The sequence below is a fragment of the Barbatula barbatula genome, assembly GCF_947034865.1.
Source record: "Barbatula barbatula genome assembly, chromosome: 8".
Taxonomy (NCBI): domain Eukaryota; kingdom Metazoa; phylum Chordata; class Actinopteri; order Cypriniformes; family Nemacheilidae; genus Barbatula; species Barbatula barbatula.
This window is the reverse complement of record NC_136771.1, coordinates 9,645,820-9,789,998: the sequence shown is the minus strand read 5'-3', so window position 1 is coordinate 9,789,998 and position 144,179 is coordinate 9,645,820. Positions and strand designations below refer to the sequence as shown.

Genomic DNA, 144,179 nt, shown 5'->3' with positions numbered 1-144,179 from the left:
ACACTCATGTACCGGAAACAGGTATAAATTTGGAAAACACAGTTATATTAATTTATGGTCATTGTGCCTAGCACTAACACTATGCTACCAATGCGACAATAGCACACTTAGCATTAGCCCCAAACCAGCCACTATGTCCTCAACACTGTTTCTTTAAGCTCATTCACGGCTGTGTCAATATAGTTCAGCACAGAGATGTTGACTAGAGGCCCCCTGTGAATACGCAATGGATAAACATACATCATTACGTGACGTCAAGTGGAGAAAATATTGTTACAACTGGGAATTGTGTGTGTGTTGACAAACTCTCTACACAACTACTTGCTAAAACAACACGACGATCACCATATCAAGCCTCTTTCCTTGTTGACATGCACAAACCCCTTTGTTTAGGCGGCACAGTCGGTCTGTGGTGGTTTTGTCTGGTGTCTGTGTTGTCAAGGATACAACGAGTGCAGTGTGCTTCAGCCCCCACCTCTCCCCTCCTGTCTTCACTCCTGCAGGATCTGAGAGAGCGTCTCGATCCCTGATGTAAGCGCGAGTATCTGATGGGGGGTGTTTGAAGGAAAGCAATACCTCTCTTTCCTGTGAATAAAGAGTGGTGGGGGAAGGGGGCAGTGGGAGAGCAGTGGGGTGGTCTTTTTATGATTTCTCTGAATTCTCATTGTGTTTGAGGTTTATTTCAGAAGATCCTGCACTTCCGTGACACATGAAGAAATACAGGGACTATAGAGAGGAAACTGGATATACATATCAGAGTACGGCTGTCATTATAAACCTATAAGACTGGAAATGATAAAGAAATATAATATATACCGTACTGAATATGCTACATCAATATGAGCATAAGTCTACATCACCATGACAAAAGCAAAGACGACACACGTCTAATGAGAGTACTTCCAATTAGTATTGATCATAGTTGGGGTACATACCCAGATTGCAAAGATACTGTAATTGATTTAATGTTGAATAAATGTTATATTGGTTAATCTCAACATGGATCCATAATTAAAGCAATTATCTTTGCATCTGGATAACCCAAAGGGTTATGCTTGGGCACATAACTAGAATTTAAGAAAGAAAACTTGGGGTGGATGCTTCCCTGTTAGCACACGTACATCTGAGAAACGTGTATGTGATGTAGGCCTATGCATTTACATCTGAAAGATGTATTTTTTATTGTTTGCTCATTTGCAATGTCTCTGAGATGTAGCTTGTCTGATGTCATATTGACATCTATAAGATGTATGCAAGATGTTTGTGAATCAGAATGTATGTAAAACTGCCCTTTAAAAGACATTTATCAGATGTTTTTATTCATCATTCATAGATGTTTTTTTTAAGATCTCACATTCTTTAGCACACAACTTACAGATGTACATATGCTATCAGAGTTCGTATTTTGGCCAATATTCCCAAAAGATTTGCAAAAACGAATAGGCAACGTTGAATCAATCATATTATAATGTTGTGATACGTGGTAACCCAAGAAACTTTGTCCATCAAGTGACACAGCCGATCCTCATAACATCTGTGACTTTACAAACTTGCTCTACAATGACATTAGCACTACACAAAAACACAGACCACCGCCCTCCCTTCACAGCGATATGCAAAATGGCATCGAGTGACAATCAAAGCCTGACTAAAAAGCTTTTAAGGACCGTGCTGAAGTTTCATAATCATACGCTAAAAAGATTATGCAAAAACTTGTCCATTCTCCCACCTGTGTATGAAAGAAAAATAAACCACAAGATACGCTCTAAACTACATGTGTGTTGAAGAAGCCAGAAGCCTTTTACTCAACATCCACCACACTTTAATCAATAACCTGTTATAGTAACCTGCTATTGTCTACCTGAAACAACCAATAAGATGCTAACTAAATACATTTGCAAGGGTAGATTTTCATTTCCGATACAGGGAATTTTGTATAACATGTAACATGGACAAAAAACTGAATGTGTCAAAAATGATCAATCGGCTGTTCTGTACTCAGCCCCTATAAGCTAAGCAGCTTAGCCTATAGGGGCTGAGTACAGAACAGCCGATTGAGCTTTTCAAAAAATTCACACATCTTGCTGAATCTATCCCTTACTGTTCTAATATGTGTATAACAGCATTTGTCTCTAATAGAGCTGGGAAGGTGGTGTGTTGCAAGGAAGAAACGCAACAATTCTCATATACAGACCCCATGCTAAACAAAAACTAGGATAAGACACCAGTTGGCGTGGTCGTATGTGGATAAAGAAACACGAATTAGCACATATCTGACATAATCATATCTACTACATTTACAGCTTGAAAAAGCACTTTTTGTATGGGAAATCATGTGGAATAAGGTATGTCACTGCATGGCATATATAAGACAGGGTTTTTCAGTAAGCATGTCATTTTAAAAGAGGTATAAGGCAGGACTGCAGTATTTAACATCGATAACGTGTTTTAAGGAGGTGGCAAATTTGCGAACGAGTATAAATTTCATCCGCCTTCTTTCATAAACCTTTCCTTTCATTGAATCTCCAGTTACACATTTTCCATTATTCATATCATCTTTTACTTAAAGCTCTACCTTCATTCTGGTTTCCCTGCATTCTCTCTTTTTCTTTCTCTCTACCTCTATTCACTTCCCTACTGCATTTTCCTCAGGCTGCAAAAGAACCAGCCATCATAAATCTGCCCCTTTATTGCTTCTGAGGAAAGAGAACGAGGAAAAAAGGGCAAGGAGGGGGGAACACAAGTGATGCAGGGAGGGGAAAAATATGAGAAAAGGGGTGGAGAAATATCTCATCTCAGAGCAAGAGCCCAATGAACAGATGGATAAAATGAAAGGAGGAAAGAGGGTGTCTGGGAGGGGCTGAGTATGTCACCATTAATGAGAATAATTTACAGTTCAGAAGCTAACAGACTCTAGACCTCTCTGTAACGGAGACCACCACCATCACCCATCCAATAACAAATGGCAGACTAACACTCTGCTGCCATGCGAAAGTCTAATTTCGAGTGAATATTAAATAATGAAATGTGTGATCTGAGGTTCATGCAACAGACAGCATGGAACCTCTCGTTTAATGTAGATAAACCAATATTAGCAACTAGCAGTGGCAAGTTAGTGAACAGTAATGACAATTGAAAAACCCTCTTAATCTTGAAAAAGAAAAATCCCTATTTCCATGAAATGGAGTGAAAGAAAAATGGATTTTGCCAGCCACAGGGACATCAACGACCGGTGCATAGGCATAAATATATTGCAGCTTGTCGATTTCCTATTACAAGAGCTAGCTGTTGCTCAGGGCAACGGCCACCATTATTAGCGCACTGCACAACACAGACATCAAATCTAGAGCTATGGCTGAAGAGTTATCGGTTCAACTCTTAGCATGTCATGCCCAATGTGTTACCATACCTCAATCTTTCTGGAGGCTTGATTGCACATTTCTGAAAATGGCTATGTTTGACTCCACCTTCAAAGGGCAGAACTGTTTAAACTACACCGCTTACTCTAGCAATAACCCACAATAAACCTGAAAACTTGGCAAAAGCCTAAATCTTAGGATATGTGATACCATTGTGCATGTACTGACAATATCACAAAAAAGCAATATTACACACACTAGACAAAGCACTCCAAACATTGTTAGCATAGCATTAATACGGACAGATCAATGTAATAACCCTTTTCTTAACACTGCCCAAAAATTCACAACATAGCTCTGCGGCATGAATACATTTTGAAGATCGCCCTTAGCATTTTGCTAGCCACCATATAGCACAAATAAAACAAGCCTCTTACCTGTATGTGTGGCTGCATAGAGCCATACGGTAAGCCTTGACTCATCACTTTTTTTATCATCAACATCCTCTTCTGTTCCTCACTTAGATGGACTGTCTGGTTGGGCATTGGCCCTGGAGCTTGAGGCGGTCCACCCCCCTGCCCTGCGGTGCCCTGCATGTAGGGCATCATTGGATTTTTGGCTTGATTAGCCATGGGCGGCGTCATCCGCTGACTCATATGGTCAACAGCACTGAAATGAGTCAGCGGCTTGGTGTTGCTATAGGAAAGCTGCTTATTGAGGTTATTTTGGGCAGCCAAGTTATTAGGTTGCTGCTGCTGCTGCTGCTGGTTAAGCATGTTCATGTGGTTCTGTGGGAGGTAGTTGTTCATGCTTGGTGTTTTTGGCCCCATTGTGTTGCCAGCGTTAAAAGTCTGCTGGTACATCATGGGGCTATTTGGTTTATCTGGGTTAAAGGGTCCGCTATAGGGGCTTGTTGGGGCTCCTGCAGGTGACCAGTTTGCTGCCTGGGATTGTTGTTGGTGCTTTTGTTGGATGAGCTTGGCCCGTTGCTGCTGCTGAGCGGCCATTTGCTTCAGCTGCTCAGCAGGTGAAAGTTCAGAGGTGGGAACTGGTACGGCTCCACCTGTACCTCCTCCGCTGGGGCCCCCTGCTGTTACCGGGGTTGATCCCACAGGGCCGACACCTGGACCTGCGTTCATCATAAATCCATTCCCAGGCCTCGAGGTCTGTGTCTGAGCTTGGGTAGGCGTTTGCGGAGAACGAGCCACACAGTTAGCGGGCGATCCCGATGGCATTCCAACTGCTGGTGACTGCTGCAAAGGTTGCTGGGGTGGCGTGCCACTGGCAGCAGTCGCAAATGGGGGACCAGAAGACGACGGTCGCACCTGAGGTGACCCCATGGGCATCTGGCCACTCTGTGGTTGCTGTGCACTGCTGGGTGCCGTAGCTACAGGGTTAGGTGCTAAATCTTGTGCAATTTGTGTTTGTTCCGTTGTGGCCCGCGTGAAGTCGCTCACCTCCTTTTTCTCCTCAAAATCCTCATTGAAGAGATCGTGCATGTCATCCTCAGGCACCGTATTAGCCAGCTCGTCAATCAACTCTTGCCATTCCTGGTCATTTAGATTGATGTCAGAGAATAGTTTGTTTTGATTTGAAAGCGAAGTATCCGAGGACTCGATTCCACCACCATCGTCCAAAGGCTCCTGTTTCATGTCCTTTAGCAGGCTTAAGCCATCATCCAAATCCAACGAACCATTTAGTTTAATATCAGGCATTCCACCGTTCTTGCCTAAATCCTCTTGTCGTCCGGTAATGTGGTTTACCGAATTGCCATTGCCAGTTCCATTGTTTGAGGAGGCACCGTTGTTGCCCGAGGGCAAGGCGGGCTTGATGTCCATTTGATGAAGTGGAGAAATGGGCGGGAGGCTGCCGAGCGACTCCATTCCAGTGCATCCTTCCTTACGGAGTCTTTTTGTAGTGGGAGAGTAGCTCCCATCACTGAGGCCATTTTGGTCACCATTTAATGGGGACCGGGCACTGTCCAATTTCCTCTTCACTGTCTCCTGGAGCTGTAAGAGAAAGTAAGAGAGAGAGAACAACAGAAGGTTATTTAAGGTCTAGTTTAGAATAAGCAACAATATCTTATTTATATAAAATCTTATCGTATAAGGCCGCCTACTGAAAAGGTTTAACCAAAGATTCTAATTATTAATTCACCAAGGGAGAATTTGTTTACAAAGGAAAAAATAAATTCACACAGATTTGAAGCTACATGCAGGCAAGTTAACAGTAGCTACGTTTACATGGACGCATCGGATTGAATTTATTCAGATTGTACAATCTGAATGTAGTGTTTACATGAAAAGGTAAATCAAGTGATCTAATTACCGTGCGCATTTATATGACAAGCTTCAAAACCGATTTAATTTGCTGACATGCACACATGTATGCATGTATGGTAAACGGAGACAGGCACAGTGGACGTGGGCATCACTTTAATATTCACAAAACGGCTACTCAAACATTGTTATAAGCACAGATGTGTTTATTTTATTTCACAGACAACATCATAATAATGTACTTTTTATAAATGCAAAATAATGTCTACATATCAATGAAGCAAGATCGTTACAACGATTTACCATGGTAAAACAAGTAAACCCTCCTAAGCACATGTAAGTAAACAATAAATAAAATAAATGTTCAGTACTACACATTAAAATTAAATGTTAGATATTTTAGCCTTTGTTTGTACATCTGCAAATGCATCATGTTTTAAAAGGAAGCTGAGAAATTGCGGTCAAAAACTCACTCCAAGGAAAAAGTTAAAATATGTAAAAACATGAATATGTTCATTTAGCGATGACATGCATATGGAAATTTGTACAGCTTCGTCAGATTGATGTTTTTTGGTTTCTTAAGCAACAGCTCCTCGTTCCATGACACATACGTCTGTACAATTCAGCATCGTCTTTGCACATGCACAAACATTCCCACTTCGGATTTCAATCTGATCAAGTGTTTACATGTCTTATAAAGTGGATTACAAACGGTATATACAACCCCTTTCAATCCGACTGAAATTTCGATAGGTTTGGGCATTTTGAATCTGATTGATTTGTTTATATGGAGCATTTACGGATTACATTTGTCAACGTTTCTACTCCAGGGCCCAAACATTTACATGGGTAACACTTTTGGTTTAGCACACGTTGTGTCAACTATCTTAACATAACTGTGATTACAAGTAACAACAATAAAAATAGGCCATTCACCACTGAGAGCACTTTGTATTTTTCAAAATTCTTTACAGCGGATCTTTCACAGAGGAATTCATTTGACGTCAATGAGGGCAGGTATTTTGATCGACACAAACGGCCTATGCCTCCCACAATTCCGATGTTGGTTTTTCGTGATCTGTGCAGGTGCTTGGGTTTAAACAGAGGTCTCATGAGAGCCACTAACAGGCTAATTTGAAACAGAAGCACGGTGCCGTGCAAGGGGGTCCTTTCAGCGTGCCACTACTTTAAAGCCCACCTCAATAGCTATATGCAAACCAACCCTTGTAATTTAGGTATGTTGTAGAAATGTAGAAGGATGGTCCACTAGTTCAACAAAAAACTCATCGTTTAGTGAGGCTGACCACAATGTATCAATGTACTCTGCTCTGATGATTTAAGACATGTAACCCCTTAAGAAACACATCGGTCAAATCAAATGAGTCTAGTAGGTTTCCTTAAACCAGACAAGCAAACGTGTGCATTTAACTAGCTAAGAATTTAACTGTCTAATAAAGCAAAGGGGAATGCTAATGAAAAAAATACAGTAAGTAATAGATTTCATTTATAATAACAATAACTTAATAAAAAAAACTTAGTTAATTAATAACATCTGGCATCAAACATACAAACTTTAACAGCACTGAGAATATCCTAATACATAAAAAGTGACAAGCTTCAGTTAACACTTCGTCAACGCAGCGAGTGAGCGAGCAAGAGAGAGGGTAAGCGAGCATGGAGATGAGGGAATTACAGTTGCAAAATGAACTGACAGTTGACGAAGTTTCCATGTTCACACATGGGTACGCTCTCATCCCACAATGCTCTCCTGCTTAATTTGTCCCAGCCTTTAAACTGTGTATAAACGGCTCATCACAAGCTTGCGAGACACTAACACACGTGTATCGTGGTGACCACAATTCTAAATACAACAACATAGACTTGTGAAAATAATCACAAATAAGGGAAGGGGAGCTATTAACTTCAATTAATCAAGAATTTTAATATATTCCTAAATTAATTTGTATAACATTTGTGTTGCGCCACATCTCCGAGCATCACGGTAGTAATGGACAATGGCGAACACTGACGCAGTTTTTAGATGCCTTCTCCGAGGTGAAGATGGAAAAGGTGAGAAGCTTTTCTCATCATCTCCCCTCATCTTTTCATTTGTGCTAATGACTCTCACAGTGAACACATTTAACGGTGCGTTAATTACAGAGGTGAAGTGCATGCGAGATGCTTTTTGTGTGTGAGCGTGCGCGTGTTAAACACAGAACGCAGACGAACCGTAAGAACATTAGTGACAAATTTTCCCCATGATACACAACAGCAGGATCCCACCCACCGTCTTTGCTTATCCCAGTGGACCTCGGTGTGTGTATGTGTAAGAAATGTCACTCCGGCAAAAACATGCCAAATGAGATTCTGAAAACAGATTCATGGATCTTCATCCGAGCTCTCTTCTGAAGAAATGCATCTATTGCCCCTCCCTCTTTGCATTCCAGCTCTCGCTCACTCACTCTCTATATGACCACAAGAACAGCGAGATCATGATGGCAAACAAGAAAGGCAAACGTTCGCTGGCTAGCTTTATGCAAAAGAAGGAGATAAGCATGATAAAATGGGTTGCATATAAAACACTCGTTCTGTTGACATCTACCTCTTTGGGAATGTAACACTGTCTGGCTGGCGGTGCTGAACAGAAGCTATGCAATTTCAAATATGCACCTTGAATTCATGCTGACTGTATGTGGGTCTCGTTTTTTTTTTGTTACACCTCTGCCATGTGCAACAGCCAAGAGGGTTGTCAAGGCAACCGTCATGTCAAAATTCATGACGTTTAGCATGCTATAAAGATGATTTGGCTGACTGTCACTCATACAAAGACAGAAAGAGAGAGAGAGGAAAAGAGATGGAGACAACAAAACACTCATGTTCTGAACATTTGTTGTTCATGAGATTGTGATCCCAGAATGCATAAAAAAGGAAAGAATTTAATTAAACCAAAATTACTAATAATAATTATTAAAAATAAACAATGTTTTATTGAAAATTATGACCCTATTTGATTTGTCAAAAATTGTGATATGATATATGTATCCATATATGCAATTTTGGGATTTACCACATCTTCTCTTTAAAGGCACAATGTGTAATAGGGTATATGTATACGGGGACGATAACGTACTTCCACTAAAGCATATTTTTATATCAGTGTTATATCTGTTTTAGCCTGTATTAACTGTTCTTAACAATGATTGTTATTATTAACAATGATTGTTCTTTTACAGTTTTCTTGAGTGTCAGTCAGTAAGGCACCTATAAATAAAATCGTCGTAGTGCTTCTGGATGCACATAGGATTACGGTCAACAACGTGCGTCTAATTATTCAAACACTTCGCCGTATGTCAACAACCAAGAAGGAGAAGCACTTCAGGCTATCCGTTTCAATGTACATCACATACATATAAAAATGCTAAGTAAACTTTTGCAACTACTCGAGGCACTTAACAGCCTCACCCGTAGTGCTGTCGTTTTGCAGAAATGTGAACGTTTTCTTACTAAACACATGGTTAATCTCTTAGTGCTATGAGAGTAGAAGTTTATTAGCTGGCTGACATTTTAGCGGAAGTATGTTGTTGCCCTGTGTGCTTATGCCTCAAGAGGTCACAAACCACTAACAAAGGTTTCGCTTGATGATGTAGGCAAGGAGCATGCACAACGGGAGTCGTAGTATTAACCTCAGAAAAATGTAAAGTCAATAGCAAGACAACAAAATAATTTCCACAAAACGTTTCACAGGCTCTTCATCAGAGGATGTTGCGCATTTATTAAAAACACATTTAAAAAACTTGGAGCTTTGGTTTACCGACTTACATACATAACAAATGTGTGCCAACATTTAGTTTTGGTCGAGCACCCATTTTAGGATAATGTGCGTGCTTTCGTTGTATTTTGCTAGTGTTCACCTCAATGCTTTTTAAATCTGCCGGGACTCCCAAAGCATGTTCATGGATGACGTGCGCGCTAGACGCTACCACTACTACAGCCGCGTTTTGTCTTGAGACTCACTGTTTTGCCATACGGAGAAACTGCATGGGGCATTGCGCTGGTGGTTTGGGAATTTAAATGCAAAAATCCTACACTGTGCCGTTTAGGGTGTTCACACTTCAGTCTAGAGAACCAAATTCCTACATCTTTCGGTTGACTCAAATTGTAAACTGGGTTATCTTGCATTCGCATTGTAGCAGGATTCAAAGGCAGCTAACTATGTAGGCAGTAGGAAGTCAGGCAGCCTCCTACTTTTTGTCCTCTAAATGCGTCTTAAATTCATCAATGATTTAGCCAAGTATTCCCTCACTCCATTCCTTCGCCTATCTGCGATATATTCTCTCAGAGTGGCACATGATTGATATCAATAATGATCATCTTCCTGAAAAGACTCTGCATGCTAAGCGAGGCGTAATTAGGTATGTTTAGCACAAACCCCCACTCGCAGACATCTTCGCCGACGTCTGGGTCGATTGTGTTAGGGGTACAAACTCCATCATTACTGACACGCAAACCCTACGTAAAACTGCGGACTCGGCTAGCTAGCAGCGTTCACCTCGAAAACACCGTAACGGGATAAGAACAACCTCCCCCAGCCGTAACTAGCATGGCAGGGTTAAGAAAACACACAGCCGAGATAGAGACAGAAAAAGCGAGAGAGAGAGAAACGAAAAAGTGTGCGTGTCTGTAGAGGGGGAGGCTGATGTTTGTTTTTCTCCATTTCACCGCCTATTAAAGTGCTCAGTAGCTCACACAAACACACTCCCTCTCTCCTGCTCTCTTCACAGTCACCATGTGGGAGAACACACGGATAAAGAGAGGGAGAGAGAAATACAAGAGGGAGGGAGGGAAAGACAGAAGAGCTCTTCAGACAGACGGTAATGCTTTCATGTGACTGGAGAGAGAGGGCGCACATTGGGGGGAGAAAACCACCAAGGTGCAGTTGTTATAGCAACCTCCTGATCCTAAAGCCCCTCCCCCCAGCTCCTGGGCTGAGTGCAGTGGACACTTCTGCCAATAATCTCCTTCTCTCCCTTTCTCTCTCTAGCGGTCTTTCCCTCCCTAATGTTTTCTTTCCTCTTCAATACGGCCGCTATACTTTTCCATCTTGCTGCATTCTCCTTTATCTTCGTTTTTTGAGCGCTTTCCACGCATTTTTGTAGTAAAGACTCATGTATCAACCTTTAATCACATCCGATTCTACATTTATGTGAGACAATTCAGGTTAGCCAGCAAAAAACGTGGTTTGTTTCATTTTACCAAGTACCGGCAGCCTTGTGGTGAAAAGAAAATGCACCTTAGTAATCATTCACATAATGACCTAATTTGCTGTCGCCATTTCTCTGAATATCATCGGCCATTAAAAAAACTTTGATCAGGTCTGGTCAAGGGAGACGGCCGTTCAATATTTTGTAACAAGAGATTGACTGACTTGAGGATTTACGTGCTACTAACTAAAAGTTAATACAGTAGGAACACACCAGACAACAACAACAGGTCTGGGCTGACCCCAAAACACAAGCATGTGAGTGGAGCGTGTGTTGGAGGCGTGCGAGTGTGTGTCTGTGTGTGTATGTTTAATTCACATCATTCAACGAAACTTTTGCATGTACATCGTAAAATAAACGTAGACCGACCTTTGACACACAACAGATAACACGGATAAGCACACAGGCACTTATATACATTGTAAATATCATACAGACGCATGTCTGTGGGTTGTGTTTGTGTCTGTTCTTGGTCTGCACTCAACAGACTGTGTAATGAGCTGATCAAATCTATATCCTTTTAATTTAAGTGGTAAAAATAAAACCAATGACATAATCTGGCGCGTCACGTGTCTTTAAATTGTTTTGCGAGCTATACATGTCATGCACCAACATTTTGGAATGTTGTGGTTAGCGGATAAAAATCCATTACCTCACGCTGCCTCTCTCCCTCTATCTGTTCTACCTCTCTCTCTCTCTCTCTCTCTCTCTTTCCTTCACAAGTTCCTGTCTGTGGGATACAGAGGTTTATAAATAACTCTCAGCCCAGTACAGTGTTTTGCGAGTGTGTGTGGTGCCAGTAAGTGTTAAGATGGAAGAAGTGCGTACCGGCTAACTCTAACATAATAAGATATTAATGAGGGAGAAAGGAGAGAGAGGGGAGAATACAGGGGGGGAGGACAGGAGAAAGCGGCAGAAGAAGAAAGGAGGGTGGAGAACGAGGGGGCACGGGAGTCAGCATATGAGGCTTCCGCTCGTTGAGCAAGACCGCCTCCTCCTAAACGCTGCTAAATACTCTCTCTCTCTCTCTCTCTCTCTCTCTCTCTCTCTCTCTCCTCTCCCTCCCTCCCTCACTGTTACTGGCAGCCTGTTTAAACACAGGCTGAGAGAATGTGTGTGTGTGCACTGTAGCGCCTGGGTGCATGTTAAACACAGCCCCTGAAATCCTACTCCAATCCAATAAAGCCTTCAGCAGCCCTGCCAGAAGAGACAATTACTGCACCTCACCCAGAGAGAAACTCAGAGAGAGAGAGACCTAAGAAACTCAGAGAGAGAGAAAGAGAGAGACGGAAGCATGAAGAGGGAAATAGGAAACACAAAGAGCAGTGAACTCCTCATAATAACAAACTTCAAATGATCATCTGTTCATTAGTCACACTTTCTTCTAGATAAGAAGGACGAGAGGTTTCTAGAGGTTTCCTGCCCATATTTGCACCTGCACGACACCATAAATGCGCTCAATTTATGGCTGTCACAATACCAATATTTCCATAGTCAACACCAGTACAATTTAACCTGAAGTTTGGGTAACTATTTTGATCCCACCACTAAAAATCATGTGGTACTCAAAATGCTTAATTTAAAACATCAAACAGTAATACTATATAAACGTTATTAAAAGATATTTAATGAGAGGTTCAAAATCTGTGATTATTAAAGCTTCAATCCATAAAATATGCCTCAATAGCGCCATCTCTGTTTGAAACACAAAATTGCAGGCAACTTTATGTTTTTATCTTCTGAAGGGTTGAAGTCAAATCAAACCAATTCGGCAAAATCGTTAGTTGAATGTAAAACAAACTCAAATAAATAGGTTCAAAGGCTTCATTTACAATGCAAGAGCAAAAGCCCAGAAGATTTACATTGATTTTGTGTGTCATATTCTTAATCATTTTGAGTCATGCATTCTTCACTGTGTAATAAAAGTCTAATGCTATAACTAGTTTGACTTGTGCAGCATGCAATTACACAGACATGCAAGTTCGTACACTTACGTTTTAAAGATAATGAACGACTAAAGGCCTTGACCTTAGTCAGAATGGATGCCATATTTAATTTGACAGGAAAGAAAATTAAGCTGTGAATGACAGACAAAGCATGGTAATGTCCCTGACTATGGTCCATTTACAAGAGTGAAGCGAGAAAACCAAGAAATTAATTCAAAACTAAAACAAAAATCCCTTTACTCCAGTACTGCAGGTGGCGCGAATACAAGGTGAACATATTTGGTGTGAATATGTATTGAGACAGATAGCCGCTACCCATTAAAGCCAAAAATGTAAATCAAATTTACTGTACATAATGACCTGAAAGAAAGCGGACTGCAGATTTTTTGAATAACCATGCTGAATCTTATAAAACTGAACACTGTTCAAGACCAGAAAAGCCATTGCACGCAGTCGATATTGCTTGTGTGGTCTATTGCCGCATGTAGTGGCTTCTTAAAGTCAAAGGATTATTACCAACATCCATCAAAGGGATAAACTAAATGAAAAGGTAGCATGGGTGGATTTTCCTTAGATTAGCCAAAATACCCTCACTTGTACTGTGTGAATGGAGGAAAAGAATAAGACGACCTATTCATGATTAACTCGCAAAAACACAGACAATCAAGATTCTTGTGTATTCCAGAGGGTACATGTCGATATGAATAATCTCTCAAAGTTTTTTATTCTTTAAAGGACAGAAAACAAAATACTGTGTGCAATGTGAAAATTTAAATTTAAAGTGACTTAAATAATAATGATGACAATGACAAATGTGATTCAAAATAAAGGTTTTAGTACTTAACAATCTGACAACATTCTTCAGAAACATCGGCAATGTGTGTTGTACATAATGCATGTAAGCAGGTCTGTGTGGCTTATACATTTTATCACCGCTATATGCTAATCATGCGCTAGCGTCTAATGCATAGATATCAATAGCTAGATGCCTCGTTCAAGCGCTCCAGGCAGGTAGACGCGTCCGCCATCTTGGAACGGTCCACTGACGTCACTCGCAGTTTGCTAGAATGCCACAACACTGCGCAGCCATGGCTGTGCATTTGTTTGTTTTTCAGAAAAACTGGATACCCGTTCGTTGTTATAATGTGTTGGTGTAGGATATATAATGTTTAAGTTTACACAACGACAAACATGTTCTTATAATCACACACGAGTCAGCTTGCTCTTGAGTGTTAATGGACCGGCATGGAAGGGTTGCCAGATCTGTGAAACAAAATCCTTCATCACGAGCCTAACGTCACTATTCCAAATAACAGAAATTGACATCTATAAATATAATCATCTCAAGATTGAAAGCCATATAACCAACTCTTTCCACTATTAACCTGTAGATAAACAAACCAGAGCCACAGTTACAAAGGAAACCAATTCCACTGAAAGGCATCAGACTTTGCAGCACAGACTGGCTCGCACCGTTCCGATATGGCGGACGACCTACGTATAGCGGCCCATAGAAACTGATGCTAATGTAGCATCTAGATATTGATATCTACAGTCTAATGCCTATTTAGCACCGATGCTACAAGTTAAACTCCTCATAAATGACGGGGGGTGATAACAGACATCCCACAAACTCCCTCTCACGTCACCTTCATCCCACGAGGGCAGGAAATGAGACCTACCTCACTTTACAGAGTAGGTCTTATCATTTCGACTACTTTATAACTCTCAAGTCTCCTCTCTACATTTTCCATCCAATTACCCATCTGTTTATGCAAAGTATTTCTGTTTATATCTTTCTATCCACTTCCACCATACCTCCCTCTCTCCAAATGCTGTTTTTTTTGTCTGTCTTTCTCTATATTTAGTGTTCCATAGCTTCCTGTTCCTTGAGCTGCACCACGGCGAGGGACGGGGAGAGAGAGAAAATGTGGATGGGCGGAGGAAGAAAGGAAGTGAGGAGAGGAGGGGCATGTGCCTGCTGTCCTCAGTCCTCCATAAATCACGCCGGCCATTTGCCTGTCCTTTTCCTCTGCACCACCTCTGTATCTCCCTCCACCTCTTCCCTCATGAGTTCCTCCAGCCTTAAAGCTGAGAGAGAGAGAAAGAGAGAAAGAGAGAAAGAGAGAGAGAGAGAGAGGGTGAGGAAGGGAGGGTGAGTATGAATTGAGTATAAGCCACTATTGTTAAAGTATAGATGCCTTATGTGAAAAGAAGGACAAAATGCATCTGAATTTCAAGACACAATGACCTTCGCATTAAGTTTAGGGACTTATGTATGCCATACATGAAACAGAAATTCAAGGATTAATTGCCAATGCAGATTTACTCCTGTACAACAGGTGGCGCTGACTGACAGACAAATTCACTCTTGCACAACAAAAGTGCAAACTTTTAAGCTTAGGGCTATTTGCCTCAGCGCAAACTGTTAATGGTGTTAATGGATTTGCTTAGTTTTGCATAACTGTTTCATTCGGTTCTAGTGGATTGCATAGCAGTAGCAACCTAGAAAATGAAACCGAGTCAGGGGTCAGCCAGTTTATCATGTGAAAAGGTCTTAAAGGCACAGTTCACCCCAAAATAAAATTGTAATCATGTTATTCAAACCCTGTATATGACTCTTTCTTCCGTTTAACACAAAAGAAAATATTTTAAGAAATGTCTCAGCGATTTTGTTTCCACTACCTTGTGTTTAAAACTCTTAATTATGCCAGCTGCAGATGGGCTTTATTTGTGGGTGGTATATGGGTTTTGCCCCTCAGGGTAGCATAGGGAGACATTGACTCTGTGCCATTTAGGCCAGGGGAAAAGGGGGAAAGAGAAAAAAAGAGAGCGACAGAAAGAAAGGAGCTTGTCCTCCTCAGCTCACCGGCCAGATGGTCTGGTCACCAAGGCTGCATTGTTCCCGCAAGGAGGTACTTTGATATGATGCGTGTGTGCCTATGTGCACGTGTACAATGCCCTCCTGTGTTCTACATATAGTGGCATTATGTTTCCATAAACATCACAACGTCTTGACAGAGCTGAATAGTTTGTTATAGTGTATGTGCATGGTTTGGAGGGTGGTTCCATTTAAAGGTATAGTTTGGCCAAAATAATAACCGAACCGAACAATAGCGGTACCCATTGAATGACATTGGTTTTGTGTCCGTGCAATAGAAGTAAATGGGTAGCACCTTGTTCGGTTACCAACATTTCTTTCTAAGAAAAAAAGCCGGCCGTGGGTAGTGCTCCCTTAACACTTGTGACCCGAGTTTAATTCCCCAACTCATGATCCTTTTCAATTTCCCTCTCTCCAAAATTGCCAAATGCATGCCATAAAAAAAATGGTAACGTATAACAATGTATGTGGAGCGGTTCATTTAAATGTATTCTTGGGGCCAATTATTTGTCTAATCCAAAAAGAACTCTTTCAGGGAATCATTAAGGAACTGGAACCACTAAGTGGAATAGGAACCAGAACCGGAACCAGAATCATTAAATCACTAACGCTAACCATCCCTAGAGCCCCTATTATACGGTCATACTCACACATATACAGCTGAAAACTAGAGAGCACAGCAGCAACGATAATTTACAAGGAAAAGCAGGAAGAAGCTTGTTTTTCCAGATGCTTTCAAAGACCAAAAGGAAGTTGTGACAGTGACCTCACCTAGCTCTCATAAAATACACTTCTATAAAAGACACGCACATACAATGGACACCTAGCATCTTTGCAGATTTAATGATGAGCAAGACACCTGCTGACTTCAAATAGGTGTGTGTGTTCATGATGGAGTCTCAAGTGTGTGTATTTGTCTCTGAATAAGTGGATGAGAGTGCGCACCTGTGCGTGATTCACTCGGAGCGTGTGTGCAGCAGTCTGTCTCGCCTAACAGGCTCACAGGCAGCGGTTGGCTGAGTACAGCTGAGCCAATCGACCATCAGAGACGGAGAAAGAAGCAAAAAGAGGACAAAACACTGATAGTCGTACAGAGAGATGCAGATACTTAGATGCCATCGAGCATCACTGACATATTTTTCACTCTTGCTACTTTCTCCCTTTTAAACGTTCCACTTTCTCGCGTTTTTTCCCCACAAAGCTGCTTTTTTTTCTTTCTTCAGGGGTGGCGGGGGCTTGGTTGGAGGAGAGACAGAGCGGCTACCATGGAAACAAAGCACATCACCGATATGAGCATCCCTGATGGCGCACAGGCGAGGCAATAACTGTGTCCCACTGGCCTCACTTTGAGCGAGTTTGCGATTACGTGTCCGTGTGTGTGTTATGGTATGAGCAACAGAGGATACGCTGTTTTATTCAGTATTCTACGAACAAAGGTTTGAGAGAGAGTAAATTGCAATAGTGTGTGTTTATGTGTGTGTGTGTGAGAGGACACAGAGCCGCTCGTGTAATTGGCCCCAGTGTAGGCTCTCGGGCGGAGGGCAATTTAAATATTATTGAGCGACTAAGTATACTCTAATGAGGAACGGGAGGAAGAGAAAAGAGGAACGCCGTAGGAGAAATACAGCTCCTGAACTCACAGGCTCCTGCAGGGACCTGGGAAGCTGCCGCAGACTGGAGCTGGGCACTAGTATCACAAAATATTCACAATGACTGTTCCTTTGTTTGAACACAACCCCTTTCTGAAGCAATTTAAGAGCAAATACTTTCAGTGATTATATGCCTATTCTTTATTTTTACAATATCATCCACTTCTGTGTTTGTGTGCAAACATTAATCAATTTTTCATTTCCTGTCAAGCTGCTCTCAGACTTCGTTGAGGGGTCTCACTGAGAATGTCTGGGCATGTGTTAATGCACATGCGGATGGTACGGTAACCATTTTTCTGCTCAGTGGTGCGGATAAACATGCAGGGTGCTGCCGCTTATGTGAACGCTCGCACTCAAACTAAAAACGATGTGCACAGATCGGAGATTCAAAGTGGGACACTATTCTCGAAACTACTGCAGGGTTGTCACGATTAATCGTGCGATTCTTATGCTCGGTTTCAGTTTCTCAATGAGTTATGGTTAATGCCACCACATCAGAAAGCCAGAGGGCACTCTTGCACAGAAACTCCAATTATGAACCGCAGTCCCACAGAAGAAGTAGCTCCAGCTCATAACAAGGAATACTCACCAACAGCTGCTTCAAATGACACATCACTGGTATCATGATCTTACCATTCTTTTTTTAATCGACTTACTCTACGGTCACTGCGGCTATCACACTGTTAAATGCAGCTTTGCCTGAGGCTGACAGCCTGTAAACAAAACGCTATTGGATTATTATAAAAGGGGGAGGGACCACTCGATAGGTCTCGCTCTGGGCATTTTTCAGTTGGAATTACATCAACATCAAATAATGCTGCGCGTTCTAAGGCATTGCAGTGGGCCTTTAAAGATTTCTTAAGCTTGCTTAAACATGCTCATCACAAAGCAGATACAACTGTACACCTGTCAGAGTTGGCAGATGTACAGTTTATTAATATTAGAAGAAACATTAAAAACTAAATTAGAAAGCAAAAACTGAATGAACCACCATTGGGGTACATTGCATAATGATAAAAAACTTGATTTGCATACTCCTTGTTAAACTTCATAGCATTACTTTTTATTTTTCTGACCGCTGACCATTAGAAATAAAATCATTGTGTAGACATGCAAATATGCATGTTTCTTTCTGGCATATGTTGAACTCACTCTGTGTTTCCCCACACAAATCTTAAGAAAGGGCACGTACACCCACCCACACACACAGAAACACCTCAGATAATTACTCAAGTAGTCTCTTTAAGGCCACACTAGAGGTCAAAACTCACAACAGGTGTAATTCAAAATATAACCAGTGTGACGAGAAAATATACAGCTCTAACTTTAATCATACACCTGTCAAGACTGCATGCAGATAAATCATAGATGAGACAGTTGTATCTTATACTCTGGCCCTGGGCTTTAATCGGTAAAAATTCTGTTTGCCTAATTGATAATGCAGTACAAAGAACTTTATTACATTAAACGTACAAATAGAAAGAGAAAAGCACACTGATCAGACTAATATGAGTTTGGTTTAAATGTTAGGAAACTTGTGACTACAATTTAAGATCAAGGCACAAGCAAAGCCAAGATCATGGGTTTAACTACTTAGAAAATGTTTATTCTGACTGTAATTGCACACGATGAAAGTGTTTGCCAAATGCAAAAAAAACACACACACAACACATTAAAATTCGAAGAATGTCAATTCACATTAAATGTGTATAACTGATACAGCAAGATGTGAAACTGAAACTATGGATCACTGTGTCCCGCATTGTTGCTGTGGTTTTGTTTTTTTGGTTCACTGACCAAATATCTTTTGGGTAGATATATTTAATATACACTGTACAACCCGCCTACTCATTACAAAAGCTCTATTATAATTTCAATTAACAGATCGTCTCCTAATAGAACAACTATTGCAATAAGACAAATAAACAAACACATTGTTTCTTTTGCTATGAAATGTTTCACTCAGGCTGAAAAACATTCAGTTGGTCTGTGAAACCAATTCTATCTTTAAGAAAGTTCTAAGGGATATGGGCGTAAAAATAAACTTAAATTAAATTGAGCTTTCGAGTAGATGCAGAAAGTCGTCAAATTAAACAAGTAAGAGAAAGCAAAAGTGTAAAGGGCACAAACTGATGACTCATCTGAATGTATGTGTGTTTGTGTGTGCATTTGTGTAGGCGAGATAAAAGGACGGCGCTGTATCCCAGACAGCCTTCTCTGTTTGTTGGACCAATTAACGATCGCTAAAAGAAGCTAATCTAATCACAGAGGCGGTCCCAGCTGCTGTTTACACACACATGCACGCTGAAGGGGAGACACAGAGCACCCAACTTTTATGAATGAATGCTGGGTGTTCAAAACACCTTCATTTGTTCATTCAGATTTGATGCATTCATGCGCTCACTGTTTCTTCGACACACGACCGTCTCGATCCAGATGCTTTGCAATTTGCATAGCTCTTGACATGTTTACTGCTTGGCATGTTAGCGAATGAACTTTCACCTCAAAGGATTACAAAGGGTAGCTTCTTTCTAACAAAAGCTTTGATAAGTGCAAGTGATGCAAATACAGCCGGTTTGAAACGCACAGAACTAGTTCCATTCTTAAAATTGAAATACAATACATGAAAAGATACGTGATGTATCTTTATGAGCACACAAACAGCTTTAGTAAATCAGACTAAGGATGCGAATTGGATTCTAAACGTTGAACATGTAATATAATATTATTCATTTGGTATTTAACCAATGCTTAAAGGAGGGGTTAAATTAGCCGGTTCTGCCAATCTTATGTTAATCTTGAGTACCTGTAGAGCAGTATTGCGTTCTTCATATCTCTGAAACGTGTTTAGTTTAGAAGACAGATACAGCTGTACGATTATTTCCGAAGAAATCTGACCTCCCGGGGGCGTTCCAATGGGCGGAGCTAAAGATGAGTATGCGCATCCTCTGCGTGACGTCCGCCAGCTGTTGCATGGATGTAAATACTGTACCAAAAAGATGTGTTGTTGTCATACATTATCTATGGCTTACAGTTTGGTCGAGCCTTACATGTATGATGCAGAATCGGACCCAGAGTCTGTAGTAGAACAAGAACTACAGCAGCAATGACTACAGATGGACGTCTCTATATGGTAAACATAGTTATTCCTCATTAGCTTTGCTAAGTCACCATTCATAATGTTTTAATAGTCCTCTGTATTTGCCTGATTTTAAAAGGTGTAATGCATGTAAATGCATCATTACATAATCCCAAAGAGACTGTACATCTGCAGTATGTGTTATTCATTCTAACAAACATTTATGGAATTTACTGTAACGCTCAGATCGGGCATGTATTGCTTGTGAAAGCTCACGTAAAAGATTACAACACAATTGAAATTCTGTGCCGTACCAGTATACATTGGTAAGACTTTAAAAAGCCATAATTTCATATACATTATAATATCATAGAAAGTAATGCTGAAATGGCTAACTCCTATCGTGAAACGGCCCAAATGATCCTGTTGTTTACATTGCCGATTGTTAACAAAACATAGACATTTCATCAAAACTTATAAAAAACTTTCTGAAAGAGGTTGTAGTGCTGGCGGCCAGTATGGAGCACAGAAATACTATGTCATGCGTCCAACTCGTATTTTGACAAGTTGACTATGTTACGCTTGAGGACCCGGCACGTTTAAATGTATAAAGAAGGCACAATGGACATAATAGCATGTTACTCCTCCTTTTACTAACTAGTTGCCTAACTTCACATTTTCTCTGTGAAAGTCGCCTTAACTAAGTGGACACTATACAACTTCAAGTGTGAAGTAGGAAATACAGTAAAACTGCAGCAGTCATTTATCAATGATAAAAACGAATACATCCGAGACCATTTACAGTAGAAACACATCAGCAATGTGGAAAATTTAGTTCATCCTGCTTTTCAACATTAGGTTTAAATAGAGACTAGGTCCCGCTGATGCAAACCATCTAAGAGGGTAGCATGGCTTGCCATGGCATGCAACTCGAGCGCAAGACAAAGCTCCTCCATTTCACACCTTTTCTCAAAGGGAAAAACACAGATGTTCTTTTAGTAAATGACAATGGGACACACATTCACGCACAAACATGCGCGCTCGAGAAAGCCTAGAGAAAAAGCGCAATAGCTAACAGCAATACTATTCATCAAGTGTGCCACAAATAGAACAAAGTAATTAGACTGCAGCAGAACAAGCTGAATTAGAGAGACTTTGAGATTGTAAGAACTGTGTGTGTGGGTGTGGAGATACAAGTGAGCAATGAGGCCTGAACGTAGCGCAAAGCCAAACAGCACAATATACAACAAAAAATTATTGGGAGAAGATGATACGAGAGGTTTTTATAATGCGTCGGGAGAATTATTTCTATGTCAGCGTGATACTATTGATTCTTACTCCCGAGCGTGTGTGTTTGTGTTAGCTCAAATAGACCCCGGTCTGTAATCTTCAGAAATCACAGTTATCACTGCATCGGTGACTGTGTTTAAAGGTCAAAGGCGTGCAGTCACACCTACACAAACACAACCTGCAACCTTTCTGAACACAATCAAAATGTTAGATTGACAAATATTGGTTGATTAATCGGTTAGGTCATTGGTCTTTATTTTTATTGACCTGAACCGATTATTGACTGACAGAAAGGGTTGACACACTTAGTATCCGTTCGGAAATGTACCAAAAGCTATGTTGACTGAATAAAGATAATTTATAATTTTTAATGTTATATAAAAATTATTAAAGATGCACCGATATATCGGCCAATAATCGGTATGGGTCGATAAAAGCAATTTCACACTATTGGCTATGATCAGGGCCGACATATCCCGTCAATCAAGAGAGGACATGAAAATACAATGAATTTATGCTTTGTATATAATTTTTTAAAGAAAGATGACCAATTTGATAATAATAAGTCAATTTTGTCATTTTATTATTATTACATACATTACAACCTTATTATTTTAACCCAGCATTGGGTCAAAAAGGAGACGAACCCACCCACTGGGTTAAATTAACCCACAAAAATGTTCACATTTTAAGCAACAATAGGTTGAAACAACCCAGCATAAGCTAATTTATAACTCAACAGGTTTTTATTGTTTGAATATTATTTGATATAAATGAATTAAACATAACATGTGCTTTCTATTATAGGTCTACAAAAAATGTAAAATATGTATAAGATTTTTTGGCAGAAATTCTTTTTTTTACATTTGAGAAAATCTTTAAACTTGGCTGCAACTATACTCAGACTAACCAAACAGACCTTAATGACTTCCTAACAGACCTAAATGTTCATGGGACCTAAAAAAAAAAAAGAGTTCAAAAAATCCTCTCAACATCTTTCTGAAGGGCATAAAAAGTCTTGAAGAGTGTCAGAAAAACACTGGAGGGCTGCAGAGATTTCCTCGCACACAGATACAGAAGAACATCCTCATCTGAGCCAGTGAATCATGATGCTCTCTACAAAACCTAGTACACCTGAGCCCTGAGAAAGTGGGAGGAGGGGGAATCGAAAGAGAGAGAAAAATACAGATTTTTCAAGCAATGCAAATTGTTGCTGTAGAGTTAGGAGCGCCTGCTGGCACACACACACACGGCTCGGCTCTCCCATGTCTGATAATGACAAATAGATCCCCACGGGCTCCGTTCAACCCATCATAACGTCCGAAAAATAAATCCATCTCATTTACGCAGTACAAAAAACTCAATTCCACGGGCACGAACACACACAGTCAGTCTGGACGAATGACTGGGACTGTACTCAGGTGGTTGCCTGTCCCCGTTCACCCACAATGCCAAGCGGTGCGATGGCTCCGAAGTCACATTTGGTTGGGTTGAGGAGTAATGGCAGGCTTCAGCGAATGTATTACGATGGCAAATGACAACATTAACATATAAATGACTTCCTACCAAACACATCTGCTAATGTGTGGTTAGTGCCAGCAACTCACACACACATACAAACACAAAAATATGACAATTTTCTTGCCTTTCGCCCAAATGTGACCAAGTCACAGCATGGACAAGGGCGTGTGCTTGGACACATTTGCTAGTCTTGTTTACCGATGGTGCCTGTGGGTGTTGTGTGCGTGTGAGCACTGGCTGCGATGGTTGTCTGATGTCACAATCATCATGTCGCTTAAACACACCCAGCCCCACACACACCCTCACACTCTGAGTGTGTCAGGAGAGAGACTGGTTTGGACAGGAAACAGCATGTCCAGATTGCCCCCTGAGACAGGAAAAGGATTGGTGTCTTGTCTGTTTCTGTGCCTGACGTTCAGTGACGCCACTGAGAGGAGCGTTGCTGTAGCTTTAAAGGGACAGTTCCCTCTAAAATGAGATTTCTGTGATCATTTACTCATGCTCATGTCATTCCAAAATGGTAGATTTTCTTACCTTTCGGGGAATAAAACAAGGTTGTTTTTGATGCAATGAAAGGGGATCTTGTGGCAGAACCTGACCTCTCAAATTTAAAGGGATAGTTCACACAAATTTTTTGTATGTACTCACGCTCATGTCATTCCAAACCTGTTTAACTTATTTCTTCTGAAGAACAAAAAAGAAGATAATTTGAAAAATGACGGTAACCAAACAAAACTGGTCCCTATTGACTTGAATAAAAACAGACATTTATCGACCCATCTTCTTTTGTGTTCCACAGAAGAAAGTCATACAGTCGTTGAACAATATGAGAAAAATATTTTTGGGTGACTATCCCTTTAAATAAGTTAATTTTCTGTCAGTTACATTCGTTGTTTAACAGCAGTAGGAATATTCTGCGTAAGCATCTCTTTCCAAACAATGTGGATTTAAAAGAACATGGGGTTGATCAAGTGACAGATTTAAAATTTTGGGTTCACTGTTCCTTTAAGAAGTACACAAAGTTCTGTCGTCTCGTACTGTTCTGAGAACAGCGTTCACCCTGTAACATTGAAATGAACTCTAAAATAAGGAAAACAATCTCGGTAGCAACAGCTTCTTGTACGCCGCATTATTTCAGACAGGGCAAAACGCTCTGAGAGGTAACCAGTCTGAAAAGAGCGTGAAGGCAACAAAAGGCGAGAAGCTGTTGCCTGAAGCCTGTCCTCTTCCCCTTTTTCCTTCAGCTTTCAGTGTCTGTTCCCTCTCTTCTCCTCGTTTTTTTTCCTGCTTTCCCTCAGAGCGCCTCCGGGCATCAAGCCCGCCACACGTCACAGAGCCTGGCCGCACAGAGAGGAGCGTGTGTCTCTCCGTGTGTGTGTGTGGGGGGGGCTTTGTTCCAGAGCTGTAAGGACTGTTTACTCACATGCGCACTCAACCCTGAGTCCGCGCTCTCTCTCCACACACACACACACACGCTATGGCTACCACCCATTTCCTGTCGGCCAATCGGCTTCCTCTCCAAACCCTCGGCTCCTAAACTATCACCGTTTCACTCTCACCCCACCAACCCATCTGTCTTTCCATGCGCCAGTGCATGCGATCTCTCCATCTTCCTATGTGCCCTTTTTCATTGCTTATTCATGAGCTCTCCCTCTCCGTGTAAAACACACTCTCGCCTTCTCGCGACCGGTGTTGTAGCTGTAACCATGGTGACACCGTTGACTGACACGCCGTAATTGGCACGCTACTTCTTCGGAGGGCCGGTTCTCTTTAAGGGGTGGGCATTACAGTAGGGACTCTTAAAGGAGCTGTTATGATTATCGCTCCTCGAAACCGTCCCCCGGCAGAAACAAAGAGGTCGTCTGGAGAGCAGTGGAGAATTAAAGGGATTTTTTAGGGGAGAAGCGCTCTGGAAACGTTAGCATCAATTATGTATGACGAAAGGGCATCCTCTCCCCTTTCCATCGATTAGCATGAATGATCATTCTCTCATTTGCAGACTGTTTGATGTAATTAGCACGCAGGCAACAGTGATTAATGCTACGGGTTTGAACAATAAATGATCAAGCACAAGTGTGTGTGTGTTTATGGTGGTGGTGGTGGGGGGTGTTACGACATAGGAAAGGAGGGGGAAGCGTGTCAGACGGATCTGATTGCAGCGTGAGGTCTTACAATATTAACCACGACTGTGACACTCAAACACACACTTGAGAGACACCGCCTGTGTGTTCACACAGACAAAGAAAGTCAATTTCTGCCAAACGGATGGGAAACATACGTGGGGAGTCTCGCAGTAACACATCCAGGTCAAATTTCTTCCCAAAATCAAAAAAGGAACAATTATAGTTGGCAAGAAGTTAATAAAGCATTTTAGGACATTTTTAGAACACAATTCTTCTGTAATGTGTCAACATTTTACTTTTTTCATTCCCAGTATGCCCAATTGTCATTTTAATAACATTTTCATGACAGTAATACATTCCTATTTTTCGTATGTTTAAATAACTTGCATTATTTATTTATTTATTGAAAGTTTAACTAAAAATAAACATTATGTTATCATCCATTCACCCTCATGTAGTTCAAAACCTCTATGACTTTTTTTTGTTGTTATTCGTTGGGATTATATTGACATTATGGTGCATTTGTGGTGATTTAAGGGTAAAGTTCACGCAAAAACTAAAATTATTAACAATTTATTTACACGCCCTCATGTCATTCCAAAACTGTATGTCTTCCTTCTGCCAAACAGAAATGATGGTATTTTGAAAAATGTTGGCAACCACATATCTTTGGCCCCCGGCTGACCTCTATTGTATGGAGACAAAACCAGTGAAAGGTTTCTCAAAATATTTTATACAATACAATAAGAAGGTCATACAGGCTTTGAACGACATAAGAGTGAATCATTTGTGGGGTGAACCATCCTTTTAAATAAAAAAATGCAATACAGAAAGCAGTGTATTACTGCAATAACAATTTAATTAGAATTACGAACATAATGGGAATTACAAAAAATAAGTGAAATGTGAAATATCTAAATATAAAAAATTTTGATCATGAAAATAAATGTATTCACTGTCCTATAATAGGCTTCACTTTCTTTAAAAAAACAAAAGGTCTTCTTTTTCCTTCACACACCCCCTCACCCTTTAATTGAAATCCTGTCAAACAGCTTCATTCAGAATAATCAAATAATTGACGAGAGATCTGGATGTTCATGTTCCTCAAACCATCGCCGGTCTTCATCCCTCCTCTTTATCTCTTTCTATCTCACCCTCGCTCTTCCAGCTCATATCCCCGTGACAATCTCTCTCCTCAAAAACACTCCCATCCATCCTTTTCATGCGCTCTCTCCTTCTCAGTCTGAAGTGTTTAATCGTGTGATGGGGGCTGGTAGGTCTTGACTGGGGGGGTAGGGACACACACATCTGTTTCTGCTTTTCGTTACTGCTGTGATAAATGACCATTTTGATGTATTGATGAATATTAGAACCTATGAGACCGTTTGCACACGTTTTACCTGCACATAGCTGATCGTGCACACGTGTGTGTATGCGTTTGTGGCGTTGTGTGTGTGAAGTCGATTGTTCTGCTGTGCCGCGATGACAGACTACAGCCCATCTGGCTTTAGACTCTTAAAGCGCCAAATCGCTAGAGAACTTCCAGCCTTTCACAAACACTGAGAGGACAAGCACACGCGCGCACACAGTACGCTGCATTTTCCCTGGCTGCCTCCTGCAGCCAATCAGTTGCTGAGGTGACTCTTCTACTTCCTGGTCTCCACAGACTCTCTTAAAGCGACAGTAATATCGTCTTGCCATCATATTAGACACACACAAACTACTGCATGTTTACACAATCAGAAACGGTGTGATGTTCACATTCACAGGCATATACAAACATGTGCAAACAAAACTGTGCCAGGCAAAAACAGAGAAACTCTCCCTTCCTCTATTTCACTTTCTGCTCCGTTTGGCATTTGAGAAGCTGCCCGAGGGCGTTCGGTAACCACGTCACCATACAAAGGGCATGGTCCACACAAAACACTACCAGCTGCCAATGAGGGCAGTTGTCTTCTGGACAGACAACAGGCGCGGCCAATCAGATCGTCCGTTTAAAAAGTGAAGGCGGGGGTTGGATGACAAGAAGCTGTGTCAATGAGCAGTGGAGCTAATGGGGGGCTACTTATCACGACAGGGAGAGACACGCACGCAAACGCACACACACACTCCCTATGACCCTTTCCGTCATCGAGCAGAAACACCTCCCGGCCACACTTCTCAAACAGACCGGCGAGCGTGTGGATGGCTGAGGTAACCACACGCACATTTGCCTGATCTTGTAGCCCATCCCCAACAACATCGTTGATCCCTGGGGGGGGATGTTGGCTTCCTCTTACTCCCTGTCATTCAAATGTCCTTTGTCTTCGATAAGGAGAGAGAGAAAAAAGCAAGATGGAAGATAAAGAAGACAGAGAAATTAGCACAGAATATGAGAGGAGAGAGAGAGAGAGAGAGAGAGAGAGAGAGAGAGAGAGAGAGCACATGATAGAGATGGAGAGTGAGAGATTCAGGGAGTACTGGATGAAACAAGTTCAGGGCAGCTCTTCTGCCAGTTCTTCCTCCACACACATTCCTGTGGCTGCATGGGGTGAGCGTGTGTGTTTGTGTGTGTGTGTGTGTGTGTGTGTGTGTGTGTGTGTGTGTGCGCGAGGCAAGACGGACAGAACAGAACAAAGTCAGGCCAGAGACATTCGCTATGCAAGTGCACAAAGACGCGACTGCATGGCCGGCACATTGCATGCGGCCCTGTTGTATACTCTTCTTGCATGCTAATGTTGTGGTAACACCTTAGTTCTCTAGGGGGCGATAGAGTAACCGGATGTGTAATTCGTGTGGATTCAGGTCGCTAGCACTAAACGCTGACTTGAAAGGCAGCACTTTATGCTAATGTCTGCCATAGTAGCCCTTGCATTAAAACTATAAATAGTGCTGGGTTGAGATGCTTCAGGATACAAGGATGCATGAAATGCAATATGACCATTAAAAATTGTGCTTTTCAAAACCTGTTCAGTCCAGCACGAAAAAAAGAATGCTTTTAATCACTATTACAATTATTAGCATTCACATGACGTCCTGTTAGCATACATTTAAAATAATTATTAAAATGTTTGTAATTACAGTTATAGTTGGTGTAAAAACCTGACTGAAAAGTCCCAATCCGAGTCGTCAGCAATAGGTGAAAAAAAGCCAAAATAAACTCTTAAAACACTTAAAAGGTTCTCCTCCAGAAAATGTGTCAAAGAGGTGCCAAGTAGTTTACTTGATATAGCAACAACCAGCAATTTCATCTCATCAGCACAAATTTGTGGGAACGCCTGATGTGCGATTTTGCTTCATTAAACTCTGCTTCCGGGAATAGAGTTATTTTCAGAGTAGGTGAGCGTAAAAAAGGGGAAATTCCAGCAAAAAACTGAAATTTGTAGACAGGTAAGTCATTTATTTAGCTATGCTGTACAGGAAATGAACTTTGCAGCCATGTTAATGTTTCAAAGATTTTAAACAACTCAACAAAACAGTTTACACACTCAAAGCAGGATATCTATTCATAACAAGGTGAATTAAAGGTATAGTTTACCAAAAGAAATTAGTTTTACTTATTCTGAAGTTGTTCCAAACCTGGTCAAATGTCTTTGTTTTCTTGAACACAATTTTATTGTGTTTATTGTGTTATTTCAACCCAACGTTGGGTCAGAAATGGACAAACCCACCCTTCTGGTTATAAGTTAACCAAGGCTGGGTTCTTTCAACCCAATTGTTGGTTCGATTATTAACCGTTTGCTAGGTTCATTTAAACCACATTATTTACCCAATAGTGGGTTAAAATAACCCAACTTTTTTTGAGGTGAACCAAACAATTCTGGGGCACCTTTGATTTCCATAATAGTAGTTTTACCAACTATGGTAGTGAATAGTGTCCCAGAACTGTTTGGTTACACACGTTCGACAACAAAGTTTATACAGGTTGGGAACATCTTGAGGGCAAGTAAATTATAACAGAATTAAAAATTTTGGGTGAACTTTTCCTTTAAATTGCTGGCTGTTGTAATTTGTTAAATTTGAACAGTTGCGGAGATGCTTCTTGAATCAACCAAATTTTCTGTTTTAAGGGATTTAGGATCACCCAGTGCACATCTTCCACCGGAAGTGACCCATGCCTTGAAGGCTAAAAGGATTCGGCAAGTCCTGGTTAAAGAAATGCATGTAACTTTGTCGTTTGTAAATAAACTCAAGCACTCAAATTTAACACTTGTTATAGCAGTGGCTAGGCCTCAGTGCCACAGTTATCCTCACTATCTTCACAATCCAAATAACTTTCTAAAACCCTACCAAACCGGTTATACCTTACATGTGGAAGTGGAATTATCCCAGGAAACCAGAGATCTTGTTACATGACAACCCGGAACCTCACACAAACACAGATAAATGTCACACCTCAAACACAGCCAGAATAAAATACTTGCACCGAGACCTGAGCAAAGATGAGAAGTGATACCAGCGGTTTCATAGTGACAGAAGGATTATGGTTATCATCATGCCAAACTCTGCACGTTCATGCATAAAGAAGTTTTAGAGCACCTTGAATAAGTCAGACTGCAGCACAAATCTGTCAGTAACACAAACCGAAGCAGACACTACGATAAAAGGTAGCTTACAAATTGTACGATTTGAGTCTCACTTTCAAACTCAAGGATGGATACTGAAATGCTGTATTAAAACAGCAAGACTTCCACTTTAATACCTGCAGTGTTATCTTATACCCAATACAGTGGGTCAAAACTATTTATAAAAGCAACTTGCATGAATAAAAAAAATATTTAGCATATTATACTGCTTCACAAAAACAAGATCGAAAACAATGCTTGGCACTGTTATGCATTATCCTTGATTTGGAAACTTGCACATAAAAATGTTAGAGAAAACTAAAATCCTTAAATATTAGTAAAAAAATCTGGTTTATTATAATCTGTAAACAATCGACAAAAGAGCTAAAGACAAACTGCCTTCAAATCCCTTCCAACCTCTGCTTTCTCGTGTTGCTAACATAAGAAGATACATATGTTAAGGTTCATGTTAATAAAATAACATTAGCTACACATTGCAAGGCTGAGCATGTATTTTTGGTAAATAATATGTAAGACGTCTCTAATATTATCTCAGTGCCCTGTCAATTGTCTAGAGTAAACTCATTTAGTTCACGGTGGAAACTGAATTGAGGTTCCATTAAAAAACAGTTCAGTTCAGATCTGTGTAGCATTTCATCACTGCGTCTCACTGTTGGAAACTGAGTATTACCAAGATTACATGAAATTGAAAGATGAGGTAGGTTCAAATAAACAACCATCATGATTCTTACCTTTACCCATAATGCAGCAGAACAGGAGATGGCATGGTATAACATAGAAAAAAGACAAAGCGAAAAGTAAGTGTGCAGTGTAGAACATATTGCAATTGAACATCACATTTAACAAACAGCTTTGCGAATTTGTGCTCCGCCATTTTATTTTTTCAAGCTTGAGCTTTCTCGACCAATCAAGTTCCTTGCATGTTGTTATGGAAACGATCGGTCTCGTCATTGGTTTGGGTTTGAGCTACAGAAACAGTCGCCGGCACTGGCGCTTTAAAAAAATATTAACTTTAATAGGAGTTGTTGATATGAGCATTAGTTGGCCTAATATATTTCTAACAAACTTATTACCACAAGTATTGGTAATAAATTACTATCATCTAATCACTTAATATTACGTTGTTTTTTTAAACCAACTTGTATATAAGTAATGCTAACAAAATGCGATCCGCTTAGGCCGGCATGTATAAAACATATTTAAACTAGCTTGTTAAAAAGATTTAGGAACAAATACAAATAATTTTGTATATATCCTGTATATTATAAAGTCATTACAGATGTAGTGAATAAGCGTTAAATAAGACAAGACGATTCTAACCCGTATGCTGCATCCAATAGTCTACATTTTCTCTTCCATAAGAAAAAATACATCTTAAACTAAAATCATCAGTTCAATAGAAGAAACATTCCTCAAAAAGAGAGATTTTAGATTATAAATTTTATAACTATTTCTACAGTATGCAATATGTATACTCTGAGCAGTGTGCCAATTTGGTGTCCGAGGAATACCCAAATGAACTACGCTACGTGCCAAAATGCGCAGTATGAAACAGAGATGCACTGCGTGGGATCCTGATTTGACCTTCCGTTTCCAGTGTGAGGAAAACCAGACAAGATATCAGCCGTGATTTTTAACATCTCCTTGACTCACTACTTGATCATCTTGCCAAAGCATTGGATTAAAAAAAAATAACTGTATACTGAACCGGATGCCACTAAAAAAAAACTGCAATAAGTATAGATGTGCAAATGTATGTTTTCATTAATCATCCAATCAGTGATTTGTCAGAGTAACCAGTCAACCAATTTATGGCCATGCCTTCCAGACACTGTTCAGACACGTTCCCGAGGGGGGCAGTGTGAGGGTGGTTAGTGGACGATGTAACAAAAGATCTGCTTTTGGACACAAGCGACTCTAAAATACTATACAAGACAAAAAAATACAATGGATCACATGACTGGCTAGTTTATAGTAGTGATGCACCGATAATGTAAATTCTGACCGATAACCGATAATTATTTAACAATGGAAGCCGATAACATATATATATATATATATATATATTGGCCGATATACAGAATCGAAATATTAATATAAAATTCTCTAAGAATGAAACGAAAGGCAAAAACTGGACAACTTTTTTTTTTAAACATCGACTGTAGAAAACACGGTAGCCATTTGTTCTCTTTTTTCTCCTTAAAATCATGAACCAAGCCTACTTTACACTAGTTAACGGTTCTTTAGCCTTCAAACTTTTAAGATGTTTTTTATTTAATAAATAAATTATCTATATTCTTCCAGAGCAACTCAGATTTTCTTAATAGCCACAAGTCACAAACAGGTCTCAAGCATTAAGACAGCAGTCTGCTACAATCAACATGCTTTTGTTCCTATAATTTACACATTCATAAACATGTACATACTGTACCTACATCAACAATGCACAACCCACGGTGCAACACGATCTCACCATCCAACTTGGCAATTCCACAATCACTCCCTCAGAATCAGCCAGGAACCTCCGAGTCATATTTGATGAACAGCTGTCTTTCAATGATCACATTGCAAAGACAACGCGATCCTGCCGATATGCCTTATTCGACATTCGAAAGGTTAGACCCTCTCACGGAGCATGCAGCACCACTCCTTGTCCAGGCCCTGTTAATCTCAAGGTTGTACTACTGCAATGCTCTCCTTGCTGGTCTTCCTGCAAAGGCTATCAAACCACTTCAGCTGGCTCAAAACACAGCAGCATGCCTCATCTTCCAACAGCCCAAAAGGAATCATGTGACGGCCCTTTTCATCTCTCTCCACTGGCTACCGGTTGAAGCCCGTATCAGATTCAAGTCACTGATGCTTGCCTACAGGACTATCACTGGATCTGCGCCTACACTCCTACAGCCCATCAAGAACCCTGCGTTCAGCAAACGAGCAGCGCCTTGTAATGCTTTCTCATAAGGGCACTCTCCTTCGCAACTCCCTCCTGGTGGAACATTATTCCGAACACGGTCCGGTCAACCACAACTCTCACAACCTTCAAAAAACTACTTAAAACACACCTCCTCTGTGAATACTTAACAGACAAATGAAAAAGGATTAAAATTAAATAAAAGTACACTAACCCTCTCTCTTCTCTCAACAGGTAGTCGTCTAAGCTTTTGTTGAAACTAGTAACTTTGTATTAGCACCTATCGTACTATTGCTCTTTTATGACATATCGCTTATTGCTCCCTATATTCCTTGTAAGTCGCTTTGGATAAATGTGTCTGCTAAATGACTAAATGTAAATGTTTTCCTTATAGCAGTAAGATATGATCATGATAGTACTGCACTCTATGAGCAGCGTGCACCTAAAGAAGTTTAACCACAGGACATTATTTATGATTTATCGGCTATAATATATTGGCCAAAATTGTATTATCGCTTGATACCGATAACATTAAAATTGATCAGCCGATACTGATATTCCCGAAAATGTATATCTATTTTATAGCACTATATATTCTATGCTCTCAGCAGTAAGCAGTAAACATATGCTTAATGTTTAATACATAGGTGTTTCTATACGGTGTCAAGTCAAGTCAGCTTTATTTATATAGCTCTTTTGACAATGTTCATTGTTACAAAGCAGCTGTACAAGAAAACATTGACTATAGCAAAACATATAAGGATATGCAAGTCAAAACACCGCTAAAATATCAGACAGCATGAAGTTTTGTGTCAGCGTAATTCTTAAATGTCCAGTGTGTAATTCTTTGGAGGATCTATTGATTGAAATGCAATATAATATACATAACTATGTCTTCAGAGGTGTAAAAAGACCTTACATGATGAAGCATTGTTTTATAGCTATTTCTATCTATATACACCGCGTACCCTCTTGCATTGAATTCATGTTGTTTCTTGCCATGCACCGATGCCACTTTTTCCATTGCCAATCCAATTGACATAGCTGAATTCTGAGTTTCAGCCGATACCGATCCTAGCACTGTTTTTCTTCATCAATGTAGAATTGCATCATTATAAAGCACATCATACTTTTTACTGCACTACATTTCATAATGTTGTTTTTAACCATTTAATCCTTGAGTACATTAAAATCTACCACTTTCTTTTACAAAGTACTAAAGTATGATTTTTGTAATGTTGTTTTCTTAGTAGTAAAATACTACTATCTTAGTATATGTATTGCACAAAACCATCACTGTATAAAAGTCTCCAATGGAACTGACTCACTCATGCGCATCCTGGACACAGAATGATGAGCGTAATGCATCCGCATCTACGTTATTTACAGTCATGTGCATTGCGGACGCAGAATGTAGTACTAGACAGCGTGCCCATAAATTAATATAACAGTATTTTTTTATTTATACCGGTTTCCGGTACATGACAGTATTTTTACACCACATTTTCAAATGAATAAGAGAGGAAATACTACAGTTGAATGACTAAAAAGGCCCTATTAGACATGGTGAGTGAATATTGTAGAAAAATTCCACACTAGTATTATATATATGATGCTGTTTATAAAGAGGTGGCACTCATGATGAAGTAAAGGAATAAGGATGCATGATAGTTGCAGTCAAAATAAAGAACTTTGAATTGAGCAAATTACTCCTCCCCTATAATAACTGCAAAGTTTAGACTTTTTTAACAAATGAATAGCAAGCAAAGATATATTGCATACAAAATATTTAAGGAAATACATATAAAACTACGCTCAAAATACAACAATTTCCTTGGTAGAACCATATCTATCAGTAGCACTGGTGCTACCAACTTCAGCAGAATGTGCACCCACCCGAATATTAATACCATGGGCTGCCTGAATAGTTGAATACAAAATAGTAACAATTTTACCATTAAAACACGCATGTGATGTCTGCTGTGTTTTACATAGTAACAATGGCTTCATGATTTCCTTAAATCTTTGCTCCCACATTCAAAACCGTTTTAACACAAAGAGAAGAGACTTTAAAAACTGCCTGTTGGGCTGCTATAGGCATACAGTGGGTAAAACAAGTATTGAACACGTCACCATTTTTCTCAGTAAATATATTTCTCAAGGTGCTGTTGAAATGAAGTTTTCACCAGATGTTGGTAACAATCCAAATAATCAATACATACAAAGACAACAAAACAAGTTCACAAATTAAGTTATGTATAAGAAAATGAAATGAGACATGGAAAAAGAATTGAACACATGAAGAACGGGAGGTGCAAAAAGGAACGGAAAGCCAAGACACCATCTGAAATCTATCAGTAATTAGAAAGCAGTCCTGCCCCTTGCCAATGGAAATTAACATCAGCTGGTTCAGCCCCAACTGATGGCATATAAAAGGGTGTCTCATTACCAAGGTGTCATCTCATAATGGGTAAAAGCAAAGAGCTCTCTCAAGACCTTCGCAACCTTATTGTTGCGAAACATACTGATGGCATTGGTTATAGAAGGATTTCTAAACTTCTGAATGTTCCAGTGAGCACTGTTGTGGTCATAATCCGGAAGTGGAAAGAACATCATTCACCATTACTCAACCACGAACAGGTGCGCCTCACAAGATTTCTGACAGAGGAGTTAAAAGAATAATCAGAAGAGTTTGTCAAGAGCCTAGGACCACTTGTGGAGAACTTCAGAAAGACCTGGAATTAACAGGTACAATTGTTTCAAAGAAAACAATAAGTAACGCACTCGACCGAAGTGGCCTGTCTGCACGCTAACCACGCAAGACTCCATTGCTGAAGAAAAAACAACATAAAGCTCATTTAAAGTTTGCTGCACAACATTTAGACAAGACTGTGAGAATATAGTCTGGTCAGATGAGACCAAAATTGAACTCTCTGGATGCGATAATACACACAATGTTTGGAGGTCAAATGGCACTGTGCATCACCCCAAAAACACCATAGCAACAGTGAAGTTTGAAACAATGGGAACATCATGGTGTTTTTCGGTATACGGCACTGGTAAACTTTATATAACATTTAAGGAAGGATGAACGGACAACTGTACAGAGACATTCTTGATAAAAATCTGCTACCATCTACCAAAATGATGAAGATGATACGAGGGTAGACATTTCAGCAAGACAATGATCCCAAACACACAGCCAAGGATTCTCTCAATTGCTGTCAGAGAAAAATAATAAAGCTGCAAGAATGGCCCAGCCAATCATCTGACTTGAATCCAATAGAAAATCTATGGAAATAACTAAAGATCAGAGTTCATAGAAGAGGCCCACAGAACCTTCGAGATTTGAAGACTGTTTGTGTGGAAGAATGGGCCAAAATGACACCTGAGCAATGCATACAACTAATTTCCCCCTTTTGTACAAAGTGTTAAATACATTTCTGTAAGCTTGTTCAATACTTTTCCCCTGTGTCATTCTATTTGTATGTATGGATTATTTGATTTCATGTCAACAGCACCTTGAGAAAAATATTTACTTAGAAAATTGGTGACGTGTTCAATATTTATTTTACCCGCTGTATAGCTTCAGTCTACTGCAACACAGAAAGACCAATATTTGGAAAATCAAGATTACATTTCAAAAACAGCAATAAAACCCCAAGATTGTTGCTTATTTAGAAATCTGATCCATGGAAATACATCTAAAATACATATATAGGCCACTGTGCAAGTTGTAAACAACACTGGACCAGAAGCACTTTCCTTTATCAACATGGGAAAGTACAAGCAGGATTAGCTGCAAAGTTGTGCTTGCAGTTAGTTTCGTATTAAACGTCTCAAATCATTCGTCCTTAGGCTGAAAAAGACGTTGCACTAAACTGAACATACTAGTTATACTTTCACGTTGTGTGTGTATAACTTGTCAATGACAAACGCTAAAATCCACGTAATACCGCTGAGATTTGCAGGTGCGCATTCTGTGGATTTTAGGCAAGTATACACGCACAACGTGAGCGCATTACCTGGATGCACTGTGTGCCGTGACAGATTTTTTTGAATCTCCAGACGAATCATTTGAGATGTTTAAAACTTAACTAACCGCGGAGTAGTTCAGGAATTATCATTTAGCTAAACGATTGCCATGGCAGTACTACACGTGTGTTCTGTTGACATGGCGGACGGAAGGGGGGTAGGGTGCGCAGTAACTCATTATCATTTAAAGAGACATACACAAAACGGGTTGCTGTGAGCCTAGCTGTATTTGACAAGGCAAAAGGATTTTGTAAGCAAAATATGTTACAGACATTTTATGCAGACCCTAATAAATAATACCAACTTGTTGAAAGTGCTTATCCGACGAGCCCTTAAATCACAAAAATATTATTAAAATGATATATAGCTTATATGCGAAATACTACAACATTTTTACTGCTTTTTATAATTTCTATATTTTAGGTATTGCTACACATAGCTATGAAGATATCTAAGTAAAAATCTTAACCTATAACAATTTGCTAATTTATGCAAGACCACAACATTACAATTTATTAATAATTTTTTTATTAAATTGCACCATCCCTTTATTCTCTTTCTGGCTACGTTAAAATCACTGATCAACAACATCGGAAGAAGAGACATTGGAGGGTTCAAAGCCATTTAAAGGTGAGGAGACGAGAGATGAAGCAGATCTCTTGGCTTTAGGGTTACATAAACTCAGATTGTGTGCGTGTGTTAGCGGCAGGCAGAGGGAGAGATTTGATGCATCATTTCACAGGAGTTACGACTACATACAGTAAGAGTACAAGTGTGGGGGGCTTTACAGCAGACCAGTGTCTCGGGCAAACACGTTGTAATCGTCTTACTGTCTCCGTGAATGAGAGCTCGCCGCTGTCATTATATAACTGCTAATCCACAGGCACACACAAAACGGCAACAGTTAAGCCATGCCACGCCACGCTTTGACCTCACACCAACACCCATCGATGCACACACATTAAACAATAAGTTGGCGTTTCACAGCTAAAATGATACAAGTAGACTATTAATTGTGATTTGAGGTCCCAAACTGAGCTTTAACGCTTCAGTGGATAATTCTGAAATGTGGCAGCTTTTGTATAAAAAGCTGTATTAATAAAAACGGAAAGTAAAATGTGACAAAGCCGTTGGTTTATAGAGACCCCGGTTCACTTACTCAGAAGCGTTATGTGAAAAAACTCGATAATAGAAATATGTGCAGATGAAAAAACAAAACAGGAGTGAATTATCAAAATAAACAATCTGATTTAACGGAGTCTGTGTCAAGTACTCATGATGTAGCCATATATGTCAGGGTCTTATCTCTAAGATTATGATGTCACCTTTGTACAAAGTTTTACAGGTGGTTTACCATCAAACCGCAGACGTACTGAACCAGAAAAAAGGCAACAGCTTATGGAAGATAAACCATAGTGTAGCTGTCTCTTGTGGCCTGTAAACAGCCGTTTTAAAAGGGACATGAACAGCAGGGAAAACTCAATATGCTAACAACACAATCATGCATGTTAGCATGGTATATAAGACAGGAAATGGACAAACAGATAGATGAGAAGAAACAGACAAATCCTTTATCACATAACATGGCTAAATGGTTTTCGCAGTTTTCTTTTACAAGTACGACAAACCAGGCGTTTTGCAACATAAGACTTTTTATTTCAGTGGACTGAGGCAATTACTGTAGCCCACGTTCGTCAGGTGCTGGAAAAGAGTGCAACCTGACCGTAACGCAGACTAAAATGTGTATAGATTTGATCTGAAGGAGAACTTGTGAAGTAAAGCACTACTTAACCCGACAGCTTTCTGCTCTCCAGTCAGAAATGGCACCTTGGTGCTGAATTTCCTGTTTTTCGCCAGTACTCCTTTGGGCATTTGGCAAAGTGTGTACCGGCAGACACAAACACGCACAAACAAACAATTTATTTATTTTAACACGGCACTCTCGCACTGCCTTCGCATGTTTTAGCTGATGAATATGAGCGAATAGGAGACGATGGGTTTGGGTAAACAGACACTGTTTGACTGTGTTTCCATGTGTTGTCATTCACCTGTGAGTAATCTCAAATGATAAGCAACATCTACCCAAGAAAGCAAAAGCAAACTGTGTTGACACTAAAACAGGCCGTTTTCAACAAACAACATTGCGTGAAAAGTAGTTTAAGAGATGATACAACCTGATACTTCTAAAGCAGGATTAAGCCGCCATGACCGATGGCGCTGCAATGACATGCTAAATCTATACATCTACAATATTGTCAACAGCTTGACTAATGAACTACTACAGTATATTACCCTTATCACTGTTTTATTATGATTTATTTTAACATTAACACTTCAGAGAAACACACGCTCCTTTATCTTGCTGAGAGGTTGGATGTAAAAATGATAAAAATGCCCTCATGCCCTATTAGTTTTCTGGCTCACCTTGTTGCCTAACCCACACATTTGGCCATTTTAAATGTTAGAGCGCATTTAGCGTTCACATAAAAGTTAGCAAAACTGCTGGAGACAGCAATTCAGCACAAGCGCTTGACCACAGTTCAAGAGCAGTACAAGCACACAGATGTATGTTTTCACTGGAGCCACTTCCTGTCGCTCAGTTCAACTTCCTGCTCTGGGTTCACCAGTGTCAAAGTAATTAAAGGATGGTGTAAGTGCACTTATCAACACATAAAATGTATGAAAAGTGTCATGATATTTTCTTGAGACAACTATTTAAGGCATATTTTCAAAAGTCTTGTGGAAGTTCTCTATAAATAAGGCTTCACCCGACGGCGATTAGACACGTTACTTCAGGGTTGATAAGACAGGATGTGTTCTACAGCCCCAAAACAGCTGGATGAGACACAACAGGATGGAACAGAAAGAATCTCTAGCAAAAGTTTTGTAAACTTTTGCATAAAGCAGCAAAATACTGACTGTGGAAATAACACAGCGAAATGAGTTGCATTCCAAAGACGCCTATCTGCAAAAAAAAAACCAATATTCAAAGAATTTGCAGACTAAATGCTGAAAGGTTCCTTTCTTTTAATAAGGCATAAAGTTGGAATACGAGCTAAATAATAATACTGCAATAACCAAGAATAAATACTGTCTAGACTTCCGGTCCGAAGGGAACAATTTTATGAAAAGTTGAGTATCTCTCTCCTCATACTCTCACACATACGTTTGAGCTATGAGCGAACTGCGAGCGTAATGAGGAATTACAGGAACTTCAGCATACCAAGATCTTGACTTTTGCGATTGCATTCCCTTCCTATGATATCTAATGCCTATGCTCCGTCACACAACAGCTCTCAAGCAATCAATGTTGAACCAACCCTGTGAACCCTGGGTAAACATGAAGACATCACAATTACAGGCCTTTAACAAGGATACGAGTATGAGCCACTAAAAAAATAAAAAGACAGTTTTGACCACACACAAGACTCTTTCTGCCCACCGTGCCTCTCGCTCTCCTTCAGGAAGGTCCGCCCTCGTTACATTGGTGAGAGCGTAAGCTAGCTGAGGATGTATTTTTAGACTCATGTTTGCAGATTAGCCGAGTATTTTTAGACAGTGTTATCCAATAGCACACCCCCTCCTGCACACACACACACACGTCACTGGGGCTCTGCTTACTACTGCCCAACCCGAGCTGAACATTTCAGAGAGAGAGAGAGAGTACGAGCGAGACCAAGACAGAACAGGACAGGCAAGAGATGAATGTTACGTTCATAGTAATAAAACAAATGCAACACATTACAGAGTTACAGGAAAGTACAAAAACATACCACATAAAGAAAAAAAACTTTCTTATACTGCTTTTAAAGGGCATTTACATTAGAAGGAAAAGCATTTAACCAGGTCTGAGCTGGTTTGAGTGGTTTAAGCCTAAGATAGTTTTCAAGCAGGTCTAACTGGTTATGCACCTGGTTTCCCAGCCTGACCAGCTGACAAGTACCAACAATTCCTTGCAGCCTGTCAAAACAACTCAAAAGGTTGTTTGTGCGCAGAGACCATTACGACTAAAGTTCACGCTTTAAATTTAAGCAACATCTCTAACGATTGTTATGAAAACAACCCCATATGCCGTTTTGTGCAGTCAGATAAAGACACATTTATTTTTGCATTTGTAAAGGTATAAATGGTCTAATAAATGGCAATGGATTCAAGGATATTTTAAGAGCACCTAACCCCATCCCACCTCTAAACATGTGTCAACCGTAAAAAACACGTAATCGGTAACGAGAGCCAATAGCATTTCTGACAAAATTATGCTGTTTGTCACAAGACAGACGAAAGCCAATGATATTTTATTATTAAGGCTGACGTAATGTGGCGCCAGATTTGAAAATATGAAAGCACAGCAGAAACCGGAAGACAACAAATGGTGATCGCTTTCGCGTCGGTTCCTCATACAAATTGATCTTTTTACCTCGGTACAATTGTAATAGTTGTACATTTATACTGTTTTGTATCTGTATCATGTGTTATTTAATAAATAAATGTGTTATGTTTAGAGCTGGGCTATACATATCGCATTACACACTAATTATACATCTAAATCGATTCTGTTTTATGCCCTGCTCTTCCGTGAACTACAGCTTGATCTAAAATCACTACGAGATTGAAACGTGCATTTGAAAAAGCATCAGCATCATCATTATATATATATGATGAATGAAAATACCTGAAAAGGTTTGAAGAACAGCGATAGAATATGAACATTGGCATTTCCTGGAACTACACGTGTGTAAATCGTTCTTCTTCTGTGTCCCATATTCAGAGTTTCTGCGCGAGAGCCACCTCTGGCTGGCGGCATTTAACCGTAATTTATTGTGAAATTGAGCATTAAAAAAAAATGACACGATATATAGTCCCAGTCCTACTATTTACAGATCAAACAATAATCAACACTTAACTTATACCACAATCAAACAACAATTCCATAATTTTCTTATGCTTTGACAGCATAAGCTCCACAGAGGACACTTGTATCTCAATTGTGACAAAATTGCAACAAACCGTCTGTTTTTCAAGAGGACATTACATAATTTTCTCTCTGAGTGCAGTCTAGTCTTCTCGAACAAACACACACAGACAGATCCGAGATGACAGGCAGGCTGTTCCTGGCTGTCTGCATCACCATGACAACGCCGAGAGATCGAAAGAAATAAAAGACTAACAGTGCTTACCTGATCATAAACAGGTTTGCGAGGGCTCAAACGTGAGCAATAGGTTCCATTACCAGCCCAGCAAAGCTTTTATGAAGCTCAACGTAAACAAACAAACACAAGAACAACTTGTGACCCCTGATAATGCATAAAAATAGAACGTAAACATGGTCACATTACACTATGCATTCAGCAAGGTAAATTTGAGCTAATACGAGATATATCTGTAGATGGAATAAACAGACAAGAGCCAGACAAGACTCCGTTTGAGGCGGGTCTAACCGTTTGACCAATGGAGGGAAGCTGCTTGAACAAAGCCCTGCCCCGAGATGATTTTTGAATGGATTTCAACGAAGGAAACGCTTTAGAAAACGATTTAAACAGTTTCTGAGAGAAAACAGCGTTCCACGTATTAATTGAAATTCTGTCATGAATAACGCAATCTTAAATTGTTCCAAATCTGTATACATTTCTGTTGAACACAAAGGTATTTGGAAGAAGGTAAGCAACCGAGATTAATGGTTGTCAAAGGTTCCCAGAACAGTTTGTTTTCCTAAATTCTTTTAAATATTTATACTTGTATTCATCGGTAGTTATTTCTACTATAGTAGTCAATGGTGCCCCAGAAATCATGGGCACCCATAGAATTAATCCGGGTGCTTTTGTGACATCACCAAAAAACACCAGTTGCCCGAGGAAGTCATACATGGAAATCAGAGAGACTTTGTTTCGGCCACTTCGGCCACTAATGTTATTGCCATCTTTCCAGCGTTTCCCATACAATGCATTTACTTGGACGGTCCACCCAAGTATATTTATGGCCGCCCAAGTATATTTGGCGTCACATTATTTGATCCATACGTGCTAATGACAGTATCTGTGATTGCACAACTAGTGGATAAACAGCGCTTATGCGTCTTGTCTCCTTCCTGACTTGTTTAGGCGTCCGTGTCCTCGTCGTCCGTGTTCGCTTGAGCTCCATGTGTGTGCACGAGCCCTCGGCCTCTCGTATTTAACTGTCACTTGTATTTAAAATCAAAGCAGCGATCGTAATACAGCAACACATTTCCAAGAAAGGGTAAACTGCATATAGCTGCTCTTTCATGTAGATGTACTGTATTGTGATTTTGTCAGATGATGTTGCGTTTATGAATCAGAATTATAGCAGCGGTTGCATCCCGTTGTAAAATACAGCCATGTTCAGACTTGACTTGTTTTTTAAAGCTGTTAGCGTCTGTTTTACGTTATAATTCTTTAGAGTAAACCGTGTTCTCAAAAAACGTCTTTTGAGGCTGAAAAATAATTTTTCACAGCTAACCAATGACAGAGACCTGTCGTTTCCATAACAACGTGCGAGGAATTGATTGGTCACGCGAAGGCTCAAACGATAAATAATTTACTGGAGGACAGTTTTGTATAAATGTAAGTTTAATTTTCAGTTTCAACATATTCTGATTCCATTTCTAGAGAGAAATAAGTATTATAGTTTTTAGATATGTGATTAGTTAGCAAAGACACGCTCTGTTTATAATTCAAATAGACTTCAGTTACGCTGCCTATGTTTCTCTGGGCTGCCTTCGTGTGCGAAGTCATGGCGTTCGGCTGCTATTAGTAACCACTTTATTGACGCGATGACGTCTAGAATATGCCAATTAGTTTGTGGCGTCAACAGCGCCACAAGTCTGTCAAAATCCTATGGGAAACACTGCTTTCTGATGGATTTGTTGTGTTTTTTAAATCTAACTATGGTCTGTTTCACTTGCATGGAGATCTACCTGAACCCCATGATGTGGGTTCACAGCAACACGTAGAATCAACTCCGGGCCTTTAACATCCTTCGTTTATGAAGAAATTATTTAATGAAAAGCCCATACCTGTGAATAAAACAGCTTTTGATTTAACGGTCCAATTTCTTTGGTCCCTTGATCTAATCTGGATGTGAATACACTACATAAAGCTGAGAGTGTGCACTTAAAGACAATATCCATTCTAAAGCTGTAACTCGAATACATTTTGATACACAACTAAAATAACAAAAAATGTGCTTCTGTCCCAATATTTGTAGACCTAACTGTACCCTTCATCTTCCTGTTTTACATGTAATGGTACATAGAACGATTATACGTCGTGACACGACATACGTCATGCAGCACGCACTATCCAATGTTCCCTCCAGAACGACATTACATTACGCTCTTACGGCCATCAGGGCACTTCATAATATCAATTTCTTTAAGAATTGTTAACATTATCCTTGTTTCCCGTTTGGAAAACAAGCTTTGAAGCCATGCTCTTTTGTTTGGCGTCAAATGGTTGATCACTGCCGTGTGTATCCTGTCACAAAGTGCCGCGAAAAGTCCAAAACGCCAGTAATAATGCGATTAAGATGTGTGCATGCCTATACTGCACTTCGACTAAACTAGGAATACTCCACACGTCGTTTTTCGATTTGTTTTTACTAGGATTATGACTTGAGAGGACAGATTAAGGTCATCAAAAGGCTCTGTTTACATGGTACATTCTTAATCGGAGTAATGTCTTAATCGTGTTAATATTGGAATATTGTTTTCCATGTAACCGTGGTCATTGTTTGTATTTCCATTCGGTCAAACACTTTAGTTTGAAAGTAATGCAAGTTATATTTTTTATCCAACACGAATGAATAAACCCATAATATAATGAACTACTCTGAGCCCGAGAGATGATTTACCCAAATTAACTTTGAGCACTGTGTGCGTGTGTACATGTGTCGTGCGTGTCAGCGTGTGTGACTCGGCTGTATCCTGGCAACACAAGCAAAAGAGGGAGGAGTGTAGTACTCTGTCTCTCTCTCTGGTTCTCTCTAAGGGAGCGTTTGTTCTGAAATATGCATGAGTCTGAGTGGCAGTTTCACTTTTCTTATTTCTGTGTGCGTGCAGCTCTGTTCTCCAAAGAGTAAATGCGCAGCGGCGGCGCGCAGTGTAGCGTGCATCATTAAGGGTCAGCGCCACATGCAAAGATACAAGACGGCAGCCTGTGGGACACTCATAACAGATTGCTCTCAGAAAGAGAGTTATCAATGTTTATCACAGTTTGTTCAGGTGTGGTTATCATACATGGTATTCAATGGATGCAAATTTTTTAAAATACCCTGACGCAAAGCTCACCTGAATGTGTATGTGCTTCAACAAGGAAGTACATGTGTTGAATGACATGAGGAAGGGTAAATAAATGCTGACCAAATCATTTTTTTTTTCCGGGTGAAGTATTCCGTTAAATTCACTGTACGTCATACTAAAGCAAAGTGCTGCATCACAACAAAACTAAACCACTCCTATGATATTCAGCTTGTTAAGTAGCACTAAATTGCTCTCTATCAAAACTGCAGATCTGAACCATTTCACTAATATCATCAGAAATGACCACCTTAACACAAACCTATGTTGTAACGTCATCAGATTCATCACTATTTCATGGTAAAATAGCGTGCACACACACATGCATCCATGATTATTAGATAATTATGTCCAGACAGAGAACAAAGCAGAAAATCCACGGTCCATTAAGCTTCTTGGTCAAAAATACTTAATGCACGCATGTGCATGCAGCAAAAAAATCCATCCCACATGTTGATCTGAAGTACGCTTGCATGTCTCTGATTGTTTACTACACTTGTTTTTAAGATTCATCCACTGACAAAAGTCCCTGTGCATGGAAAATGTGTTTCATAATCATAAGAAAAATGACTTTAGAACATGTAGTGTGCGAGTTACTGTAATGGTGCAGAAAGACAGCTTGTGCTTAGTTTCTGATTCAGGGTAAATGGGGAAGAGGCCCAGGAGGAAGGAAACAAGTTAAGAAACAAATGTGTTTAAAACAGAACACATAGATAACAACATGTTTTCCTCTTGTATGAATCATGACCAATGAAGGGATTGGTTAAATTAAAGGCTTCTTTAAAATCATCTGAAAAATAGTTTGTACAAATTGTATTTGTTTCTGACCACTAGAGGTGGAGTTTTGTTAAAGACTATATCGATACCACAAAAACAACTTGTTAAAATGTTATATCAGGTTTAAAAATAACAAATATGAAGCATCCGGTGTATAGGATCATGTTTATTTGATCCAAGATGCTCAGACAACAAGGACTATAAGCTGATTTTGTTCAGATCTTCTATAGTACACATTCTATAAAATAGGGCAAACATATCTTACAGGAGCCTGCTGTTGGTCTATTCTGTTTTTCAAACGTATTTACGGTTCATTTAAAGGACATATGCGTGATGTATGGCAAAACTTGAAATTTGTCAGTCTTTTCTAAAATAGTTTACATTACCGGTCAGTTTTTGGTGTTAAATTTTATTTAAGAAAAGTCTTTAAAATGTATGATTGACTGATTAATGAAAAAAAAGAATAGTCATGATCTGTTCACTCATCAGATGACTTGTGTCATGTCACAGATAATCAAGACTTATTTGTGCGTCTTAATGATGCACGTGTTGTGTCTGCGCACCAGTTTCTGTATGACTCAAGGCCAAAGCAGTGGGAAACTTTGCCACGGAGGAGATGTGTGTATATGTGTGTATAATCGTTTGTGTGTGTGTGTTTGATGACACTCATCTATATTTAACCGGTTCTCTCATACGCTATGAAAGAAAGGCTCGGGCACAGACTGACTTGAAGGCATCTCCCTCATCAATAATGAAGCAGTTTGCAGATGGTCTTCAAAAAGGCACGCACACAAACTTGAAGCTGCTCCACAGGTTATTTGGATCCTTCCTCTTCAAAGATCAACCACTGGTAAACTTGCGATGGGTACTATATTTTCTCTCTCTGGGAACAATGGGCAAACGACCCAGTTGATGTCTTAATATGGCTGTCTATCTGAAAGTATGACTGGCGTTTCTTGGAGACTCAAAACAACGCTTAAAGAACTGGCATTTACAATAGGACAGAACAGATGTGATGTGTCATCAATCCTCAAAGATCCAGAATGAAAGACATGAGATGGTCAAGAGAGATAGTGGGAAGATGGTCAAGAGAGGCATGAATCACTTGTTTTCCCAGAACAAGCCGTATGGGAAGAAAAAGGTTTCACTGTTTCTGGATCAGTCGCTGCTTCTCAATAACTGAGATGACCGGTGACCAACATGATGATGTCATGAGAGCCTATCATACTTGCCCTTTAAGAACATACAGGGTCCTTATTTCACTGTTTTCTTGTTTTTAACATCTGAACTGTTAAACTCTGAGTAAATGTAACCCTGGATTCTCTTCTCCATATGTTTCTCTAAATTGTAACCCTGGATTCTCTTAATAAATTTTTCTATATTGTATTGTACTAGTTGAGAATCATGGGTAACAGTCTTAAAGATATATCATTATACCCATGGCTCCACCACAATGTGAAGTTTTTTTACCCACAAAACCACGAACAGTGCAAATATTATATAGGCAAGCATGTATGCACACAAATAAAACACTCATGCAGAAATATTTAGTCTTACAAAAACTGCAAGGAAATTAAGGAGGGAGTACCAGGACACTTCGTGCAACACATAACACTTAATTTCTGTGCTTTTGGCAAAAACAATCTATGCTTCTAAGAATGTATTTTAAAGCAGTGATTCCCGACCGAGGGTCTTTACCTCGGAGGATACTCAAACAGGTTCTAGGGAGAACATACGATTTAGATTGTTTAGAATTGTTTTCAATCCGTTTTAGCTGAAAGTCATAACTTCTCATTAAAGAGTAAATGTTCCTTGATTTTTAAGGTCCCATTTTGGTTTATGTAGTGTCCAACAAGTTTGTGAACATACAAGGTGTAAGATATCTGTAAAATGATCAAATCTGGGCTTTATGGCTTATATTTCATATGTGTTAGAAGGTTTTTTCAGAAATCTATGAAAAATATTGATGATTCGTCTTGCACTCACAGACGAGATTTCAAATTAAATGCTTTCTAAAATAAGAACATCACCCCTCCATTACATCACCTGTTTTTGACAACCAATAGCAAGCAGCAGCGTTCACATTTGTGATGTAGACCAAAAGCTATTGGCCAATTTAAAAAGAAATGGACAAGCCCTACAACATGCCCTGTCCCAACTTCCTGTTTCACAAGGACCTACATAAACAGTAAAGAATATTTAATATTCAAGCCACTTAACTATTCAAGCCACCTAAATGAACAAAACCTTCAAAAAACCCACCTCACATATTCTTTTAAACACTACTGATGGGCTGCGAGCACAAATAGATCTCCTCTCACTTTTCAGGGTGCACTTTCTATTCTCTCTTGGAAAGGGACGGGTTTCCTGACACCCAACCCTTGCGCGTGCAAGAATTTGGACATATGCATGAGGATCACAGTGGTGTATTTGTTCGTGTGCCATTGCTCCACGGAACAAGTCTCCGGTAAACAAACAAATTAAAAGCCCAACAGTCTCGATGTCTCACAATGCGTGTAAAAAAGACAAGAACCACTCGCAGCGATATTGATTAAACTGCGTGGACTGTGTTCTGCAGTGTTGACATACACCTTGTCCTACATTCCAGTGGAACATGTGAACATGGAGAGCAGCATGAAAATGTGTGTTGCAATGATAACCACCAGCGAGGCTTAAAGGGACAGTTCAGCCAAATATGAAAATCCTTTTCATCGTTTACTCCCACTCGTGTCATTCCAAACCTGTATGACTTTCTTTGTTCTGCAGAACACAAAAGAAGATATTTTGACACAAAACCACAGAGACATTTCTCAAAATATCTTCTTTTGATTTCACAGAAGTAGTAATTTAAAGATTTGGAGTGAGATGAAGAAATAATAATAAATAAATGAGAGATATTTGAGGGTGAACTTTCATTTAAAGTGTAGTCACGGGACTTCCTAATAGCAGTGACAGTGGGAGTAGGCGTACAACACTGTACTTTTTGGCAAAGTATTATACATATGTACTTGGAATGTGTTCAGAATTAGCACAAGAGAAGACATTATGTTGTGAAATCTAAATTGTGTAATTTAAGACCTTGAGGCTATACGTCTTTTCTCTTTGAATAGAGTTTTAGATTATGATGGAAAAAAGGTATTCCAGTGACTCCAGCCACCTCTCTTTCCTCTCTGTTGCTGTTGAATTAGTATGTTTATAACTCATAATTGAACAAATATTAAGGTGCTGTGAGCAGTTTCTCAAAGGCACAAAGTCACTTAAGGTGACAATGTTTCTGATTGGCAAAAGGCATCATCCCTGCCCTGCCCTGCACTAGGCAGACGTGTGTGATTACTCACAAGACATATTTGTCGGTCTGGTGAGGCGAGACGTGTGGTATTCCAAAAAATACACGAAAAATCACTTACTCAGCGCCTTTAAAAATAAAAACAATGGAAAAAATCCTAGACACTGTTGAATAAAACTTTATCCCATATATAGATGTATACCTTTGTTCACTATTTTTAGTAACAATTATTATGTTACTATTGTTTCTTAAGTGTACATGTAGCTTAAACGACATACTGATAAAATGTATACCTTGAATGAGTTTCTTTGGAGAAAAGCATCGGTCAAATGTAAATGCATATTTCAATATCAATGGCTTCATGCCACAGAAACCAAAAGGAGAGATGAGTCAAGGCTGTAAACCTGTACTTCAAGCATTATCAAACTCAAGTCAGTGCTAAAAATATTGTTTTCAAACCGTCCCAGACAGATAGCCCCGCCCTTAACTCTATAGGCTCAGCCAATGTTGCCATATTGGACTGTTAAGGATTACTTTGTTGTCTCTCCACATTAAGCTAGGACATGAGAAAGTATTTAAGCATTGAAAACAATTTGTTCTTTATCTTAAATTGTTTTGAGTTATTATTATAGAAAATGTTAAGTTATGTTACATTCTCGGAGTAAACTTTTTAAATGCCTGCAGATTTGACCACTTACACAAATGTAGCTGTGCTACCAGAGATTTAGACCGCCTCGCAAACGTCCTGAAGACAAGAAAGAAAGTTACACAGTGGTAACTGTGCTCTTGGAGTGTCTGACGTCACGAACCTCGTGCAGCACTGCCAACTCAGGAGTTAAATTTAGACCATGGGCACTGGTCCCAAACACTGCAAAACAATGTGATACCACAAGCACTGCTTCAGCTGGAGCGCACACACATACAGATTATGGACGCCTCCTAAGAATTGCAAAAATGTGCAAACACATGCACTTACGCACTCAGAGAAAAACACAGTCAAGTTTCAAGAACTGCAGCCTGATCCAGGGGTGAGTTTGTGCTGAGAATTTAACTTTTTGAAAGAGATTTGAAGTGTATAGGATGCAGTTTCATACTGTGGTCGGTTCTGCTTTACCATGGCCTGGTTTACACCCTGCTATTATTCTTTGGTGATACAAACACAGATGTGACATTACACCTGGCCATGTCTCATATTCATTGAATGCGTCATATACATCAGATTTCAAGGCAAATAGCTGATTTCACAACGACTTAATAACAACACTGCAGCGTTTTTAATCACAAAAAGGACCAAAAACTGCCTAAAACGATGCAAAGTTTCTTCCAGACCACAAATTTGATATTTCCAACTGAATGTATTTATTTTAAAAATAAAACAGCCAAAAGCTACAATTCTGTCAATGAAACCTTCCATTACTGTTTCAAACCCATATGACTTTCTTTCTGTTAAAAACGCTAAACCTGACTAGACAACCAACTAGTGGGGTTAATGTTTTTACACTACATGCAACTCCCAAACAACTGAGAGATGCACTTATTCAGAAAAGCACATTTGCATGCCTTAACCCACTTACCATAGTAAACAAAGTAAAACACACACTCAACTAAGTTCTGTCTTATATTTTTACCTATTTAAAACACCACTACATTAGGCAATGAATGAAAAACAATCGCTGTGGGACTTTAAAGCTCCTGTAGTGTGCAATGTATCTGTTATGATACGAGACTACAGGATTATTTCTCCGGCGTTGGGGTAGAACCTAAGGGACTATGTTTTGCTGGAATTTAAAAGTATTTGATGGAAAGTCATGTATTTCCATCCATCCATCCATCAGTCCACCCTTCAAACCGGCTTGTCCTCTGCTGCATCTACCAAAGGCTGGAGCTTATCCCAGCATCCCAGGCCACAGCCAAGATACACCCTGGATTGGTCAGTCCAACGCAGGGCATTTAACAGTTCCACGTTAACTCTGGTTTCTGACCTAACTAGACCCACCAGAGCAAACGACAGAGCATTCTGTCAGAAACGTGATTTCAAATTCTTCGGCCCCTCCCACATTGTGAACTTACTGGACCGACATCGTACCTTGTGTATATTAAAAGGGTAGTCCACCCAAAAAGGAAAATTGTGTCATGAATGACTCATCCTCCAGTTGTTCCTGTATAAATGTCTTAATTCTGTCGAACACGAAGAAAGATATTTGGATGAATGTTAGCAACTGAGATTTTTCTGGGGCCCCGTTGACGCCATATAGAAAAATGACTTGTTCCGATGAATTTACGAAAACAAACAGTTCTGGGGCACCTTTGACTCGCTTTTTATGACTTCCCTGGAAATCTCAGTTGCGGACATTCATCTTAATATCTTTCTTTGCCTTCAACAAAAACAAAGATATTTATACAGGTTTGGAACTACCTGACGTGAGAAATTCATGACAGAACATTTATTGGCGGGTGGTGTATCCCTTTAAACATCACGCATGTACAAGAGAGAATGAATGCGGAAGTTATGTGTTCTTAATTCTGCGCTCTTCAGTTGTGTCTGGCGTTGAGTGTGTAAAATACTGCAAAAACCAAGAGTTTCTGAACAAGCTGTTCTGATTGGCTGTGATTGATGATGCTGTGTCACACAATTTTCACATTCAGTGTGAACAGACAAATTGCTTGTTAAGAACAAGGTGTTACAAACTGGTTTCAAACTGTCCTGCTTCGACACACATTTCCCCTTTATTCTTGAGAGCTGATTACATAGCGACTAAACATCCTTTTCACCCTTTGGCCCCACACTCAAGTGTAACCGTCCAATATATGATCAATGTACAAAACATAATTTAAGCAAAATCTTGTACAGATGTGGTGTGACAAAACCCTAATTTGAATTGAAATTTCAATTAATGTCTAATTGTTATTTAAAATCCAGTTTGTCCTGATTAAGAATCCAGCTCTCTCAAACGTACCTACGATGCTTTCATTAGCACGTGATATTGCTCGCACACTGTACACTCCTAGAAAGTCCTAAAATGCTGTATAGGTAAGGTTAGATACCGCTATTGTGTGGGGGGTCTGAAGCCAGGCGCACATTTAAGACCCGAACTCGACTTGATACAGCCACCTAGCTGCAGCACACCGCTTCGTGTGTAGAGAAGAAAAATCCAGGGGGGTGCGGTCTCTTTAAATCGCATCTTATTCAATGTGAAGCGTTCGTTGCCTATGTACCGGCTCGCCGTAATGTCCACATCGCGCAGGGGGAGGTCTACGGCACCGGCCATTAATGCTTTGTGAACCGCCTGTGTCTCCCACAGAAATTAGAGTAACTTAGCATTTCAAAGAGGATTTCACCGCCCCGACACAAAAGGCAAAGCCTACAACATAACGACACGACGCTCGGCCCCGCAATGGCTCGAATGGAGATATGACTTTGTCTATTTAGGTGACTGATTTCAACACTGCGATATATCAGCAGTCGTCGCGATAGCCGCACATCAACACAATAGAAAACGGTTTAAAGCAACGTGCCATGGTCGTCTGTGTAGGAAACGCGTGGGACTGAGTCTCAAATACATCACGTAAATGCTCGCGCTGCGTTCGTTTCCGACGATTCCCCCTCATTTCCGTCAAAAAAAACCTCTTTAGTCTCGAACGCGTACTGTTCAGACAAACATACCTAAAAACAACAGGCTGCCGAGTCTGTTTCAAAGAGCGCGCCCAAGAGATGAAACTGAAACTTCGTGTGAACGATCTTCGTTTAAACGAATGTTACACTGTTAAATCATACGGCATTAAAGCCTAAACATATGCAAGTACTTTACAGAACCAAGCTGATTTTGACTCGGTACACACACCGCTAACTAAACACTTCTGAACTGGAACTAGTAAAGGAGGAGGAGATCAAATGACATCATCAACTATGTGCAACTTTACGAAGGCTGATGTGAGACGCAACTACAACCTCCAAAGTTACAATGATCTGCGTAAAAGCTTTCCGTGTTAAAACGGGATTTGAACGAATCCATAAAACCGAAGGCCTAAAGTTGTTACACGTGTTACGATTGTCCCAATCTCTCTCGAGTTTTCAGTTCCGACGTGCGATTTCCGAAAGTGTAAAACCACAGACGTCGAGCGAAAGTTTGGCATCGCGAGCCAAATACGAAGCACTGTGTTAATTCAAAACAAACGCGTGAAATCATAGCTACACATATTTCACCGAGGCATATCAGTAGAGAGTCACCGTGTGCTGTATTTAGGGCTAAACTCACCGCGATTAGTGTGTTATTCCTCTGCTCGGTGGTCGCGCTCGAGTCGGTGTCTTGTTGCTTGTTTTGTTGTTTGCTGTTGCTGGATTTCTTGGCCCGCTGATCTAAACTCCGCTGGTAGAGACTGACCGTCTCCCGGCGTTCCAGCTCCAGTTGCTCGGCGTGCGCTTGCTGGAATCGGTTCTCGCAGCTGACGTGGTGCCTCCGGCAGCCCTCGATCCGCTGCCTTAGCCGCTCGACCACCGTGCTGTGCTTCGGTATACCGACGTTCCCACCGGCGACGCTATTCGTCGCATTAATGCCCGAGTTTAAGTTCACGTTACTGTTATTAATGCAAATACCGCCGCCGGGCGGCACGGCAGCGGGGCTGGCAAAATCCCCCATCATCTGTGCCTGGATACACAGGATTTGGGAAGAACTTTGTCGAGCCCCCTGACTCTCTCTCCCCTCTCCAAATCGGGGCAAAAGTCCGCTCCGCCAGGGAGACAGATACAGTGAAATGAGTAGCTTTCAAAAGAGTGTAAATACTCGGTGGCGGCTTCCCTCCTTCGGGAGGATCACCGTGTCAACCATTCAATATTGTTTTAACACGGCCGTTTACGAGACTAAATACAACAGTGCGGGGCCGCGGAGGTGCGAGAGAGGCGACCGGGTCACTGTTACTCTCTCGCCTCTACTGGAGCTCCATCAAACATCCGGATGTTACTCGCAACCATCAGCCCGTCGTTTTATTGTGTTGTCCTTTTGAAAAAAGTTTTGCCGTGTGCCGCGAACACGCTCCGGAGTTGTTTCGTGAACTTGCATTTCATTAGTTTGCCAGGCGAAACCCTCCCCGAACGCGAACAAGGTGTGCGGTTTCTTAAAGTCCCGATCGCAGGAGAGGAAATCCTACAGTCGCCAATGTGTACAGCAGCTGCCACCATCACAATAATCAAGCGCTCCCCTCCTCCATGCTAGCGGAGTGATATCAGGACAACAGCCGAGCGAAGAGCAGCCACCAGGCTACGAGCAGCACGTAGGCTAGGCGGAAACCACGGCGCGGAGCGCACGTATATGGACCCGGAGTCATTATTGACTTTAGAGGAGGTGGGTGAGACAGCAGTGTAGTACTTACCGGCGGGTTGAGGTACTGCATCTGATACTCAGCCGATGAGAGCAAAGAGCGCTGTGGAGTGCGAGCTATTAGGAAATACACATTAACGTTATTTGTAAGACACTTTAAGATTTACACAGACTTTTTAATGGATAGTCGCAGACTTTCTTTTGTAAACGAGACTAACGGAGATTAAGAAATGCGCAGCTCGACATGAGATTATAAAGGTTCAATATTATTACAAATAAACAGACTTAAATTGTTATTCATTTTGTTTTTAGATTCATTATGCCTTTTGGGGCGACGTAAACATCCTTGGTTCAACGCTGGTCCACAAGAATGTCCTGTTTCCGTTTTTTAACACCACACAACAAACCCAACCAACAGAACATTTATAACCACGTTAAAATGTTAAACTAATATATCTAGGACTTCATTTTGAATGTAACGTTAAAAAGTAAATAAAAATGAAACCGGAAGTGCCTCTATCCCAGTGTTACATCTTGCAAAATGGTTTATGCACGGCTCAAACGACAGCAAGTCTTTCATCGGAACCTACTTCAAAAACTTAAACTTGTTTGTAGTAGCATGTTGGCATTGTTTGCCTAGGCATTGTTTTTTTGTTAAAGAGTTCAAAGATGAAATATAACAAAATGAATTTGAAATCGTTAAACATGTTTAACAGTGACCCAAGAAAGTAACAGGATCAGGTGAGGCCCTGAAGCATCGGCTGCAGTCAGTAAATGATGGTAAGGAGGCCGCCCGGTTTTGTAGGTGTGTGCGCGTGCGTGCGTGTGTGTGTGTAATTGTGAAAAACTGCTGCTGCCCAGTCTGGTTTGCTGAGTGTGGCTAAAATGAATTGCAGACACATACATTCTCTCTCACTCACTCATACACACAAGTATAGTCAGGGCAAACTTTGTAAACACCCTACCTATATTGCAGGCTCAGTTCTGAACCTGTTTCTCTGGACCATCAAGATCAGCTTTTCGCCTTTAAATCGTATATAATAAAGTTTGGTAGACAGCTTGCTATTGTTTCATAGGCATTGAATGAAACAATGATTCAAGGACATTTATTTAAACACAATTCATTGACGATCAATTCATAATTTGTATAACTCAATTAACAAATTCACGACTGTCATAACTTGTAAATCATGACTGTAGATTACCACCAAGTATTGGTTTTCACGCTTGTGTTTCTTTCACTGTTACTCACTCTTACACAAACAAAAAACCTCAACAATGTGAAAAGGTCTTGAAAATATTGGTATTTTAGATGTATGTCTCTATAGACTTCTTTTAGTTATTTTTGTTGCATGAGACGACCCAGGAATCAAATGTTTATTTGTCCTCTTGTGTCTACAGAGGAAGCAAGGAATATTTTTGGAGTAAAATATCCACCTCACCACATTTCTTGGAAAAATCAGGAGGCCTAAACTTTTCAATTTCTAGGAACATAAATAGCACGTCCACCGAGGTCTGGAACTCTCTGTACTTTCTGAAATGGATTATACCGAACGTAAATTCTGATAAAACCTTTAGTTTGGTTTGGAACGTTTTTGTCTTGTACATTAATTGTTTGGTTGTCTTGAGGGTCTTGTACTTGGTTCAGAAGCTACGGAACTGAACTAGAAATGTGTGTTTCATTCAACTTGCCTTATCTGCACTGTCCTTCACACCAATGTACTTACAACAGACATGGTGTAACTACTGTAAACATACATTAAGAGTTTGTCATTTAAAAGCAGGTTCAACAACCATTACCAACGATTACATTTAAGGTTACAAACAGAGTAAAGCAGATTTATAATGTAGATGTTTATGTAATTGTTTCATTGGAGCTGTTTGGACTCCAGCAATTTGCTTTTGAATAAACACAAAGCTGGAGAAGAGCATAAAGCAAAATTATGTTGTGTAAAGGCAAATTCATATAGTCTCTAAAGTCTTGCAACTATTTATGCATCATTCTTCATACAATTTGAGCTCTACTCTCTGTTTGTGTTCTTTATAATTATCAATGTTCTATTTTATTTCTAAAAACATAAAATGTTCTTTGCTTTGTCTCCTCTATAGATGGGCGCTACAAACAGAGAGGAAATATGTCATATGGTCCACGTTTGCTGTGATGTTGTGAGACATTGTAAATATTTAATGCGGTCGCCCATCCATTAGAGTGCTGATAAACAGAATCAATGGAGTTGATAGATTGATTATCGGGCAATAACACAAGGGGGTGGATGGGAACATTCCAGCTCGGCTTTATTTTAGTGCTTTTTCCCCTGTCCCTTTGCCTCCATGTTTACAGGAATAATAGCACTTGTTTATACTTCAGTGAGGGCCTGAAAGTGGAATTGCATACAGCTTTAAATGTGTTTATGTGTTGTAGAAGAATAGCCAGGGAGTAGCAAAATTGTGTGACAGAAATATATTTAGAGCAGACCCTTAATGTAACGTACATGAAATTCAGTGATTCAGGTTGATCCGATTCTTGCATTCCACATGAATCGAACCCATGCGGTTGGTGTTGTGAGCACCACATTTGATCATTTCAGCTACAGGAATGCCATTTGTATATATGAATACTGAGTAGGAGGTGTGTGTGCTTTTGCAGACAGCTCCACACCGGATACGTTAATTTCTATGTGTAGTAACTGACTTTAGTGTGTGTGTTAAGAATGAGGGGGATCTCTGACTCATTCCCCTGGCATTCAAAAAAGGAACTGATCTGAAGAAGAAATAATGAGAGTTTTTAGGACAAAGGTTGGAGGAGAAGAAAAGAAAAAAGACACGAACGCAGAGAAGAACACGAGAAGTGAGGAATTATGAAGAAAGAGAGATGAGGAGCCCTGCAGGTGAGCTGGCAGCATGTGGCTTGCCGTGGATCGGTAGAAATCCTCCCAGTCACGTATTGAACACGGAGACTCTTAACATAGAGAGAGAGGGAGGTGTGTGGGTGTCCTCTTTTCTGCACTGTCATGACTGCACACTGTCTGTCTTCTGATTCCACAAAGAAAATCCTTTAGTACCATAAATAAAGGACACTGCACCTGGACTTCATGGCACTTCCCAGGGGTCTTTAAAACAGCAAAAGTGGATTGTATTAAATGTTAAAGATGCACTTACTTTAGTCTCTTTTGTACTGGCCAATATAAAGCAATCGTTTTTGTTAATTTGCAATTATCAGACATGATTAATGATGTCTGAAATAATGGCAGAAATAATATATTTCTATGAAAGCCCAGGAATTGTGGAGGTTACCAAGATGGAATGCAAAGTAGGTCTGCTTTGAAGTTTTGCTTCGGTCAGAGCAGGTCTACATTGAAGACACCATGGGTTAGACATGCATGTACCGTCTGACCTGTTGTGAAAATGGCCATTATTCTGCTCAAGGACCCTGGCTGGAGAATCAATAGCAGAACAGAAGACCTCAGCAGACATTGGGCTGGCTGAATAAAGAGAGCGAGCGATTGGACTGGTCAGAGCTCTTAGCCACACTTTTGTGTGATGCCCTTTCTTCCTTTTGGATTTTATAGGAAACCTACACAGAAATCACTGCATGGTCAATTTTCAAAAGTCAGATTTTTCAACATTTTATTATGGATTCTGTCTATACTTTACTGCATAGTTGTTAAATAATTAAAACTATTTATAAAATTGTTTTACATATTTATATTTTAACATTTGTTTGTATGTTTAAACTATTAAAAAATTGCCTTGCTGTGGACACTTAGATACACATGTGTAAGGCAGTCGTCAAAAGTGATGTCTGGGGGGGTCAAGTTTTATACAATAAATTTGCTTTTAATACCACCTAAACCTAAATTAAACCATCCAAATGTATGGTGTATGGTACAAAATGGACAAAACAACAAACATTTAGGCAAAGTTATTTGGCAAAAAGACAAACTACAGCATGTCAGGGAATATGGGTTTTATTAGAATACACAAAACATACATGAAAAGGAAAACCCACAAACATTGACTACTTTTTTATCAGTTATTAGTTTTGTTTATCTGCTCAAATTTGGTAGCCATTTTCTTGGGTCTTGAAACAAGAAGCTTTACACGTGTTGTGTGTCCTCCTTATTTTTTATTTTATTGTGTACTGTAATATTAACATTTGAATATTATATTTAAAAATAAAATGTTTGCCAATTTTGCAGATACAAAATACAACAAAAGTACACACATAAATGGGTGCTCAACCACAACAAAGCATGTCAGGAAAATGTATGAAAAGTCAGCGCACCAAATCTCCAACAAAAATATATTTTTTAATAGACTAACTAGACAAAATGTGTAACGTTTCAAGCACAGCACAACACAATTTTGTTGAAGTCTTGTTAAAAAAATGGATGGTGCTGTTTTTCATACATTTTATTGATAAGACTGTAGATATATATATATATATATATATATATATATATATGTGTGTGTGTGTGTTATATAGATATATATATACACACATAATACTGTCTAACTTAACCTTCATAACATGACACTAAAGGGGTCTGTACAAGGGGTCTTAACCTTTTTTAAAGAAGCTAAATGTATATATCTGATCTTGCTAAAACTAGATTGACTTTAAACAATCATCATCAGCAGGAGACAGTAGATACACCGCAAACGACAACAGCGTAACAGACACGGCTCGCATGAGACCGAGTCCTGCTTCATCTATCGAGGGTATTTGCCATGGTTTGAGTACAGCGGAAAGACAACCCCGAAACACTCAACAAAGAGACATTTCTTTTTCCCAAAAGAACAGATTTATGCATCTTTTTGTCATCTTGACAAAAGAACTCAGGCATGCTTGTGCTAATCATACTAATTAAAGAAAATGAGATGCATGGAATGCTTCCCATGATTTCACTGCCCATATGCAAATTTAATTGGCATACACGAGGCTGTAAACTCCAACATGCTTTAAATATGTTTTATCTGTGACAGAATGCCCAGAACAAGAGTTTCCGAGAAAACAAAATCCAGCAGGTGGAGATGAAGATCAAGTCGGCTTCTCGTTAAATAAAAAATTAATACGAGCTAATGAACATTGTCTTTAAAATGACAGAGCTTGACAACTTTGTTTTCTTTGACGTACTATAGCTATGTCTGCAATCACCGTAATGGCTGTCAAACCACTAATAACAGTTTGGTTGGCTTGATGCAATTGACATTGTTATGTAGCAACGAGGTGTTGTGTGCACACAGAGCGCTTACACCGATGTAATTGCTCTATTTTTGTATTTCTGAGTTGATGGCAATAGATGTATAGCTACGTAGTCAAACCAAAGGGTTTAGAAGAAGAACATGATCTCACTGTTTGTTTATCCAGTCAGGCCTAGATTGGTGTTTTTCGCAATTGTTGTGTTTTGACTAGTCATGCTGAGTTCGGAATATTTTTAAACAGTGTCCTACCTTTGGCCATGTATTATTTTAGTAAAAATTTAAGACCAGCACCATGAATGGAGTGTCACAATTTGGAGAAATATTGGTGTCCTATGACTTTTAATGGACACGACATCAGATTCGTTTCACAAAAAATATAGCCAAAGTATACCATAATGTAACAAATTAATGTCAAATAGCATATTTGAAATCATTGTCTGGATTTGTTCAGACACTTTAGTATCTGTTATGAGAAATGTATGACCTAAAGTGCATTAGCCAAACATATGTTTCAGTTTAAACCTTTCCAGGCCATATATTGACAAGACAAATTCAATGGCAACAGAGTGACAAAAAGGCTAAGAGAGGACTTTAAAGTGAATCTCATAACACTTGCACAGTTCTTTGCAAAACATGAAATGGAGTCTATGACAGGTGAGTTGGAATCAGGTGTGTTTGTGTGTGTGTGCATGTGTGTGTGTGCTAGACTAGGATAGTTTTAAGATCAATATTATGGATATAGAGGCAAACCGTGTTTTTGGGATCAAATCCACATATCAAGTCTGTCATCATAATAGGGAAGAAAGAAATGTGACTAAACCCCCAAGCACGTACACACACGCTGTCACACGCGTACTTCTACCAACCGGGATCTGTTAAATATTTTAAAGGCAATTCCATTAGTAAAATGAATTGCATTGTAAGAGCAACTGGTAAGAAAGACACAGGAACACATTCATTGATGTCCTCACAATATATTCATGCATAATCCATGTGTGAAATTATTTGTCCTATTAACCATCACGTTTTCATTCAAACGCAGTAAATGCACAAATCCAAAACTGTGCCGAGATTAGTCATGAGTGTTGGCCGGTGAAAACCCTGCGATTATTTGATCATTTGAGGACATGAAGTGCTGCAGCCAGGACACAAACACGCGGCTTAGATTAAACTCTCTATATAAATGCAGATATGCTCAGGAAAAGTTCAGATCCTTGCGCTTTTTCACCACGAACATGAGAATTCAAGTCTGTAGTTGAGATATTGAGGTAGATGCAAGGCGTTGGTCTGATGTACAATAACTTCTGTATAAGGGCCCAACTGATCTCTAACAAGTTATTAAATAATTAATTTTATTTCATTTAATAGCACTTGCCTATTCAAATGATACCACACAGGGCCTGATTATCCAATGGGCATTATGGGCACAGGCCCAGGGGCCCATGCGTGCTTGATAACAGCGCTTCCGCTATATTCATTCTGCATGCCTTGCGCTTCTCTGGCCCGCACACATAGAGGTGCGCACACAAAACAGTGTTTCGAATTAGGAAGTCTTTCTTTTGATTTAGTCACTTGTTGATCAGTAACTGCCTTACTTTACCAACATTTAGCCTTCATTATTAGATAATCCACAATGCTTTGACATTGCAAAAAGTTCACATACACACAAATATCATGATGTCGTAATATATAGGCTAAATAAGTCATTATAATACTCTTTTTTATTTAATCCTTGACAAAGAGTGCTCTTTTATTATTGGAAAAAAAATGAAAATGAAAATATTTAAGAATTGCATTTAAGACTATTCTTAAGAACTTTCTATGATCTGTGATTTGTAAAAAAATTCTTAATATTGTTGCTGCTGGTCCAGGAAAGCAGAGTTGCAACCATGTGGTGTAAATCCTGTATGATGCAAGATGTGGACAGGTGTTGATATTGTCCTTCAGGTTGTGACCATAGTTTGTAAAATGTCAATGTAATCCTGTATAAGATGGAGGTGTTTCCTACACGTATAGGCTAATTAAAACTTCATTGTGCACACGTGTGTATGGGGGGGTCCATAAAACACTTGTGCCCAGGGGCCTCTAAATTCCTAATCCGGGATAACAGTCATTTAAAAACCATTAACTCAATAAATACATGTACATGTATACAAAAACACAAAACATTTTCAAATCCAATGATATACCAGGTTTTTAATTTTCACAGTCTAACAAATTCTGGGGGAAAAACTGTGTTCATGTCTATTTGGTTAAACCTAACCATTTGACCTCATTGGTTTAATTAAATGGAAGACTGGGTTGTAAAATTATGAATTACTGTGAAATTCTTCATAAATTAAATTGAAAAATTTTAGTTTTGAACAGAAATTAAAACGAACAAATGGACTGAGAAAGTTGGTTAACTGCTGGTTAGAATGAATTGGACTACAGTTGTGAACTGATATGTGTTTGAGTCAAACATAAAGAGCTATGGAATGTGAAACTACAGGTTGTAGATCAAGAAATGGTAAACTATTCAGGAAGGTCATTTGGTATGTTTACTGAAGCTGTTTGCAATTTTTTGGAGGATCTATTGACAGAAATGCGATATAATACACACATCTATGTCTTCAGAGGTGTATAAAGAGCTTAAATATTGAAGCTGTATGTTTTTACTACCTTAGAATGAGTTCTTTCTATCTACACACACTACAAGTCCCCTTACATGGAATTCACCATGTTGTTTCTACAGCAGCCCTAAACGGACAAGCTGCTTTACAGAACGCGTTTCAGAGTCATTTGGAGCATGTTTCGTGTGTATTTGGTATAGATCTACTGCATCACTTTACAGCGCTGGCAGATTGAACCTTAGCTGGATGTCATGCTTCAAAGCACTGGAGCCAGGTTCAGTTCCTCCTCTTGGCCAAAACGTGGGCACAGGGGCACCTTCACTCCCCGGTATGCACTATGCTAGCATATTATCACTTGTATGGTGGCCAGCAAAGGGATTTCCATGGATAGAAAGATGTTTTAAGCATAATTTAAGTTGAATTGACCCCTAAAGCTATCGATTTGACTTCAAATTTGAATGAAGCTGTTTAACTTAAGGTTTTAAGTTGCTGTTTTTTTACAGTACATTATAAAGCATTAATCAAATGTACATCACTACATTTCTTAAATAAATGTATACATTATTCTACCTTTAGGCCGCGTGAACAACAGTATTTTAATTGAGAATGGCACCTGAGTAAAAATAGAAAGTACTCGATTTTTGTGTACTCAAGTATTAAGGGTTAAAAACATGTGAAAATAACATTGTAGTAAAGTAAAAATGATGATATATGCTTTATAATGTATTAATGTATAAAATAAGATCACTCTAATAAAGTAGATATTTGAAAAAGGTACTTGAGTACAATAAAAATACGTACATACGCTTTATTGCTCCCTAATCTTTGGATTAAAGTGTCTGCTGACTAAATGCTTTTAGAAAGTTATTAATTGAATTTAATTTTGCTAACATATTTTAGCCTGACCTTCTGCATTCTACACCCATGATATTATAGTACACATCATGCAACAATAAATGTTTTAAATTGTCGCTGAATCATTTTTACATGACCTACATATTGCTAATGAGCACTGATTCTATATTTTGTAGTTATCACATGATTACAGAAAATCCACAATATGTATAGTGCAATTTAAATCACATGTAATACTGTATGTATTTCTAACAAACGACATTTACATTTAATTTTACTTCACACAAAGAGTAGAAAACTGGTGGCTAATCTTAGGATAAGAAGCATCAACGTATGATTTTGACCATTCATTTTTCTATAATTGGACTATTTGATATGGCACAAAAATGTCTTTAGCTGGATTTTCACACATATTCAACTGGACTAACACAGCAGACAGATTCAAACTCACATTATATCTGGCTGTACGGGGAAAGAGCCCACTGCAGTACATTCTTGGGACAAATGCTTAATTACAGATCTTGCAGTGGTCAAAAAATAGCATTAATTCTCATAGCTCTGCTGGTGTTCCTAAACCCAAAGCTGATCTGGGATCTGTATATGGTGGATTGTTGCTGGTTGTTATATGCACAGTGCAGATGGGTTGAGCCTGCTTTACAAGCATCAAGAGAGCCACTGCCAACCACGGGCATCTGTTAACTCTCTGTTCTGAAATAAGAGAGAGAGAGAAAGAGAGCAAAAGAGAGTGAACAAGATATTGCCTATACATCTCCATTAGTGTTTATACTTCAGTCTGCACCACTGTCACTTATTGTGCCATTTTCTATCTGTCAAACTCGTCTTGTCTGTCAATATATCATTTTGTTCCCTCTATCTTTCTGGTTTTGCTATGTTCATCTCAACCTGCATCATACTCTCCCAAATTCCTTCCTTATATATCTGTGGCTCTTTTCACCTGACACATTTTAGATGTGTGGAGGCTGTGTAAGGTTTTCATTAGTGTTAAATGAACAGTGTTTCTCTGCCGTGTAATCGTTGCCTTGTAAATGTTTAGGCCTCCACCGATTTATAAGTGTGTGGCCATTCCGTTGAAAATTCTGCTAAAAAGCGCTGTTGTTAAATTAATAGGTATTGGTCATTAAAAGATGTCATTATACCAAAAGCACCATCTGAAGTTGAGATAAACTTTGAGCAATGCTGACTTACCATGAATGTCATCGAAGACCCGATCTGAAACGTAACTACAGTTTAGTATTCACAAAAAGTTTTTTATATCTATTAACACACAAACATACATCTTATTGATAATATGTGATCTAATATGTCAGTCCTTTTATTTTGACAAGTATTCTTTGTATTTCGTGAGAACTGCAAGAGACCAACACTGTGAAACAATCGACTCCTCATTTACTGTAATTTATGACAGCTTTCAACCACTAGATGGCTCTTCACACATACTTGCCATTTGAATTACAAAGCTCTGTTGGCAACAAGACAAGAACCCAGATGATAACAATGATTTTACACATATAATATGAATAAATAAAAAAACTTTACTATAGCACATATTTTTTCATTAAATTAAACTACTGTATATACATACACACACCATTATAGCATGGGCCAGTCTGGCCCACCAATTAAAACTACTAGCCTATAAAAACGATCGTCTTTTTTTATTATTTCATAAATATAATTTAAATAAATAATACACATAAAGGATAGAATTCATAAACGTACGAAATATTGCTTCTAACAAATCCACAATCCAGCTTGTTTTCTTGTGAAGCGCTTGCAACCTCTTCCAGAAACTTGCCTAAACCGCCAGCTTAAACTGAAACAGTACCTTCACTGATAATCAAAGCATCACAGAAAGTCATTTCAGTAGCTTGTAATAAATACTCCGGGCTCTTTTACAACACTGATCAAAGTGCAAACCAATTAGACCAGTGTAGTTAAAGCGCTGCCATGTGGTTCTGTTTGTGTGAGACCATCAGACACTTCCTTTAGTTAATGTGTCACACTGTAGCACAGATGAAATAAGACAGATGGTGCGAGGAAGGAAGGTGAGTGCTGTATGTGGGTGTGTGGGATCTGTAATCTGAGAAAGAGCACAAGCGAACTTTGGATCTCACAGCAGGCGTCGCCCTAGGTCTTCTATGGCTTTGTTACCTGAGTTGCCACACAGGTTTGATCGGTAACCGTGGTGATAGTGAATAATTGAGAGGGTACAGCCAGACAAACACGGTGCATTACAGGAGAGAGAGAGAGAGAGAGAGAGAGAGAGAGAGAGAGAGAGAGAGAGAGAGAGAAATACACATTCAAATACGTTTAACTATCATTTAGTATATAAAACTTTTTGACACACTTATTCGGTGATGGAGGGAGACGGGACTTTTATTAACATCTCATTAGCTGATGATACAGGTAAGATTTATACATTGTCTTAAACCTGTTTGAGTTGTCGTATTGCCGGAACCGATGCCCCCAAAGAACTACCTTAACTTGTACCTACCTTAGCGTGGACATTTAATTGATATTAATCTATAATATACATGATTTTATTTGGAGTTGCCGGTCATGTTGAGGTATTCTGGCTTGGGCAATAACATCCCTGTATTAAAGTGAGCTATGTAGTTTTGCTGTCTCAGTATGAATGGTGAGGCAGTGTTGTGTGGACACAGGGCAGGAATCTGATTTGCCTTATATGAGGCAGTGAGTAATACTTGTGTACAGAGTTCACACCAGACACACATGAATACATTTGAAAGTAGCTAGTGTCGAAACAAATGCTGCATATTTTATATGACTCATGTCTATTTTGAACACGAGTAGCCTAATAGTTAAACACTCAAACATCCCTGATCATGCATGTGAATAGATGAGGTCTCATCTATTAAAGGAACAATATCGACGACAAATAAAAATCCTCATGTTGTTCAAATCTTGAATAATATATGAGATATTTTGAGAAATGTCTCATGTGTCTTATAGGATGAAAGTCATTGGGACCCAGTATTTGCTTAACAATGTTCGTCGGATCTTTTTTTCGTGTTTTGCAGAAAGGTTTGGAATGACATGATGGTGAATAAATGAAAGATGATTTATTTTCAAACAAAATAAACAAATGGTATTACCTTGCTGCCATGTTTACAACAGTCAAGATTGTTGTTTGTGTCAGTGTAATTGCATTCACATTTATACAAGTGTACAGTAAACATTTAGCTAATCGCGCCTTAAAGTACATTGCAGTATATTTACCGCAATACAATGCGCTTTTAAAATCCAATTTATTATCCAATCTTATCATCTATCTAATCTTATTATTTTATTCTTAACTCATTATTTGATTGGAGTGGCTAGATTTAACACGAAGTGTGGGATTATCTTGGAAAAAGTAACCATGGTTTAATTATAGATAAATGGAACCATTTCACCTTGTTTTTGGCAAATTGATAACCCTTTGTATAGTTTGTTTGCCTACAAATGGCACGATTAAACTATAATTACTATACTGAGACCATGGTAAATGTGTGCTTACTATGGTTTTACTACAATTAACAAGAAAACTATAGTGACTGCTATAACTGAACCATCTCTGTTCATACTGTTGAAATGTAGGATAGTGTTTTTGTCGTTCTGAACGTGGTGTATATCAAGAGGAGAACAAAGCACGAGGTTGACGGGGAACTTTGTCTTCCTCTGTCGGCGTGTTTCGGCAGTGCGTGTGATTGTATGGGTGGACGTGAGCGTGAAGGAGAGGGAGATAAGTGATGAGGTAACGGACTGTCCGTATCATCTACCTGGAGGATTGTATCGCAGGCGCGATTCTTTGTGATCATCTTAAATAACAGTAACTAAATTAGGTAAGTGTGTCTGGAACAGCGTATCTCTAGCATCTTAAACATGCGATTGTGTTTAAAGCGTGTTTCGAGATGTTAATGTCATATCGGATTTTTATCTGATTCTTTTAAATGGGATACAAACTGAGATGCGAGAATGTCCTTCCTGTTTTTGTTTCTCCCGTTGAGTCGACTCATGGTAGCGGCCTGTAAGGCGCGAGGTTGGGATTTAAACTAACGTTACGTGGCATGGGTTAAAACGTAATACAAATTTGTTATCGCAACTTCAAACTATTAAAAGAGAATGTGAAGGGATGCCAGATTATAGTGGTTTTAGCGGTATATGAAGTGTGCTGTGTTAGTATCACGCTGTTTTGTGTGTGTTAGCCTCTTGCTAACTTAGCAAACAGGAATTGTGTTTGTGAACGCCTTCGACCCATGAACTACGATGCACTGGGACTCTATTGTTTCTTAAACAAGCCGTCTTAAATCTAGTTAATAACATGTCAATACCAATGTATTTATATAAATGACCCGTGGAGGAGAAATGCTGCTCGCTCACAAACCGCTAATATGACACTTAACCAAATAGGATAGTTTAAGCGTTACCATATTAATATATCATAGTACTTCAAAGAATACCTTGAAATATACCCGAGTCTAATTTGTACATGTTCATAGTTTGTAAGTGTCGTGTGTGGACTACAATGACCCATCTTGTTTGTTAAATAACATATAAAGACATTTCTTACAGCTGAAGGAGAACCAAGAGTCCTGCGATTCAGAAAAGAAGACCAGTACAGAACCATGAACTGTGAGATTGACGGTAAACTTCGACCACAATTCCATGCAATTTTCGTAGTTTTGTTGCGGCGTTTCACAACAAGTGTTTGTGTGTCTTTGTTTATCATTTTAGGAGATATGGAGAATCAGGTTGAGCAAGAAGAGAAGACGAGGCTTATTAACCAAGTGCTGGAGCTTCAGCACACGCTTGAAGGTATAAATCTTATAAACATATTTTCGGGACATTACCAAACATTTTCACACCTTTTATAGTATTTAAAGTGAGTGGTGCCCTTATGCTGTTTTGTTTTGAAACAAAGCATTCGCTTTGCAATGCAATGCGACACCCGTCACGCTGCTGTTTGTCTTCAACCGAGAGTACTTCCATCCACTCCGGCACTCTTAATGGCTGCCTGGAAAAGCGAAGTGATGCACTCTAATGCTTTCTGTCTCCCTCATTAGATCTGTCTGCGCGTGTGGATGCGGTCAAGGAAGAGAACCTTAAGCTCAAATCAGAGAACCAGGTTCTTGGGCAGTACATTGAGAACCTCATGTCCGCCTCCAGCGTGTTTCAGACCACCGATACCAAAAGCAAACGGAAATAAGAGATCGCTGGACCCTGTCTACATAGTTCCTCATGTCTTCAGCATTCATACATAATAGCCAGAACATAAGCCGCTGTTTGTTTTGTATTTCGTTTTACAGTATACTCATGTATCTATCAGCATGGGATGGTTATTACTTGAATGGACGGTCCTTGAGAGATGGGGAGGGGAAGAACCCCCCTGCGATGTTGTTTTCATGGAAAGCATATCAACATGTGCTTGATTTTGTTTTACCAAAATCTAGACGCTCAGATAATATAACTTGGCAAAAAGTACTGAAGTCTACAGTTGTTGACTAAAAAAAAGATAAAGATGTGTCAGTTGTAAGACTAACCATGTAGAATCAAAGACAGTATTAATGTGGCCAGGATTAGGTCAATTTACATCCCATTGGCTTACAAGTGTTACAAGTTGGGAAAGAATGCACAAAGCAATGTGCGATCAGATAAGTACAGAGCGTGTGTTGTTGCGCCTTCTGCATAATTCATTTCATGAATGAAACAATTTTTAGACCTTGCATAAACACCTTCAAACCTTTTAGATAGACGAGCAACAAAAGCGTTTTAGATGTAAACAACAATACTGCATAAAGCACATACACATCTGATGTGTATTATGGTGTTCACAGAGATGTTCACTTGAAAGTGCATGACATCCTTTAATTTTTAAGTGCATGGTTTAAAAAAATAAAAGAGAATGGATTAATGAATATCAGTAACACTCTCACTCAGCCCATATGCCATTTACCTTTATATTCTTAAAGTCCGTCCCACCACATTAGTTTAACTGTCTATTATATTTGGATGTACTGTAGAACATTTTCTGACTAGTGCACTAATATGCGGGAAAGCATTAATGACCCCTGGGGTCAGTTGATTGAAATGGCTAGTGATGTAAACTGCAGCACTATATTGGAGAGGACACAATTTCATGTTTGAATCTATAAGATGAAGGGACCCAAATATTGGAGGTAAATGGACTGTCTGGCTTTAACTGTTTGTCAGGATTTGCTAATGTGAAACATCTGTCAGTATAAATACAAAGAACACAAAAGGCTCTGTCACAGATACTGGCTGCGACAACACTACATCATTTTTGTTTGTAATTTATGTTTGCAACCACCCAATGTAAGATACTGCCTGTTCTGAAAGTGTACATTTTATTTTGTTACGATTATGCCTTTATTAAAAATAATTTGCCTTTGCATACACTGTGGTTCTTGTGACGTCATGACAACAGAGCACATTTATAGTAAATATTTATTATTTCCAAGAGCAATGAACAGCTTGCAAACATGTAAACAAAAGGCTGTTCTCATAAGGCTAAACACGTAACCTAAAAAAGCAGGAAAACAAAACTACTCGTTTGTGTCTGCTTTCAAACTTCAATGGTTTCATACATGTTGGTCAGTCTAACGTCAAAACAGGAATCGGCGGGAGAGTTTTCAGTGTGCGTACTATAGTCTGCTGTTAGTGTGTCGGTGATCACGCTGACCTGGGCTCAGCTTTGACTGTGTGTAACGACTTGAATGCTAAAAAAAGCAATACTGATCCACTCATCTGACCTAGACATTTAGCCAAAAACAGCCCCTGCTCTCACAGGACTCTTATCCACAGCCTGCTTACTGTGGCAATGCGGTAGAAAGCTAGATTTAAAAGTCCTATGCCTAAATTTCATTGCATCTTTTGTCAAACGAGGTACAAACAATAAATACGACCAGTGTGATTTGATCATGTTAAAAAGCTCTTACCTTAGAACACAAATAACTGACCTTTTTAATAACTTAAAGAACTAAAATGTAGATGTTATCATAAACTAGTTTTTCTTTCTAAAACGGCACTATATTTCCCCTCACGGTACTCTGATCAATTACTAGCAGGGAAACGCAGGCCAGATACTACTCCTTGAATTTTAATTGAAAAGGAAAAAATAGGAAAAAAGTCAGAGACAAAACTGAGCAGGGCTGATGTTTGGATCTAAATCCAAACTGTAACGGATAAGAATGAAGCGGAAGACTTGAGGAAGGGAGGCGAGGTTACAGATGAATGATGACCTCTTCAGTAGAGCGGCTAGGGTTACCGTTTTTTTGCATGCTATAGGGCATACTGCCGAAAGCATGCAGCAAAAAAGAGGCAGAGGAACGAGAAAGCAGGGAAAACTTGGGAAAGCCAGGGGTCTTCAGTCCTTTCGTACTTTTCTCTTTCTGACAGCTTTAGGTTCTTCTTCTGAGATCTGAGTTCCTTCGTCAGCATCCTTCATCTGCAATAAAAAATGTGTTAAGAAGCTTATCCTTTATGATCAATCCAAACTTTAGAAACAATTTGAACTCTCTTACTTCATCCTCTGAGGGCGTGTCATTTGGCTTACTGGCCTCTTCTTCCTCCTCCTCCTCCTCTTCCTCATCCTCCTCCTCTTCTTCTGTATCTCCTCCATTTTCCAGCTCCTTCTCAATCCCATCACCATTCTCATCCGCTGGTGAGTAACAAAGATGGAACATTAACAAGAGAATTATAAAATAAAAAGAATAAAAGTATGACAAATCACTTCACAAACCAGCAGCATCAGTTGCATCCTCTGCTTTCGCTTTATCTTCATCCTTTCCTTTCTCCTCCGCTTTGTCTTCGTCGTCCTCCTCCTCCTCCTCCTCTTCTTCTTCCACTACGTCCTCTGGTTCCGACTTGGGTGGGTCAATTTTCTTGTATACGTAGTCATCATTTGACTTCTACAACACATAAAGGATAATTTACAGGCAGCCGGTTGTTATCGCAGAAATAAGCCCTGACAGTTTAATAAAGATCCACCGCGAAACAAACTTACAAGCTAATTATTACATTGCTACTTGAGAAAAAACTGGACATGAATTGAAACATCTGAATTGGAAATATTTAAAATTAGGTCAATTTTACCGAATGCCAACCTTCCGCAAGGAAAAGCTGTTTACTTTCGTTTTTAAGTTAAGAAATTACTTTCAAACGTCACAATCATTTAATAATTTGTAAATATAATGTCATGCATGTAATTAAAAGACATTTATATTAAAATTGTCAAAAAGATTTGCTGCATTCCGGTTACTATGTGTTATCAGTTTTGAGAGGTTGTTATCTGGGAATAAAGAAACTGCAAATTGCACGACTGTCCAATCAGAATCAAGCATTCCAACGAGCTGAGATACTCAAATTGGTAAAGTCACCAGAGTACATTGCATAACTGTACTTGCGATTAGAAGATTAATCCGCTTTGATAACCTCATTGAGGTATGCAAAACTCACAGAAAAAAACTAATTTGCAAGTCGCTTTGAATTAAAGCGTCTGCTCAGTGACTATAGGTCACATGTAAATGTGTGTTTATAGCGAATTTTTATACTCTTGTTATCAGTTACTTTGACAGTAGGAAAGGATAGAAGCGCCCTATTATGCTCAAAATAAATAATGTAATAGAATTAATGTGCTGAACTCAAGAATCTATATGCCTCTTATAAAAACAGCTAAATATTTACTGTTGACAGGCAACCATGTCAAGTGTTTAATTTATACATAAATGAAGCAGTACTGAATGCCACAGTCCTTACCTTCGGCCAGCAGAAGAGCACAGCCAGCCCAATAGGCAGCCCAATGGTAAGAATGTAAACCACCCACAGCCAGGGCCTTTCCTCAGCAGCCAGCGTCAACTGACTCAACACTCCAGGCTAAAATGGAAAGAGACAGTCTGAGTACATTAACCAAATCAAAAGCAAATAAATGCAGAGAGCTAACATGCAACAGAGTTCTATGAGAGACAGAGACAAACCTCGTTGGCGCTAGCAACAAGCTTTTTCAGTCCCCAGCTGTCTGCTGCCCAGCGGTCTGCCACTTCCTTCTCAGAAGTAATAATGAAATTATCAAAGTAAATGTCGGAGGTCATTGACCAAAGCTCCAGACCCACAGCTCTGAAAGATGCCATTCGAAACGGGTGAAGATCCTCGAAGTAGTCAGGGTTTGTGATCTTTCGTGGACTCCACACACCCTGTGAAAATTTAGAGCACATTATTACAGCAAAGATGCAGCAAATGTTTAACATAGCTTGATATAAGGTGCACATTTTTTATTTTAGATGCTGGTACCTGGTAATTGGGGTTGTCTATGAGAGGTGCCTTCCATGTGCCCTTATACTGAGGATTATTAATCATGGGTGGCTTCCATTCACCGCAGCCCGGAGCAGTTTCACACGCTGGGTTTGGCACCTGAGGTGCTTCCCATTCACCATCCATTTCCTCATCCCTGAGACACAGAAATAACATTAATGGCAGTAAATGGAAGCAGCAAATCTGATATAGCAGCATAACTGGGGTTGGCACAAGTATTATTAATATGTCAAAAGTATTACAGATGATTGTCTGATAAATATATCAATACTATTACTTCAGTGGTTACTACCATAGTCTGTCTCTTTGGTATTGCAGAATGTGGGAGGCTAGTGGGTTCTCCTGTTCATTAGAGAGTTAGAGCTTCCCCACCCTGATCATGTTTTTTCAATAACAGACGTATGCAAAACAAACATAACCTGGCCTTCCTGTAAAACACACTGTAACAGATAAACCGTTATACAAGCCAGTCTGTTCTGGAGTGTCCAACAGTTTCGTGCAGACTGGAAACCAATGTTTATTTACAAAACAAAGATTTTGTTTTGGACTTTGGTTCCAAGAATGAGTGTTACACAAGATCTAGAATGGTAGTTATACCCAAATATGAATCATCCACCGAAGGCTTAACTCAATGTGTCCTCTTAGGCACTTCAAATACTGTAGAAGACAGTTTGATTGTTGGCCAATATAATTCACGCATCAGGTAACTAAAGGCCCCGGCACACTTGACTAAGCGTCCGCCTCATGTACAACTGTACGTCTGAGTTCAAAACATGCACAACACAAAGGAGTATGTGTGCTCTACCAGACCGTCAGAGGGCAGCGCCGAGTCGCGTCATTTACAGACCTACAGTTAATTAATGATAGAGGAAGTGGGCCTTTTCGCCATTGCAAACAATCCAAACAAACGGTAAGCCACCAAGAACCACCACCAAACCGTATAGAGAAGGATATGTTTCCAAGCTTACTGTTCTTGGTTTCAGTGTGTTCAGTTGCATCATGCAGACAGACAGACCATATTTCCGTCCTTAACACTGTGTGCTGGGTCCATTTCTATACTCTCTCTGTTTGTAGAGAACCACACCATGCATAAGACCTTATTATTAAACTATTCTGGCATCCTGCCAAGAATCTTTTAATAATTATAATAGGTTTGCCAGTACAGTTATAGACATATCTAGACCACATAAGTTCTTGACCAAGATTTTCAGCTCCCTTAGCTGCGAAGACCACATAACTGTAGTTACAAAACCACACTAGCGGAACATTTACAGTGGCAAATAAACCCGTCCTGATTAGAACCCCAAATCAAATAGTGAAGCTCCTCATGGAACCTTAACAAAAGGCAATGGGTCAAAGGAAACAGTTGTTGTTCTTACCAGTCATCTGGTTTTTCTGCAGTGGGGTCAGACACAAACTCTGGTTCATCATCCAGCCACCCATCTGGCTTCACCGCATCAGGGTCGGGAATCTTAGCTGGGGCATCCTCGTCCCTAGAGAGAGATAAGAAAAGAAGCCTTATTACACTGCTATTCTCATGACAAGATCACTTGATTCCATTATCAGTTCATTACTCCTATGTTGATGAAACCCAGATGTACATTCGTACTTAAACTCAAAAGATAACATGCTCGGCTTGGGGGTTGGCAAACAGCATTTTGGGAGGTTCGCAAACAGCATTTTGCATGCAAGGTTGTACTGTATTTTAAGCACATCTACTGCAAAAACATAGCAACCAATCTGGGAGGTTTTCCATTGAAACTGCTCAAAATAGAATTAAATACATTTACACCATACCACTACTATCATTGTCTGTACAAGGCATTTCTAACGTAAGTTGGCACAACAATGTTGCCTACTGTATCACACTGTACTGTAACTTTCTAAAACAAATATTTACAATGGGGAAAAACTAAATACTTGATTTGCAATTTGACTTTGTTTAATATTCTCACCAGTCATCAGGTTTGACTGCTTCTGGATTAGGGATTTTAGCTCTCTCATCCCAGTCATCAGGCTTTGAGTCTTTGGGATCATCAATCTCTTTGGGAGGGTTCACAGGTGGAATGACATCTGTCAACAGGCTTCCTTTGCCAACACTTGACTGGTCTATAAAGACCTCATAGCTATTGTCTGGATTTAAAACTGAGAAAAACAGAACAATTGCATGTATCATCATAAAGTAATTCACCATTTACGTTGTTATATATTTTATTGACCAAATTGACAGTCGGTTCCCCATTGTCTAAAATTATTATATATTTTAACACTATAACATAAATAAAAAAAGTTTTTCTTGTCTGTGCACACAAATACCAGTAAACTGCTATGTTTATAATACGTTTGAATGAACTGGCTAGCGGAAGGCATTCTTCTTAATTTCCAAATCGTTTTATTATAAAAGTACTAGAGAGAAAGCACACCAAGAGTGTAGAGGTGAGTCTTTTTATCCGTGTAGAACTTCTTCAGATCAACATCAGGTCGTTTGGCATGTTTTTCTTCTATATCTCCATTAAGGGGATTTTTATGTCTGAAAATAAAATGTAGTTTGTGGTCCTCTCCACATTTATCCGGCCCAAACATGATGCTGTATGGTGTCCTGTCTTGAAACTGCTCCTATGATTCAAAATCAATTAAAGGTTATTGCACTTATTTGCATCCTTTCGAATTTGAAATCTGTATTGAACATAGTGTCTTTTTCTCAAAATAGAAATACATATTCGTGATGGGCGGTACTTCACCACAGACTATGTTTTTACAATATGAAGCTCGATCGATCGAGCCATGTGCTCACCAGGTCCAAGTCTTTTGAGTCTGACAGAAGCTTGATGTAAGCACCTCCACAGTCAATGCCATCTTGAAAATTTACCTCGTACCTGCACAGATCAGGTTGTCAGAATGCAAAAGTGTTATATTTGAAGTGTCAAGCAGACATCATAATCTAAATAGCTGTACATTTAACTGCTACAAATAACCTGTACAAGAAAAAAAACACTCACTGGACAATGAGGGGCATGTTCTTAAAGACGAAGGGTCGGTTAAGCAGAGCAGCAATGGCGTGGTGCTTAGCACGGGACTTGAGCACCAAACCCAAATCACCTGCCACCTTGTTTTCCTTTAGGGGTTCAACCTCCCATTTACCTAGGCAAATGATAAAATAAATCACAAAAATATGCAGTGAAAAGCAGAAGCTCACATTCAATTTTATTTTCATCCAAAATTACAAACAAACATTGATCGATACACTCAAGCACGTTAGCCTCGCTTAAAAACTAACCATCATATTTTGCGATATCTTCGTCGGCATCTTCCTTCATTGTTTTAGAGAGCTGCCAGCTGCAGAAAACAATTATACACCATGAAAATCCAACAAATGGACAAGTATTACGTAAAAAGGGATTTCACTATTAAAGTGACTTCTGAACAATGAATAAAATGTTTGACTCCCTTCTAAACCTTATCTAACAATAGTAGAAGTTCCCCTTAGGTCACATTCAGAACCTACTGACAGCCCTCTCAATAAATATTAAAACCTTTATAATATTCAAGTTTATCATATGCAACAGTTATAATTCATTATAAACAATTATGTAATGATAATAATACTGATAAACAATATTTACTTGGCTTCACAAACCTGCTTAAAGAGCCATCATCAAAGGTCTCGGTGAAGAACACATCTCCTGTCGCAACTGGGGTCTTGTATGTTACCTGTGCATATCAAACCGCCCAATGAATATTTACAATAACACAAAATGTAACATGAAATCAAACAATATTCGCCTTCCTATATAAATAATAACAGCTAGTAAACAATGTTGTCCGACCTGGAAAGAAACATTAGTGTCTGCCTCAGTGTTCTCGCTACTGTCCGTCTCCATGTCCACATCAACATCCTCCACAAGAGCATCATCCTCTTCGTTCTCCAGTTCCTCCTCCTGGGCACAGGTTACTATGGAGATGGACAGTAACAAAAGACACGTCCAACCCCAAGGCAACCGCATCTTCAAAAGACAAATGCAAAACTAAAGTTACTTGTTATCTAATATATAACTAATAAATGAAACAATAAGCATCAAAACGTTTAAAGCCTTCTCATTCTTAATTAAGAAGGAGAGTCCGATTCCATGCCATTTTGCCCCCGCTATTGATCGACACATCTGCCACCAGAAGGCAACATTTTTGTTAACAGATTCAGGATGTTACAGCAAGGCTTCGTGTCTGGTCAACTAAGCAAAAATGCAACATTAGCTCCTAGCGTTACCCGTCTTACCAAATTAAACTTAAAATACAGGTGCTTTTTGATTTTTTTCGTCAAACAAAATTACATGTATCTAGTTGGTTTTCGGTAGTTTAAAAGAGTCTTCTCGTCATTAACAAATACGATTTAAACATCATATACTAACAGCAGCTGGCTAGCTGCCGTACCGTTAGCTGCAATGATGATGGTGATGAAGATGATGTGCCCGCCTGCGTGATCAACAGTTATAGCGTTAGACAGAAAACAGCTCGTCTTCTTGGCTTACCTTGTCTAGTTTAAGATATATTTGCAATTTGTCGGTCAACTGAAGTTCAAACGGATAGTTTTGTCAGCCAGTGTTTCGGCGCGAAGAGACAGCTATGAATGAGAGCGATAGAGGTTCTTATCTGAACTCGACCGATGACCGCTTCCGCGTTAACTATCAAAATAAAAGTCCATAAAACCCGTTCTACGTCATCCTTCCGTTTAACTCATGTATTAGCTATTTATTTCATCGTAGAATTTCATATGTAAGCCCCATTAATGTATCCTATATCTAAATGTCACAACCCCCTTGTGATATTAATCGAAATTATCTAGTTATATCCGATATAACTCATCTATAAATCGCTTTGGAAGAAGCGTTTGCATAACCCCCGCGATTTTTCCTTCCACAAACGCTAACTCACCCTCTTTCAATATAAAAGTCATCATTTAGTTCATAGACATTTGTAATTTGAATAAAAATGTAATGGTCCACTGCTGTAGATTTTATTCGCGGAAAAACCCAAACGCCTAATTCAACTTTTAAGCACATGTGTCCCAATTTTGAGGTGTCTTAGTAATGATAAACACTTTCATGTTAGACACATGTTCTAAATACGTAAACACGTATTTGAACATTCACGTCACATTTGTACAAAGCCTCTCTTCGCAATTTAAACATCTACGTTTTTCTTTGTTAAAGTAGCAATTTCGAAATGCAAAAAAAGCACATTTATGATTTGACCCATAATTGAAGCGCCTCCTGCTGTCCGTGAGACGACAGGCAGCAGAGCAGCTTGACCCGGAGGAGAAGCACCGCATCGGCCATTTTGGGCTCAAAGGGGGCTTTTCTGTCACCACGTGAGGGTTGGGTTAGTGAGTCCGAGACGGACACTTTAATCTAGCCGAGCGAGGACTCAAAAACAAGGGAGTAAAATCGGGCTAGCCGCTGCCTCTCACACACACACACTCGCGCTCATTTCACATGTGACGATAAACAGAGTGTAAAGGATGCCGACAGTCACTCTGCCACCCAAAGAAAACGCTCTCTTCAAGAGGATCTTGGTGAGTCCTAGTGTGCAACAACACTCATCCTGAGAACAAAGTCTGCTGGCTACCGCCATGAATGCAATTGAGAGATTAAGTTGATTGTGGTGCAGATCCGGTCTTGTTAAGCGCATGCAAAACTCAGCGATCAAGAGTCTCTCTGTCAAATGGAGGCTAGCTTTTAGCTTGTTAGCGGCTAGCTGTCAGTGTGCTAATGTAGCTTAACATTCAGAAAAAGCGATGGATGATGGAGACTGTCGGTGAATGGAGGAAACCAAATAAACGTTGTAGTTATTATGTTAAATGACTGTAGTGCTAATATGGTGAAGATGTAGCACTTTAAGGGGCTTAAGTCACTCTCGTGGCCTGTTCATCCAGTAACCCCCTTTTAAAGATCCTTCAAAAGGACGCTTCTTTACTGGTTAAAGGAAGCGTTCTTGTATTTATTTTTGGTTTTTAGAATAGATAGGAGTTAAGATGGTGTTTGGTTTAACATATTTGCTGTGTTCTCATTGAAAGAAACTCTGGAAGTTGTGATATACTCAGTATAACTACAGACACTTGTTTAGCACGATACCACTAACGTTATTTTACTACCGCGGGAACATATGAGTTACTTCGCTACTTGATGGATTCGATTTATGCTTTTATTTGCGTTTTGGCATCACTTATTTCAACTTTATTAGTTGGTGATAAAGCAGAAGACTGGCTACTTATATGTTTGATTATAGTATATATTTCAGTTACTTAACATGAACTTTCCTGCGTGTCTATCTGAGATTATCACGAGGCCTAAATTGGCAGTCAAGCTAGTAGGAAGCATTTCAATTGAAACTGACAGCATGAAAGGCCTGCATGCATCAAACGTGCCTAGACCTCGTTGTATTTAACAGCCTTTGGCAGGTTTCATTGCAGTTCTGCCGTTGCACATTGTAATATAGACATGTACTCAACTTGTCGGACATCATTTGGGGGATATTGATTTTATCTCAAAGATTTGTCATGCAATATAATATAGAGTTTGTTTATTTTGATGCAATGGAATATCTGCATCATCCAGTCTGTGCATGTGACATATGGAGCTGTGAAAATAACAAGTCTACAAAAACTTGATCAAGGATCTGATTCAAAATGATTGATTCAGTAGTGGTGTATAAAAATGGCAACATCTGAGTTCAGATTTGCCTACAGAACGGTGATGTCCATGTGTTCTCACCACCTGCTGGCTAAACAGAGGGCTGTGTACTACAGAGGGAAACAGACGCTTAAATCTGCTCCAAATAGAACTAGAGTAAATTACCATCATTTGCAGTGTTTCAAGGGATGGCATTCCACATTTCGTAAATGTTCTCTGCAGCATTAAATGAAATGAGAGATTATACCAAATTGTCTGTTTATTTTTAATGACCTGCTGTCCTTTTCCTTTTTGATGTTCTCAGAGATGTTATGAACACAAGCAGTACAGAAATGGGTTGAAGTTTTGCAAACAGATTCTCTCCAATCCCAAATTCTCAGAACATGGAGGTAAGTTGCACCTTACTCAAAAGCTTTCATTCTGTGTGTAGACTCCACTGTAACTTGTGCTTTCATCAGTAATGGGTTTTCTAATAAGCAATAAAGGTGGGGTTAGTTGATGGAAGGTTCAAGATTTTGGTCTTTTGCAGAAACCCTTGCGATGAAAGGGCTGACCCTTAACTGCCTTGGGAAGAAGGAGGAAGCCTACGAACTTGTTCGCAGAGGTCTCAGAAATGACCTGAAGAGCCATGTCTGTATCCTTAGAGCTACATTTATATGCTTTAAGGGACGGTTCACTCCAAAATATAAAAATTGTTTTGTCATCTACCCTCGGGTTGTTTTAAATCTGTATGAATGTATTTGTTCTGATGAACACAATGAAAGCTATTTGAAAAAGTGCTTCAGTTCTGGGACATCATAGACCACCATAGTGAGAAAATGTACAATGGTAGTCAAAAGTGCTCCAGGACGGTAAAGAACAAAATATCTTCTTTTGTGTTTAACAGAACAAAGAAATGTATTAAGAAATGATTTCTTACTATGGTAGGCAATGGAGGCAAATAACTGTTTGGTTAGAAGCATTTCTCCAAATATCTTTGTGTTCATCAGAACCAAGAAATTTGCAACAACTTGAGGGTGAGAATAAACATTTAACCCTTGTCAATATTTCAAAGCAGTTCAGAAGAAGGCTTGGTTACGGCCATTAGCTGTCTGTTCTTTCTGCCGTGTTTGTGGTTGTCCTTAATGTAACATTTTCAGGCTGGCACGTGTACGGTCTGCTCCAGAGGTCTGACAAGAAGTACGACGAGGCTATAAAGTGCTACAGGAACGCACTGAAATGGGACAAAGACAACCTGCAAATCCTGCGAGATCTTTCTCTGCTGCAGATCCAGATGAGAGACCTGGAGGGTTACCGGGTGAGTGTGTTTGCTTTTTTACTGTATTTAATAGTGTACATTTAACAAGTGTGTGCCCTCATTCTGCTAAGTTTGGTGTTTGTTTTTGCCCTGTGATTTCGGCTTTTATGGTTTTGTTTTCATTGTATGTCTCCTTCCAAGTTCAGTTTGTTAACTTTGGTGGTAGAATCTACATAATTGTCACCTACATTAACTTGTTCTTTTTGGTTTCGAGAGCATTTGGGTGATGGATGTTTTCACATGCTTGTTCAGCAACAGCAACTTCAACATACACTTTTTGCGTTTGCATGTACATTTAAGTGCACACAAGCTGTTTTTTATATGAGTATTAAATCTAAACTGTTCTGTAATATTAAGGTTACTGAAATTCTGTAGCAGCGTTGAGAATTATGAGAAATTTTATATCACAGTGTAGTTAATTTGCTGGAAAGTCAATCCACAAATGGCTTCTATTCAACATAACCGTAGAATAAACCTGAATATGTCTGTTTTTCAATAATCATGTTACTTTAACTACTTTAGCAGGGTTTTTCCTTGCTTAAAATGAAGTGGAGATGGTGCCAACCTGATCTTGTACACACACACACATGTAGGCCTACCGTACCTTTAAGTGGCTTAACATAACACTTTACATATTAAAACATAATAATTGTAATTTTCATCAAATTTTTAAGTATTGAAACATTTCTGTTTGGTTGAATTAGAGTAATGTTTTTTTTTATCCTTTTTACGAATAACTTTTCAGCCCATAACGGCCAACTAATTTAACCAGTCTTAATAAATGAGCTAAGCTCATTCACATCCTGCTTTCTCTTGTGGTTGAATGATTCGCTTATCTTTTATATTCGCTAGTGATTGAAAATAAAGGGTTCAAATAATAAACATACGGTCCAATGGAGTCATTTGTTTGCGAGTCGTTCTAATTGCAATGTGCGTTCATTCATACTGGCGAACTCGCTGTGTACAGTTGAATATTCAGCCGTGAATCCCAGCTAATACAGCTCCTATTAGCTCTTGTACTGCAACTTTTCAGCGCCTCACTGGGCTAACATGCTAACAAAACAGCGCTTCCCTTGCGGCGCAATGCCACAACTGCAGTTATAAACGACAATGTTGAATACACACAGTGTTTTTTGTGAAGAGACAGGGCATAATTTTGGTGTGATTCTGAGGCGGCACTAAATTTGAATGGCACCTCTTCATCTTTTAAATAATGTTGAAGCAATTGTTCACTTTCAACATACTTTTTCATCCTAATTTACAGAGAATAAATTTTGATTTTGGATAAACATACCAGGATTATGTAGTGCACATCAATGGACTCCAAACGGTTGAAGAATGGAGAATAATCCTGGAATGTTTAAATCAAAAACCTTACATATGCATCTTGGATGACAACAGGGGTGAGTAAATTAAAATGAAAATGTATGTTGAAAGTGAACAATTCCTTTAAGGTGGAACACAAGCGATTCAAGTGTGTTTTGGGCCTGATCCAGGGGCCATGAGTCAGCAATGTCCATTTTCTAATTTGCACCTGTTTCTCTTTGTCTTTGTTTTGTTTGTCTTGTGTTTTATGTTCAAGTGGTGGGTGTTAAATTCCCTCGGGTCACTCTGATACCCACCTTTCACAGATATTGAGCTTTTGCGCAATATGGCGCCACTTTTGTTTTCTTAAGTACAGCCTTGAGGTAGTGCTTTGTTGCATTATTCTTTGAAAGACGTCCAATTTCTCCACTGCCTTCAATAAAAACCATATTGTGACTGTTTGTGTGTGTATGTGTCTGTCTAACAGGAGACCCGGTATCAGCTGCTACAGTTGCGACCGGCCCAGCGAGCTTCATGGATTGGCTACGCCATCGCGTATCACCTGTTGGGGGACTATGAGATGGCTGCTAAAATCATCGAGGAGTTTAGAAAAACACAACAGGTGAATATAGACATAGGAGACAGACTAACTCCATTTAGGGTTGGAGTACATTTGAATGTAAGGACATTACAGCCACTACCAAAATACAATAAACTTTTTACTACTTGTCAAATTGTAAAATCTGAGTCCTAAAGCAGAACCAAGTGTTTGTGTAGAGGTGCATAGAGAAATAACAGCAGTTGTAAAAAAAACGAGGTATTGTGAGGACATCAACCTGCCATGACAGGAAACATGATAGCACATGGTTCTTATGGAGTCCAAGATAAGAGTCTTACTTCCTCTCATTGGTTTCTTGGACAACGGGAAGCTAAATGTTGGCAGGCTGGATCAATTGTTTGTAACTGTGTAATATTTGCGAGGGATTTGGGATGTATTAATCTCTAGGTAAACCTGCTCTCTTTTGTGTTTGTGTTTTTTTAGACATCACCTGACAAGGTGGATTATGAGTACAGCGAGCTGCTGCTTTATCAGAATCAGGTGTTGAGGGAGGCCGGGCTCCTGAGAGAAGCTCTGGAGCATCTCACCACCTACGAGAAACAAATCTGTGACAAACTGGCCGTGGAGGAGACCAAAGGTACATACGTGTTACATATTTGCATTAACGCCAGATAAGAGTTGTTTGGTGAATGGTTTTCCTTCCCTCTCTTTACATTTTTTGGGCGAGTAGGAGAGCTGCTGTTGAGTCTGGAACAATATGAGGCGGCAGCAGATGTGTACAGACGACTGCAGGAGAGAAATCCAGAGAACTGGTCTTATTACCATGGCCTGGAGAAAGCCTATAAGCCTGGTAAAAAACCTTCGCTCACAAAGCTGAGATCTCCGTGTAGATTGCAGATCATGTTATTAAACTATGAATATTAGTAACATCATTTAACAAAATGCAGTGATTCTATCTTGAACCTCTTGTGTATTTCAGCAAGCGTAGAGGAGAAGCTGAAGATATATGAGGAAGCGTGGGAGAAATACCCAAAAGGCCTCGTACCTCGCAGACTACCACTTAGCTTCCTGTCTGGTAAGGAACACTTCCTCCAAAAATTATGTTTTGGATTCGAAACGCATGTTAGATGTAATACACAGATGTATTTAGCAGTGTATGTGAGTGATGTAAAGGTGCGTTCTAATTTGTTTAACTGCACACATCTGCATTAACTGCGGGTGGCAAGCAATCAATGTGCACATGTTGACCATTTGTGTTCATTAGGAATGTAACGATTCACTCGGCTTACGTTGCGATACATTTCACGTTTAAAATAAATATAAATTGGGACAAATTTGATAAATAATTTATAGAAAAATAAATTGAGACAAATTATAAATGAACAAGTGCCTCTTTATTATTTCTCAAATGCTGCACATTTCTTTGAAAAATACAAATATCTTCTATGCCAAATAACAAAACTAAATTGCAATAGTCACATTCACGGTGAATCGTTACATTCCTAGTGTTTATGCACGTGGATGAATAGACAAGAGTACACTTTGCACACCTAGAGCATATGACTGCACGTACAGAATCTTAAGTATACTTTTGGCTAGGTCTAAGGGTGTGTTCACATGTGACATGTTTGGTTCGATTAAAACAAACTCTGGTGCAATTGCTCTTATAAGTACAATTTATTTGTGTAAGTGTGAATGCTGCAAGGGGACCGAGACCCATATTTTCAGTGGTCTCTGTCCGCTTGCTTGGTGCGCACCAGAGTTCGGGTGGTAGCATTCACCTTAAAACGAACAATGGTGCTGTTCGCTTAAAATATGAAGGCAACACAGACCAAAGGCATCGAACCGAACCAAAAACAGGAAGACACACCAAGCTGTTCCCAGCACACAGCTTTGTTTTGTATGGACGACTTTTATGATTTATATTTAAAATCTGACAATCACGTTGCGACTTTACATGTAAGCTATTAGGTTCGGTATCTTTAGGTTAGCTGTTTAAATGCCAGTCTGAATGCTTGGCGAACGCTTAGCAAACAAAATTTTCTTTTTCGGTCAGGACCAAAATATGCAAGAGAACCGAACTACAAATATGAACGCACCTTAAGATATGAGGTTCTGACTTGGTGCTAATTATTTCATGTTGAATACATTTTTTTCCAGGTGCAAAGTTTCGGGAGTGTCTGGATACATATTTAAGAATTAACTTTAGTAAAGGATGTCCTCCAGTCTTCACTACACTCAGATCTCTCTACCAGGACAAAGAAAAGGTGCGAATAGATTATTCTGAGGTCGAAAACAAGGCACTTAATCAAACAGTTTCAAATGTACTTGAATTTTGAAACTACGTTGAATGATGTTTGAATAAAAGCGTTTTTCCGTTGCAGGTGTCAATAATTGAAGAATTAGTTGTTGGTTATGAAACATCTTTACGTAGCTCTCGAATGTTCAGCCCGGATGGTATGCAGCTTTTTTGTATTCTTAATTCCATTTCACTGACAGACTGAAAGCTTGTGTTTTCAAAACTGACACTTTACAGAAAATAATGACAAACAGGAAGGGTGGGAAAAAGTAATAATTTATGTTTTAAATGATAATTTTTTATCACTTATGAATTTATACCTTTTCCACTTTGAATATATGCAGTTTTGAGCCTATAGTTTGTATCAGCTTGGTTTTTTATTAGCATCTGATTGGTTCTTTTGATACAGACGATGGCAAAGAGGAGCCCCCCACTACGTTACTCTGGGTCCAGTACTTCCTGGCTCAGCACTATGATCAAATTTCTCAGCACAGCATGGCCCTCGAATACATCAACGCTGGTATTGAGAGCACACCTACTCTGATAGAGCTTTTCCTTGTTAAAGCCAAGATATACAAGGTAATGCACAAAACCACTTTACACTGTAATTTCCAGTTTAAACTTAAACTTTTTATTGCTTTATATGTAAATCTTAGGTGCTAAATTTGTCTTGGTTAACCATGCTTTTTAATATTCTCAAGCCATAGTAGACACTGTTTAAAAAGTATTTGTGATCAATTTGTAATCATGTACATTTTAGTTAGTGAATTGCCCATTCATCTCATGTCATTGTTGCTCTCCCTCAGCATGCTGGGAACATCCGGGAAGCAGCCCGCTGGATGGATGAAGCTCAGGCCCTTGACACAGCCGACCGCTTCATCAACTCCAAATGTGCCAAGTACCTGCTTAAAGCAGGCCTGGTCAAAGAAGCTGAGGAAATGTGCGCCAAGTTTACAAGGGTAAGGGTCACACAATTTGAGTACACTTTGTGGTGGTACTGTTGTATAGTGTTTATAACTACTCTGTTGCTCTATTACAGGAGGGAGCGTCCGCCGTAGAGAATTTGAATGAGATGCAGTGTATGTGGTTTCAGACTGAATGTGCTTTGGCCTATAAATCTATGAACAAATATGGAGAGGCACTTAAAAAATGTCATGAGATTGAGAGGGTAAGCCATTCTCTGCTTTGTAATTATGTTATGGTCTGTATGTGCATTATGTGCTTTTGATTTACACCACATCCACACGAAGCCAGAGCTTACCCTATCCGAATTTTTTTTTTCCTTTTCACAGCATCGTCTCAAGAAATATCTGCATACACACGAAACCACTTAACTGACTCAAAACGATGTAGTATACATGCCAGATCAGTATTCTTCCACAGAGATACACTCAAACTGAGAAGATTTTGTCATTGGTGATGACATCAGCGTTTTTGAAAATATACGAATCTGCTCCACACACAAAAACATAAGGGTGGAGTTTTCAGATTTATCCACTTTGGTTCCCGGTTTTAATAAATAGCAGTTTCAGGCTCCCAAAACGCTGGACCTGTTTGGACGAAACACCTATAAGATACAAAATCTTAACGTATAGAGATAAACACGTTTCCGTGTGGATGGTCTCCTAATATGCAGAGAATAAAAAGTTTTGGCATCATTTTCTTTTTTTGAAAAAAAAAACATGTAAATGAGAGATTCCTATAGTGTTTATCACAAACAAAATTGGCTTTGCATCTGATTTGATCATCTCATCTATCATATATTTTCCTCACAGCATTTTGTAGAGATAACAGATGACCAGTTTGACTTCCATACATACTGCATGCGAAAGATGACGCTGCGCTCCTATGTGGACCTGCTGAAACTGGAGGACGTGTTACGTATGCACCCGTTCTATTTCAAAGCCTCACACACCGCCATCCAAATCTACCTCAACCTGCATGACAACCCGCTAATCGATGACAGCAAAGAGCTACAGGCCGATACTGGTAATGCTACATAGAGTCAGAGAGCGTTAACATTCAGTGTGCCCGATGCTTCTGTATTAAAGGTAGTTTATTTTAAACAGGGAATCTTACCGACAAAGAGCTGAAGAAGTTAAGGAACAAGCAGCGGAGAGCGCAGAAGAAAGCGCAGATAGAAGAAGAGAAAAAGAACGCAGAGAAGGAGAAACAGTTAAAGAACCAGAAGAAGAAAAAAGAGGATGATGACGAAGAGGTCGGAGGACCCAAGGAGGAACTCGTACCGGAGAAACTGGCAAGGGTGTGTGTTGTGGTAAAGTGGGAAGTTTATGGGGTTCATACTGTTTAGTGAGCATTCACTAGTTCCTGTTTTTGTGATGTTAGTCATGCTATGTGAAAATCCCTCCTTTTTATTCGTAAGGTGGAAAACCCGTTAGATGAAGCTGTAAAGTTTCTAACACCCTTGAAAAATCTGGTGAAGAAGAAGATCGAAACACACCTTCTGGCCTTTGAGATCTACTTTAGGAAAGGTACCCACATTTCTTCTCGAAAATCTCTGAATGTGCATTCTAAAGAAAAGTAGTTCATAATAGTTTTAATGATCGCTTCACAGAAAAGTTCCTATTAATGTTGCAATCGTTGAAGAGGGCCTATGCCATAGACCCAGACCATCCCTGGCTTCACCAGTGTATAGTGCGCTTCTTTAAAGGAGGTGAGCGAACCTTGATTTTCCCTGTGTCTTTGTTTGGTCTACAATGCTTTAGTTGGTCTAATTTGTTCCTCCGTATTGATTGGCTGACAGTATCGGAAAGTAAAGACGTACCAGAATCAGTGAGCATGGTGCTGATGCAGGAAATCTCCAGGCTGTTTGGAGATAGTAATGCCAAGAGCTTCAACCAGGCCTTCCTCACCAAGCACTCCAATTCCATCCCTCACCGAGTAGCAGGTACAAATGTACCCATTTTCTACCAACCCCTGAATATTGCTTTTCCACATAGCATATTCATCTGTTTTCATATCTTAACAGCTGCCAAAATGATGTTCTATTTGGACCCTTCAACACAAAAGAAAGCGGTTGAACTGGCTATAGCACTTGACGAATCCCTGAATAACAGAAGTGTTCAGGTACACATTAAGACACTATGAGCTTTGAAGTTTATGTCTAGACAGTTAATAAATGAAAAGTCAATAATTTTTTTTACACATTTGGAACCAGTCAATGCACATCTCTTTACAATATTGGTAACACTTGACAAGTTTCTGTGTATTAACATCAGTTAATGCATTAGTTTACCACATTTAAACATCTTAACGTTAATATATATATGTATATATATATATATATATATATATATATATATATATATGATCTCATCATATTCATTTACCACACTTAATTCTTGCAGATCTGTACAGAGGCTTTGGAAAGCCTGCGTGATGGTAACCTTGGGGACGCTAAAGAAACTACAGAGTCATACCGGGTGGAGTGTCAGAAGATCTACCCCTACACCCTGGCCTTCATGCCCCCGGGCTACGAGGAAAACATGAAGATTGCGGTCAACGGAGACGTCTCCACAGAAACCGAAGAGCTGGCCAATGACATGTGAACGTCTGAAGAGGTTGAAAGACTGAAGGTGGAGGAGAATGTGTAATGGGAAACGGTGCAGCTTCGCCACTTTCAAAACACCCAAGATGGCTGCCTTTGACTGACTATTGCGATTATGTAAGGATCTTCCTGCGATCGTCTACACCTCATGAGATTGCAGTTGGGACTGAGAGACTATGACACGTTTGGAGTGGAGGATGACGAGGAGGGGTGTGTGTGTGTGTGTGTGTGTGTGTGTAGGGAGGGGTGGGGGACAAGAATAAAATGCTCATTTTACTTTTTTAACCTTGCTGATGACTACTCTCTAACTGAATACTAGTCAAAACATGCATCCCATTTTGAAATCCAGTATGTCTGAATGCAAACTCTCTGCAAGAGAACAAATCCTATAGTCAACAAACCAAGCAAGAGATGCACACTCGAACCCATCTTTTCCCTGTTTTAAAGAGTAATTTATATGAAAATAAAAGCTTAAAAAGGATAACGTGGCTCAATTAATCATCTGACCTTGTACGTGGTTTAGGGGAGGCAGGGGTGAACAGGAAGTGATGTCATGGTAAGGCATGTGTTCCTTATTCCATTATTTAGAGATGTCGAAAACTGATAGAAGAGGCTGTTTGTATGATAGTTTTTTGTAATAAACCTCAAACTTGGAGATCACACATTTGGAACCAGTCAATGCACATCACTTTACAATTTTGGTAACACTCGACAAGTTTCTGTTTATTAACATCAGTTAATGCATTAGTTTACCACATTTAAACATCTTAACGTTAAGATTGGTTATCTGTAATAATATAATTGTTCATTGGTTGTTTATATTAGTTCATTATGGATAAAAGATGTTCACTGATTCAAGCTTTTATTTTAAAAGAATGTATGATTAACACGTCTACAACCGACACGACAAAGTAACATTAACTAAGATTTAAAAAAGGTTGTGGAAGAATTGTTCAACTAATATCAGCAAAAAACACAATTGTAAAGTGTTACCACAATCAGCAACTTTAAGTCTCTCATAGTTTACTCACCTTGTCATTCCAAACCTATATGACTCCCTTTCTTCTGTAAAACACAAAAGATCATATTTTTATGAATGTTGTTATCCGAACAACATTGGTTCCGATGGGCTTCCATTCTCGAAAACCACTGAGACATTTCTCAAAATGTATTTTGTGTTTTATAGTCATGTGCAAAGATTTTTAATGAGATATGGGTGAATAAAGACAGAGTTGTTATTTTGGGGGTTGGGGAACTATCTCTTTAAAGGTCCAGTCATTAATATCTGCGAATTGCAACCTACCGCTCACTCCACCCCTCTCTTTCGAAACACTACGATGGCTGATAGAATATGGCGAATTACATGCAAGGGGACCCGCGGTGTATGTAGATTGAGCTCTTTCTTTCTAAAGAAAAAACAACGCTTAATTGCGAAAGCTTTTAATACATCTCTGAAGACATAGCTACACTGAAGAAATTATTTTTGCTATTTGTCCTATTTGATTAATTTAAATAAGTTAAATCAACATCATTTTTGTACAATTTTGTCACAAGATGACAAACCTCATGTTAGCACTACATATTTGTGTTGTGTTAACATATAATTGTCACAACTAGGCGGAGGATTTATATTTCCCAGCATGCTTTGCGTAAGACTGCATTTTGAGGGTTATTTTCTTAATTAAGTGTTGTTTTATGTGTTTTTCAGTAAAGAGAATCACTTGTTAGGGTTTGATGTACATTTATCTTTGAGATTGTTATATTTAAGTTTTGTGGTTACCATTATTTAGAAAAGCATTGCCTTTGCATAGTGGGTGGTTACATTTTATAAATTTCAATTCTGTTAAGTTTGTTTAACTTCATAACATGTCAGAGAAATAATTAAATGTTATGTCACACTAACTAAACACATTCATATTGAGAATGACAGATGAAAATATGACAGATTAATTTGTACAAATCATGTTTGTTTAGCAAACATACATTTGACAATTTGACCATAACGAAATTATCCAGAGTAAATTATTTGTTCATGTTAATCCAACAGATTTCTTTCAGTGTAGGTGTACAGTTAAGTCCATAAATATTTGGACAGAAGCATTTTTTTGTTATCTTAGCTGTGTATCAAAATGTATTCGAGTTACAGTTTTATAATGGATACTGTCTTAAAGTGCACACTCTCAGCTTTATTTAGAGTGTATTCACAAATACAATTGGACAGTTGAATGAAAAGCTGTTTTATTCACAGGTATGGGCTTTTCCTTAAATCATTTCTTCATAAATGAACATTAGCATGTTAAAGGTCTGGAGTTGATTCAAGGGTTTGCCTTTGGAAGCTGTTGGTGTGAACCCATCGTGGGGTTCAGTGAGATCTCCGTGCAAGTGAAACAGACCATAGTTAGATTTCAAGAACACAACAAATCCATCAGAAAGATGCCAGGAACATTAAGGTAACAAAACAATCCTGGCGTCCATATGAGATAGAAGTGGTGGATGATGACATTATCCTCTCCATGATAAAGAAAAACACATTCACAGCCATTTATGGACCTAACTGTATATTATATTGCAATTCTATAAATAGATCATCCCAAAAATGACCCACTGGACCTTTAAGAGTGGCCTTGCTCTCTTGAATTGGAAAATATCTGCATATCAGGGTTATTAGGATATGAAATAACCGTGGGCTGTTAGTCAAAGCGAAAGTTAGTCAACTTCCTCATTTTCAAGATTGCTTAAATTGTATAAATGCCTAAAACGAACCGTTTAATGTCTCCAACATAATGCAAAACGTAGATTTCATTGATCATAAATAGATGTTTAATGGCATCTTGTGAGGTTGGGAAGGCCAGGCTGACATGAACTCTGGAAGTTTCTCTCCTATTTTAGCGGAAGTTTGTGATCAACTCATGGACATGTGAGGAGCAGACCACTGGTTTGATTGAACCACTCTGTCTGTACAGTTTCGTGTTTGTTCTATGTTGTTCGCGTCCGATGGACTCGTCCCTGGAGAGCTCGAGCTCATCTCAGGGTCACCCCGCGAGCTGCAGTCGCACCTGTAAGATCATCGTGATCGGAGACGCGGGTGTCGGGAAGACCTGTCTGACCCACCGCTTCTGCACCGGACAGTTTCCCAGCAGAACTGAAGCGACGATCGGGCTCGACTTTCGTGAGAAGCTTCTTGAGATAGAGGGCGAGACAGTAAGAGTAAGAAAACTAAGGCGCTGTTTGCTTTTAATCTTGGGTTTGAAGTTGGTTTAGTTACAATCCTGAAAAGCTCTACGTACAGACATTCTGGTGGATATAGTGGGAATTCAAATGGTTTATAATAGAAACGTTAATGGTATGTGCTGTATGTATGTACTGGTAGTGTCTGTCTGATGGGAACCAGCAGAGAGTAATAAACACTTGAAAAATACAAAGAACCTTTAGGAACTTATTTATTTGATAAGCTGCGTCTTATTTCTGCTTATTAGCTTCTATGCATAAATCTGCACTGGATGTATTCTTTGAGACGTGAAATCCTGACATTTTTGATCAGCTTGTATTTATTATTTATTGTTAACAAAAGCAGCCATGAGATTAGGCTAAATGAGGAATTGGACTTTACAGAAGCTCTTAACCACAACCTTCAAACAACAGCCGTTAAAATCCAGTAGGCTTCTTCAGTATAGCCTTTCTGTCATGATCATTCACTTACTGTTATTAGCTAAATTTTGTTGATGTTGGTACAGTATAGATATTTATGAATGTGTCAATTATAGGAACAAAAGCATATAGTGTTTTCTGTGTTGAGACCTGTTAGACTTGTGGCTATTGAGAACACTATTCTGTTTTGCACTGGAAGAATCTTAAATTTGTTATTCAGTTTCAAAGTTAAAGAATCTAGGTTCAAGGCTTGGTATGATTTTCAGGGAAAAAAGAGAACTGTTACCTTGTTTTCTGCAGTCAATGTTTTTAAGTTTTGGCATTTGTTTCAGTCTCAGAAAATGTTAATATTTAGGCTTCTAATCGGATTGAACACTGTGTACTGTGATTTATTTGTGTCATGTTTTTAATTTGCACTAAATTGCACAGATCCGCACATGTTCACTTTATGTATGTTTATGTTTTAAGTATGTATAGCACCTTGGTCCTTGGGGAACGTTGTTTCGTTTCACTGTGTACTGCACTGTTGTTGAAATGACAATAAACCCCACTTTAACTAATGTTAAAGAATTATCGGTTATTGCCACAATGTACATAGGAGCAATGTACATATTAGCATTCCTAATTATATTGTTTAGTTCACACATAATACTATGATATATTAATTCAATGCAGTAAAAACTGTAGTATACTACAATATTTCTTTACATACCACAAAATATGCTAATCATATTCTGGTTAAGGTAAAATGACAATAAATGGGTTATATTTGTAGATAGTATGGAGCGTAATGTATAACAAATACAATCTAATATCACCAAAGCGCCCTAGAGGAGTTCAGGATTTTTTTTGCAGATAAATTCATAACTATGTTTTTATTGAGGATTATACAATTCTGATTTAGCCTCAACTAACAGTACGATCCATCATGCAATACCGCTATGGCCCACCAGGAGGCAACAGACCACAATTTGGAAAGCACTGAACACTGTTGTTGCCTACAGAATCAACTGGATGTATACATTTTGTGTACAAGTATTACAAATAAAAGTAAACTAGTGGGTATCTATGGCGAGTATTTTTTTAAATCTTAAAGATATTAGTTAACATTTTGAATCGGTTCAGTTGGTGGAATTTTGCTTGTCAAGCAATCGTTTTGCTATGCTAATCTTTTGCTTAATAATTGTGCAGAAATCCCTAACTGAGATGAAAGAAAAGCTAGAATGATGCGGAGGAAAAAAACCAAATTCCCCAATGAAAAAAATATTTTTAAAGGTGTAATGTAAATGAAATAATATTACATTGCATGATTTGTTTCATGATTCAAATAAAATGCTTCTCCATTCCATCCCAACGTCTGTTCATTATTCTCAACTACAACATGTGATTATTTTCATGCAATATTCTGCAATATAATCTCTTGCAAGATAGACTATCAAACATTTTCAATCTAGTGTATTACCAAGAAGAACATGCACAATTAGAAAATGTCAACATTTGTGACATGTGTGAAATTATGTTTTTGTACTTCAGGCCTATATCATGAATCTTCTAAACGTGTTCAGCAATGCAAACGTTATTGTGCTTTGTGATCATATTTATAATACTAAATGCAACTACATTTTTGAATGACATTTGTTAGTCCAACGATATTTGGATTTCAGTAATAATCAGTAGTCAATGGTAGAGATTATTTTGACAGGAATGTAGGTGTTATTCATGGTAAAAGCAGGGCACCTATGCATTATTCACATTTGCCCACATTTTATTTGTTTTGTAAGGTCAATTACCTTGAAATACACTTCTGGCCAATGTAGATATATAACTCAATTGTAACTCTCTCTCTCTTCTATCTTCAGTTGCAACTGTGGGACACGGCAGGTCAGGAGCGTTTCCGCAAAAGCATGGTGCAGCACTACTATCGCAATGTGCACGGCGTCGTCTTCGTCTTTGATGTCACTAACCCTTCTAGTTTCTGTAATCTACCGCTTTGGATGGATGAGTGCCGTCAACAGTCCCTTGGTCAGGATGTACCCCGTGCTCTTGTTTGCAATAAGGCCGACCTGCCTTCAGGGACTACTTCAGTTTTAATCGAGCAGGCTCGTCACTTGGCTGAAGTCCACAGGATGTCATTTTACCTCACTTCAGCCAAAGGGGACCAGGTGGACAACATCTTTGTGACTTTGGCGCAGAAGTCGAAGAACCAGAGGGGACAGAACGATTGTGTGATGCTGTCCAACAGAGCAGTGGCAGAAAGTGTCAAAATCTCAAAAGGAAACAAAACAGAGAGAGATGTAAGGAAGAAGTGGGCCTGCTTTTACTAACTAGTTATACAAAATGTGCTGATTCTATTTTTGACAACTTGCGCTGTCTGACGCAAGGGGGCAGCTGTAGATAATATTCATCATGGTACTGCTTAGCGTTCTGACAAAATGTTTATATGCCACTTGTAAGTCGCTTTGGATGAAATTAAAAAATGTAAAAGTCAAATGTTAATGTGCTTGTGACAAAAAAGCACAAAAAACTCGTTTGTTGTATTGTAACGGTCATCTTCTGGTCTAACAATGACTTTTCTACCCCCATAAACATAACCCCTAACATACACATTGTTTGTTTCACTGTTTAGTTAAGACTCGCATTTGTTTTCATCCTGTTACCTAAATTAAGCAACGCCAATAGTTTGGTTGAAAGTTAAACATAATGTGCCTGATTTGTGAGTTTTTGAGGACCGCCTAAAATCCCTGTTCTAGTCCTTAGAGCCGATCCTCACCTTCCCATAGCCTACACAGACTCTGCACCACCAGGGGGCCCCCTTGAGTACCGAATCAAAAACACTATAATGTAAACAAGACGCTATTTTTATGACTTGCGGATTAATACTTGATATTAATACTTCATTTATTTAATTACTTTGACATAATAGGTCTCGGACATCGTGTAGTGCGCGGCAGGTGATGACATGCGCCGCGAGTGATGATGTTTACATATGCCATGGCTATAAAAGAGTCTGTCCGTAGCGAAGCAAAAGAACAAGAAGGCATGTGTTTTTTTACTTTTTCAAAGTCTTATTTAGTTTTGCAAAATTATGCAAGGACAGATTGACAAATTCAGTAGTTATCCACTGGCATAAAGTTGATTTGTTCGAAAGCCTAATTTAAGGGACCGTCTCTAAAGTTACATAGGCTACATATGAATATACACGTTTCTGACTTCAATAGCGTTTAAAGGGAATGACTTACCACAAAACCAGCTGTACAGTGTTCATGTGGGTGTCAGCTATAATGCACTCCACTGCAATCCACTGTATGTGTGCCCATGATAATATGTCATTTTTGTGTCATCACATGTAGAGAATTATTGATGTGTTTGCTTAGCTTTCTTGAGTAAACCATATATATCATGTTTTGTTTTTGTTGATCACTCATTTGGTTAGTAAAACACACAGCATCGCGTGTTAACTGTTAACAGCGAGATGGTTCCAGAACCACGCGTTACTTTAGGTAAAGAATTATTACCATTTTATTCCTCACAGTTATGTTTATCTAAATTTATCCATGACAAGGGCCCCCACAAATGTTTGCTGAGGGCCCCCCAGATGTCTCGGATCGGCTCTGTTTGTCCTCACCATTAAAGGTAGGGTATAAATATATATGTTTTGACATATCCTAAAACATGCAAATTTGTTTCGAACCCATAGACAAGTACAGGACACAGGCAATTTGTTTGATAGCTGTTAATGCGGAAAAATAGGATTTCCTGACTCTCATATGACATGTAGTTGATATTTCAATTTAGCTGATGACATCTTAGTAATATATTGAGTAATATCTCACGTCAATGTAACGAATTTCGAATTTTGCTGTATTTTTGGATAATGACTGATGCCTCCTGCCCTGTGCCCGTTCTCTACATCATCACGTGTGTGTGCGCACAGAAAGCAGGGGGTGTGTGGGGGGAGTGTGGCGCGCGCTCATGTGTCAGTCAGGGGCGAGAGGAAGAAGCTTCAGGGCTTTTAAAAAGCGCTGGGTTTAAAAATGACATTGCTTAAAGATGAGAATGAAATAAGACAATAACTTTAAATACATCGCTTTCTCTCAATGTTTACCGTTATCAGCTATGTGATGCTTTTTCGATAGCGACGCGCAGTGCAAGAGGATTATTTACAGGTTTGTTTTGGACTGTTCAAGACTTTATGGGCAACAAATAAACATCGCAGATACTTAAACTCACGGAACAGAAACACATGAACTGCGCAGTTTTGTACAACATGCCAGACGGAATGCAGTTGATACTGTTCGCAGCAACCTTGCTCTTTGCGCATGAACTCTCAGTAGCCGAGCAGAAAATGAAATGCCCATCCAGGTGTGATGTGAGTAAGTGTCCGAGCCCGATCTGCTCGAGCGGGTACGTGCCCGATCACTGCAATTGTTGTCTTGTGTGCAGTCTGAGCGAGGGAGCACCGTGCGGTGGGAAGGATCACCCTCCGTGTGGCGACGGGCTTGAATGTAAATATCCAGCCGGTAAGCGATTTTCCAAGGGTGTCTGCCGGTGTAAGACAGGCCATAGAGTGTGCGGCGGCGACGGAAAAACTTACGACAACGTGTGCAAGCTGAGAGCCGCCGCGCGTAAAGCGCAACAACAAGGGCTCTCCATAATATCCGAAAGGCACAAGGGTGCATGTGCGCCATCTCGGTCAGGTCAGTAATTCATCAAGTCAGCTACGTAGTTTTTTATTTTATTTACATTAATCTCTGTTATAATATAGCCTACAGATATTTGCCATGGTAACTGAAAACCTGTATTGGGATAGTGGTACACCATACATTTTTGGCACTTAAATGGGTAGATCAACCTCCTGTAATTCAAACATTCTACTTTGTTCTGCAGAAAACAAAAGAAGCATGGTGGTAGCCGAACAACACTAACCCCATTAACTTCTCTTGTATGGACACAAAACTACTAAGACATTTCTCAAAATTGTGTTATTTACGTAGGTTTAATAATACTGAATAACTGTGCCCTCCTACACATATACACTTGAGGTTTCTATAAATCATGGTGACTTTACATAGACATAATTATTTAATATAATCTGTACAGTATCAACTCTTCAATCCTATAACCCTCAACACCCCAAAACCGACCCCCAACTCAAACTATAGCACTTTACATTATCAAATAAGCATTAAGAATGAACTAACACCATGAGAACTACAGGTTGATCCTCACAATGAAACAGATCTTTTTTGTCCCCACAATGATAGACACACAGACACACACATTAATTTATGGACATTTAGTTCAGTCAATCATCTGATTGTTCTCCACCAGATTTAATTTCCTCTGTGATATTAACTTTTGCCTGATTTAGACTTCTGGGAATGTTTCACACAGTCTCCAATTGCATTTTCAGTATTCCATATTAGATGGGCGTCCCTTACAGTCTATTTTTTAAACCCTGAATGACGTTGTAAAGTTTTCAGGGTTGCTTTTGGATGTTTAGTGATATGTAGACACAACAGCATTCTTAGCCCGCAGCTATTCCACTCTGAGTTAGAAAACATAAGCACCAAATAAATTCAACCCTTTCAAACCATTTGATCAAAAATAAAAAACACGCAACACTGTTTATAGTGTCTGTAGAATGTACGGTTATGTAAAAGGAAATGTAATGTGAGTATTTTTTTGTTTGGCTTGAATAGGTCGTGCACATCAGAACAGCCCACGGTACAAGTTTAACTTCATTGCTGATGTGGTGGAGAAGATTGCACCTGCTGTGGTCCACATTGAGCATTTCCTCGAGTAAATACAATTTTATTTAAATGAACAATGCATTTGGCAGACACGTTTTTCCAAAGTGACTTACTGTGCATTCATCTGTGGAACATAAATGAGAGAACAAGACAACATATAGCTGCTGCCATGCGAGCCAGGGCTTTTTAAGTCATTCTGTCCAGCAAAAATTCTTTTTAGAGATCAATAGCATTTTCTCGCTAGCATGTAATATGTCATATGTTTGTGTCCAGTCATCCACTGTTTGGACATAATGTCCCGTTGTCAAGCGGCTCTGGATTCATAATGACGCAATCTGGTCTGATTGTGACCAATGCACACGTGGTTACCAGTAGTGCCACAGTAACAGGCCGACAGCAACTACGAGTGCAGTTACACGATGGCCAGACATATGAGGCATCCATCAGAGACATTGATAAGAAATCTGACATCGCCACCATCAAAATTAACCCAAAGGTGAGAATCATTTTAATGTCTCCATCAAGACATCAGTTTGTCCACGTGTAGGTGAAAACATGTGTTAAGAACCCGGACACATTTGTCCTTAAAGAACGACCACACATTGGAAAACAGAACACATTTTTGAAAAACAATGGCAAGAGTTTTAAGGTTGACAGCCCAAGATGACACATTATCACCACATTATTTTCAGAACTTGTTTTAAATGGCTGAACAGTTCCCTTAATTGTAGTATTCTAGTATGTTTTCTTGTGTTTTTTCAATGTTGTTGTAGTTTCCGAACATGCATTGGTTAGTTGGTAAAAGTCTGCCACTAACGTCCTGAATGTACTGCACTCAGCAAAGCCCATGTGGTACATTAATCCAAAAATGGCAATGCTTTTGACTATTAAATCCCATGTTTATATGTCCAGAGAAAGATTGTTTATATCTCACTATTTACTTTGTCTAGACACACTTGGTTATGTCAGTGTGGTAGCCTGCTGCACATAGTGACCTACATTTGTGTGTGGAATTCCCCAGGTGATGGGTTGTAAGAAGTTTTATATTTCCTACACGTGGATCTGGTTATGGAGATGCATCAACTGTTTAGTGCAATTGTCTGTTCTGGCCATTTTTAGCCCTTGTGTGTTGGATTTTTGGGGTTTAGAAAAAGAGTTTACTCTGTTAGTGTTTGCGAGAAGGGATTCCTTTGGGGACAAATGTTTGAGAATGTTCCCGCGTCACAGAGTCTTGAGTGCTTTAAGATATTTTGGGTCTATTTATAGCAGCTGATGTCATCTATCCATCAGCAACCAAGGCTTGGTTAACAATAGATTAGGTCTTTATATAAATGACACCAAAATATAATAAGTGTAGCGGTCATTGTGAAAACAGTGCACATAAAAGGAAAAGTTTGCCCAATATGTCCATGATGTTGATGGCCACATGAGAATTTAGATGTAGACACCACATATCTTGATACATGAGAAGACGTTTGTTTTTTATGTCTTCCTCAGCAAACATTGCCAGTATTATCACTGGGTCTCTCATCTGATCTGAGACCTGGAGAGTTTGTGGTTGCCATCGGCAGTCCTTTTGCTCTTCAGAACACAGTCACGACTGGCATCATCAGCACAACACAGAGAGACGGAAAAGAGCTGGGCATCCGTGACTCCGACATGGACTACATTCAGACTGATACTATTATCAATGTGAGACTTAAGACGTTTTGTTTTTAACATTACTTCAATGCATAATGTGATGGCTCTTTAAAGAGGGTACATTACAACATTTGATCCATTGTGCTTGATTAAATTCAGTTTTGTCTCTTTCATTCTCAATTGGAAGTATGGCAATTCAGGAGGCCCACTTGTTAATCTGGTGAGTGTGTATACATTTTGTTACATTCCCTATCAGGACATTATATTGTTACTTTTACAAACATAAATATTTCTGTCATGGTAGGATGGTGAAGTGATCGGGATAAACACACTAAAGGTGACTGCAGGGATCTCTTTTGCCATTCCATCAGATCGAATCACTAAATTCCTTGATGAATCTAATCTTAAACTGCAGAAAGGTAAGCATCATGTTAGGAGGTATGTACCAGCGCAGTACTACAAGTCATTATATAAACTGGCAAAGATCACCCAAAGAGAATACTGAAGAGAGTTATTGAAGGTTTAAGCAAGGTAAAGATTTAATGAGAAAAAGATCACTTTTGTGATTTGTCTTTTCTGTGTGTAAGGGTTTAGGCAAATATTAGTTACCCTGAGAGATTTCAACCGTCTTTTCACGCAACCGTATACATTAATCTGTGTAAAATGAATAGTTCACCAAAATACTGTATGAAATTTAACTAATCGTTTACTCTGCCTCATGCAACTTGCTTTCTTTAGTCAAACCCATCAGTGTTATATTAAATTATATTATGGCTCTTCCTAGCGTTACAATGTTTTTGAATGGTGCCCGCATTCAAATCCTGGAAGTGCCAAAAAGTGCATCCACCCACCATCCTAAAAGTGATCCAAATGACCCCAGATGGTTCATTAAAGTCTTTTAAAATGAAATTACGTATATGTCTGTGAGAGAAAACAATTAATATTTCAAGCTTATTTATCGTTCGGCATGATGTTTGAAGTTAATCCAATATGGCTGCACGTCAATAACTTTGATTCGTATTGGTACTTGCGTGTCTTGTGACTGTGTCATAATGAAATGCGTACTTCAAAGTTTACATTCAAATATGATGTATCGGTCATTGAGTAACCTTAAAATATTATTTGTTTTCTCTAACAAATGTCAGAGAGGGTGAGTCATTTATAAATTTAGTGTGAGTAATATATACCGTTCTTTAAGGAACCTGGTCTAGAGGTACTAAAATAAGCACAATGTTTTGATAGCTGAAGCAAAATGACCTTGCTACTAAACATGGTATCATGTACCCCAGTTGTATTTGTATGAGACAATTCTGCATTAAGTCCTTGATGTCATTTACTTTGATTACAGTTAATCACAGGGTAGTCGGGACACACAACAAGCAGTCTGATCCTGCAAAGACTGCCCCAGGTGAAGCACCTAAAGCCTGGCACACATTACAAGATATTTTAAAGTCTTATCAGATTTTTTAAACGTGAGAGTTTGACCACCACAAATTAAATACAGATTCCATTTTTTTGGTTCCCCTACGTGCTTCTGAGCAGATTGAATCATTCATAACGCACCTCACATCACAGGAAAGTCTGATAAGACTGTACAACCATCAAGATATTTGTTACTATACTAAATCTTGCCCGATTATCTTGTGAGTGTGTGCCAGCCTTGATATTTGATATGTAACTGATTTATCTATCCTAACAGAAGTTCAAGTAAAGGGTAAAGCAAAACCCTTCAAATTACATACATTCTATAGGCCGCAAAATAAGCTGCCGTCTTCGGCGTGTTCATTTTGCTGGCAGTTGTTACTGTAGCAGGTTTTTTACTTTACTCACTGTCACTCATCTTGCTGGCCACATGATGTAGAATGTGTGATAAACTTGCAAGCTTCCATTCAGGACCCTGCAATGTAAAATCTTGCTGTAATTTTACAGCAGGTTTGCCATTAACTTACTGTAGATTTAATTTACATTTTAGTTTTAAGCATAAACTTACCTAGTTTATATATTTTTCTTTCATAAAACATGACTACATTTCTTAGGTCACTTTTATGTCTATGTATCGTAATTTAAGAAGTTATTTTTACTAGAAAACAAGACAAAAATGCTTAGGAAGAAAGTCAATTTTAGCTGTGCTAATGCCAGTCCCTTCTTGCTCATTTTGAATCTCAAAAGTCAAAGTGTTTTAACTTTGATTAAAGTAATTGAAAACAGTTCTAATTGGAAAGTAGTATTAAGTAGTAATTAAAGTTACTGGCAAACCTGCTGCAAAACTACAGCAAAGTTTTACAGCGTGGGACTTGACATGGGGAATAATGGGGGTAACACGTGTACTATCTGAATGACAGAGTAAGTTTGGCATGAAATTCTAGATGGAGCCGTCCTAAAGTCTAAATCAAGTTGACATAATAATTTACTACACGGTGAAGCTGTTGGTTCCCTCCGTATCAGCAGCCAATGAGCTTGCTGCATCTACATTCAAATATTGGCTATTTATTTTAGTGGCAGTGCAGCGTGTTTCAGAAACCCTCCTCCTTCCCCAGCTCCACTTGTATAGATCTGCTTCAAGGTGATCATGTAAGCTATGGGGGTTTGTTCATATGTTATTTGGGGGCAGCATCCTTCCTTATATGCACACAGCAGCATGCTGTGGATGTATTGGCAGTAGCTAAATTAAATCACTTTTTATATGCTACCAATACATCAATCAATTGGGAAAAGATTTTGAGGGTCCTCTGATTATCCTGGGCTTTCCTTTTCTCATGACCATTACATGAAGGAAAAGAACTACACATAAACTTGAGCATTTTTAGGTTACTTTCCTCTTTTACCAGTATGGAGAGGATGGTTAAACATTCCAGATCTGGAGAGCAGCAAGTGAAAGTAATGAGTGTTATTTCTGAGAAAACTGCACACCTCCATGATTTCTTTTCTCACTAAGTCTCTGCATTCAGAGGCCGTATATATGCAATTCCTCTGGGCAGCTACTTCAGTCATACAAGACCTAATCTTAGTTGAATGTGGTAAGACATCTTTAAAAATAGCTTTCTATGGCCACATCAGAATAATGATTTCTGTCAGAATTTCTACACACTATCTTGAATACCGCTTCCGAACAGTATTCAGGGCTAAGTGTATCCAACAATACATCAAGTTCTGGATATATCATGAGACTTTTTGCCTGGGTCTAACAAGATGTTGCGAAAAGCTTTTCCAGTGTAACTACTTTTTAAGGTTATGTCTATTTATTCTAACATGTTTTTCTTTTGCTTTTGCTTTTTTGGGTACAGCTGCTTTGATACAATACTAAAGCGCTATAATAATAAATCTGACTTGACTTGAATATATAACTAGATATTACATGTAATTTCGAAGTAAAACGTAGTGTTGCACATATTAGTGAAAACTACACAGTTATGTATTTTGTAAAACTGATTTTGAAATACTACACGCTCCCTTGGGAAACATAGTCATAGTCCATTAGTGTTAAGCCGATCGGCATGAAAGCCCAGGCACACATAGATAGTAAAACATGCGGTTCACTTGTCCTTCGTGGCAGCAGCAGTACACATGTCTTGGCAATAGATCTGTTCTGTTCTCTGGCTTACATTGTTCAATCTGTGTCTCCTGCTTTGATGGGGGTTTATTCATATGTTATATGCACACATATTCCTAATGCACACAGCAGCATGTTGTGAATGTATTGGCAGTAGCAAGTCTCCGGACTTGCTCCGCCGCAGCAGCAGGCGTAGCAGATCTGTTCTGCCAAGACCAAGTACATTTATGTGTCATGTACACTACCATGCCAAACTCTCCGATAGTTGTCATGACATAACTATGATTTTCACCCCAACATTCTCTCTCTCTATGATCACACTTTTTTATTTGTCCATTGTTAGTCCATCCCTGCATTGCAAAACCCATAATTTTATGTTTATGAGCTGGATTTGTACAAACACATCTAATAATTTATTTTACAGATATGCAAAGTTCTAAAAAAAGGTTTATTGGAATCAAAATGGTCACTTTAACAGAGAAGTAAGTTTCGTTTTATTCATTACACTTCAATTGTCTTGTAAAACCTGAAAGTTCTATAATACTGATTTAATGACAATATTTATGTTCTTTTCCTCAGCCTAGTTCATGGGTTAAAATGGCAAAATCCAGACTTTCCAGATATTGGCACTGGACTACTCGTACATGAAGTTGTCCCAGATTCCCCAGCTCAGAAGTATGTCTAATATAAGTATGCCTTATAATAGTTATTTCTTTCCCCTTTGGAATCTTCTTGAAGTTTTTCTGAGGTTCTTTTTGCAACATCAGCCAAATTCACATGGATCCATCCAAACTTAAACACATTTTCCTCTTACTGGTTGGCTTTCACAGAGGTGGGATCGAAACTGGTGACATAATAGTGAAGTTAAATGGGCAACCATTGGTCAACACTGGTGAATTACTGGAGGCCATTCAAGGGGATACGCCCCTCCTTCTGGAAGTTCGGCGTGGAAATGACGATCTGCTGTTCAACATTGAACCCCAAATATTTATGCAGTGACGATGACAGAAATATGTTAGTTGACTGATGAAGAGAATACAGAGGAAAGAGTAATGTGAAGTCTAAAGTGAGCAGATTTACATATCACCTTTGGACTTCGTAGAAAAACAACTATTGCCTACTGGAACTTCTGAGCTTTTTGTTGTTGCAATCTAATTGTTGTAATGTTACTTTATTGATCACATTTATCACAGTGCTTCTGTGTCAGGCCTCACTTGAACTAAGTAAAAAGGCCAGAGACTAACACATTCTTGCATAACATAGTTAAAAATATTGACCTCAATCAGTTGTATTGTGTGATGTTGTGAAGATGCATTTAACCTCTTTTTTTTATTTTAATATCATCATCTAAATCACTTTTTATATGCTACCAATACATCAATCAATTGGAAAAAGATTTTGAGGGTCCTCTGATTATCTGGGCTTTCCTTTTCTCATGACCATTACATGACAAGGACACTTGAAGAAAAAGAACTACACATAAACGTGAGCATTTTTAGGTTACTTTCCTCTTTTACCAGTATGGAGAGGATGGTTAAACATTCCAGATCTGGAGAGCAGCAATGAAAGTAATGAGGTAATGTCTGTAGACCAGTTGTTATGTGTGAGAAAACTGCACACCTCCATGATTTCTTTTCTCACTAAGTCTCTGCATTCAGATCCCTCAGAGAATTGTGCAGTGACGTGCCCTTAACGCTCACTAAACCAACACTATCTTGAATACCGCTTCCGAACAGTAGTGTTTCCGAAACTAAGTGTTTCCAATAATACATCACGTTCTGGATATATCATGAGACTTTTTGCCTGGGTCTCGCAAAAAAAGCTTTTCCAGTGTAACTACTTTTTAAGGTTATGTCTATTTATTCTAACGTGTTTTTCTTTTGTTTTTGCTTTTTTTTTAGGTACAGCTGCTTTGATACAATACTAAAGCGCTATAAAAATAAATCAGACTTTTCCAGGTTCTCCACGCCTGTATAAAAATAAATATATAAAATTTGATAGTAGGACATCACCATGATCAAATAATAAACATGTAATTTCCCCATGAAAAACAGAGAAAAACATCTCCAATCGTGTCAACTTATTTCTTATACAGTCATCCTCTTCTTATGGTGCAAACAGGAAGTAAACTGCTGTGGTTTTTGAGACACTGCACATATTTAATTGAGACTCTATTTTTTACATACTTGTGGAAATGTATTAAAATATCGGTCAGTAAGACCTTTAGAGCTTTTGAAATGAAGACCTTCTTTACGGTCACTATTAAGGTTGATAGTCTGTATATCAGCAAACATTTTGGGCTTTGGGTTATAGCTACTATACTGTGGCAGCAGTTTTTAGCCTGTCACAGATAGCAATTGGGATATAACTGTTGTTCTTATAACTCTGACGTGGGGCTGAAATGAAAAGGGTAAAGATGTTTCCTAAAACTATTTCCTTTCATCAATCCAAAGCCACACAGACAATGTTCTTAAACAGCTAACTGCTATCCAGAACATACCCTGCTTCTAATAATTCACAGTTTATAGTTACTTTAAATATAATTTGAAGAATGTTTCTGGATAAGATGTCCTGAACCAACAATCTCTTTCCTTTTAAGGTGGTCTCAAGCAGTCAGGGTAGGTGATTTAATCCAGACACAATCCAAAATAACAAGCAAATCCTTCATTGGCTCCATTGCTAGCCTGAAGACATATACGTTAGGTGTGATTGGCATGGTTGTGAAATGTGATGCTAGACTGTGTAAACACGCACATCTCACAAACACACACTTACACAAGAACACAAACTCTGGAAGGAGGTCACTTCTCAACCCGTGTGCACGCTTTGACTGCAGGCGTGACAAAAATAGGAAAGCAGACACATTTTTTTGCACGCACACTTGATTCAGTACCTTTCTAGATTTATATAACATAAAATTGTGTGTATGTGTGAGAAATCTGTCACAGCATCAGAGTGTTAGTCTACACACACACATTGAATAATTTAAAGGTGCTGTGTGCAATATTTTTGGAGGATCTTTTAAGAGAAATGCAATATAATATACATAACTGTGTCTTCAGAGGTCTACAAAGAGCTTACATAACGAAACATTGTGTTTTTATAACCTTAGAGCTATTTCTACTTGTTTCTACAGTGGCCCTAAATGGACAAACTACTCTACAGAGTGCGTTTTGTAAATATGTTGTCTCAATTTGGCATAAAAACAAAAACATGCCAACATCTTAGTCCTGTTTCAGCCGCTGTAGGTCTTCAAAAGGGAGGGCAAGGCTGAATACTCACACACAATCTGGGTGTCAATTTGTAAATAAAGATGATAAATAATATTTAGTTAATGACTGATTTGAGGCCAATACTGTGCCAAATTAAACCGAAAGTTTTCCTGACATCAACACTCATCATACAAACCTCAACAATGGTGACGATCATCAAACTAATTCAGATAAACAGATTAACTGCAATGCATGCTGGGAGTGTTGAATGAGCTCAATGTTACTGTTGTTTTATTATTTATAACTAAGTTATTAACAGAATTTAGCAACGTTTTTCACTTCAATCTCTTCATTTCAACTACAAAAGCGTTTGTGCTGCATGTGACTGATCTACTCAAGTAACCAAATATAAAAAATAATCGACATGTTGCTACAAAGACCCAGACATTCACTAAATCGCTATTAAGAATAATTTGAGGCAGTGATAAATGACATCTAAAAACAATGTAATGTTTTGCTGGTAGTACGCTGTGCTCCCACTAGATGATGCTGTTGGTTTAAGCATCCGTCGTGCCATATTTATGAGAGACGTGGCACTGATTTTTGATAGATATTCTAAGACTTTATCCTTTTGTAGATGTTTGTCTGCTTTATAGTTGTTTTCTGTATTATGCTACATAAAGTACCTTTTTTAGTTCTTGACTTTACAATGAATGCATCGTAGTGTAAAACTATGACTGTATCTAGCTCCTGAGGGAACTCATTAGGCCAGTGGTTCTCAAACGTTTTCGTTGTAGGGCCCCTGTGTGTAGGGTGCATCGTTTTGCGCCCCCCAAAATAAAGACTTATAATATTAAACTTAGAATTTTAATTAAACCAAAAACATATCCAGGTATACAATGATGGAACATCAATTATTTTGGTTGATGTTTGATTGTATACAATTTAAGATAAATATCTTTCACTAAATGCCATAAAGTCTGTGGTCCCCTTGGATCCATCTTGGGGCCCCAGTTTGAGAACCACAGCATTAGGGCACTGGCTTAAGGCAGTACTAATCGTTCAAGTGCACTCAAATACTAGTGCAAGACACAAACTGCCAACATAAATTATAATAGAAATTGTAAAAAGACAAACTTTTATTGAGTTGTATTTGCATATAAGCAAAAGCACAAACATTGCAACACAGGAAGTTGATTCATGAAGCTGAAAGTGAAGATGATTGGAAATACGTGTTTTTCTTTGTCTTTGGTGTGTTATAAATTGCGTATGTCTATGTATTAGACACGTGAAATTGGAACATAAGATGTATTTTATCTAGAAGCGAATGCTCACCCAGACCTGTCTGAAACGCCTTGTGTTACCACACCCCGGCGAATCTACGTCAGTTCGTAACATGATTTTACTAAAACCGCCCTAATCTAAACGCAAGTAAGATGGGTGGTCTTGTAAATCTCATTGTACCGTTGCCGATGCAGCCATTTTGCGGAGACAATGTGTGTTTCGTTGTGAAAAGAAATCCTCTTTGTTTGCCCTCCCAAAGGACGATATAACAAAAAACGAATGGTTTCATTTTATTTTCAACACTGTTCCAGAGAAGTACAATCCAGCTTTCCAATGACTCAGTGGTTAGAGTGACTTTAGCAACGCCAAGGTCATGGGTTCGATCCAGGGGATTGCACATTCTAGGACAATGCAATGGAAGTCGCTTTGGATAAAAGGGTCTGCCAAATGCATAAATGTAAATGTTCAGGTTTGTGCAGAGCATTTCACCAAAGATTGCTTCACAAATCTGGGAGAGATCAAGACCGGCTATGCACGGAAGCTTTGGCTAAAAAGTGGGGCAATTCCAACAGTTCAAACTGCAAGGACTGTCTGATGCTTCAGATTCGCCGCCTGTAAGTATATTTTCATTGTAAAAGACTTTGTTACGGACTAACGCGAGTTTGATGTTGTTGCCTCTTTGTGTGACCTGCAAATGCAGACACGCACGCAACGTAAAGAAAACATAAGTCCTGATAATCATTAATTCTGTTCCAACTAGAGGCAACAAATGTCGTGTTTATAATGGGGTTTATTGTCTTTGGTTGAGTCGCGATGAGACATGGCGTAACACTGGTTGATCAAGAAGGGCCGAAGCACTCGCTGTATTTATTATGTTACCATTGCCTGCTGTAATGCAAGCTTGTTTCTATCTCACACAAACTCTTTATGATGTGTATGCTTGATTGTTTAAAGTCAATTACTCTTAACCAATCCTTTACATCCTGCTCGAGTCAAGCTGGCAAAGATCAGCTTGATCTTCATTTTCAGGATCAGATTCGGACTCGAATTGATAAGGAAGGATCGATGCCACTTTATCACCTTTCAGTAGTTTTGGAATCCGAAGTTCTGAATATGGTAAGAGGCGTTACATTTCCATGCAATATTCGACCAATCACTACGCACTAGTGAGCTGGCCAATCATAGCACAATAATCTTCGTTTTAGCCGTGTTTAAATGCCCCCTTTAAAACAGAATTCTTCACTTTTTGTCCTCTCTTCTTTTTTGCATGACTGGGCACTACTTACAGTAACAAACCATTTCACATTGGGCATGATTCACAGGGGCCCACCCAGACTCCCCAGTGTGGACTTCTTTTTACAGGCCAGCAGCTATGAGAAAAGAGAGATGGGGTTTCATACCTCTAGAGAACACATGTGGGCAAAAGCAATCGAGCACTCCAATGTTCCACTATTCATCTGCTCTGCTGTTACTGTGCCAGTCCAGATAATCTGTGTCCTGCACACACTGTGCTAATACTCTTGTTATCACATCTGGTTCATGAAAAAAGAGGATTATTAGATAACACAAAATGTTTAAGCTCATAACAAATATTTAATTGTATTATTGCTATTATGTTTCACACGCGCGCACACACACACACACACACACAGATACACTGATGGGATGATGTCATCCTCTGATGTCAGTGAATGTCATCTCTGAACACAAGCATGTGAGATTCATCAAAGCCATCTGAGGTCATAATGCGAAGACGTAAACAAATGTTTTATTTGAATCTCTGATTTTTACAGTTCTCTGGAAAATTATGATCAAGCTTGAAAACTGCCGACAGTGTCAATCATTTTTATATTTACTATAAAAATGCTAAACACCACCTGCATTAATAACACTTGATAATGACTGCATATAAAACACAGAATTCATTGGTCGATCTGTCCGGTTTATAGCTGTGATTCAGTATGTAATGAGCCATCTGTCATAGAAAGTCATCCTCGTGGCAACAGCATTATGTTGTCCTGAGTTGACCTGATATCCAAAAAAATCCTTTGAATTTGATGGGCATATTGTGATGCCCTTTCAGTACTTGCGTCATACACATAATACGGTTCACACACATCTCATGTCAGTCAAATGCTGAGAACAGGATGAATGGTTAAACAATGATAGATAATCATTTTAAATGACTTTTGTGTCATTTTTTGCGGTATCCAGCGCAGTGGTGAGGTTGCGAATTGCAATCAATGGCTTACTTAGAGGACTAATATGTCATCACATTTTCAATTCTTTCCTGAAAGAGATAATGTATTTATGATACGCATTCTGTAAAGCAGTTTGTCCGTTTAGGGCTACTATAGAAACAAAATGTTGAAATTCCATGCAAGCAGACCCGCGGTGTATGTAGATAGAAATAGCTCATTCTAAGGTAATAAAAACATAACGCTTTGTTATGTAAGGTCTTTATGAACCTCTGAACACATAGTTATATTGCATTTGTGTCAATAGATCCTTCAAAAATTACACACTGGATCTTTAAGCCTTGTCAATGACAGTTAATATCAATGCAATTATTCATGTTTACAGTTCCAACGTTTGATTTTAAAAATGAATTGTGAACGTTGAAATTGTAAATCAAATGAGAATAAATGTTGTAGAAGTATTGTTCACGGTTAGCTCATGTTAGCTAATGGATTAACCAATGTTAAGAAATACGACATTATTACAACCATTTAAAATGTATGTTGCCATTCATTAAAAGCACAATGACTAATGTCAAATGTATGGGTAAGTGTTGAAGGAAATCAACCTGGTAGTATAAATTTAGAATGTATAGCATGGACCCTGAATGAATCTTCACATTTCCATTAAAGTCCAAGGTCCTTCACATTATAAAAAAGTAGATATGGTTGTTTTGTGGACAGTTAACCAAAATGGTTCTTCTTTGGCATCGCTGTGAAGAACCTTTGAAGCACCTTTATTTTTAAAGGGATAGTTCACCCAAAAAGAAGGAATAACTATCCCTTTAAGAGTATATTTGCTCCGGCTTGATCTACATTGTTAATAACCTTAGATTCCTCCTTATTTTTCTCCACATACAGCTGTTGCCTATTTATCCCTATTTATCATTATTTTAATTTTGTTTATCTTTCCCACCAATACTGCGCTCTATTTCCAGATGCTTTTCCTCCAGATTGCTTATACTATAAATACCCTCTACTGCAGTCAAACACGTTTTGGCATGTTTTGGCGTCCACTGTTGAATTTTCCTCATAACCTCTGAGAAGAATTCTAATAACACAGTCCCTAGGAGTTCTATTTCTGGAGTCTAAAGTAAACACACACTGCCATTTAACTTCTTGTAGAGAGTTTGCACACACTCTGATAAAAAAAATGTGATCCCTGCGCTAAGCTATCGAGCAACGTCTTGTGGTGCCGTCCCACAAAGGAACGATGTCCCTCGTGCCACAAGATCAGCGGATCTGTAGTTGTCTTTTAGAATCGGCTAAGACACATCTCTTCCGTCAAAAACTGACCCATTACAGTCTTCTACTTCTTCTCTACTTTCCTATCCCCCAAGGCAAATCTTAGCTTTGTATACTGTGGTGGCCTAACTGAGACCAGTTTTACTGCACCTGTGCATTTCTGTTCTTTTGTTGCACAAATTGCTTACATTGTTTTCCCCTACTTTGTTAGTTGCTTTGAATAAAAGCGTCTGCTAAATGACTAAATGCAAATGTAAATATTGGAGAGAAGTTGTATACTGGAAGTTGGTTCAAATCTGATGCCAACTTCATAAACATGCCCAAAGAAAACTATTGCTTAATAGAATTTTACATTTTCCACCATTGTCGTATAATTTGGTCTTGAAACGAAAGGGAAACCTGCTTTGGTAGCAGTCTCTGGTGGTAACAGACCCTCTGTCTCTTGATGCAGCAGGTGCTGGTGGGTGATAAGAACTACCTGTCAAGTGGGTTTTATACTGCTGTGTGGTTGTAGACACAGACCATCACTGTAGCGTATCCATTTATGTGCGTGTATTCAATTTATGAGTTGTATATGTACAACTATAAAGTAATACGTTTCACAGTCATAAAAGATAATAAAATGCATTCAAATTGTCTTCAAATTTACTATTTAGGATCAAATTATTGGAATTATTATGCTTTTATTAGGATACAATATTTAATAAATAGCTCAGCCCACCATCTTTTCACTGTGTTAACATTTTATTATTGCTTACTAGCTCTCGTTCATTGCATGTCCCCAGCCTGTCAATAATTGAATCTCCTTTTAGCTCTTTTTCTTGTCTTCTTTTCCACACATTCTGCTTTTTCTTCACAGAGAGTCTACAGCAGAAACAGCACAGCACGTTCCATCTGCTGGCAACAAACCGCCATGTTTGTTGTATGAGAGTTTGAGGTGTCGCAAATTTTCACTTCTAAGCATAAGCTCAGTTTCTTTAACTATGTGCCGTGTTAAATGCATAACACAAATATGGTTCAGTAATGTTAATAGACTTAAGTAGAATATAAAAGGACTTTCATAAGCTCAAGGAGGCGGAACTGATTGAAGAGGGGCTGTTTGTTGTGAGTGCATAATGGGGGGCTTATGCAATCTCATTTTAAACAAGGGAAATCATGTTAACTGGTTTGATAAAACAAAGGGCGCTACAAAATATTAGCGCTTACAAGCACAGTAACAGTGTCTCGGTCAAGACAATTAAATGAGTGATTTTTATCCTGCGGTTACAAATGCACATTAAAGTTGTTATGTAAGGAATGATGTACAGTCAGGGATCATTATTGCACAGTGTGCCCAGACAAGCTGATGGGTACCTGTAAAGCCGAAGGGAATGGTATCAGCCCGAAGTGGTTTATTTAGAGATAATGACTGTCTGACTGACTGTACACATTATCTTGGTTATTTTGTGGCATGTGCCCAATGAATAAATGAATGGACTGAAATATTGATTCATGTTGCTACAGGTCATGAAACTGAAGGAGGAGATTAGTTTCTAGGGATAACGGATAAATTGGTCAGTTTACTGGTCATTACGCAACTACCGCAGATTTCTTGACCAATCGAGCATTTCTGAGTTTTGAGTAAAACAGTACTAAGTTCTGTAATTGTAAATGTGTTTTTTTTATTCTAAAATTAAGTGAAAATGTCTTTCATGGTGAAAAGTGTGCAACACGTAATACTGTCATAAATCATTTCATAAATACAAGTTTGATTTAGATCCTCAAGATCTAAACGGACACCCAAACACACACGCACACGCACATACATGCACATACATGCACACACACGCACACAAACTGGGCCAAATAGCGAGCCTATAAAACGCACGGAGAAGTGACATTCCTGTGGTTTACTGTAACACTTTGAATTAACAGCGCATTCAATGGGAACTACCCACAGCCTTAAACTCCCTAAAGAAGCTAAAAAATGTATAAGATTTTTGTTGAGGACTATTTCACAACAGGCTTTTGGATTTATTCCAGGTTAGCCTGGAATGAATCAGCTCTTAGTGACGAAATCTTTCAGTAAGTTGTTCAGTAAACGTTATTCAAACTGATGGTCTGAGATAATAGTCGAACAATATTTTGGAACAAACAATAAATCTGAAGATGCAGTAACATTTCAGTACAGGTGGCAATTCTCACTATTAACTAGTTGTTATTAGCATGCCTATTATTGGCATTTTGCCTGTTTATTAGACTTATAAAGCACATATTCTGCATGACCAAACTCTACACCCCTAATCCAATACCTTAACCTAACAACGACCTTACTAACTATTAATAAGCAACAAATTAAGAGTTTATTGGGAAAAAAGTTGTAGTTAATGATTTGTTAATAGCAAGAATTGCAATAAAGATAAATGCACATTTAGTAAAAAAAATAATATTTTAAACTATATCTTACTATATCTCACTGTAAAACTCACTTTGTAAACCTTGTACATGTATGTATATGAATTTCAACAACACACATTTCCAAAAAAAGAGCCATATGCACACTAACTGCACCATAGACACAACACCATCAGTTACAGACAGGGCACGCCCTAATAGATATTACCTTATGAGTGTTTGATGTTTAACTTTAATAATTTATGAAAGCATGTAGTCACTTATGTTATTAGTGCATTCTTTCTTTGCTTTTATCTTTCTCCCACACAAACACTTTACCAGACTGTTGTAGAGGGCAGGTCTTCTGAGGTCATCTAGAGCGCTTGGTGGTGTGCGTGTGAAAGATACTCAGCAGAGAGCTCAGTAAATATGACAAATGTGTTTGAACATTAGAGGTGAGGCACCTTAGAGGAAGAGAAAAAAACTGTTTCGGCAAATCTTTCTTTACTGCTCTTAATCTTTTCTAAACTGTGAGGGAGATAAAGATATAATATAATACAAAAACAATTTTGCGATTGAGTAAGCTATGTGTTGGTGATGTAGAGAAGCTTATTTATGCATTTGTGCACTCAAGACTTGACTAATGTAACGCACTAGGTAGTGGTCGTCCTGCATCATCAATAAACAAACTACAGTTAGTTCAAGAATGCAGATGCCAGAGTTCTAACCAGGTCCAGAAAATACCATCACATAACCCCAATGTTATCAACCCTTCACTGGCTACCCATTAAGATCGTATTGACTTTAAAGTTCTTTTAATCACTTATAAAGCCTTAAACGGTTTTGTCCCTACCTACCTAACAGAGCTTCTATCACACTATAACCCATCACTCTCTCTAAGATCTCAAAACTCAGGACTTTTGATAATACCTAGAATAACTAAATCCACCAAAGGGGGCCGAGCTTTCTCATACGTAGCACCTAAACTCTGGAATAGCCTTCCCGAATCTATTTGAGGGTCAGACACACTCGCCCAATTTAAATCTAGATTAAAGACACATCTTTTCAGCCAAGCATTCACTTAATGCATAATATGAAATAAACCACGGGAAGACTGCATTTATTACACAAAATTAACTAGACTAATCTTGCTTGTTCTATAAACACCATGCACTGTGCTGTTTCACATTTTTTGTGTTTTTCAGTTTTTCTTATTTTCTCCTGTAAAGCTGCATTGAAACGAATAAAATGGATTTCAATCGAATTAAGCTGGGCTACACACGGAATGTCACACGAGGTTACACAGGTTTTTGGTGATGGGTACAGTTCCGAAAATGCTGAATTTACTGCAACAGGACTGTTATGTGAATTATTTTATGGCCTACACTGATGTCCAGGTCTATAATTTGGAGATTCCTTTATCTGGCTTTTATAAATGAAATATTCATTATCTTTGATAAGACATAAAGACAATGTTTCTGTATAAGGTACAATTTAAGTTAATATTTTCTTAAAGAGACATAATTTGACATTCTAAGATAATTTGATCTATTCAGATGCCTAATCACACTATGTTGTGTGTGTTCACAAACTATTTTTTAAGCAGAAAAACTAGACTTCAATAGGAAGGTTCCTAAATGTGCAAGTCTTTGTATGTAAGAAGATGAAGGGGTGAACAACCTGTCTTATCATATTAATATAACTGCAGCAATAACATCACCTCCTATTATCCTTTCACTCCTCTGTGTGTGTGGGGGTAGGTGTGTGTGTTCGTGTGTGCAGTGTGCGTGCGTGCATTTGTGCTCCATATGAATGTTAAATCAAGGTTTATAAGGTTAATTATTACAAAATTCCAAAAATGTTTGATTAGTAAACACATTTCCTTTCATAGTTTACTTTAATTAGATGAACTAGTCTGCAAATAGTGTTATGATTGTTTGAAATTGTGTTAGGTTACTAAATAGGGTAAAGACATAAATCATTATCAGATCTAATGCTGGATAGCATAAAATGTAGGTTTATAACTGTTGAAACAATAAATGATCGTTGTGTGTTCGATATGTGCATATGTGTTGTAGTGTACTTCATGTAAATGATATGAGCAAAAAGTGCTCGAGGTGACCATGTGATTGTGTCAGCTTTAAAATGTCTTATATAATCAAGCAGACTATTATAAGCAAGGGAATATAACCTTATTCTGGCTTCTAGACATTGTGTTATGCAATCCCCCCCTTACTCTCTAAGAAAGAAAGAAAGAGGTATACCGTGACTGGTGGCACTGTATCTCAACCTGAAGGTTTATTTGTTTTGTGGGCAATGTAATCTTGTGGGAAAACTACAATGTTTTTATCTTTATTCTAAATTAAGTCTTTATTAAAGTATATTTATGGACAGTCACTACACGATTTCATAACAAAACGATTAAAAACAATATCAAAAGAATCTGTGTGTTACATATCAAGTCTGTTAAAGCTGTAAAAGGAATTTGAGAGGTACAGAGTGAAACATTTGATGCGTTTTAAATGCTAAAACGCATCGAAATCTCCCTGGACAACCCAAGCACTAATACATACTTTGTTGCTTCACTAAAGACAAATTATAAAATGCGTTTATGGAAAAGAAAATAATAAATAGGCTTACTCAATGCCAGGAAAACCACCTATTATGAGTTGCCATGGTGATGATGAAAAAAGAGTGGCTGATTTTAGCTGCTAAGAGGGGCACAGTAGTTTTTGAGTGTTTGGATGGGCATATAAAATAAACTTTTTGCGCTTGTACACGCAAGAAAGAAATTAAAAGAGAACTTGTGTGTCTATTTATGTTTTTATCAAAAATGTAGGTAGAATCCTATTAACTCTTTGGTAAACAGGTGAATACAATAAAACACCACTTTACAAATATCTTAGTATTTGTATTCACTAAGGCTTAGCTCTATGATGATAATTTTGTGTCTCGCTTTACAACATGAGACAACATGCCTCACAGGGAAAACTTCAGTTTGATGTATTGTCCATTTCGTTTGTCTCGCACAATAACCGTGGTATTCCTTTAGACAAACTTTAATGCTTTTTGCTATACACACATTATTTTCATGGTTTAAATTTTTTTTTCTCAAAATGAATTTGTTTTCGCACACGTTTCTGCATCTTCTTCACCTCGTGCACAGACTATCCCACTGGTCAGACTGCTTCTGGTTCGAGCAAACGTCACATGTAATAAACCGAGTGCACGTGAGTCGGCGCGCTCAGAGACCAGCAATTGTATTGCGCATGACCACGCGCTCTCCATCCACTTCATACTGTCGAACACGTCAAAGATTACAGTGCCTAATTAACAACTGTACAAAGATGTTTGTGTGTAAGTGACACAGAATCCAGTTTTGGTAAACTCGACGATGTGAAATGAATCAATACCACTTCAGCACACTGGACAGCGCTCAACGGCTAAATGGAAACCATTGATGACGACCCACCCAGGACCAGTTTGGAGTTCAGTCGAGAAATCAGCCAACATTGACTTTGGTCAGAGACATGAACTTTTTGGAAACATTGCTGGAGTTCCTCATCGTCGTGATAGCCGTAGTTTCGCTCGTGGCGAACTGTCTTGTGTTGCTATGCTTCACCTGCAGCGCGGAGGTCCGTGCACAGGTGCCGGGGGTCTTCATCATAAACCTTTCTTTCTGCAACATCCTCATCGCCGTCCTCGACATGCCCTCCACTTTCCTCGGGGTCGTAAAGCGTCAAAAACCTTTCGGCGACTGCTTTTGTCATACGGTGAGCTTCATGGATGCTTTTCTGACTACGAACACAATGCTGAGCATGGCAGCTCTCAGTATAGACCGTTGGATAGCGGTGGTCTTTCCTTTAACTTACTCCAGCAAACTGACACATAAAGATGCCATAATTATGATGAGCTATGCGTGGCTGCACTCTCTCGCTTTCTCGCTTTCTGCTCTCCTGGTGTCGTGGGTCGACTATAACCCCGTTTACGCTTCATGCATAGTGCACCTTGCAGAGGAAGGTGTCCGAGGTCCGTTCATGGTGTTCACTGTGGTGTTTCACTCAGCCACATTTGCACTGTCGCTTTTCATCCTGTGCTTCGCTTATCTGAAAGTGCAACAAGTTGCGCGCTTCCATTGCAGAAGGATAGATGTTATAACGGTGCAGACGCTCTTGCTACTTGTCGACATTCCCCAAAGGTACGAGTATCTAGGTTTAAAACATTAAAACACGACGGTAGTGTGTATTCATTTATATTCTTTGAAACCTCCAGTGTGAAACAACAGTGTTTACTCGAGCAGAAGAAAAGGAGACGGAGAGCCACCAAGAAAATCTGCATATTCATTGGGTCATTCGTCCTGTGCTTCGCCCCCTATGTCATCACACGGTATTATAATATTAATAGACTTTATAATATACTTTTTCTGTCGAAAAGCTTTTTCACTGTGCCCTAATGCTGTATAATCAGAGGAAGTTTATGAAATTATCTGACTTTTATTGTGTAACAAATGTCACACAATATGCCAGTGATGTATGCATCAGCTATAAAACAGTTACTATGGGGGATACTTCACCCAAAAATCAAATTCTATCATTTTCTCACCTTCGGGCTGTTCAAAATCTGTATACATTTCTTTGTTCTGACAAACACAGAGAAAGATATTTGAACTGTTTGCTATCCTACATTCTTCAAAATGTCTTCTTTTGTGTTCAACTGAACAAAAAAAATTAAGTATTTTTTCCTACTATGGGAGTCAATGGGTGGCAAAATCTGTTTATAAGCATTTTTCCACATATCTTTCTCTGTGTTCATCAGAACAAAGACATTTTTGCAGATTTGGAACAATTCGAAGGTGAGTTCGTTTTGGGTGAAGTATCCCTTTAATATCAAAAGACAAAGTAACCTATAATTGCTGTTCTTATTCTTTTTTCAATAGACTGACTGAGCTTGTGTTCACCGTAAAGATCAACCGTTACTGGGGAATCACGAGCAAGTGCCTGATGTACGGCAAAGCTGCCTCTGACCCTTTTGTCTACTCCCTTTTACGGCAACAGTATAAGAAGGCTCTCATTGGTGTGTGCAATAGAATTTGGGGACGAAACTCAAACACACTCTCTGGTCAGAGCAGCCCCCCAGATACAGAGAGTGAATTATACACCTGCAGGGTAAATGATAAATGCTGTGGTTAAAGGCAACGGACATTTTGGGAAGTACAGTATGCACTCGGTTAAATAAAAACAATATTGGAACATTCGGTTTATTTGTGATTGGAGGTGCTGGGTATAAATCATACCGAATATTTTTCTACTTAAATATGTTAAAGCGGTACAAATACTCCTAAATCCAAACACGGTTTTCATTGTTGTTGAATGGGGTCGTTCCAATTATATCTTTGTACAGTTGTACAAAGTCTCTATTGTGGTTTCTACAATGTTTTTTTGTTTTCACAGCGGGCTTTGATTTCATTGTAATCATTGAACATTGATTTTATTCATAACATGCATTTTTGCACACTCATCTGTTGTAAATGCTTCACTGTGATACTATAACGTAAGTCAGTGATACAATAAAAGTATTTATAGTAAGCTAGTAAAGTGAAATGTGGGATGTTTAAATATTTGTATAAATGATATGGTCCAGATGCATCACATAACCTCCTCCTTTATAGGCCATCTACACATTCAGGACTACAGTAAAACGTGATTCAGTTGGTCAGACATCATGTGTCATTTGTAACACTCAAATGTGTCAAACATGTATATTTTGTTTTGCCATCTGTTATCCCACAAGTTCCTTGTAGGTTTTGTTTCGTTTTTTAAATGTGGGCTTATTAGCCCTTAGGCAAGTGTACGCAAGCGTAAAGTGAAGTTTACGACGTTTACGCATGTTAAGTTCATGAAAATGACAAGGAGTAAATCAAAGAAGTACATGAATTAAGTTCACGAAAAGTCTATGCTACGAAAGAGTAAATGACAGTCTTTATGAAATGACTGTAATTACAGTGACACAAAGCAGAAGGGCGGCCGCCTACTGTGCGAGAGTTTCGGCTGTAATTTGATCATTTGGCTGGTGCTCAGGGTGAGTAAGGCTCTCCCCTAAGCGATGGGGGTTGCTTGACTTTCGGAAAATGATCAGCTTTGTACGTCGTACAGTGACTGCCACATCATTCTGTTTATAGAGAACAAAATGCTCACGTTTTTTATGATTTTAATCGCTCTAGCGACATGCTTAGGCCGCCCACGACGATGTGCACCGGATGAAGAAGAACTAGGTAATGGATAAACTTTTACTGAATGAGTTTCGCACAAACTATTAGAGCTCAAGCCTGAAAACGTTGAATGGGCTTTATGGACAAGATTGACAATCTTCATATCAATTTTAACTGAGACATATTTCGTAAACTGTATTCTGCTGTTTGCGTTGGAAACCAATCGTCTGGAGAAAAATCAGAAACACTTGTTTAAGTTTATTTCTATCACACACTTAAAAATGATCTAAAGGCATGCTTTGAGTTTTGTAGACATACAATTTGCCTGTACGATTTTCTTTATAAAAAGGAATTGTGAAAAGGCTATAATAAAAATAAAGTGCGCAATGCTGAAATTTTGGCAAAATGTGGTTACCTTGAAGAACTAAGTAAAACTATAATCCTTAATGTCAGTAAAAGTATTTGATGCTCTTAGCAAGTATGCACGCCACAGGTCTTGTAAACAAAGCATGGGATAACTTAAATTTGTCATGCAATATTCGTGCAGAAAGATTATTTTCGCTGCGTACTCTACTGCCACCTAGCGTCCAATGACCAGTCTGCTTTACGACGACTCCGCCAGCGGTAACATCATCTGTGAATCATTGTTTTTCAGGAAGATGCAGAACATCTGCGGAAGACAGACGTAAGAATTGCTTTTTTTTACTCCAATGTGCATGCCGAGTCGAGTTTTGAAGCCATATTCTATGTAATAAATACCATATAGCGTCACTTGTTTTTCCAAAGAACTTTCACCCTTAGATATAAGGTATGGGGGAGAAAGTACTTCAAATACCAAACGTCATTGCATGATGGTACTTGTTAGAGAAAGAGGCAGATAAAGTCATGATATACTGTCAAAAGCCTCAGGGTGATCTAGTGTCAAGGATTAGTGACTTAGATAGGGCTTTCCATGATTCCTTATCCACCTGTGCACTTTAAAATATAAAAAAAATATATGAATGATGAGTCCTTCTGTAAAATATTGAAACTTAAAAACATTCCACTGCAGATTATATTTGATTTGACATAAAGCTGTCTGTTACACTCCATTAACTTTGTGCACATTTAAAAAAGGTTGATGCTAACTCATCTACAGTATATACTACCAATTCTTAAAGGCCCAGTGTGTGAAATTAAGTGCACCTAGTGGTGAGGTTGGGAATTGCAACCATAGCTTCCTCCATCCCTCCCTTTCGAAGCACTGCAGAGCCTGGCACAGGACAAAGATGTCATAACGTTGTCGCTTCTTTGCCGAAGGAGATAACGTATTTACGAGACAGGCCCTGAAGAGCAGTTTGTCCGTTTCGAGCTACTGTAGAAACAACATGGTGAATTCCATGCAAGGGAATCTGCGGTGTATGTAGATAAAATAGCTGCTTTTAAGGTAATGAAAACATAATGCTTCATTATCTAAGGTCTTTATACACCTCCAAAGACATAGTTAGGCATCTAATATTGCATTTATGTCAATAGATCATTAACACACTGGATCTTTAAACAAACCCCAGTGATCATAAATCAAATGAATTCTCTCCCATCCCCAGCGCAGTGTATAGAGATGGTGATCAGCTACTGTCAGGATGTGCCGTACAGCTACACCACATTCCCCAACATTGCGGGACACCGGTCACGGCAGGACTTGGAGATGGGTGCAGAGTACCTGCTCCTGAGTGTGATCCATGGCTTGCTGAATGGCGAGTGTTCACCGGATATCCGTCTCTTGGGTTGCTCGGTGCTTGCCCCCCGTTGCGAAGATGGCAGGGTTATAAAGCCGTGCCGCAGCTCGTGTGAGATGGTGAAAAAGAACTGTGTTCATGCATTTGAAGCCATTCAAATGGCATGGCCGTACTTTATGGACTGTGACCGATTCTTTGTCGGTGATGAGGAGGGTTGTTATGATCCATTGTCAGATCTAAAAGGTATGATTGAATAGAACAAGAGCAAATAGATAATGTTATTTAATACAGTTACAGTAATATGTATAATGCTTTCACATCATTGTATCGTCTTCACTCCCGTCAGCAAAGCAAGAAGTGGCCTTTTCTAACATATCTGATGGTGGACTTTCCACTATCCTCCAGTTCACTTACCACTCTAACGCTCAGATGTTCAGCATCTTGAAGAAGACAGCAACTAAATGCTCCCATATCTCACGGGCATACAGCATCGGACGCAGTGTGGAAGGCAAAGACTTGCTGGTTATTGAATTCACTACTAACCCTGGACAACATGACCTATGTGAGTACCTCAGATATTAAAGATCTTTAATAGCTGATGCTTTGGTTGAATACTTTTTCTATCATATCACTTTAATGCCCTTTAGTGAAACCAGAGATTAAGTTAATTGGAAACATGCACGGGAATGAGGTGCTGGGAAGACAGTTGCTGATATACCTGGCTCAGTACCTGTGCTCCGAGTACCTGCTGGGTAATGAGAGGATTCAGGCCATCATCAACACCACACGTGTTCATATCCTGCCCTCAATGAACCCCGACGGCTATGAGATCGCCGCCTCTGAGGTAGCCGATAGGAACGACCCTGAAAACATCTACCAGGAAGTAAATATACCGTTGTCCGTGGCTGAGACCAGTCTTGTCTGCCTGTCTGTTCTTTGGCTGGTTGACCTACCAAACTCCCTGCACCAGAGAGAGAATGGCACTTTTATATCTTTTACTAAAATTAAATAAAAAAACATGCAAAGCAAATAATAAATTAAAAATTAACTAAAAGGACAACTGGTAAAGGGAGGCCTTGACTAACCATTCTAATGAATACGGCTAATACCCGGCATTGTCTTTGCCATGTAATGCTAAGCATTATTTTACATTAACGTAAGCTTGGGAAACTAATTTCCAAAATGTATGCAATTCCCACTAAGTGGGACATTTACAAATATATATTTTGAATAATTAAATACATATTTTTGACAAAAAAATCTGTTTACTGTATGAAGAGAATTTAACCTCAAATAAGAGGATAACTGCGTTGGTCCATCCATTTAACACTAATATATCTTTGCCTGGTTCTGATGTTTTCTGTCTTTTGCATATATGCTTTTACTTTCTAGAAATAATTGACATGTAAATTAATAGTCCAAAAGGTTTATAAACAGACACTGTAGCAATAGGAATGTTGCTAAATAAATATGTGAATATGATCATTTGATCTATTAAAGATTTGCTCATTGTTCTTGATCGTTTTAACATTTAGGGTCATGAGCACAATGGATGGACCAGCGGCCGGACCAACGCACAGAATATTGATCTGAACCGCAACTTTCCTGATCTTACCTCCATCTTCTACAATCGCCGTCGCTTCAGACATTTCCGTGGTGACCATATCCCCATTCCTGACTCCTATTGGATAAATAAGGTGAGAGCCATTTCGATTGGAAACACAATAAAAAAGTTTTTGGTTTAAATGTTACAGGATCACATTTGTGTAAAAACAATCAAAATGATGTTTTTTTTGTAATTCAACTGGTTAAATATTGTTTTTAATTCCCAGCCAACACACAAGCTGATACACTGTACCTTGAATGCACTGTCACTTTGGACAAAGTGCTGCCAAGCACATAAATGTAATGTCTGCCAAATACAAGCCCAAGTTTTTTAAACATATTTTTCAGGTGGTTGCACCAGAGACCTATGCTATAATGAAGTGGATAAGATCCATTCCGTTTGTCATATCTGCCAGTCTGCATGGAGGTGAACTGGTTATCTCATACCCGTTCGACTTCTCTAGACACCCCCACGAAGACAAAATGTACTCACCCACTCCAGATGAACAAGTTAGTAAATCTTCCCATTGTGCCATTGCTTCAAGGCAAACACTGATATGTTAATTTTAATAAGTGTAAGAATAAATGTACCTAGCAAAGGCATTCTCTGGTTTCAGATTTTTAAACATTTGGCTAGAATATATGCAGATGCTCATGCCACAATGTCCAACAATGACACCGAGAGATGTGGAGCCTCATTTGCCAATAAAGGAGGGATAACTAATGGAGCACAGTGGTACAGCTTTGCTGGAGGTAAACGTATTCCTTGATAAAAAAATGAAGGAAGACATTGTCTAATTTGAGAAATGAATTAATATGTATTATTCACATTTCCAAATATAGTCATTTTCTTATAATTAAACCGTTTCATGTTTGTGATTTTGTGACACTGCCATACTGTAAAATACGTTACATTATGTGTCTGTGTAATTGTGTCAGGGATGTCAGACTTTAATTACCTGCACAGTAACTGTTATGAGATCACAGTGGAGTTGGGCTGTGATAAATTCCCATCTGAGGAGGAGCTTTACCCCGAGTGGCTCAGAAATAAAGAGGCACTGCTCATCTTCATGGAGTCTGTGAGTTATCATTTTTTTAACACACTTTATCGTGTGTAGTTTGTTCAGTTCAGTTCATTAGGTTTATTTCTGATTCACAAACTGTTTATAAACTAAACTACAAACATAATTAAACATAATGCAAGGCATTTAATAACTTCTAATTTAACAGCTTTATTACGATAATACCGTTTTAATAGATTACATAACACTGCTGACCTAAAAACTTTTGGCTAATTGGGTATTGTCAACCTTATACTTTTGTTTATTATAGATTTTTGTTTATTAGAATAAAAAATGTTAAGATCAGTAAAGTATTTTTACATCTTTTTTATGGCTGTTTTAATTAGTAAATAACGATATGGTCCACTAGACCCACAAACATTGTAATTTTCCTTCACAAAAAAATTGTTTTGTGTTTATATATAGCTGTCCGAATATTACAGTTTTTATGGGTATTTTTTACACAAACATTGGTTGGGTGATACAAATATGAACACAATACAAGGGTTAATATAGTAACTGATAAAAAAATAGAAAAGTGGTAAATTGTGATTTATATTATTGCCTTGCAGGTCCACAGAGGTATAAAGGGCATTGTAAAAGATGAACATGGCAATGGCATTAAAGGAGCCACGGTATCTATTAAAGGCATAAGGCATGACATCACAACAGGTACGATTATTTATTAAATAAATATACACTTATACATACAATGTCTTTTTTGATGGTACTGTAAGTGCAGCCGTTCTGCAGTGTTGCTGTAGCATTTGTCTGTCTCTATAGCTGAGGATGGAGATTACTGGAGACTCTTGAACCCGGGTATCTATATTGTGACTGCGGCAGCTTCCGGCTACACCAAAGCAACCAAGCGCATTGGCCTACCTAGGAGGGTGCAGGTGGGCCGTGTGGACTTTGTGTTGAAGAAGGTCCCACAAGAACCCGCTCTCGACTACTTCAACATCCCTGAACTGGACAACTATGAGCGATTTGATCCGTTTAATCAGTTCGAGCAGTACACCCAGAGAGAACTAGGAGAGAATGGTGAGGAAAGGACTGAGAAGCCATGGTGGTGGGCTTATTTCAGCCAGTCAGGCATATCCGCACCTACCTGGCTCCTACGAAACTACTAGGGCCCATCAGGGCTCCACTGGAAAGCAATCAGATCCCTTCATTTCTGTACCCTAGCCATACTTGATGACACTGTGTTTTATTCAGTTTGTTTCTTTTAGGGCACATTTTTATGTCACTTGTTCAATCACATGAATTGCATGACTTAAGGCTGTTATTAAAGTACTGCAGTATGTTTCATTTTATAAAAACAAATTTTTGTTGTTTTTGATGGGTTTTCCATTTCATTTGCCATTAGAGTTGGGTTATCTTAAATATTTGAAATGGCTTACCTAGAAAAAACATTAAACTACAGTTTAGAAAACACTATGCATTCTTTTACAATATGTACAAATTTTGAATTAATACATGACATAAAATATCATACGCAGTTAGGACACCTCTTTCATGACCACTAGATGGCACTAAAGTCTATATAATAAAGCTGCTCCTTACGGCTGGGCAAGGTTGCATTGAGTGTGTAGACTGCTGCTGATTTGAATTGAGTGCACCTTTGTGAAAATGTGTAAACTGATCAAAGAACAGATTTTTTTGGTCAAATTTTTCTCACCTTTCAGTAAATTAATAATCCTGACTATGAATCTCAGTAAAAGAGTTTAAATAACACGGCTTTTGATTGAATTAGACTTGGAAAACTTAGAATCAGAATCAATTTGACCCATACTGTGGATGTAAAACACCAGACACTTAAGGGATTACTGGAAGGACATTAATAGCTTTTTAGTTTTTCAACGAATGTCTCCTGAGAAACAAATGATCCTGAACACTTGGGTAAGTTGGCATTAAGCCGCAGATGTAATAAAAGTGGTTCAATTCTGGTTCTGGGGACCAACAGCACTGTTTTTCTTATTATAGGCTTCTTGTCAGAACTGGAAAAATCATGAAGCAGCAATAAAGGTAACCTCTATTAAAACTAATACACACGTTTTATGTTCATTACTCAAAGTCTACTATCAAGTGTGATAAGAAAAACAAGTCACCTTTTGCTCTCTATATAACATCAGCTCAATTTCTGTGTTTCCCTCATAACTAACAGCAGTCATAAACATTTTTGCTATTATATTTATGTAATTCTTCAAAATGCATTTCTTCATATTGATACCATATATCAACATGAAGAATTGCATTTTGAAGAATTTCATAAATATAATAAGCTGTAGATAGTAATAGATGTTATAGTATTTATACAACACAAATACAGCATGTACTACTGTTAATACAGTATAATGTAAATTTTATACTGTATAATTTGAATTGTTATTGAATAATGTTTGTTGTGGAGATTAACCGTTTAAGATCTTTTTTTAAATGTATCATTTGAAGTCCAATTCAAAGCCTCTCTATTCTGTTTTTGGAGCCACAGTATATAAACAATAGATTTAGTTAAAACATGTAAGGATGGATTCTATGGATTATATGGCTTTTGTGTGAAAGAGCTCCCACCCCCCACCCCACCTCTCTCTCTCTCTCTCTCTCTCTCTCTCTCTCTCTCTCTCTCAATACTGAGGTGTGCTCAATGTGGCAGAGATAATTTGTTTGCTTTGCAATTATTTTCCATCAGTGGAGACAAATTGATTTGTATAGCATAAAGCGACAGTCAGAGTGTAGCGTGCTCTAAGCAGCTCAGTCAGATCAGCACTAACTTGCTTATGCTAAAGTCTGACAGACAATACCACGATTGCTGTCATTCACGCTGCTGAACTCATTTAGCAGTGTATGAAATCACTGTTGCGCTCGGAAATCAGATAAACTTTATTTTGTGTGACGGTAATCGTATTTTCCTAAAACGAATGAAGTAGCTTTCCATTTACTGTGTTAGGGTATATCAAGCGTATCTCTCAGCTAATTCCTGTGCTTGAGAAAAAAAAACATTTCTCAGCTATGACTGATATGACTTTCTTCTTTAATAAAAGATGGGCATTTTCTTTAAATCAGTAAAACGTATTGTTTTGTGTAAAGTTTACTCTTCTGATTTAAAACTATTTTTAAACACAATAGTAATTAAGTTAAGATCACAAATATATTCTTTTATTTTTCCCTGTTATAGATCACAAAGAGTGCTTATGATATAAGTTTTTAGTTTCCTTTGATTGAAATATAATGCTTGTTAAAGGGTTATTTTGCAATTTTTCACGGACATCAACTAAAGCAGAGACATACCTATCTTGTTATCTACAATAAATCCATGCCATTGAAGCGTAAAATTTAATCAATTTCCAGCTCTTTCATGATCACATCATAAGCATGCATACACACCAGTTAAACAAAAATACCAATACAAACATCATTCAGTAGGTCTGTATTACATCATTTTCTGCTCTAATTCAGTTCACTTCACATAATTTTTATTATTATGATATTATGTTGTTTGTTCACATACAAACACACGCACACACACTTGCCCATGTGAGCCAGAGTTCAGGGGTCACCAATTACTTGGCGAGGCTGAGAAAGTTGCAGAGGCCAATCCATGGCTGCCATGTCGAATTACTGTCTGTTTGCTCACAGGTAGGAAGTCACCAGTCAAACTTCACAACAGCTCAGTGGATCTGTTGAGTTTCTAGACCAGGCATGCATATATAACCCAAAACTCATATAATCCGACTAAGTCACTATAGCCAAACAAAGAATTTCATATTTTTATTTTAAACTATTACCTAAAACGTGTCTCAAAATGCATATAGAGTTTCACATTGTACTTTGTGCAAACATATTTTGTAAACTTGAATCTGAATTCCTCACTAGCCTTCACATCTCCACTCACTCAGACACGATGAACAGCTTGTTCAGCATCAGATAACTCTGTCCCCACCCTGTGTATAAAGAGGGAAAGAAAAGTGGCCATTGTTCAGAGCAAAGTTTGCAGAAGACGAGCCCGTTGCACTTTGTGAATGATTTAAGTCTCAATGGGTCTGATTCATTGTGCTCAACCAATCCAGCATAATTTGCAAAAACAGCACTTGGTTTTGTAATAAAGGTCCAGTGTCGTCTTCAATTGAGTCCTGCTGCTCAGTGGAAGTAATTACAGGGGCAGTCTCTCCGTCTGTCTCTCTCTCTCTCTCTCTCTCTCTCTCTCTGTGTGTGTCTGTGTATATGCATCCCAGAATTTCTACTTCAATTTTAGTTCAACTGTGCCTTATTGGAATAGCAAATACTTTGTGTTTATATATTCACAATGCATTTAATATGTAGGCCTACAACTACATGAAAAGTCAAAATAAAGCATTCACATGCACATTGCACACAAATTTGCTCACACTTTTCTAATAAACACACAAAATACATTCTGTTAACGTGTTGTCAAGAGTAAGAATAAAATTCAGATTCTGACCACACACACTGTCGTCACACTGTAGAACTCCCGAGGCTTAACAAAGCTAGGTTCGGTTATTTTAGAGGTATGTCAAGACATTGTTGTGACCGTCTCCAACACAAAGAGAGCAAGATGTGCTTATGATTGTGCGCAGGTTGATTTATTAAAAATACTCTGGCACATCCTTATAATAGCCATCAAAAGTTTTTAGTGAAATTCCTCTGAAATGTTGGTATTGTTTTATTTGATTTGGGCTCTTTAGGCGTGACGACCACAGGTCATCTAACACAAAGCATGTTAAGTTAAAGCTCTGACCCCAGAAGTAATTTGACAGCTTACAGCTTTCATAGTCATGGTTTCTACCAACAGTGTTTGTGTACATTTCCCCTTCTTTTATGCTCTATTTGTTATGAATTCTTTTTAACACATATATTGTTTCGACCTTAATGTTGTTGAATTAAAAAATCCCAGAAAATCTGGGGAAAAATTATATTGTTATAGGATTATTAAACTAAGACTGTTGTTTTTTTAAGTATAACAATAATCATTTTGTAAATTTTTTTATTATAAATTCAAATAAGCCTGACAATATGTTTCTAGTCTTCAAAGTGATTTTATTTCAGTGATGTCCATCTCTCTACTGAATCACTTTAGATTCGATTCCTGCTAAAAACGGGCAGAATCGGTTCGTGAATTATGATTCATTTGCCCGCTTGAATCATTCAGATAAATAAGTGAAGGCAAAAATTGTAATAGGCCTACATTTTTCTTTCTATCTGAATATGGCCTGTTGTTCGGTGTAGTATGTTTTGTATTCTTGAGGACATTTTAAAGAAAGCTTGATGGCAATAAGACGTGCAGTTTGAATGACTGTGTATAAATGTCTGTCATGTGACTCAGTCTCTTTAGCTGAAGCAATGCTATTTCCCAGAGGGCCGTTGCAGGACTTTCTGGCATTTCTCAGTCAATGCCCTTGTAAAGCTGCTCTATTTGAATCCTCGGTTTATTTATCTCACTGCCTTTCTGTCCCTATCTCTCTCTAGTCATCCTCCGTTCCCTTCTCCCTTGCTTTCTTTCATCCCAATGTAACTGCACCATTTGGTTAAAACGGTTGTGAGTTTATTTCTGAGTGCGTGTGTGCATATTTGTGTATTTCAGGCATATGGCCTGGACAAGTGAAGTAAATGCAATTCAATTAGATACTGCCCTCAGGCCTGCAGTGTTCCCGCGTCTCTCCGTTGCACACACTTATCTTACATAACTCGCAGGAACTAGTCCATCCATTACTGCACACTCACTGTTTTTAAGTGCTTCTGCCCAGAGAACAACAAATAAAAGATGGTTAAAGCATGTGCGTTTGTAAAATCGCTTCCTGAAAGTATTGTTGGGTTGGAGGATTTATGTGTTCTTGTCAAAGAGGATTAGGATTTTGGCTTTAGTTGTCATCACATGTCTAATGTTGAAACCAGACCATCAAAAGAACTATTGATTGAGGGACTTACCAGCAATTTAGTGATTATTCTGAATTGTGATTTATTTTTCAACCAAAAATAGTTTTAGGATATTAACAGAATGACGTTTCTTCATGAGGTCTTTGTCTACACACTGAGCGATAAAGCGAATCAATTATCTGATTGTTTCATTCAGGTGCTGCACAATGCCGTCCTTTCATCTCGGTTTGACTAGAGATGACTCTCAGATACGTCTTCAGCCAGATTCAGTTTCTGTAAACGTATATAACACTTAACTTTACTTACTGGGGGGAGTTTTAAGGGCATGGAATGTGTTCACTTTAATTGAACCAACAGTTTTTACTGTGGTAAGGTTCATATCCCCCACTTTAAAGCGATTTAACCTATGATACTGCTACTTTTGTTAAAATGTTTGCGATGCTTCTGAGAGCCGTTTGCTTTAGCTCAACAAGAAAAGTACGGAGCTCGCCTGATCACCCGTCGGAGAAAAGGAAACAAGACCAAAAGCACCAAAAGTTCCAAAGCAACTTTACAGCAGAAAATAAGAAAAACAGAAATTGTAAAACACAGTACAGTGCCTGTGGTTTGTTGAACAAGTAAGATCATTCTAATAAAGCAATGCAAACTGAATTTACCGAACCTTTAAGATAATCTGTTTAGCAGTCTCCTAGTGAGCAAGCCAACATGGCTCTGTGGCGAGGAATCAAACTCGAATGATAAATAAATGGAGAAATAAAATCCTTAGGAGAAACCAGTCTCAGCCGGGAGGGCCAGGTCCCCTCTGACATGTCACAGCTGCACTCAATGACTGTGATTAGAAGCTTTTCTTTTGAAATTTTCTTTCTAAGATTCGAGCTTTGCTGAATTTTAACATTGATTCGGTTTTATTCTTCAAGTCCTTACGAACTTACATTACAAACAAACAAATGGACTTTGGAAGATTGTGACGCAAGGTTATCTGTGCCAAAGCTTTTTTCAATAGAAATATAGAAGAAATACACATTTGTTTCTCTTTAGGGCTGCACAATGGCAAAAAAACATAATGGTTCATTTTAATTATTCCACTTGATATTGTAATTGAGTATTAGATTTAACATTACGTACAACTTTCTGAAAAGCAATTAATTGTCATACTTTATATAAACATCATAAATATCGAAATATTTTAAGATGTTGCATAGCATCCAAACTCGGTCAGTTTTATTTCAAACACATTTATTAAAACTCATCAGAACTGAAGGAAAATTGTTGTTTCAACCGCAGCTGATGTTAGCCAATGCGAGCTGCCAGTTTTCCTGCTGCTATCTTGGTCAAGTTGTTCTTTTAACCTTTGTATTTTTAGTTTTTGTGCACCACTATTGTACATTCTTTCGGACATTTTTACGCTTTTCCGTCTAGCAATAGCAGTGACGTAAATTAAAATGATTGACATTATTTCACCAGCAGCTGATTGGACACATGTGAGCCAAATGTTATTTTGTCATAATAGGCAGTTATTCTTACCTTGCTTGACTGACTCTCAAATGATTCGTTCGGCGAATCATCCATCTAAGCCCCTCCTTTCTCCCAGCCTACTCTGATCTGATTTGTCAGATGGTCTAGTCTTCTATGATGGGTCTACCGCAATGACAGTATTTGGGGAAGAAGAGAGAAGTTTTCGTGGTCAGTCCTAGCTAAACTTAAGCATCTTGTAATATTTACTCTTTTAAATAAAATAAATCTGGCCAAATCAGAGGCCCCTAATCAGGTGGGGGCCCTAGGCTCCAGCCTATGCAAGCATGTGCGTTAATCCACGCCTGTGTGTCAGCTATAATTCACACCTTTTCGATTATTGATATTGATGTGTACACATAGGAATTTTGGCATATGATTTGACAGTTTATATTTATAAAGATCAAGAATTGAAAAGGTGTGCATTATAGCTGACACACATGAACACTGTACAGTTAGTGTTATAACACTGTGTCTACACTGGACCCGGCCTGATGCGATGCAACAAAAGACAATAGAAAGCATTAGAACCCATTATAATTGTAAATTTTGTCCACACTGGATGTAACGTGGTGCTATGCGACAATCCCATTAGAAAAAGCTGTGTGTCTTGTCGCGCCACGGCTGGTGCAGACACGGTTTTACTCATTCCCTTTAACCCTCATGTTGTTTTCAGGTCATTTGAACCCCCAAAAATGCTAGTTAATGTTATTGGATTCGACTGAAATTTGGTGAAACCTTTGTTGCTTGTTGTATTCCCCCCCCCACCTTGTGTTGTTCACCTACCAAAGAGAGCTTCTAAATCACACCTAATGCAATTTTATCACCAAATATTTTATTAAATATTTTTTTCAACTTGTATTCTTTCATTTAGGACTGGTTTTGTGTTTCTTTTTCAAACTGATACATTTTAGGCCCTTGTAATCTGGTATTCTATCGTGTATGTCACAATGGTCAGATTGACACAGAAACAGCACAATTATTACTTCACACCTTTATTGAGGAAATAAAATTATTTCAAAATAAAGGTCCTGAGTTTTGTGATCTTCCACACTTACTTTCAATGACCGGTCATTTTCAAATTGCCTTTGCTCAGATCAATGAAGCCTACGATTACTCAGTTGAAAAAGAAACACAAAACCCATCCTAAATGATAGAAAACAAATTGACAAAAAGATTGAATCCAATAATTGGTGATAATATAGCATATCAAGTGATTTAAAAGCTATCTTTTGTAGGCGGGTCAAGTGTGATTCTGTGCCATATTGTATGAAATAAAATCATTTCAAAACCAACTTTTTGGTTAAACATTAAAGTAGGCTAGTGTGAACAATAGTGCAAATTTCATCAGATTTTATTTAATATTGCCAAAATTATTCACAAAAAGTGCCTAGATTAACAAGGCCTACGATTCATCCGTTTGAAAAAGAAATGCACAGCTTGAATACTGTTGCAGTTGGAATGTATTTTTATTTATGTGTTTGTAACTTTAGAAACGGTTCCTAAATTCACGAATATCGCACGTCAAACCATTTTTATGCCAGTGAAAGCTGCAATGAATGCTTTATCTGTGCTGTAAACGTGCCACACATGCTTGTAAACATAGAAAATGTATAAAATAATCTAAAACAAAGCAGTATACAATTATCGTTAATAGTCACTGTGACAGAGGCTTCAATCTGCGAATGGATTTGCGAAAGCGTGGGGAGAGATTATGAACTTGTGGGTACGGATTTCAAAAACTGAGGGGATGCTTTACAAAAGCACGTATTGGCAACTCGTGGGTACAGTTTTCTAACTCGAGAGCACAGTTTTGTAAACTGGCGGAACACTTTTAGATACTGTGAGTACATTGTTTTAAACTGTGGCCACAGATTTGCGGGTCTTGTTTTTTTCACCGACCGGTGACCATGCAGGCTCCACAGTAAAGCAACACCAAGGAATGCAATGTAGGTCTACTGTAAAAATGATAAAAGCACTTCCAGATAAACTTGATTAACTGATGTAAAACGAATACGATCAAGTAGAAAAAGTGGATAAGAGAAGACAGTTAGCAAGTGTATATTTGATCAACTTGTTGGCCTTTCACATGAACAGACCGGTCCTATTTTGACCTCACAAGCTACACGTAAGATGTTTGTAAATGAAAATAAGCCTACCCCACCTCTGACAGAATTACAAGTATAACTGTTTTATTTTGACCTTTGAGGCTTGAGATGCCAATGGAAAACATTACAGTATGTGAGTCACATGACACCACATGACTGTGTAACAGTCACTGCTCACCACTCCTTCTCACCTTCAGCCTGAAAACCCTTTGTTTCTCTCTCTCTGTTTTACGCTTCTAGATGATTTAACTGATGAATCAAGCTACACTTAACCCAGAGCAATGCACAGTCATCTGAGTTTACCTCTGATGCCATTCTCTGTCTGTGTGTTAGCTGCTCAGCTGTTAGACATCTGTTTGATGATATCTCAGCTCTCTGAAAGGGAAGTGCACTGCGCTTTCTCAAGCTGAAATTGTTATTGTGTTACTTTTTAGGGGTATTTTAAGAAAATGCTGAAAGTATCCTCATGACTCCAGATGTTCTGATCATGGTTGCTTTCATTTAGTTAAGTAATGTCAAAATCCTAAATTCAAATCCGCCTGAAAGAGCGAGCAGCGACGCTTTCTCTCTTCAAATGAACTGCGTGGCACTCCGGAATGTTGAACTAGTTCAAAATCGATGCGGAGCAAGGCAAGGTTTTCTTCCTACATATGAATTGTGACCTAAACATCATGTAGAATTTGAATCAGTTCTTCATAATTAATACTTTGTTAAAATGTTTCAAAATCTTAAAACGTTGGTTATTTCCAGGAATGACAACTGAATAATTCCAGATTCTTAATAGGGGCGTTTGGCATGTGTAAGTTAACATTACAGAAAGGGTTCTTTCTTTACCGTGCGTTGTGTTAAAGTGAAAGATCACCCAGAAATACAAATGCTATCATCATTTACTTACCCTCTTCTCATTTAAAACCTTAATGACTTTCTTTCTTCCGCAGAACACAATTTTTCAAGATATTTTGAAAAATTGTGTTAACCGGAACCCATTCACTTGCATTGGTTTTGTGTCCATACAATAAAAGTCAAACTGAATGTTTGCTAATGAATATGGAAACTTTAGCTTTTTATAACCAGGGGTAGATGCTGTAAATTTGGTATTGTATTATTGTAATTAGGTACTTTTATTTGTGACTGTATCTCTACATATATAGAGCATTACATCAAAATAAAACATTTCATCGCTGTTCCACGAGTACAGAAAACGTACTACATCCCACACATAACTTGAAGCATATAAGACATTTTCTAGCGCCTTTCAGACTCCAATCCTGTGCATGTGACCCATAAGCTGGCAGAAAATCTCCTAATGCTGGCACATAGTGAGCTAATTACACTGAAGTTGAAGCTCATGTGGAATAAAGTCACAACGCTCGGCTGTGAAATGGAGAAAGGAGAGAGATTTAAGAAAAGAAGAACGGGAGTGTGTATGTAAAGAGTAATGAAAAAATGGATTCCCCTCATGTACCAGATATGCCTTTCTTCCTTGAAACACAAAATAAGAAGTTCAGACGAGGTTCATGCGGCTCGTTGACACAATAAAAGTGGATGGGGACCAAAAATCTTGACTTTCACTTTTGAGCTTTGATATTTTTATTTATTTATTAGTTTATTTTTATTTTCTTTCAAGGCATAAATGATGGCATAATGTATTTGTATATTAAAAACAATACACCTCATCAATTAAACCAATCTTCTCCCTCTACATACACAAGGTATTGGCAAAAACACCCATCGGGCCTCTGTAATAGGACCCCTAGTTCAGTGTAACCATTTGGCTCTGAGCCTGAAGTTGGCATCATCTTTTAAGGAGTAAGTAGAGGCAATCTGACCACACTGGTGTAAAGCAGCGCACCATCTGTGCATCTGGAGACAGCCGGACTGTCAGAGTAAGAGCCTACTAAAAAAAGCCCTTGGTTTTGCATTAGGTTGAATTCGAACAAATATGTTTTAGCTTTTACCACAAATTGGAGTGCTTAGTGGAAGACATTGATTAGGTCCATAATAACCCAACTGACTGTGTCTTTTAAATTTGGTGTTTAAGGTTTACATTTAGACAAAATTAGTGGACTGGCTTGGACATTTTGGATATTATTTTAGATGGATTACTTATTATTCTGGATCATTTTAGTGTTTACAGAAAAACATACTCTTAGTGTGTGTGTGTGTGTGTGTGCATGTGCGATTAAAGAACATTTGCGGAGAGAAAGAGAGGGTCAGGTCCCAGCAGGAGGAGGGATAATAACACACATGAACTCGCTCCGTACCACCTAAACTCGCTCTGTGCCACCTAAACTGGGACCAGCCCCTTAGTCTTCTACCTCACTAGACTCATCCCATTTAGTCCTAATCTCTCTTTACCTCCCCTAAAATAACACAGCTAAATTCACTAATCGCCCTAATCATGATGAAAACAAGGGACGGTGTGCACAGTTACCAAAAAGCCTTGTTTGCTACATATTTCGAAATGAGACTGACTGTAACTGTTATTCTGTTTTGTCGTGTATGTGCGCTTATCTGTTTTGGTTAAATTGCTATTGCTTTGGCTGAATTATACTGTCATTTACATACCCAGGTGTTGTTCCAAAATTGTTTGACTTAATATTTTCTATGAAGAACAAATGTTAGGTTAGTGACTGACAGCCTTAGTTACCCTTAACTTTCGTTGTAAAAATGAAAGTGAACGTAATGAACGAATGATACAATAAATGATGACATGTTTAGTTAGTAAACTCAAAGCTTATGCTTTTAGCTGTAAAAGGATAAAAAGAAATGTATTTTGTCATTTTCCTTGAATGGGACAGGCTTAAAAGGGAGTGCTGTACGACAGAAATTACACAAAGTGCAGGAATAGAATAAAGAAATAAGTACTCCGTCGCTGAAACACAATCACTCTCTTTTCAGTGCTCGTTCTCCGTCTACCGCTCATATGGAAATGGCTGTGTCTGCCATTAAAAATGTAAAATTAGCACTTTAAGTAGAACACATTTCTGTGTTGTGCCCAGAGCACGCTTAAGCTCAGGCATGCATACTATATGCAATTGGTCATCCCCATGGCAACCCAGATTGGATGAAAAGGTTTAGTGAGTGAAAGTGGATCAGATTGGGATGATTTTTTATTTAGTGAGTTTATTCGTGGCGTAACTCATACCAAGCATCTGCCAGGAACGTTGCATGTGTCTCTGTGGGGAGGTGGAGCTGTATAGAGTCAGTGTTGTGGTGAGAGAGTGAACTGTGCTAATGAACTGTGTTTTAAGCATGTTTGCCTTAAAAAACTGTTTAGCAGAGATCTTTATGTCAGGGATGTCCGAGTAAAACAGATTACATTAGCGCACATGTGTTTCCACAACACAAAACTCAATAGAAGCTGTTGGCTTTCAATTCAGTGCTTTGACCACACAGCTCAGAATCTGCTCTTTGACTCCAAATAATGTAAATCATTCCTTTGCTTTCAATTTATTTAGCTTTTACTCGCCCTTGTTGTACAGTATGTGGCTTAGAGCATCCTTTTACCAATCTTTATTTCTTATCTTGTAATAAAATCGCTCATCAAACACAAACACGCATTTGTGAACATTTACCCCGACACACTGAAAATGTGTTGACTTAAATGTTCTTGTAATTTTTGTGAGCAAATTTGTTTTGCTTTTGTATGAATTGTATTATAATGTGAAACATTAACAATAATATTTGTGTATAATCTAAAATTGACATGATTATGTGTGTGATTTTATGATCCCTTTTATACATAATATTCTTTTATTGTTAGCTAAAAGAACCAACTAAACTACTTTCTAGCAGAATTTTTGTTGCATTTTAGTACTTTTAGAAGAATTTTACTTTTTTCAACTGGCTGGTATAATTTGGGTGGAATGTAGAATATTACTGCATTTGCCACAGGCAAACCTTAAAAACACTGGTAAAGTATGTTGTGCTTTTCCTCTCTGTCTGCCAATAACGTCTCGCCGAGGCGCAGAGGAGAATAACAGTACATGCTAGAATAAAATATTTAAATATTAAAAAGGTTAAAGTGGTGCTTATTGTAACGTCACATCATTTTAAACTCACTCCCTCTGAAATAATACAGAAGCGAGTCCAAAGTAGAATGATATTCGTTTTCCTAGAATAGACTAGCATATTGCGTATATTGCATTTTATTTTCGCTTATTTTTTTATTGTATGAGTTTATTCGTAATTAAAGTATAAAGGACATAAAACGGTCCTATTCAAATGGTCCTATTCATGCATTCAAAACGTGTAAAATGCTTTAAAGAGATTCCTCCGGGGTCAGATTCTGTCATGTTGTTACGGCTTTAAACACGGTGATTAAGCCTATCCATAGTTTCCGTGACAACCCATGGGAATCCCTGGCAACGTGTTTATGATTTAGTGCCGTGCCTGCCTACCTTAAAGCTCAGAGAGCTCTGTAGTGTCAACGATATGGCCGGGGGTTTGAAACCCTAACATTAGCCCACATGTTTCTATTTTGACTGTGCAAGTGCTGGGAACCTCTTCTTATGCTGCTTATTCAGTGCCTTAATCACCCCACGCAGTACCTGCCCTCTGTCCACATCCCATAATGCACTGCCTCCAGCGACTGGTGGCCATTTTGGCTTTGAACCAAGCCCTAATGAAGAGGCATCTGTTTCGATGGATGTTAAACACCGCTGTTGACTTTCATTTCTCTACTTGTACCTCCTCCCTCCCCGGAGGATGGAGGGATGATAATGGATGGATGGAGGGTGCCTGTTTTTCTGCAAAATGTGAATTTGACGCCAGCCCTTTCTCTTCCTGGCCGCGGCCTAATCAATCATAACCGATCACAAATTCATCAGCTTGAATCAATTTCGTGCCGTCAAGATTAAAAGCAGAAATGTTTGCGGGAGGCTGTTTTTTCCTACGCCTAATTCATTTAATTTAGCGCAAATTAACCCCCAACTCGCTGCCTTTTAAAGGTAACCATAAGTCTAATCAGTGTGGGTCTGTCCAGTGTATGAATTAAGTTTAGACTTATCACAATGTTTATTAGCTACTTTTACAGCCAAGTTGCATTTAGATTTTCTTAAACCGAATAGATCATACACTGATATTTTTATTTCTCATATAATTTCATTCCATACGGATGAAAATGTCCATGACAAAAAGTGATGTCAACATCACAGCGATTACTCATATGCTCTCCCTCCACATATTTAAACACTTTACCGTGCAGCGCCACGTCCGGGGTAGTGTATCTGTTTTGTAAATATTGATCCCAACTCAATTGCCAATGACAACTCAAAGAAACCTTTGCATTCATCAGCATTAAAGGCCCTGGGACAAATACTGTGCCTTCAAAGGCCGTCACCTCATCCAGCAATTAGGGCTAAAAGTAACTGCAGGCCAAAATGTTTCCCTTCCTCCACTGCTTCTCTCTTGAGCAATTGCCCCCCTCCCTTCGGCTTGGGGTGGCAACAACCAGGGGGCTAAGCACAGGAAGTTTGTTTGCTTTGAAGATCGGAATTGTGGGTCCAAGGAGCACTTTCAGGGGTGAGCTATGGTCAATTTGGTGTTTCGTATTCATTTAGGGGTGTGAAGCTGGAGATATCACTGATGTCACCTCTGACCTAACCTAAGAGTGAGGTAAGGGGAAACGTTTCCCTCTGTAAGAATGAGTAGCGCATGAATGAGGAGTTTGAATTTGGATCTCTTAAAGGTACACCTAAAAATTGAAATTTTATTATAATTTACTCACCCTCATGTTGATTTAAACAGTATGAATTTCTGTTTTCTCTTGAACATAAAAGTGGGTGCCATGCAGAATGACAGTGACTGGCCGCTTCACTTTCATTGCTGGGACAAATAGCATCAGGGCTCCATGCTAAAGATTTTTCTAATGGTCAGTGGTTTCAATTTTTCAAGCCGTGACAAAAATGTTTCTGTGCCCACAACAAAAAAGTAATAAACAAGTAAGATAAAATGGCACAGATATATTGTTTCGTTGATTCCGGCCCATGTAATCTTAAAAAACAATGTTATGTCCACCAAAACTACTTGCAGATTAGACTTTGAACATGCGAAATTCGTTCGGACTGCGCTGCGACATTGGGCGGGAGTGATTCCACCATCTTTTACACTTCTGTTCCGAGAGCTTATGTTGTAAAGTCTATAGGTCTCACGCACTCACGTAACGCAAATTCACAGGTCAGAGTTCACCAAACTTGAACTTTGCTACGCAGTGAAATGCAAAATATCTTCGGACGGGCTTGTGTTTCCGGTCTGTCGCATTCGCATGCGTACGAATGGACGTCAATGGAGCGAAAAGTGAAGTGTGACCGTGGCATCCTGCTGCTGTTAAGACACCACGGCTTTATGATATTTTCAGGTACAGAATGTAATAAAGTAAATATAAAATACTGCATAGTCCTCACTTCACAAATTTAAATATGAATCCTTATTAAAGGTACAAATGTGAATTGTGTTTGTCTTCCAAATCAACTTTAACTTTCATACCTACTCTTGTTAATACTACAGTGACAACTTCATTTATTTAAAGTCATTTGAGATTTTCGCAACGGTATCGAACTGCTAATCCTTCCACATTTTTGACATATTTGGCCTTCCAGTCCAAACACACGGTTAACCTATTTTATATTAAAAATATTAGCTTTCAATCTGGCACAATAATAAACCCAGAAAAAGCACGAATGTGATTGTTTATTGTGCTTAAAACCCCATGTTGGATCACCTGTAGGAAACCACAGCAGTGGTCTTCCAAACCAGAGTCACGCACAACCAGGTTTGCGAATCCGGCTGCCAGTGGTGTGAGTTTCAGCACCGCCTCCATTGAGGTGAGCGGAGGTGTCAGTTTAAACTAATGTGAAAGGCCCTGGTCGCCTGGTCTCTGCTCGAGGCCCTTTCAGTGTAGCTCAGCGTAGTCAGGATCCTGTTTCCCCCCCCTGGCGACCAACTCCTCTAGCTCCAGACGCTTAAATCAGTCACAGATTGGCATGAAGAAGAGTAGAGAAAGCACGCAGGAGAGAGAGTGAGAGGGAAAGAAGGAGAGAAATGGGAGGAAAAGGAAATCCTAATGAATAACATTTGGGTTCCACACCTTGTCTGTCTAGACCCCCCCTCGTTTTTTCCGTTCAGCCGTAACACTTTGATCACACATTCAATTTGTAAATGTAACCAATGACCTAAGTCCCTTTTTCTTTCCCAGCTTCTCCCGCTCGGTCTCTCTCGTCTCCCTTTATACCAGCTCTCAGCCCCCAGGCCGTCGATTAGGTTTCAGAGTGTTGATCCTCATCTGAAATCTATTGCTGTTATAAAGTGGAGGAGTCTGAGAATGTCCATCACCATGTGATCTGTAATCTGTGATCCCTTTGCTTTGGGAATATGACTGTATTTCGTTTCAATCGGTGCCCTGCAAAAGGGCATCCAACACACTTTGTGGGGGTACATATCAGTTTTTCTTCCCTTTGAATTTTTTTTGCCTTTCCAGTTTGTAGAAAAACATGCATGTGTTTTTGAGTCAAACTAATAAATCATGAAGGTATTTTTTAAATCAGTCAGTCAGTTTCTCTTCGTAATACTTTCTGATGAAATGCATAATTTATCAATCAGAACATATTCACATGCTGGTTTTATCTGTCAGCTGTGTCCAGGGAGATTAGTGTAATTTCTGGTCTGGGAACACACACCCGAGCTTGAGCGCCTTTTTAGTTTTCTCTGTCCGGCTTCACAAAAGGCCGATAACGTGAATATTGGCGGCGTCTCTCAACACTTCCAATGGAGAAATTCCTGGGTAATTGTTGGAGAGATTACCAGAGTGATTTTGACTAGATTAGTTCTTCCTTTTTATCCCCATTTAGATATTCCTTACAGGTTTTTGTTATTTCCAAGTGCTGACATGCAAGTTAGAGGTCTTATTTTGAAATATGCGCTTATTGTGTACTAAATTGTTTCTGCTGTGTTATCAACCATATCCAAAACAAAAACAAAATATTGTTTACTAGCTCATATGCCTATATATATATCATTTTGAAATACAGGTTAATAAAAAAGTTATTAGAAAGTTAATACATTTACATTAAGTCATTTAGCAGACGCTTTTATCCAAAGCGACTTACACAGAGTTTGGGGAGCAATATGAGATATAAAGTAATAAAGTTATATAAAGATAAAAATACAGAAATGGCCAAAAGTTAGGTGCATATTTCTATAATATTTTCTTTTAGTGCATGTTTGATTCAACAATCAAAATAAGAGATGTATAGTACAAAATAGACAATAGATATTTGAATGATACAAAAACGTAAAGAAAGTTAAAATGGAGCATACTTTAAAATTTTTGCTTTTGTTAATATTTGTTAAACCTCTTTTGTGTTAATATATTATAGCCATTCCCCTGAGCTATGTCTTTACAAACTTTACACATTGTGTTGAATTTTTTGCCAAGTCTCCTGAAACTCTTTTCAACGTTGATATTCACGTTATACTTCAAATACACCAAATTATTAAATGCATTTTAATAAAATGTTGAATAAAGAGCAAACATCAATCAGCTAAATGCAAAATGATTACAGTTGAAGCCAATGGTTCAAGTCAGGTTGGCCATGTTGTTAACAGAACTTAATGAGAAATCACTCACAAACCTCTTTACTGGAGTCTGTATGTCAGGCATTTCTGTGATCAGTGTCTTCGACAGCGAGCCGGGACTTCAGGTGCTGAAAGAACACTAAAGAAGGGGTTTTGTACCGACCTTATCAGCATCTAACCCCTGTCATATCGCCGTCCGCAGTGTCACACAAACATCTCAACACCGTGCAGTATGCACAACTACACACACCTTTGTGCCGTACATTACATGAAGTTCTGCACTGTTTTTATAGTTAATAATATTCAAACTATGTCAAGAATGTTCCATCACAACACAAATGAGAAATCCTTTGAAATCTGTTTGAAACTGGATCCGAAATCAATTATTGACTCTTTTGCATATGGGTAATCATTTTTGGTGACTTGTGTCTTCCTGGTAATGTACCAAGGTTGGCAACTGTAAGCAATGTAAGCTTTTACTTTTGTAAGGATTTTTTTTACATATGGGAATTATGTTACCCTCTATAAGCTGCATCTACTACATATAAGACATTTCCATCATTTGTTCTCACATATGCGATGAGTAACTGTTGCTATGTTATTCTATACCCTGTAGTATCGCTCACAGCAGGACAAAGCCTGACAGAAAGACATGACAGCATGAGATGTGTCTGAGATAAAGAGATGGAGTTGGCATTGCATTAAATGTATCATATGCATGATATACTGTAATAAAGGATCCAGAGTCAGCGTGCCCTTGTGCGTTCTGGATTTCTTCGTGAGAAAAGGCCAATTCAAATAAAGCACATTTTCAAAGCAGTACATTTTGGAAACTATTTCGGTAATGCTCCCATCCTATCCCGCCATCAGAAAACATAATGTGTTTGACAACCAGTTAGAAGTCGTTCATTCTTGCCAACGCAAACACCAAATCGGGGAGCGTGGAGCGACTGTTTGCAAGGAGCAAATAAAGCTACCAAAGCTGGGTTTGTGAGAAAACTACTATTTGCGCACCAGTTGTGAGGCGAAAGACATTTAGGGGCCAATCCACCGGAGACACCGCAGATACTCAAACACTCCTCAGGATTGGCCCCAATAAATGCATTCACAGACAGTCATGTGTTTCGCATCTGCAATATTGATCATGTAGCATAAGCGGGTCGGAGGTTTGAAAGCTTTTTACAGCGTAGGGAGCTAAAAACGCCTTGTGGGCTCCTTAAGGTGAAATGCTGCGCAACACTTCAAAAACGAGTCTTTCCCATCCCAGAGGCCCCCAGAGCCGTACAAGCAACTCTACACGAGCCGCTCAATTAGAGCAGCACATCCAATATTTATCCAGTACACTGCCAAACTCGCAGCTCAATTTACTAGACACGACGATTTACAAGGCATGTCCTGGTTCAGGCAAGCCTGATAATTTCTGAAACCATTTAATTTTTGTGCTTTTTCAAAGAAAACAAGTTTTTTTGTGTACACTCAGTGACTTGATTCATCTTGGCGCTTGGCAACATTATCTGCTTGTTGTATTTTTGTTTTATTAGCACTCGATTTGTGCATGGTTTACTAACCTTGCTTGTGGAGCAGAAGACGACTCCAGGCTCCTGGAGTCCCGCGTCACCGTTTATTCCTTCTATCTGTGTCACGTCTTCATTGGTGAAGCCCAAATTGCACCTCTGCCCAATAAATGTTGCAGAGAGAAGGGGGGAGTAATTAGTTCTTTTAATAAGCAATAATTCATAGCTCACTCTGCACCCTGTCAGATGCAGAGATGGGGCAAGCCACCATTTCGCCTCGGGGACCGAAGACAGCCTCATTAAAAGTGCATTAAGCGCTTGCGCGCGCGCACAGACACACTTGACTCTTGTGAATATAGAGCTGTTTAGTATTTAATGCGTTCACGCATAGATACTAATACATTAACATTACATTTATGCATTTGGCAAGTGACTTACATTGCATTATACTATACATTTGTTTGTAAGTATGTGTATTAAAAGATGTTTTTCCAAAAAAAGTGCATGCGCTTTGACATGTCAAAGGTTGCAGCTTTAAGTAGCTTGTGAAAAGATTTGTACACATATGCACACGTTTGCGTTAAGACATCTTGAATTTGAACGTTATTCAATCAGTCTGCGGTGAGGAGCAGTTCCTTGCTCTTACACGCACACATTGCGAGCGCGTGGGAGGGAATGCGGCAATCCAGCGCCTTTCCAGTGAGCGCGGCGCTGAC

At 38.8% G+C, this 144,179-nt stretch overlaps 8 protein-coding genes and 1 long non-coding RNA gene across 12 annotated transcripts in view; 6 read left to right on the top strand and 3 right to left on the bottom strand.

Annotated features, from left to right (window-relative positions):
• The window catches only part of maml3 (mastermind-like transcriptional coactivator 3), an 84,644-nt gene extending 30,126 nt beyond the window's left edge, over nucleotides 1-54,518 (bottom strand). The window contains exons 1-2 of the mRNA XM_079462238.1: nucleotides 53,530-54,518; nucleotides 3,797-5,368 (exon numbers count right to left, since the gene is read on the bottom strand). Of these exons, the coding sequence (XP_079318364.1) occupies nucleotides 3,797-5,368; nucleotides 53,530-53,913 (1,956 nt within the window). The 5' untranslated portion in view covers nucleotides 53,914-54,518. The remainder of the gene's footprint in view (nucleotides 1-3,796; nucleotides 5,369-53,529) is intronic.
• Nucleotides 54,519-61,501: 6,983 nt separating this feature from the next.
• On the bottom strand, nucleotides 61,502-65,130 carry LOC306898199. The gene is made up of 3 exons (XR_013787088.1): nucleotides 65,001-65,130; nucleotides 64,467-64,490; nucleotides 61,502-63,968 (listed from the first exon to the last, which is right to left on the bottom strand). It is a non-coding gene; the product is annotated as an uncharacterized lncRNA (long non-coding RNA).
• Nucleotides 65,131-65,442: 312 nt separating this feature from the next.
• Nucleotides 65,443-69,694, top strand: scoca (short coiled-coil protein a). 2 transcript variants are annotated; one of them, XM_079461864.1, is made up of 5 exons: nucleotides 65,510-65,687; nucleotides 66,882-67,126; nucleotides 67,857-67,928; nucleotides 68,019-68,099; nucleotides 68,348-69,694. In XM_079461864.1, the coding sequence occupies exons 3-5, from the start codon at nucleotides 67,910-67,912 to the stop codon at nucleotides 68,488-68,490; spliced, it is 243 nt and encodes an 80-aa protein (XP_079317990.1). In that variant the 5' UTR covers nucleotides 65,510-65,687; nucleotides 66,882-67,126; nucleotides 67,857-67,909; the 3' UTR covers nucleotides 68,491-69,694. The 2 variants fall into 2 exon arrangements, with proteins under 2 accessions (XP_079317989.1, XP_079317990.1); XM_079461863.1 differs by lacking the exon at nucleotides 66,882-67,126 and having other exon boundaries at nucleotides 65,443-65,687.
• Nucleotides 69,695-69,731: 37 nt separating this feature from the next.
• Nucleotides 69,732-77,563, bottom strand: clgn (calmegin). Its single transcript, XM_079461862.1, has 15 exons — nucleotides 77,138-77,563; nucleotides 76,439-76,615; nucleotides 76,249-76,322; nucleotides 75,889-75,947; nucleotides 75,611-75,752; nucleotides 75,406-75,487; nucleotides 75,035-75,227; nucleotides 74,567-74,756; nucleotides 73,991-74,104; nucleotides 72,591-72,747; nucleotides 72,278-72,493; nucleotides 72,060-72,176; nucleotides 71,044-71,212; nucleotides 70,826-70,962; nucleotides 69,732-70,749 (listed from the first exon to the last, which is right to left on the bottom strand). The coding sequence occupies exons 2-15, from the start codon at nucleotides 76,613-76,615 to the stop codon at nucleotides 70,669-70,671; spliced, it is 1,908 nt and encodes a 635-aa protein (XP_079317988.1). The 5' UTR covers nucleotides 77,138-77,563; the 3' UTR covers nucleotides 69,732-70,668.
• A 313-nt stretch (nucleotides 77,564-77,876) lies between these two features.
• Nucleotides 77,877-88,988, top strand: naa15b (N-alpha-acetyltransferase 15, NatA auxiliary subunit b). Its single transcript, XM_079461861.1, has 20 exons — nucleotides 77,877-78,180; nucleotides 79,602-79,686; nucleotides 79,827-79,931; nucleotides 80,437-80,594; nucleotides 82,387-82,521; nucleotides 82,942-83,095; nucleotides 83,189-83,308; nucleotides 83,438-83,533; nucleotides 84,619-84,725; nucleotides 84,843-84,915; nucleotides 85,167-85,336; nucleotides 85,564-85,716; nucleotides 85,797-85,925; nucleotides 86,533-86,746; nucleotides 86,827-87,020; nucleotides 87,141-87,249; nucleotides 87,333-87,431; nucleotides 87,522-87,665; nucleotides 87,747-87,844; nucleotides 88,126-88,988. Exons 1-20 carry the CDS (start codon nucleotides 78,127-78,129, stop codon nucleotides 88,324-88,326), a joined length of 2,598 nt encoding a protein of 865 aa, XP_079317987.1. The 5' UTR covers nucleotides 77,877-78,126; the 3' UTR covers nucleotides 88,327-88,988.
• Nucleotides 88,989-91,131: 2,143 nt separating this feature from the next.
• Nucleotides 91,132-95,375, top strand: rab33bb (RAB33B, member RAS oncogene family b). Its single transcript, XM_079463482.1, has 2 exons — nucleotides 91,132-91,532; nucleotides 93,833-95,375. Exons 1-2 carry the CDS (start codon nucleotides 91,320-91,322, stop codon nucleotides 94,295-94,297), a joined length of 678 nt encoding a protein of 225 aa, XP_079319608.1. The 5' UTR covers nucleotides 91,132-91,319; the 3' UTR covers nucleotides 94,298-95,375.
• Nucleotides 95,376-95,873: 498 nt separating this feature from the next.
• htra3a (HtrA serine peptidase 3a) lies at nucleotides 95,874-104,960 on the top strand. Of its 3 annotated transcripts, none has more exons than XM_079461637.1 (10): nucleotides 95,874-96,670; nucleotides 97,676-97,775; nucleotides 98,000-98,222; nucleotides 99,224-99,418; nucleotides 99,555-99,587; nucleotides 99,672-99,786; nucleotides 100,716-100,775; nucleotides 103,342-103,399; nucleotides 103,497-103,592; nucleotides 103,748-104,306. In XM_079461637.1, the coding sequence occupies exons 1-10, from the start codon at nucleotides 96,217-96,219 to the stop codon at nucleotides 103,914-103,916; spliced, it is 1,503 nt and encodes a 500-aa protein (XP_079317763.1). In that variant the 5' UTR covers nucleotides 95,874-96,216; the 3' UTR covers nucleotides 103,917-104,306. The 3 variants fall into 3 exon arrangements, with proteins under 3 accessions (XP_079317763.1, XP_079317764.1, XP_079317765.1); XM_079461639.1 differs by having other exon boundaries at nucleotides 95,935-96,670; nucleotides 103,497-103,607; XM_079461638.1 differs by lacking the exon at nucleotides 100,716-100,775 and having other exon boundaries at nucleotides 95,913-96,670; nucleotides 103,748-104,960.
• Nucleotides 104,961-116,514: 11,554 nt separating this feature from the next.
• On the top strand, nucleotides 116,515-118,856 carry gpr78a (G protein-coupled receptor 78a). Its single transcript, XM_079461982.1, has 3 exons — nucleotides 116,515-117,466; nucleotides 117,541-117,654; nucleotides 118,205-118,856. The coding sequence occupies exons 1-3, from the start codon at nucleotides 116,799-116,801 to the stop codon at nucleotides 118,455-118,457; spliced, it is 1,035 nt and encodes a 344-aa protein (XP_079318108.1). The 5' UTR covers nucleotides 116,515-116,798; the 3' UTR covers nucleotides 118,458-118,856.
• A 539-nt stretch (nucleotides 118,857-119,395) lies between these two features.
• On the top strand, nucleotides 119,396-125,183 carry cpz (carboxypeptidase Z; the record flags this gene model as incomplete). The annotated part of the gene is given in 12 exon segments (XM_079462933.1): nucleotides 119,396-119,416; nucleotides 119,419-119,539; nucleotides 120,132-120,161; nucleotides 121,063-121,437; nucleotides 121,541-121,756; nucleotides 121,842-122,077; nucleotides 122,730-122,891; nucleotides 123,148-123,309; nucleotides 123,417-123,552; nucleotides 123,739-123,878; nucleotides 124,433-124,532; nucleotides 124,644-125,183. Coding segments are annotated over 12 exon segments (2,046 nt in total). The 3' UTR covers nucleotides 124,991-125,183.
• Between the last annotated feature and the right edge of the window lie 18,996 nt (nucleotides 125,184-144,179).

Coding starts and splice junctions, on each gene's coding strand:
- htra3a (XM_079461637.1), top strand. CDS start 96,217: ATGAACTGCGCAGTTTTGTACAACATGCCAGACGGAATGCAGTTGATA. Junction 98,223..99,223: donor CCATCAAAATTAACCCAAAG/GTGAGAATCATT, acceptor TGTCTTCCTCAG/CAAACATTGCCAGTATTATC. Junction 103,593..103,747: donor CCAGATTCCCCAGCTCAGAA/GTATGTCTAATA, acceptor TGGCTTTCACAG/AGGTGGGATCGAAACTGGTG.
- gpr78a (XM_079461982.1), top strand. CDS start 116,799: ATGAACTTTTTGGAAACATTGCTGGAGTTCCTCATCGTCGTGATAGCC. Junction 117,467..117,540: donor CTTGTCGACATTCCCCAAAG/GTACGAGTATCT, acceptor TGAAACCTCCAG/TGTGAAACAACAGTGTTTAC. Junction 117,655..118,204: donor GCCCCCTATGTCATCACACG/GTATTATAATAT, acceptor TTTTTTCAATAG/ACTGACTGAGCTTGTGTTCA.
- naa15b (XM_079461861.1), top strand. CDS start 78,127: ATGCCGACAGTCACTCTGCCACCCAAAGAAAACGCTCTCTTCAAGAGG. Junction 80,595..82,386: donor GAGACCTGGAGGGTTACCGG/GTGAGTGTGTTT, acceptor TCTGTCTAACAG/GAGACCCGGTATCAGCTGCT. Junction 86,747..86,826: donor AGAGCTACAGGCCGATACTG/GTAATGCTACAT, acceptor TATTTTAAACAG/GGAATCTTACCGACAAAGAG.
- clgn (XM_079461862.1), bottom strand. CDS start 76,615: ATGCGGTTGCCTTGGGGTTGGACGTGTCTTTTGTTACTGTCCATCTCC. Junction 74,105..74,566: donor GCAGTCAAACCTGATGACTG/GTGAGAATATTA, acceptor ATCTCTCTCTAG/GGACGAGGATGCCCCAGCTA. Junction 72,748..73,990: donor GCAGAAAAACCAGATGACTG/GTAAGAACAACA, acceptor TCTGTGTCTCAG/GGATGAGGAAATGGATGGTG.
- rab33bb (XM_079463482.1), top strand. CDS start 91,320: ATGGACTCGTCCCTGGAGAGCTCGAGCTCATCTCAGGGTCACCCCGCG. Junction 91,533..93,832: donor TAGAGGGCGAGACAGTAAGA/GTAAGAAAACTA, acceptor TTCTATCTTCAG/TTGCAACTGTGGGACACGGC.
- scoca (XM_079461863.1), top strand. CDS start 65,639: ATGGAGGGAGACGGGACTTTTATTAACATCTCATTAGCTGATGATACA. Junction 65,688..67,856: donor CTCATTAGCTGATGATACAG/GTAAGATTTATA, acceptor CATTTCTTACAG/CTGAAGGAGAACCAAGAGTC. Junction 67,929..68,018: donor CATGAACTGTGAGATTGACG/GTAAACTTCGAC, acceptor TTATCATTTTAG/GAGATATGGAGAATCAGGTT.